The following is a 108,313-nucleotide window of genomic DNA, read 5'->3' as shown; positions in this document are numbered from 1 at the left end:
CCTCTCAAAATTACTGGCATTTTAGCCGACATCTTTTTACCTTTTGGCATCTTTTAAAATTAGGTAAGTATGCTATAGCACAAACCAAAATTTCTAAATTCAATTTGGCTTACAGTGTAACTCCTTCCTGGTCATTTTCTTTGTTAATTTTTTCAATTTCTGTTCACATATACGCACACACAAATGCATGTAATCTGTTGACATGCAAACAATGTATGTACTTATCTGTTAGCTAATTATTATGTTTAATGCCTAGGTGAGTATTCCTATATGCTTATATGCTTATATCTTTGTACAGTATTATTGCTAGTTTTAAAACATTATCTAAAATCTAATTTTAATCGGTGTAAGCAGAATTTTTTTTACGATATTGCAAGCTAAATAAAAACAATATAGCAAAACTAAATTATTTTACACCCACCCCCCTTTTGTTCAATTTAAAACTAAATTTTAATACACATACACACCTTCCTAATATGTGTTTAAACCCCCCTTCTCATTTTAATCTATATTAAATCTATAATTAATGTTCAGATATTATTGAACAAAATCACCCTTTTTTTACTTTTTGCAATTTTCCTCACCTCATCTTTATTTTCTCTTTATATTATGTTGACATTTAACTCCATGTATGGTCGGCCACCAAAAAATGATTGTAGCAACAGGGTGGTTATTTATTTATTATTTATTCTTAGAAAATAATTAGTAGATGTACTACATATGTCTACACGATCATACAGAGGCCTGTTCTCTTATTAGAACAGAGAGATTTTGAGGCTGGAAGCACTAGGTGAAAGAATAAGAATTATCAAAATTCTTAGCACCAATGACTGATAAATGAAAGTTAGATGTATCGAAATATTTATACAAATAAAACTACATACTGTACCTCCAAGTACTGGAGATTAATCCAAAGCAAGTAATTGGGAAGCAAAAAATGCTTCAAAATGCAGAAAAAATGATTATTCACCTTTAACATTATTTTACACATATCATTTGCCCACGGATTTTTAAATCTTTTATTTAAAATGTTTATTATGATAAAATATTGACCTTCATGTTTCTATGCTTAATTTGTAAGTGGTTGCATTTTTTTGTTTTAAGCCTTTAAAAACTGAGCAAAATTTACCATATTTTGATATTTTGCAGTACATAACATGACCACTAACGAGTGTGAAATTAAAATTGAACCGTAAACATTGTTGTTTGAATCTCTAGTACTGGATTAAAAACAATAAACACAAATTTAATTATCTCTTTTCATTTCTGTACATCTTCATGAAAAGTACAGATTTTCATGATATACAGAAATGAGAACGTTTGTATCCCGTTTCCATGGCATCCAAGGTTATAATTCAAAAATACTTGTAGATTTCACAATCAATCACACATTTGTTTAAAATTATGATAGAAAAAATCCAAATCTGTAACTATGCGTTGCCAACCAATTTCGATAATTACGGAGAATTGGTTTTACAATGCTTATGTAGTGAGACTTTAGAGAATTAACTAAGCTCCTTGTAATGTATAATTTTATTAATGTTATAAGCCCAGTAATATTGCTATGCATTAATTAAGAACAAAAATTATTATTGTTAAAGTTCACCACTATTTTTTATATTTACTAAGTCATCATTTCTAGACAAAAATAATCAAAACTGTTAATGAGTGCATGTCAAAAGTGGATTTATTTCCTTTGTTGCTATGGGAAATTTTCTGTTGCTATGGCGACTTGTTTTTGTAAAATATTCCTGGATTCATAAAGAAGTCTCAGAATATGTTTTACTTTAAAATTTGATTTAGGTATCCACCGATAAGATTTAATTCCATAAATAACTCGCATATTTGACAATTTGTCTCCTTCTCTTAATCAAAACATCCATTTCTTGTTGCATACCATTGTTATTATTAAAAAACACACGTTTTTGAATTTAAATTCCAAAAAGGATAATCCTCTGCCTTTATGTAAAATATACCATATTCCTGTATTATGCCAGATGTTTGAGATATTTGGCCTTGAAAATTACCCAGATTAACAAAAATACTGATTCAGCAAAAAATGCAAAATATGCATATCTTCCATAGCCCGTAAAAGAAATATCTTAAAATAAAAATTCTATTTATGACATGGTTTTAATACTTGAAATGTTTATCGTTATGATAACATTATTCAATAACCCCTCTGGTAATATTCACATTTAATTTCAAGCCTCTAAGTTTAGTGATATATTTGTCCATCCACATGGAAAATTGACTGGTTGCTAGGGAAAAATTTTTGGCCATGTTTCCATAGTAACCAGGACCCAAAATGTTTTTCATTTTACATACGTGGTTAATAGTGCTAGAGAAACCTATGTGTGAAAAATCATCGAATAGGTCTGAGAACCCTCATAATTCACCTTTAGCCTGATTCTTACAGAGACCTGTACTTAAACATTGGGCGGTTAGGCGCTTTTTAGATGATTTTTAATGTGTTTGTCTTTTTCATTCTAAGAAAAATACACAGTAAAACGTGAAGCTTAACTGTGACGCGGCGACCCCCGTATGTCCTAGGTTTTCAACATCTTTAAAATAAATTCAATTAAACATTATCAAATAAAAAGAATTAATGTTAAATAGATTTATATTTGTGTATCTATTGGTATATTATATATGAAAATATGACACCAAGTAAGATATGGACACTGTGATATTACTTTTTTATCAACCCTCGTACATGCAACATATGAAGATAAACTTATGGCATATAGTGTTATTTAACCTGCAACAAAAGAAGGCAGGAGTATTTTCTTAAATCGTGGCCATAATGCATCAGATATTAAAATAGAATGTGGCACTAAATAAAGCATGATTATCCACAGAAATATAGGAAAATTACAAAACTTTATGCATACAAAAAATAAAGACATAACGATACATTATATCAATGATGAAGCTTATAATTACTTGTTTTGTATTAAAAGTTACGATAATTCGAAGCATTAATAAAACTCCACAGGAATTGCTTGCTCCTCTATGGCAGCTGATCCCACCTCTGATGTTTCAGAGGGCCATATTTGTTCTGCTAAAAAGTGCTTCGCCAGAAAAGAATTTTATTAACATAGAGTATTTTAAACTTAATATGTATTCATATTCTTACTTCAAATGTTAATCTTTTCATTTGGTACAATCAACAACGTAAGAAGAAAATAAATCTTCTTAAGTCATTATATAAGATTTTGCCTTGTTTGTAGATGAAATTATATCCAGTCGATAATACATATGTAATTTATTCAGCTGCCATAAGGTACTTGGACACAGATTTGAAGTTCATATTTTCTGTATAATATCACGAATTATATATTTTAATAGCATTTCACACAAGTTTGCCACTTTTCCTAAGGATTAAGAATAAAGTTAAAATTTGTGAATGTGCAAGGATGTGTCAATCAAACCCGCCAAAAAATTAAGTTTTAATAACTTTTAAATGAAATAAGATTTTTGATTAATTTTTGTGTGAAATGCTATTAAAATATATAAGTCGTAATATTTATAGAGAAAAAATGAACTTCAAATCTGTGTCTAAGTTCCTTTAAAATAAAAGAAATCCAAAACATATGTTTTTAAACAAAAAAAAATGAACAATATTTTTAACAAATATTTTTCTTAATTAATGAATGCATTTAACGTCTTATTTTCGGGCCCTACATTTTCTTTTTTGTGGTTGAGGTCCATATCTAATATGCCTACATAACAAAGGGAGATCACTGCAGATTATTATTGACAAAACAGAAGTAATCAATCCCACTCCTAATACCATCCCGACTCCCTGCGCCGATCTCCTTTCATCCGCGGCTGATGTTTTCTTCCGAATTGTTGATGAAAGTTCATTTTTTTTAACTTCCAGCATTTTCTTTCTTTTTTCAATTACTTTGCCAAGAACTTCATGGTCTTTGATGTAGTTTTGAGATTTAATCATCTTGCAGGGGCACTGGCATTCTGTAAGAAATGTCACATTCTTCATAAATTTTATTAAATAAAGCCTTCCCTATTGCTTATAACAGGAATAGGAAAACATCAATTCTTGCAACAATGATATTGTTTCAAACAAGCTTGAAATAAGATAAATGTTTTTCTTAAAAGAAAATACTTCAATTTGATTAAAACAAAAAAAAGACGTTATATAAAAAAAATCACACTGATAATGCTTACTCCTACAAATGGGCTGAGAACCTGTCCATGCACTGTCATTCAAACATTGTCGTGTCAGATCGCCAGTCACCAGTCGATGGTTGGCCTTACACTTGTAAGTAATGTTCTGGTCCACAAGAACATAAAGATTTTGTTGAATAACCAATGTTGTGCTGTCATTGAATGTTGCATTCGGGCAAAATCCTCCAACAAAATAAGGATATTAAAGAAAAAGTCTTGTACAAAATTTACCTACTGTTACTTACATGTTATATATGCAAATAATACATAACAAATTCTGTATTTATATTAAGACATCTTTGGTCAGTTATTTCATTTGAGCAGTGTCAGTTTAGTCATTTTAGTCGGCATTTATTATTTGAATTGAGTGTGGACAAGATTTCTGAAATTTTTCATTGAGAATGTTTATAAACGTACGCTAATGGGTGTAAAGAATGTTTGATTCATAACAAAATTTTCTGAAATATTCAAACAAGTGCTATGAAAATAAGATTTATTTTGTTAGTCTAGACCACACGTGAAAAAGAAGCCTTTGACACGTTGTCATAACGGATGAAATTTATCAGATGTATGTTAAAATCTCAAATTAAAACGACTGAGAGGCAAAATGAAAACCAACTGTCTCTCTTTGTTCAATCATTAAGGCGTGAAAAAAGAATAGATGGATTTCACATTCAGTACGCACTGGTAACAACATTGTTTTTGTACGGTTCATTGTTTAAAATGTATTTTAGAGGAACAGGAATTTAATACTACATCTGATAATCTAACTTATACTCAGATTTCCTTTTCTAAGGAGGAATTCTTCCAATTTATGTGAGTTTTTATAACTTTTTTATATTTCATCACCCAATATGAATTTAAATGACCATATTTTGTATAACCATGTACATGTACTTTGATGTTGATAGGAAAAAGATGCTTGAGTTTCTGATTGACAATATCAAATTAATTACTAAATCACATAATTATACATATACGTCCCGTACATTCCGCCCCTTAAATTCTTATTCTATGCATGAACAAGTACATGTTATATTAAATGCTGTCTTATTGTAATTGTTTTCGAAAATAATTCGTTATTTCTTGTCTACGAAGATAATTTGCTTTTCTTTATCTTCACCTTTTTAATTTGAGAATGAAACATCTATGAGTGAAATCTGTTCGAAGGGATTGATATATATGTACAGTATATGTAATGTATGTTCATGAATTAAATATTACTCTAATGCTTTATAACTGATCAAGTATTTCCACATATGAAAGTAAAAACTTAGAATCAAACATAAAGAAACAGTGATTGTTACTACAGAAGGATATCGAGATAACGAACAGTATTCAATCTCAAAGTCCATAAAACAATACAAAATTAGAGCAGAGCAAACAAGGCCCCTGAAACATCAGAGGCGGGATCAGGTACCATGTGGGAGTGAGCATCCCCTGCCGACCGCACACCCGCCGTGTCCTCCTTGTCATGATCAGAAAATAACGGGAAAAATCCGTGGTCAATTCAGTGTGTAAATAATTGATTAACAATTGGTATGAAAAATGTCAGTCAGCATTTGACTCAATGATAAACTGTATTTGCTGAAAAGGTCATTGTATCGACCATGAGAACCATTGAGAACTTACGAAATGATGACTTTAAACGAGACTGCTGATATTCCTGTTTCGTCAACTTGCTGAAATTTATGACCAGTTAACTATCATTGATAACAGTAAACCACCTGGTCCTGATGGCATATCTCCAAGAGTACTAAAAGAAATATCCACATCTATTAAAAAGCCCCTAACAACTCTCTTTAATATGTCATTAAGGGAAAAAAAACTACCAGATATCTGGAAGTTATCGCAAATAACACCAGTCTTTAAAAATAAAGGGAGTGCTCAAGAGGTATCTAATTATAGACCAATATCTCTAACAAGTGTCTTGTGTAAATTGATGGAAAAAATACTGTTTAAACATTTATATAACTTTATGAAGGACAATAACATACTATACAAATATCAGTCTGGCTTTCAACCTGGAGATTCAACTGTTAATCAACTGGTAGAAATATATAATACTATCATTTCGAATCTTGATAAAGGTAAAGATGTAAGATTTATTTTTTGTGATATCTCTAAGGCATTTGATAGAGTATGGCATAAAGGCCTTTTAACAAAGCTATCAAATTATGGTATGAATGGCAATGTACTAGGTTGGATTGAGAATTATTTGTCTGATAGACAACAAAAAGTTGTAATAGATGGTTTTACATCAAACTCTGAAACAGTAAATGCTGGAGTTCCTCAGGGTTCTGTCCTAGGACCATTCCTATTCCTTTTGTATATTAATGATATTTGTGATGATCTAGTCAACAATATAAGACTTTTTGCTGATGACACTTCTTTATATGCTATTGTAGACAAAGAAAATATTACACAATCACTTACTGATGATCTAGAACATATTGATAAATGGTCAAAGAAATGGCTAGTTGATTTTAATCCTAACAAAACTGTAAATTTAAATTTTAGTAGAAAAAATATTGTATATTCTCCTGTTAAATTTGGTGAATATGGCCCACCTATTATTCAAAATGATTCTCATACCCATTTAGGTTTACGTTTCCAAAGAGATGCTATGTGGACATCACACATACAGATAATACACGAAAAAGCTTCAAAAAGATTAAACATTCTTAGAATGCTCAAATACCAGGTTTCACGTAAAACACTCATTAAAATATATTTTGCTTTTGTTCGACCTGTGTTAGAGTATTCTGATGTAGTGTGGGACAATTGTTCTGAAAAAGATTCTAAACTCTTAGAAGATATACAAGTTGAAGCAGGTAGAATTATAACTGGATTAAGGTGTAACTCTTCTCGTACAAAATTGTATGATGAACTTGGATGGGATCTCTTAAAAACAAGGAGAAAAATTCATAAGTTAATATTATTTTATAAAATTATTAATGGTTATTCTCCACAGTATCTGTATGATCTGATTGAACCTTATCGCCCATCAAGTCATTCGTATAATCTTAGAACTAATAATGCTCAATTCAAAATTCCTAATATTAGAACAACATCTTATATGGAAAGTTTTCTCCCCTCTACAGTCAAACAATGGAATACCTTGCCAGATTATATTAAAAATGCTCCAGGAATATGTTCATTCAAAAGTCTTTTAAAATCTCATTTCTGTAGGAAAAGTATTGAACTTTTTAATTTTGGAATAAGAAAGTATAATATAATACATTGCCAGATAAGGAATAATGCTAGTAATCTGAAAGCAGATTTATATAATCAACATTTAGCTGAAACTCCAATGTGTGAACATTGTACTGATTGTATTGAAAATGCCTATCATTACTTTATTGTCTGTCCAAAATATACAATTCCAAGAGATGTACTCTTTCAATCAACACATAATATTATAAACTGTGATAATATTCCTGAATGTGATTTATTTTTAAATGGTAGTTCTAACCATGGACTTGACATTAATATACAAATATTTGAAGCTGTACATACATTTATAGCAGCAACAAAACGTTTTATATAAACACTGTCATATCTATATATAGATATAATTTAGTACTCCCAAACCGGTACTACTTTGTATTTTGTCTCCCCCTGTAATTTGCCCTTTTTGTTATTTTGTTCATTCTATTTTTCTCTTTTGTTTAATTTTTTATATATGACTTTTTCTGTTTTTTTCTATGTTACTTTGTTCACTTTTGTTTGTATTTTTTCTCTCTTCTTTTGTACATTCTTTTATTATCACTATTTGTTTTGTACCTTGACCTAAATGTAGGGAGAGGGCTAAAATAGGCTGCGCCTGCTGCCCAATCCTATTCACAATAACATCTGTGAATAAAATATTGTTTAAATTAACTTGCTTGTCAATAATTTACCTCGTTTTAGAAATTGTTCATACGTAGAGCATGCTCTTGCGTATCGAATCAACTGAGATATATATACTCCGTATGCAGGTGATGAAGGTATATTGCTGCATAAGTAAGGGAAGTTGACGATAGAAAAGTTAAAGTCATCACGTTTATCATCTACTTAGCTTGGTTGTTAGATTGCCATTTGTGTCTTTTTCAAGTAAAATATCCAATTCTGAAACAGAAGTGTAGGACTCTGTGGTATCTTTTTATCTTAAGCTCACCAGGATATATTGTATCGACGTAGGAATGGAAATTACCATTATTAATTGACAATACGTCGTCGATATATCTAAAAGATCTGTAAAAGATCTTTACAGATCTGTAAAAGATCTTTACAGATCTTTTAAAAGAGTTTAGAAATACTTACTTTTGCAAACAGTCTCCTCACCATTCCACGACTCATTACCTTTACACATTCTCGTCAGATTACCACTAGAGAGCGTATGGTTATCTTTACATCGGAGTGTGACGTTTTCACCCTCTAGGTAGTACCCTTTCGAATTGTCTTCAATTTCAGTTGTCAACTCATCAAATGTAATATTGAGGCAGAACTCTGTTAAGACGTGTTAAAAACTATAAATATTATCATCAATGTACCATGTTTTCAGAATATCATCAGTATCGTGAGACCTATGTATTTTTCAGATAGACGGGTTATTAGTAGTCATATTTAAACAAAACAAATGCCTATGAATTGGGAAAAGATTTGTCAATCAAAATATAAACCAATGATAGGGTACAATTTGAAATTCATGCTGATTTTTAACTTCCTTGTCGAAATTCATGTAATCTCTTCTCATTTAACAGTACTCTGCCTCCGTTGTAAACTTCATCTGACTCGAGTGTTGAGTATCGAATAATTTTTGAGCGATAAACAATACATGTATGTGAATGTGGAATATTATTTTAAAAATCTACATGTTAATAAGAGCAAAGATTGCATGTGATATAAAATTTGAGTATTCTTTGTTCAACCGGTAGATTTCTATACTTAGTTTTCTTATATTTTTGAAAACTTAGTTTGCTTTTTTATAATCGGTTACAGTAGCTCAGTGTGTAGAGCTCTAAGTTTGTTATCATAAAAACCAGGTTCAAACATCGGTCGCGATAGATAGAATGTTCCATCCTTAAAATGATAAATGTCCTACGGACCCGGTTTAACGATAGAATTCGTTCCGTGTATTCGAAGAAACATGGGCGATAACTCGTAATCAGTGCATTTACCACTGTTTACTACGAACAATCTAGAGAGTTCCGATTGTAAACATGGCAGGTAAATTGGAAGCGAGAGAAAAACGTTTACAAAATTTATTGGATTTTCTCTTTAGATGGATCATTTTCTGGAATAAAAGGCATAAGCAATCTCAAAAAGGTTTGTTTTGATTAATTTGGCAGTTATTTCCAGTGCAAATCCTTTTATATTCTTCAAAATCGTTTCGGAGCGGATCCGCTCCGATTTGCTACATTGCAAGTATATGGGATGTATTCTAACTGTGGTGAGGGCTTGTATCGAGACACAGTTAGATCATTCTAACTACGGTCGCGACTGCCCTAAATGAACGAAATAGACAGCAGCTGTAACTTCAATAAAACCCAGCTGTATGAGTGATTGATGTGAGTTTCTTTTTTCGTATAAGAGCTTAAAACCGAGGCCCGCTTCCTCAACGAAACGAGTTACCTCGATAAAGATCCCCTACTTCTCAAAAGCTCTGAGTGTCAAATACCGAGTAAACCCTTTACCAGTATACGATGATAATATAGGAGTAACATTTCTCAAACAGGTCGGAAAACAGCATATAATAAAGCCTCTACCATAAACATGATAAAAGAGGAAATATATGTTCTAGTTTAAAATTCTTTTCCGATTTATTGGCACTTAAAAGCACAAGAATTGAAATATACGGGAATAATAAACAGTTTTCAGAAGTCCATTCAATGAAGATCAGAATCAGAAGCAGAACAAACACAGACCTCTAAAACATTAGAGATACCATGGAGGAATGAGCATCCCCTGCCGACCCGTCATACCCGCAGTGTGTTCTCTGTTATGCTCGGGAAATAACGGAACAATTCGTAGACGTGCATAGGGCTGTATCAATATATCGATATATCGATACGTATCGATATTCATGAAAAATATCGTATCGAAAATAATTCCAATACGTATCGGACAGACATTTTTTCTTCAAATTCTGTTTAAAAGATGGGAATTTCAATCACCAAAGATTTTATTTTACTTTTTTTAATTAAAAAGTTCAATAATTATATAATTTTCAAGGAAATGACACAGTTTTTATAATTATTACAAAATACAAAGAGAAGTTCATTTGAACATGTTGATTTTATTGTCATCAAATGTTTTAATGAAGTGTTATTTTTAAAGAAAATGAGACAAGAACTTTAAAATGGGTAATAAAACACTTAATTATTATGAAATATAAGCATTTAAGTTATTTAGAAGTCTTTTCTAATAGACTTGTTTTAGAATCCAATATATCGCATATTGCTTTAAAAAATATTGTATCGTATCGTATCGAAAATTTTGGCTCAATACACAGCCCTAGACGTGCAATTCATTCAGTTTGTAAATAATGGCTTAACAATGACTATCAAAAATAGACAGTCAGCATTTGACTTGAAAAGCTCATGAATTCATTATTGTAGAACATCACCTCCGATAAAGATGACCACACGTTATTTCTATCAAATAATTTCTTAAATATGAATTTTACCATTCTTAATAGTCCCGACATACTCACCAGAACATTGGAAAAATATAGTATGGCCAATATCTTTAGTATTTGTTGTGCATTTCCTTTTAAAATTACATTCTTCTTGAAGACTTGATACATTTAGAATAATGATATATTTCGAATAGCACTGAATAGCAATGTTGTTTTCTTTGCTGGGAAAAGCAATCTCCGTCTTTAAAGCACCTGGATAAAAAATATATACAATGAAGCGCATTGAAGTAGTAGAAGTAGTAGAATTTTCCGTTTGACTGGAACGTTCTGGGCCATCTTAAGAACGATGATTGTCATAAATTGACACGCCCATTTCTTTAGAAAGGAAAGATCGGTGAAACGGTTCATTCGAATACCTGTAGAATAGCTATTCCATAAATATAATAGTCAATCACATTGACGGTCTATACATAAACACCGAGTAAGCACGTGTTCGGACAGTACATATGTTTGATAACTCCAATAAACATGATAAATTAATAATTATTGACAAATTCGTTGAAATACGTGTTTTACAGAAGCGGGAACTCTAATTATCTTATAACTTTAAAAATTTCCATTACGGTGTAACTCATGTTGCTTGTCACGAAGAGTGGGGTGACCTTAAACAATGATGACGAATATTTCTTTTTTCGTCTCTAAAGAAATGGGTGTGTCATTATGTTATAATTGACATTCAAAACATGACTCAGAACGTTTCGTCCAAAAGGAAAATTTTACCACTTCAATGCGCTTCATTGTATATTATGGTATCAAGCAGTGACTATGTGTGGTAAAAAAACTTTACGTTAAAGAGAATGACTATTAAAACTTGTAACTTCTAAGATTGTGAAGTCTCGTGAATTTCTAGAAAATTATTTTGATTAACATGTTCTAACCAAACATAACTTCTAGAGAATAAAACTCCAGGTTAAAGATTCATCATGAGTGACTCACCAGCTGGGTATTCCTCCTGCTCCGGGCATGCGCATCCTATTTCTTCGTAACCTTTACTATTGTTGTTTACACAACCTATAATCAATTATGTTTTAAATATACAAGTTATTGTATAGAGCCAGAATTAACAGTGCAATAAATACACACATTAATAGTGCATGTAATGTATTCAATGTATAATAATTATGCAAAGAGAAGAATAGACCCCACCATAGAAACATATTCCTATCGCCTATAAAAAGTTTAATATTGCAAAAAATTGAAAAATACTTTCATACTGGTATTTGTTTTCTAATGTATAAAAGTAAGAAATAAGGTGTAATTTTAAAACATCCATTACCCTATAAATACGGGTAAGTCACGAGATCTAATCCCGAAGGGTGAAGGATAAAAACACGAACCCCTGTAAACCTCAGAGCAAGGATCAGATACCTAAGAGGAGAGAGAATCCCATGTCGAAGGGGAACAACTGCCGTAAGCACATTGTACTGGTCAGTTGGAATGACGACTCCGGTGTAATTTTTAAATTCTAACAATAACCCAACAATGTTGTACACATGTCGAAATTCGATCAAATAATAGGATACCTCCTAAATCAATCTCATTAATATTATAGAGGCCGTAATGAATGCGAAAAAATTGACTCAAATTAATGGAGTTGTTAAAAATCCTTTTTGCATAAAATATTTGTCAGTAGTTTGTCTGGTTTTAAACATGAATTGTACATGTATAAAGAGCAAGGACTTCGTATCGAATCAGATAAAAAGCAATAAACACCATGTGCGGAGGATGTTTGAATATTGCTCCATAAATGTAGAAAATTTGACGATAAAAAATCAGAATTTATCCTGTATGTTATATAACTAAGTTAAAGGTTTACCACAATTTTCTTTAATAGATGAAATATTTTAGTATATAGATATGAAACAATTGTGGAAACTATTTTCACTTTATTATTTCGATTTCAAGTTTATTATTTTGGATGCTGGTATATATCGAGAAACAAACAAGTTAATAAAACAAGGATTAAAAAAGTCTCCATTAAAGTCATTATTTCGCCCGTTGTATGGGCGATGCAATGATCTTGTTAGCAAGTACATGCCATCAGTAAGTCGAATGCTGACTGACTGTTTTCATACTTATTGTAAGGCTATTTACATTATGAATTGTCTACGGATATTTCTGTTTTGCTACAAAGAGCGCAAGGAGGGTAAGATTGATCCACATGGGAGCTAACTCCTTCTTGATAGTTCTCGTTCTTTTTAGAGGAATTTTTTTCTCTGCTCCCAGTTTGTATTGTTTCATGGACTCTTTATCTCGAAACCTCTTCATTTTTTCCATATTTCATTATACCCCCATTTGAAATGCGGAAGGGTAATACTATATAGTAATTAATATGTCCGTCTGTCTGTTACCTCTTATCCGCAACTCCTCTTATACCACTGAAAGAAATTTGATGAAACTTTCCATATTGCCATTGTGCACATCCTATTTTACTTTTTGGTCCGACACATATTTTGGCTTCCCCATAGCAAAAGATGGACACTGTCAGTATATATCGTAGGGGAGGGGGGTATCATTTAGTGAGCTCATTGCTCACAGTACCTCTAGTTTTTAATACTGATAATGAGATAAAGAGAGGGATTTAAAGAAAGATTGTTTACCTAGTATTTCTACTTCACAAATGTCAAGGATGTTGTTTTTTTCATCATTTTTTTCAGGTTTAGATTTGTTCAGATAAATGTACATCTGCTTCCCTTGGTGTCCTTCCGGGAAGAGGATGACGTTTTGTGTACTGGGGTGTACCAGGTGACCCCGATACACGGCAGGTAGACTGGCGAGACCACTGATGTCAACAGGCTCCTCATTAAGGTATACGTAGTAACCATAATGTCGAGTATCTAAATTAAAAATAAAAAGTATATCAATTGGAGGACTCTTTCAAATTTTTCTTCTATTCCTTTAAAGGGATTTGGACACGGTTTCAGCTAAAAAAATTAAATTAATCTTTCATTCCATTTTTTCATGTTTACAAATATTTAACTAAGGGTTTTCTATTGATTATCCTAAATTTGAATTTCAGTTCTCGAGCTATAAGACAGGGCATGTGTTATTTTTTCTAACTTAGGTTAAATATACATATATGTTCGATCAAAAAGAAGTTAGTTCAAAATACGAATAGACAGATTCTAGTGATTTGACTGATTGATTGGCTGTATGTTGTTTAATGTCCCTCTCGAGAGTATTTCACTCATATGGAGACGTCGACGCCACCATTTGCCGGTGGAGAGCTGCAAACTTTGTCCTATACTCGTCACTGATGTCCATAGAGCAGTAAGGGATCTTTTTTTACTGTTACCTACTGCGACACAGGACATCAGTTTATTCCGTCTCATCCGGAGGGCTGGTCTTCACGTCCTACAGTGGGATTCGAATGGATTAATCCTTACTTTGCGACTCTAGACAGTGACGTAGCATCGTTTTTGAAAGTGGGGGGGCCAGCCAGAGAAAAATTTTTTTTTACTTACCTGATAAAGTTGACAAGCAAAAAAAAAAAGGAAAAAGTTGTCCAAAATCCTATTTCGTGGGGGGGGGGGGGGGGGGGGGGGGTTAGGTAGGTGTTAACTTTTTCTCAGTGTCAGCTACTTTCAGTACCAATTCTAATACTACATTTTCGGTACATCACTACAAGTGGGAGGGCCAACCACGTTTTCAATTAACATTTCCTATAGTCTAAGTAAGGTTGGGAAAAAAAGTTGCTACGCCCCTGCTAGAGCAGACGTTCTAACCACCGCGCAACGTTGGCGTCTCTAGTGATTAAATGAATCTCTTTTTGTTTTAATTACGACATTTTTTATACAAAAACAAAAGCACAAGCCTTGTTCACATTATGAAAAATATTAAGTTCTGTATCTCCTTTGAAATTATGTTAAAATTGTTTGCTAATCATTAGAATTGTCTAAGCTAGGAATTGTAAAACATTAAAATTGGTTTTTAAAAAATTCAGTTAAAACTGTGTCCATTTTCCATTAATTCATTCTTTTTTTTCTTTTCCTATTTCATGTTGGCGTCTCCATATGTGTGAAAAGTTCGCGAGAGGGGCGTTAAACAACAAACAATAATGCAAACAGGCAAAACCTATTTCAAGTTAGAATGAGCAGAATAAAATATTTAGACATAAATAAATGTAGGAAATGAGTGTAAAGCAAACCATTAATCAAATATTGTCTTCAATTACATTTCTATTTTAACATCAAATATTAATATATATAAAGATTTAGTATCATTTTTTATTCTCTGAATTATGTTGATGGACACTTAAAAGTCAATTTGTTAATATATTTCATATTCTCTTTGCATAATTTTCGAAGCAAACCTAATAGTCTGTTGTCATGTTTTAAAAGAATACAAAATGTCTCAAACAGCATCTTTAGATAAAGGTGTGCATCACATACGTGCATGTTAAACGAGTGGGTTGCGAAATATTTCAAAGGACGTACATATGTAAAACATTTTTACTATATAATATATTTTAAATAGCAGCATACTTAGTATTCCTTTAACATTGCTTTTAACGAAAATACTTACAATTTTTTCTGAAAATGATGTTGATTTTGTAAATTATACTCATAGGTGACAGCGTAATATTCCACCATGCATATGTATATTTTCTATCAACGTTTGTACCAGCACAATCACCCTTCATGTGGTCACGGAACTTCCCATCTAATGCCCTCCAAGCATTCAAAGAGAGATTCGTACTACTATATCGATATACAGACGACATTGATGCAGTCTCATTTTGTAGTTTTCCTAGGTTACAGATGCCTAGAAATATATAAGTTTTCAATTATATGAGTGTAAAAAAAACGATATCATAGCATTCTGAGAAATTCTATGCTGCAAAATTTATTTTAACTTTCATTTAGTGATGATTTTGTTTGTTATACATATTGACATCAAAAGCGTAGCTCCAAATAGCATTATGAAAAAAGGTGAAGATACCAATCTAAAAAAAAAATCTACCAACAATACACATTTGTGAACTTGACAAAAATACTTACATCTGAACATTTTACAGATGGGACCAGGTACCTAGGAGGAATAAGCCTCCCCTGCTGACCGGTCACACTTCTACACTCTATGTTTGATCAGGCATATTATCTTAAATAATGTTTTGAAGGTCCATGTTTGCATTGCCCCGACTTTGTTATGTTTAATGGACTTTTTGCTCGAACAATGTCTGTTATCTCAGTATATTTCACCTAAAGGCATGTTATTCCATCGGCATGGCTTTCGGTATGGCTTTTGAGCAAACAAATATCAGAAACTCATTTGTCGAAGTCATCAATTATATTTTAATTTCATGACGCATTTAAATGACAAGGTGAAAATTACTAGTAAATTAAGCACGGTCTTTGGAGCCAAAAATTATTTTTTTTTACTAGGGATGAAGCTAATAGCCGACACTAGCCTTTGCTTAGAAAATATAACCCGGGAAAAACCTCAAGACCCATGCATTCTTACAGCAGTATTGATAAACGAAAATACAATTCTGTGGGCATTTAGATCACATAAATTCATTTGTAAACCCAAATTCTCAAATTGTAGAAAGAAAATCGTCAAAATCATATGTCACCAAAGAAGAAGGTATGGTTTCCATACAAGTTTTGCCCTGTGATTTTCTAAAAAATGAAACTGATGTAAAAGTTGAAAACTCATGCTTTTTGAATAATTGAAATTCAATGCAGAAAAATCATACAAGTGATTTTTCTCACATGTGTTTTTAAATGCTAATTATGACGTCATAAACATGTGCATTTTCCCGTATTTTCTTAAAAAGTTGCAGAAGACACCAAATTTCAATGGAATATTCTTTCAGTTAACATTGTCCATAGGTATCGCCCACAAAGATCTTGAGATATGTGATTTGTTATTGAATTTTGCACAAAATATCAAAAAAATTAACGTGAGCGACGGCTGTGGACAATCTTTTCTAAAGGAAAATCTCCCTTGAAATGTGCCATTTTGAGGCTTTTTCTGTTGAAAATAGAGAAATGCTTCACATTAATGACGTCATATTTGCAGAATGGTAAACCTTCATGCCATATTCTTTCCTGATTTATCAGAGTCATTTATTAAACTAATATCTAAGCCAGTTTCAAAACGTTTTGATGTCATTACATTTTTAGGTAGCAATAAAGCTAAAACCATACCTTCTTCTTTATACTGGATTCTTTATCTACTTCAAAAATTCTTTGAAAATAATACTAAGTTCAAAAAATGTACTATCAAATTTTTATATACTAGATTTAATTTAACTAGTAGTTCTCTTTTCTTAGGAAGAAATCCTTCAAAACCATGTCAGTTTTGAATGTTTTTAATATCCCAAACAACAAAAATGAATTCGAATTACCATATCTATAGTGGATTACGAAACTTCATAAAAATCCTTACAACGATACATAGCCGGTTCCAGTAAATGTCCAGCCAAATGTTCTTTACTTCTTCACTAAGATATTAACAGTAGTGAAGTAGAAACTTCAAGAGTACAGTGCAACAATATATTCAAGAAGTGGTGTAAATGAGATGTGGATTCTTAAAAATTCCAAGGAACTTTTGGACAATTTCAAATCACAAGATTTTACTAAAATCAACAGCTTAAAAAAGCACGACTTTTCAACTTTACACACAACTGTTTCCACGGTAAATTAAAATCTGGGCTTTTTGAAATCATTCACAGCTTCAGTAAGAATGGAACTCGTAAATTTACTTACCTTGTCATTGATCATTAGCAAAATTATTTTGTTAAAAACATTCTAATTGTACACACAAGTACTCTGAAGTTGACATCAAAAAGATGTTTGGGTTTTTGATTGAAAATATCTCTGGGGGTTTTGGAGACAAGGTCTTCAAAAATCTATTGGAATTCCCATGGGCTTCAATTACAACCTGTTATTAGCAGACCGATTAATTATGGTGGCATATGTCTGCCCCCTGCAAGATAAATTATGTCAACAAGCAACATAATTATGTAGACATGCAGCCTAATTATGTTGACATGCAAGTTACCAATCTTATAAGAAAATATAATTTATATATGGGTAAATTTACTTACTGATGCCTGTATCTGACATCGTACATGCAAGATGCAGCATATTTATGTAGACATGAGTCTTATTTATGTCAACATGCAAGATAATTATGTTAACATGCGACTTATTCATGTCAATATGCAAGACAATTATGTCAACATGCGACTCATTTATGTCAACATGAAGGATAATTATGTGAACATGCAAGATATGTATGTGGATACGCAACTTATCATGTTGCACGTTCACATAGATATCTTGTATGTAAAAATATAACTCGCACGTTGACATAACTAAGCCACATGTTGACATAAATAAGTAGCGTGTGAACATAATTATTTTAAGCTTGCATGTCTACATAATTATCTCACACGTTAATATACGTATAATGTATGTTTACATAATTTACTTGCATATTCACATAATTTGCGTGTCTACATAATTAACTCGCAAGTTGACATAATTAACTCGAATGTTGACATAAATATCTTGCATGTCTTCATAATTTAACTTATGTTAACATAAGTAAACCGCATCTTGTCATAATTATATTCCATCTTGCATCTATGATGTCAGACACGGGCTTATATACAGGATTTTACCCATGTTAAAATCAGATTCTCTTAAAATATTTGTAATTTGCATGTCAACATAATATATGCATGTAGACATAATATTCTTGCATGTTGACATAATTTTCTTGCTTGTTAACATCATTTTTCTTGCATGTAGGGTGCAGAGATATGCCACCATAATTAATGTATTCATATATTAATAATAAGTTAAATTAATTCCGAATCTTAAACATGTGAGGAACAAAAGGGAGCCAGTCAAATAGCCCCCAAACAAATATTTTCTTGTAAAAGCATATCCCCTGATTTTGTTCAAAGGGTCCCTTCTAGAATTTTACAAGAAACTGATGTTACAAAACAGCTACACCCAACCCCCAATATTGATCGAAGCGCCCTATGATTTTGGTCAAAGCGCCCCTAATTTTATTCAAAACTTTGAACGCTTTAACTGGGACGGCATTTTGGCCAGGAGCTTTGTTTGGGTTTCAAAGAAAAACACTTGCTGTTGCCTTCAAGTCGATATTTATCAATGACCTATTATCTGTAAAAACAACAGTTGTTTACATTCATGTATATTTGCATATCCACTGCTCTCTCCCACTATGAACATGTATGCACCAACTGCATTCATAGGACAGTAAACGCAACTGTTCCTGCTATTAATGCAATTGGTTTATCTCACTCGTGTAGATCAAGCTCTAGTACCAATCGACTGCGTGTTGAGAAGTATATATATGAACTGTTTCGTGAGTGGAATAAATGTAAGTTTTTAATAATATTCTTTAAAAAAAAAAGAAATTCAGAATATTTAGAATTGCTGATTAATATCTTTAAAAATTTAATTTTGGTCAATGTATTTAATTGTATAATAAAATTTTTAAAAATTATTGAGAACTGCCATATTTTTATTTTTTCGTATCATGTATGTTTGTACAAAGAACAATAACTCTTCACACTTGGGTAATAACATTCAGAAAGAGAAAATTTCTTTAACTAGTATATCTATTTCAAGAATGATTTCAGCTATTAAAATTAAATAGGAAAACTAAAAAAAATCATGGAAAAGCATTCTTGAGTAATAATCATTATGGAAGCATTCTCATTTTTCATCATAGCGTTAAATTATTGATTTTTGTCAGAGGGATTCAATAACGTTGATCGATGACGTCACAACTGCATCAAAACAAAAATACTAAGAGAATATGATGACGGCGCTGATTGAATCCAGATAACTATGTTTGAGAGGGATATACTTTAAAAATTGCTTGTGATTTATTAGAGAAAAGGAGTATTGATCAGGTGTACTGATTTTAAAACCGTATGTATTTCTTTACTGAAGACAAAAAGCTGCGTCCTTATGTAAGTCAGGATTTCCTCTAATATTCTTGAAAAAAATCAAAGAATGCAAATATAAGTAATAAACAACAATTATTCAGTGAACATGGCATTATGAATAGCAATAGCTCTGCTGGCATATTTTCCATGATGCGCTAGCGCGCATCATGGAATATGCCAGCAGAGCAAATGCTATTCATAACGCCATGTTCACTGAATAACGTTGTTTATTTCTTAAATAGACACGATATAAAGCAGTGGGCTTGAAATAAAAGATACCACATACTGTCACACGTCTGTATATTATATATTTGGATATCTAAATGATGGTAATCTAACAACAAAGAATTATGATAAACCTGATGACTTTAACTTATCAATCGTCATTTTTCTTGCTTATGCAGCACATTTACCTCTATCACCTGCAAACGGGTTTTTATTTGTGAATCGATTCAATACGCAAGAGGATGCTTAACGGGTGAAAGAAGTAAGTTCTACGGTCGATTCAATGACATTGGCATATAAGGTAGACTATCATTTAGGCAATTGCTGACAGACTTTTTTCCATACTAATTGTTATGCCATTATTTACACACTGAATTGTCAACGGAATGTTCCGTTATTTCACAATCATGACCAGGAGCAGACGACGGGTGTGACTGGTCGGCAGGGATGCCCATCCCTCCGTGATCTATATTGAACAAGATGTGTTTGTGAAACACTGATGCCCCCGTATTGCAACATAGCAATGATTAAACTTTTCTTGAATGCAAATTTAATATATTTGTACCAGATATTAAAAATTGGGTATTTTAACTATAAATACAATTTTGAAATATGAAAGTAGGCCAAGGTTAAAGTTCTTTCATAAGTACAAAATCTCCAAGGTCAAAGTCATTGGTATCCAGTGAAAGGTCTTGTCACAAAAATTACATGTGTGAAGTATGGAAGCCCTAGCCCTAACCGTTCAGAAGTTATGAACAAGGAAAAAAAAATGTTAAAGTAGGTCAAACTGCGAGGTCAAAGTCAAAGGTCTTCCTATCAACTGAAAGGTCTTGTCACAAGGATTAAATATGTAAAGTATGAACGCACTAACCCTAACCCTTTAAAAGTAATGGTCAAGGCTTCCTTTTTAAAAGTACGTCAAACTCCAAGGTCAAAGAGTCAAAGTTCTTGGTATACAATGCAGGGTCTTCTCACAAGGATTACATAAATCCTTAGCGTTCAAAAGTTACCAAAACCAAGGTTAAAGTTTTTTCATAAGTACAAAAATATCCAAGGTCTTGCTACATAGAATACATATGTTAAGTATGGAATCCCTAGCCCTAACCGTTCAGATATTTTGGCCAAGGTTAATTTTTTATTAAACTAGGTAAAACTCCAAGGTCAAAGGGTCAAAGGTCTAGCTATCAAATGAAAGGTCTTGTCACAGGAATTAAATATGTATAGTATGAACGCACTAGCCCTAACCTTTTAAAAATCATAGTCAAGGTTTGCTTTTTAAAAGTAGGTCAAACTCCAAGGTCAAGATCAAAGGATCAAAATTCTTGGTATTCAATGAATGGTCTTCACAAGGATTACATATGTGAAGAATGAAAGTCTTATTCCTTACCTTCCAAAGGTTATGGCCAAGGTTAAAGTTTTCTACAAGTTTAGAAATCTCCAGGTCAAGGTCAAAAGTTCACGGTTGTTGGTATCCAATGAAAGGTCTTTCAACAATGCATATGTGAGTTATAAATGTCCTGGTATCCACTATTCAAAAGATATGGTGAAAGTAAAAGTTTAAACGTTGTGTGTAAAAGTGGGTCAAACTCCAAGGTCAAGGTCAAAAGGTCAAATTTGTTGGTACCCAAAGAAAGGAATAAACATGTGAATATGAAAGTCATAGCTCCACTAAATCAAACGTTATGGGCAAGGTTAAAGTTTTTGCGGACAAACAGACAGACAGAGAGACAGCTAGACAGACGGTCGGACAAGACAAAAACTAAATACCCCCGAAACTTCGTTTACGGGGGCATAAAAAGCAGCTGTCAATGATATAAAAAAAGCCTGGACTTCAATTTCAATTATCGTGGGGAGGGTTGTGTATAAAGTTGAAAAGTCGTAAGTTTTTAAGCTGTTGATTTTGGTAAAATCTTGTGATTTCAAATTGTCCAAAGGTTGTTTGGAATTTTTGAGTATCCACGTCTGATTCACACCACTTTTTGAATATACAAGTACAGTACTCTTGAAGTTTTTCCTCCAACTGTCAGTATCTTAGTGAGGAGTAAAGAAAGAGGCTTGGTCGAACATTTACTGGAACCCGCAGTATGAGTATAAGTAGGATTACCACTTGTAAAATTAAGTTCTTCTAAAATACAATTTATATAATGAGCCTTCCAAACGATGACAATGCTGTTACCTGCTTTGTCGGCAGGGACCAGTACGTAATTCTTTTTTTCACTTCTGGATTATAGAACACAGAAGGATTAGATAGCTTTCACATTGCCCCTCAATCTGTTGATATGCTTTTTTAACATGGATCTGTAGATTTAATCCATTCTCGCAAGGTGTCAACGTCTTCTGTTTCATATCTGGCCCATCGTCTGGCGTAATTTTTAACAGAATCCATAATATTTATGAAATTCCGACGCCAGTTGCAGAATCGGCGTTCCCTATATTTAGGACCTTGTATAATAAGTGATCTAAGGTCCCCATTATTAATTATATGTACGTCACCTGTAATGAAGTGTCCAGCAGGACTATATTTATAGGACGAAGAAGAATATGGAGGATTATGTTTCAGATATTCGGTATCCAAGCCATGTAAAGTTTTTTTGTAATTGAAAAGTTTGGAAATAATGGTCGATGAATATTTGAATAATACAAGGCGTTGTTTTGAAATTTGGTGGAATAGAAGACTGGACCCATTTGTGATTAAGAAATACAGAATATTACTTATATTAACCGCGTCAGTTCAGTTATTGGCATATTGAAGTTTAAGGACAAGAAGGACTGTTTAACTGCATTTTCTTACGTAAAAAGCACGGGTTTAAAAAGCCTATGATTTACATTATCCATAATCACATATCCGCGCCTATATTCTGGTGTCGAGGAATCAAAAATTAGAATTCCCTTGGTCTTTTCCAGAAGAGTATTTTAAAGTTTCAAAGAGACAGAGTTAAGTTTGGTGCGAGTATGATGTATATATACATATTTTGGTTCTTCGGAATATTAAAAATATTCAAAACTGACATATGATTTTGAAGAATTTCTTCCTTAGAAAGGCAGCTATGAGTATACGTCGGATTACCGTTAGAATTAAATCCAATTTCTTCAAAAATACAATTTATATAGTGAGCCTTACAAACAAAGACAATGTTGTTACCTGCTTTGTCAGCAGGGACCAGTACGCACTGATCATGTAATCTATCTGATTCTTTTTTCATGTTAGGGTTAGGGTTAATATTGATATATTGATTTTGAACAATTACTGGAACCCGCAATGTATCTTTGTTTGTAAGGATTCTTATGAAGTTTCGGAATCCAATATTATATGGTTGTTCAAAATCATTTTGATTCTCCAGTAAATGTTCAACTAATGTTTATTAATGTAACACATTAATAATCATCCTTTGACAAAAATAAAATATTGACAAAACAAGCTAAACTTTAAATTAAAGTTTACGACAAAAAAATAATTAAAAGGTTTTTAAATATTCATCGATGGGCCAAATATTTTTTTTCATTTCTAACGTGGAATTATAATGTTAACCCATATCCGCTTAAGTCATTAAAAAAACTAGATGGATCAACATATATTATTGTTGTTTGTTTAAAATTATAATAATCAAAAAAAGATGTCCAATAATAAATATTATTTGAAATATTTAAATTTAAAACAATTATTTTTATTGCCAAGGTTACAGCAAGTAAAATATGACAAAGTTAAAGAGGTCTACATTTAAGTTATAATTACAAAACTCAATACACGAGAGAGAGAGAGAGAGAGAGAGAGAGAGAGAGAGAGAGAGAGAGAGAGAGAGAGAGATTAAACTACTTACACCATGCAATGTCGAATAATGCAATAAATACAATTTTCCTGCAACAAAGGAGCCAAGCCATAGTGCGATATGTTTCAAATTGTTACAATCACCATCATAAAAGTCTGTGCATTGATAACACAGTATAAATCATTCATTACATTTCAATGGGTATGCATTGAGTTTATTTATTATGCATTAACCAGTTTGGTCTGTAAGGAACAGTTGCTGTTTTTTTTTAAATATCATCATCAAAAAACATAAAATTATTATGTGAGAGGTTTGTTTTTTTTTTTTTTAAATATCAATATTTTGTACCTTTTCAATCACCGGTAACTTGATAGAAAGTATAATCGAAAGGCATCTTCAATTACCTTATCCATGTTTTCAGTTGTTAAATAATTGATTTCAGGTAACTATTTCTGTGAAGATACCGCAGATTTAAAAAATAATCACGGCAGCTGTGACTGGTCTCTACATAGCACAATGGGACTCGGTCCCGCGATAAAAGGAAGTGCTCCTTAATCAGCGACTCTAGACCAAACGCTCTGTACCACGCGGGAGACAATCTCTGTGTTTGTATCTTCATCTTTATCATATAACAATGCTTTTCCTCTCAGGCATTTAATCTTTATTAGGTCCCCGAGTCGAAAGATCCCGGGGGGAGGGGGGGGGGTATATGTTTTGTCTTGTCTGTTTGTATGTCGGTTTAACTGTTTTTCTCTCTGTCTGTTGTCAACTTTAACCTAGCCCATAGCTATTGAGTGGGTGCATGGCTTTCATATTTCACAGGCTTTCCTTGTGACCAGACTTTTTGGGGGTACCACCAAAATTGACCTCTTGACCCTGACCTTGACTTTTGTACTACTTTTACAAAAAATACCGCACTTTAATCTTGGTCATAACTTTTGAACAGTTGGAGCTAGGGCTCTCATACTTTACATGTGTATTTATTGTGACATGACCTTTCGGCTGGTATAATTTTTTCTTACCTTGACCTGAGAGTTTGGTTCACTTTTTAAAAACATTAAACTCGGTCATAACTTTTGAACAATTAGAACTAAGGCTTCATTTAAGAGGTGTATTCCTTGTAATAACAAGATCTTCCTTTGGGTACTAACTCTTTTGACCTTGACTTCAGGAGTTTGACATGCTTTTGAGAGTTGACAAGTGGTTTATCTTTTGATGGGCATTATTTAAACATCAAACAAACAAATAAAAGTTTAATGGGTGGACAATTACAGGGAACATTGTAATAAAAAAAGAAATGATCCATTATGAAAATAATTATATACACTGAAAATTGATTTCTTAGTATAGGAAAAATAGAAAATATGAAACAATATTTTAAAAATAGTTCTGCTAAAATGTCATTCATTAAAAATATATAATTCATATCCGCAAAAAATCAATTCTTAATCGGTTTAAGATCGCTTTCCTGGGAGCGAGCATGAAATATCACTTTTTATAGTGTTATCCAATGCATTCAAATTAAAATTTATAAATTGAATCACATTTTTCTAACCTGACATTTATGCTACAAAGTTATAATATTTACTTCCTTTCATGCAAAGGTTAATACCGGATTTTCATGAAAACATCCGATTGATTTACGTTTTTTCTTTATTTATTGAGTCGTAAAAAGAAAGTCTAGACACAATTCATCTTGAAAATGTCAAGATTTTCAGATATATATAATTCCTCTTCACATACCTTTGACGAAAATCGCTATTTTTGAGTTGATCTTGTGTACTAGTATACACATTAGGTAAAGTTAATTATAAACCAGCCAATGAAAATATACGTGTACCATTTATTTCCTTTGATTTCAACGGACTCAAAATCACACCACGATTGTATGGAGGAGGATCTCCAGTATTTTATATGAGGTATCTAGTCAAAGTTCTTTTTTAAAAAAACTTACCTACTTTTCCAGTACTAGTAAAATATCTAAATATGAAACAGTTGTGTCAGACTCTGTGGTATCTTTTTATCTCAAGCTCATCATGAGATATCGTATCGACATAAGATTGTAAATTACCATTGTTAATTTACAATACGTTGTCGAAATATCTAAATGTCGAGTTGAAGGCCACAGCAAGTGTTTTCTTCTTTCCATGCATAAGATTTTGCACAAATTCTGCTTTCTATGAAGTCAAAAATAGGTCTGCTAATAACAGCCCCTGGGCAATTGGTACCCATGGGAATTCCAATAGATTGTTAGTATACCTTGTCTCCAAAAACCACATACTTAGATATTGTCAATCAGAACCTCAAGCATCTTTTTGATGTCAGTTTCAGAGTACTTGTGTGTACAATCAGAATATCGGTATTTTTTATCACAATAATTGTGCAAATGACAAATGACAATGTAAGAAAGTTTATGTGTTGCATTTTCATTAAAAAAGCAACTGTCAATGATATCAAAAAGCCTGGACTTTAATTTATCGTTGGGAATGGTTGAGTATAAAGTTGAAAAGTCGTAAGTTGTTGATTTTGGTAATATCTGCAATTAAGATTTCAAATTTTTCCAACAGTTCCTTGGACTTTTTAAGTATCTACATCATGTACATGTACATCTGATTTATGCCACTTCTCGAATATTTTGTTTCACAGTACTCTTAAAGTTTCTGCTTCATTACTGGTTATATCTTAGTGAGGAGTACAGAAAGAGCCTTGGTTGAACATTTACTGGAATCCGCTATCTTATAGTTTTTGTTTGTATGGAATTTTATGGAGTTTTGGAATCCAATATAGATATGGCGAAGTACTAACCTTACTCAATAAACTAGATATAAGTAAATCTTCAGGTGTTGATACCATCGGGCCACGTCTACTGAAACTTACTTCACAAATAATATATAAACCTGTGACCCATATTATAAATACTAGTATCGTAACTGGTATTTTCCCCGAGAGTTTTAAACTTGCAAAAGTTACCCCAGTCTTTAAAAAAGGAAACAGATTAGATCCAAATAATTATAGGCCTATTTCTATTTTACCAACATTATCAAAAATTATTGAAAAACATGTGGCAAAATATATACGATCTCTTTTTTTGGATTTTGATCTTATAGTAGATTCTCAATCAGGCTTCAGAGAACTACATTCTTCCCAAACAGCCCTTACAAAAATTAGCGATGAATGGTTAAATGAAATGGACCAAGGTAAACTTGTTGGTACTGTTTTTCTTGATTTCAGTAAAGCTTTTGACCTTGTCAATCATGATATTCTACTTAAAAAACTACAATGTTACAACTTTGATGCAATAACTTTACAATGGTTCAGATCATACTTAAGTGAGAGACTTCAAAGTGTCCATCTGTCCAACAAACATTCATCTTATCAGCAAGTCACAGCGGGAGTTCCACAGGGATCGTTTTTATTTTACATTAATGATCTTCCTTTATGTATTACAAAATCCAAATTAGACTTATTTGCAGATGATGCCACTTTACATGCATCAAGTAAAGATTGTCAAACTATTGTAGATACATTATCAACGGATATAGCTTTTATAGAAAAATGGTGTTCTCAAAATCAAATGGTTCTAAATGCTACAAAAACCAAATGCATGTTAGTTGGTACGCATCAAAAGAGATCAATTTTTTCTGAGCATGAAATTAATCTATTTCTGTCAAACAAAAAACTTGATATTGTATCGGAGTTTATTTAGATAATTCTTTACAATACAATGTACATATTGACCATGTTTGTAAAACACTGTCACGTAAAATTTCTGCCCTCCGTAGAATTAAAAAGTTTCTTCCTATTCAAACACGCAAGTTGTTTTAAAATGCATATATTATGTCTTCAATTGATTATTGTCTAACTATTTGGGGTAATACATCTCACTCAAATCTTGACAGAGTATATAAGCTTCAAAAACGCGCTACGAGGTGTATTTTAGATGCTCCTCCTGATGCGCCCTCACAAACTCTCTTTGAGAAACTAGATTGGCTCACAGTGTATGAGCAACTTATTGTCAATAAATATGTTTTGTTATATAAATCATTGTTTAACTCTCACCCTAATTACTTAAATAGTATGTTTAACTTCCAGTGTAATAATCAATACAATCTTCGATCAGAATCTAATTTAGACTTGTGTGTACCAGCTCGTAACTGTAAACTCTTTGAGAACTCCTTTCAATACTCTGGTGCTATCTTTTGGAATAATTTACCTGTACATATAAAAATGTCTCAAACACTCAATGCTTTCAAACATCAAGTCAGAATATTTGTAAAACAATGTCGAAATAACTTATGATTATTTATTTGATTGTGTATATTTATATATGTATGTATATTGATTTTTGTCTACAGAAGGCCCCGAGGAAGAATAGTGCGTGCACTAATCGGGCTACCTTCTTTAAATAAAGTATTATTATTATTATATTATTATTATTATTATGGTATTTAACATAAAATTTATTTTGGTTCTTCGGGATATTAAAAATATTTAAAACTGACATATTATTTTGAAGAATTTCTTCCTTAGAAATGGAACTCATTATAAGTATGTTTGAATTAAATCAAGTTTCTTCTAAAATGCAATTTATGTAATGAGCCTTACAAACGACTACAATGTTGTCAGCAAGGACCAGTACGTAACTTTGATCATGTAATCTATCTAATTCTTTTTTCACTCTTGGATTATTGAATGCAGAAAGATAGACTATTTTCATATTGCCAATCAATCTTATACTGAAACGCAAAAGAAACGCAACAAGCAGTAATATACAAATGTTTGAATTTTTTATCTTATGATTTTCAAAAAAGAATACAGTAAGGCTTTACTCATTTTTCAGAACATCAGAGATTTGATAAAAATGTTAAATGTTTCTCTTTTAACTTTACTAAGTAACAAGTGACTGTTAACCCCCCCCCCCTCCCAGCCACTCAATTACAACGTGCAAGACTGCCCTAAACACCATTTTAGCTTAATTTCTACGACACAGTATGTTAATCAATATCAAGATCTGAGCGAAGGAATGATTCTTTGCCATTTTTATATGCCTGTTTTTCAGATGGTTAGGTCGAATTTTCTCTAACTTAGCGCATTGTAGTAACTCTTGGACTTCCGGTCAAAGAACTATCATTTATGCATATGATACGTAAGACCCCGTTGAGGTGTAATGTAGTGTATTTTTGCATCATCAACTCTCCATCACCTTTACTTTGAGATTTTCCAGCAAGAGCAATGGAAATGCGCCATTTTCAAGAAGCCTTAGCATCGATACGGGAAACGGAGATTTTATTTTTTGAAATATTGCTGCATCACTTAAGATGAACAGTACAGACCCTTAAAACTTCATAACATTGTCAATTGTTTTGTTAAACATGCAATTTTTGATTTCTGATAAGCAGACTCAAACTTGACTTCCGGTTATGGTATGAAAATCGTTCAACCGTTAAATTACCAATATTTACAAAATTGAAGATATCCATAATTTTAAGATACAAAATGCTTTACTTTACATGATTATTTCCCCCTAAAGTAGAGTGCTGCGTTTCTTTTGCGTTCCTGTATATATTGTAACATGGATCTGATACATTTGATCCACTCTGACAAAGTGTCAACGTCCTTTTTTCATACCTGGCCCATCGCCTGGCGTAATCGTCTACAGAATCCATAATATTTATGAAATTTCGACGCCAGTTAAAGGATCTGAGTTCTCTATATTAAGGACATTCTAAAATAAGTGATCTAAGGTCCTCATTATAAACTGTATTTACGTCACCCGTAATAACCTGTCCAGCAGGACTATAGTTATAGGTTGAAGAAAAATATGAACACGATTAAGGATTATGTTTCATAATCAGATATTGAATATCCAGACCATGTAAAAAGGAAGTTGTAGTTAAAAGTTTGGAAGCAATAGTCGATGTACTTAATATATTTGTAGATAATACAAGGTATAGTCTTAAACTTGAAATATGGTGGAATACAAGACTGGATCCTTTTGTGATTAAGAATTTTACTTATATTATCCGCGTCAATTCCTTTATTGGCATCTTGAAATTTAAGGAAAAGAAGGATTGTTTAAGCTGCATTTTCTTCTGTTAATCGTTTGGGGTTGAAAAGCCTATGATTTGCAAAATCCATAATCACAGATCCAAGCCTATATTCTGCTGTCGAGGAATCAAAAATTGGGCTTTTCTAGACCTTTGCAAGAATAATTAAGACTATTCAAAAGTTTCAAAGGGATAGAGTAAAGTTTGGTGCGAATATGATGTAGATCTAACTGTAGATCTAACGAATCAAAAGAAACACCGTGCATTAAGGTTTATAGTAAGACCGATGCCCATGACTATGCTTACGCCTCTGTGTATGGTTAAAAAGTCCCATCACATTTACATTGTTACACTATGGAATAGAAAGATTTCCAACATACTAGTATAGAACATTATTACATCCAAAGGGAAAAGTGTTCCTAGTTTTCTAATCCAAATCCATATTTCGTCTCGTTGTCTACGGGAAAGTGTATTGATGGACTGTTTGTGTGGTGATAAATCTTTTCGAGGATTCTAACTTTCATTGACAAAATAGAATGATCAGTAAATTAAAATGTTTGTATAAAAGCTGCTGGACCCCATGATGTATTTGAATTCGGGAATTTTTCACTCATATATGGACGTCACCATATACTGCTGATCAAAGGGTTCCAGATTTTAACCTTTTCTCGGCATTCGGGGCCATTAAGCATTGAGGGATCTTTATCGTACCATCGTCTAGGATGCTTCTATATAAATATGACCAATCATAGCTTTGTCGTTCTGTAGAAGATCTTTATAGATTTTTCGTATATATATTTCTACACAGTATATAAAACTTTGATTGTGGCCCCATCATTCTCCCTGGGGTCATGATTTGAACAAACTTGAATTTACACTACATGAGGATGTTTCCCCATAAGTTTTATCTTTCCTGGCAGAGTGGTTCTTGAGAAGATTTGTAAAATATGCCACCAAATGTTCAATATTTCTGAATTATCTCCCCTTGAAGAAGGGATGGAACTTCATTTGAACAAACTTAAATCCCCTCCACCCATGGATGCTTTGTGGCAAGTTTGGTTAGAAGTGACAAAGTGGTTCTGGAGAAGTAACCAAAAGTCTCTGTCGAAACTGTAGCTCTACTGGTTTGTACTTATGATGAAGGAAGAGAAAAGAAGCAGTTGGGACATAAAACTTTACAAAAGCAATAAATAGAATAATGATCCTTGATTAAGTCTCTTTTTGTGGCAAGTATGCAATAAGATTACAAATGTAGGAGTAGCTTTAATAAAATTTTACAGAACTAGGAGGAGATAGCTAACAGAATTTTCTATTTTTATAACCATGGCAACACCGTTCATCGAAATCCAAAACCGATATACAGAATGATGTATCTTAGTGAAGACTACTTGTGTGCTACTTCATATTGAAATCAGACCAAAACTGTAGGAGGAGTAGCATTTTAAAAGAATCTAACAGAATTTTTTATTTTTAGTAGCCACGGCAACACCGTTCATCGAAATCCAAAACCGATTCACAGAATTATGTATCATAGTGTTGTCTACTTGTGTGCCAATTTATATTGAAATCAGACCAAAACTGTAGGAGGAGTAGCATTTTGAAAAATTGTTTACAGACAGACAGTGAGACAGACGCCAGAAACATTACTATCACATCAGCTCTTCTGGTCTCTGACCAGTAGAGCTAAAAAATGTAAAAAGCTTACAAATGGATGGACAGCTACACAGACGGACGAGGGACAAAATGTGATAAAAAAAACTCACTTGAGCTAATAAAAACCAGAAGTCTCTGTTGAGACTGAAGCTCTACTGGTCTGTACTTATAGCAAAGGAAGAGAAAAGTATTTAACTGGTAAGCAGTTGGGAATTAAAATTTTACAACAGCAATAAATAGAATAATGATCCTTGATTCAGTCTCTTTATGTTCTTAGTGTAGTCTACTTGCATGCCACATTATATTATAATTAGACTAAAACTGTAGGGTTACTTTAGAGTAGCTGCAGAACTGTAGCTCTCCGAAAAATATATTGATAGACCGGAGAGCTACAGTGCCATCCACTGGAAAAACTGTATATTTATTGCGCACAAAAAAGTGCGCTGTTTCTCGATTTTATTCTCCGTGTTTTTTAAACCGTCACATCAAAATATTACTAACCGTGTGATCCTGACATATTCTTTCGCTGTTTCCATAACAAGACGTTTCTTGTAATTGTTGTTAATAGCCTCCTGGCCCTGAAATTGAGATCATCGAAAATTTCTTCTATTTATACTCCCATATTTGTTTGCAAGATAATTCGGTCTTACATGCTTTGTGCAGATGTCAATTACGAGTCTACTTGATATAAAAGTAAGATTTTTTTTTAATTTAGCCTTTTTTCAATTTAGATAAGAATTTGGTGGAATTAATACAGAACTAAGCGCAAATTTTTGTGGGTAATAAATATATACAGTTTTTTCAGTGGGTGGCACTGTAGCTCTCCGATCTGTCAATATATTTTTTCGGAGAGCTACAGTTCTCCAGCTAACTTTCGAGTTAGCATTTTGAGAGTATTTTACAGAAATTTCTATTTTTTGTAACCACGGCAATAATGTTCATCGAAGTGAAAAACCGATATACAGAATCATGTATCTTAGTGTAGTCTACATGTGTGCCAAGTTATATTGAAATCAGACTAAAACTGTAGGAGTAGTAGCATTTTGAAAGAATTTCACAGAAATTTCTATTTTTAGTAACCACGGCAACACCCATCAAAATCAATATACAAAATTATGTATCATAGTGTTGTCTACTTGTGTGCCAAGTTATATTGAAATCAGACCAAAACTGTAGGAGGAATATAGCATTTTGAAAAATTGTTTACAGACAGACAGCTAGACAGACGCCGGACATATTACTATCGCATAAGCTCTTCTGGTCTCTGACCAGAAGAGCTAAAAATTACGAAGGCTAAGCTTATGAAATTATTATTTAATAAGAAAAATTACTATGTCAAGTGCCTGAGGGTCAGTGGTTCTTAGGAAAATGAATTTTTTTAAAGATTCCATGGAATTTTATTATTTTCTAAAAGATAAAAATCTCTCCATGGAAAAGGGATTGGTTCTGAAGACGAAATTGTAGAAAGCTCGCAATGCCAGGAACCGCAGACTATGGAAATAAATTCAGCTCTGTTGGACGAGAAACACTGAAATTATACCAGCATGGATTTTTTTTTTTATAAATCTAGATTTTCCTTATTCGTTCTGTGTCATGAACTTCAATTGGCAGTTTCCATTGTACATTGCATTTATCATTTATATATGTTTGTTTTCATCTCTTTTTAGCTCACCTGAGCTGGAAGCTCAAGTGAGCTTTTCTGATGCACCCAGTGTCCATCGTCCGACCGTCTGTCTGTAAACTTTTCACATTTTCAACTTCTCAAGAAGCACTGGACAAATTTTAACTGAATTTTGTACAAAGCATCCTTGGGTGAAGGGGAGTTTAAATTGATAAAATGAAGGGCTATGCCTCCTTAAGAGGGGAGATAATCAAGAAAAGACAAAAATAGGGTGGGGTCCTTAAAATGTCTTCTCAAGAGCCATGAGGCCACAAAAACTTTTACTTAACTGGTAGCATCTTGGGGTAGTGTACTTCTAAATTGTTCAAATAAAAAAAAGCTTTAGGGCGGTGCCAATAGAGAATCCAAGTTTCACATGGACATATAAAGAAAAAATCTTTAAAATCTTCTCAAGAACCCCTGCATCTTCGCTAGCCAAGAGTTTCTGATACGCTACTCTCCTCTTAATCCCTTGGCACACGGTGCTGTGAAAAGACGGGATTGTTTTCGTCGCGTGATCTCGAATTCGGACAGGTACGCACAAATTGCGTCATCAACAGCAATAAATATGGCATTTAAATCATTAAAGTTCTTAAAGAATAAACAACAAGAGTGTTTAGATTTTATTTACCATTTTTTATTTAATGTGCAAAACTACTTCTTCAACATAGATTCTAATTCATATTTTGAACAGATTTTAAGATTTTGGATGACACCGTATCTATTCGGGAAATAGGATGTGATCGTTGTTTACATGCTTTTTTCATTCCCAACAGTAAAGAGTGGATATGTCACGAACGCAGATATCGTCATTTACAAAAAATTGCTGATTGGTCGATCTAGTCCATCCACTCCAATCACAACTTGAGAAAAAAAATCCCGACTTTTTTTAACACCGTATGCTGAGGAGAGTAGCGTATCAGAAACCCTTGGCTAGAGAAACCCTTGGCTAGTGAAGTTAATTGGAACCACTGGGTCACAAATGCTTTGTCATATGGAAGATTCTTGGAGTAGTGTAGATTCTAATTTGTGCAAATCATGGCCCCCGGGGTTAGGGCGGGGCCACAATAGGGAATCCAAGTTTTGCATTGAAATATAAAGGACATCTTCTTCTCAATAAAAGCTTAGCCTGGCTATTACTTACATGTATGTGGAAGCATCCTAGGGTTATGTAGATTTTAAATTATTTCTTGACCCCCGGGGTTAGGGCGGGGCCACAATACGGAATCCAAGTTTTACATTGAAATACTAGTATATAAGAAAATTGTTTAACACTCATCTTCTCAAGAACCACTGGGCCAGAAAAGCTGAAACTTAAGTGAAAGCATCCTAAGGTACTTTTGATTTTGAATTGTTCAAATCCAGACCACTGGAGATAGGGTGGGACACAAAGATGTTATAAAGGGGGAAATCTGGTAAGGAACAGTTACTCATGTGAGCGATATTGCCCATGGGCCTCTTGTTTATATCTAACACTGGTCTGTTTTAGAAAAAATATCTTAATAAAACTAATGACTTGGACTCTTGGACATTTCAGAGAAAAAATTATTTAATTTAATTAGTTTGTCAGTCAAATCAATTAAAATGCAACATGTGCAAAGCAGATACATGTAGATACGTGTAATACAATAAAGTAAGTAAATAATAATTATGACGTTTTACATGTATCTATAAGAATCACACAAAGAATGTTTCATGCAGTTTCACTTTGGTGTTATTTTTTTTTTATTTTACAATTATTATGCAGCTAAATAACAAAATTTAACAAAACTCAAAGGAATGAAATAATATTATTAAATCCTAATTTATCTGAATATTAAATAAAACGATAAGAAAAAAATGGCCTGAAATGTTTAAATGTGTACAGTAATATTCTATTGAAGATTTGTTTGGCATTATGTTCTCGAATAATTAAACAGTTGCTTTAACCCCCTTCCCCGCAGTCACGCATTTTAATGTATATACCGTTTCCTATTTCTAAAGCAAAATTAAATTTAATGCCAATTTCCTTCTATTTTATACTTGCTAAAGTCTCATGACATAAGAAAATTTATTTTCTTATTAATATATTATGTCGTAATATTATTTATGCTAAACTTTAGAGAAATTTTTGTTGCATTATAAAGTACTTGCAGGGAAAAGGTAACGTCATATTTCTATGACGTGAGCATCAAGTGAATGTTGCGTCACAGTTCAGTATTAAAGTTGTAAAGAGTTAAACAACAGGATGGAGAAGACATCTTTCGTCATGCTTTCTGTTCACTTTTTACATAAGTTGGACATAAATATACTCTTAAAATATTTTGAAAAGTTTTCAGAACTACAAACAGTAGGTAGTTAATTCCTAGGTCAAAACGTTAAGTTATCACTTACAATATCGATCCCGTTAGTAAATATAAGATGTAGAAACCAATATGGTTCTAAAAGTAAAATTTAATATTGGTTACCAATATTTAATAAAAGGGAAAAAAGTACAAGGCATGGTTTGGGGGGAGAAAAAAAATTGTCAATACTGTAAAAATACATGCATTCTGAGCAATACAAACATACACAAGTGTAAATAATATATCTATGAAAAAAAAATTACTTTGATCTGACCAAAACAAAATGCATAAAAGCCCTGAATGTCTATCTGACTAGCTTTTTCTGCTTGACTATTGCTAGGATCAAAAATAGGCACACATATTAATCAGCACTTATTCACTTAAAAAAACTGCTCGGATTTTAAACAGACACATTTTGAAGTAACAATGAGCTTTTCAAATACATGTTTCCTTTTATTTGTTTATAGTCATAAGGGGCCTCTTGAAAGAGGACATTTTACAGATTATTAGAAACTTGAAGTTCTTTGTTTCTGCCCATTTTCATATAAGAACTAAATGTTATTTGAAAAATTAAATGAATATGGTTTGAATTTAAAAAAAAAAATTTTATTCATTACTGAAATCCAATCTGAGGAAACCTTCGATAAAATATTATTCACAAAATAATGGAATGGTTTGTTCATTTACATGATGGTGTACAGTCATGTATTTATTGCTTTCCATAAGATTTATATTCTAGCCATTCTCCAAGTGATCTAAAGAGATCATTATAAAGGTAAACAATAAAATCCTATCTGATCAAATTCACCTGCTGACCATATTAGAGGCATACTATAAACCAACTTTTATTCACGTCATCTTTTTTTTGTGATTCGTCATTTTGAAATCAATATGCGATAATTAATTTTTGCGATAGAGGAAACATTCTCTACAAATACATGTACTTATCAAAATTATTGGTTTTGCGGTGATTATAATATTTGCGAATAAAAGTAGGTCGCAGAACTCATATTTCTGCATGCAAATAAAAGTTGGTTTACAGTAAACACATTTTACTGACAGAAACTGACAGATCACTTTGTCATTCAACTGTGATCTACCCATCTTTGTATGAGTAATGAAAAGCTGTGGTTGTCTTTGGAAAGTCCACAAAAATTATGTAAAAATAATCTGTATCCTCACCTTCTGATCCATTCAACATATTATTAAAATAAAAAAAAATAGATAAACATTGGAATTTCACAACATGCAAACATCACAAACCAAAGTTATCTAATATCACAAAAAAGTGTAAGAAACAGTCAAACTACTAATCAAAAAATATTAAAAATAAAACTTGAGTTAATAACACGTGAGTGACTTGTCACAATTTGAACACAACTCGCGATATCTCTAGCTACTGCGACTTTTTTACGTCCACTGTCTCCTTTGCTACGGTTTCCACTTTTTCTGTCTTTTTCTTTGGATGAAGGTATGAGAAGTAAATGATAACTGCTATTGCACATAAGTGAATCCAGAAAAATAAAGACCTGGAAAAGAAATCATGAATTCACACATCACTTACATTTGTAAAACATCAAATTGAATACATCGAGGAGAAAAATCCGAAACTCACCACAGACCTTGTAGATATTAAAAGTTACAGGCTTCTTTTTTAAATAATTGATAATTAGTTATCCTTTTCAAAATATATTCTGGTAGCATTGATACAAAATATTCATTTGTAAAACTTTTAATCGATACATTTGTCAATGATGAAACATAATGACTAAAACAGTGATTTTCGAAGATGATAAATGCATATAAGCCATGCATTTAAACATATTTAGATAACAATGAAGTATGATATTTTATCCTAAATTTTTTCTACTCAGACATTCAACAATGATAAGACAATGATTTAAACAAGGATTTTGGATGGAGGTAAATAATTATAAGCCAAGCACTGTAAGCCAAGGGGAGCAAGAGTGATATGTTGTTCATTACTGTTATGTACTATATTTGTGTGAACTTTATATTTTGAAACAATGTGTATACCTATTAAAACTGAAAATTATGTTCACTTGTTTATAATTCATCAATTTTCAAAATAAACTTTAAACTTAAGAAAACAATTTCAAAGACCTTAAATAATAGCAAAATTTTACCGGTAAGCAAAATTGAAGAGATTGAAAATTGTTTGAAACTTTTTAACTTTTAACAATTTTACAAAGCAAAAGTTTCATAGGTTCTAGATGGGTGGGTGAAAATTCTAGAGTTTTTATTACATGTATTTATTTTCTTGTGTTTAACTTGTTGATGTTTCCCTTACCCTAATAATGTAAAGCATGGTACAAGTCCAAGTAGACAGAAATTGGAGGCCAGATAAACATTTGCAAAGCGCGTAAAGAAGAATGTCCCAGCGTCGTACAATTTCTTTTTATCCGGAGAATCAAGAAATAATGGTCGTACATTTCTTCTCATCTGAAAGAGGAAAATCGTGTTGAGTACAAGCCCGGTGCACATCTACATAAATGTGTATCTGCTGAACAGCCTGGTAATTTCATACAGTACATTATAAGCCAATATTTCTGTTGGTGCAAATTCTGCACAGCAGTCAAACCTCAATTTTTAACAGAACTTGCACATTAATTTTGATGTAAAATTTGTTTTCATATGTTACACTCTAAGTCAGATTATTTTTCATGTAGTTAGCTTTTTTTATTAAAAAGTAGGTTTGAAAAAAAAAAAATTTACTCCAACAGAAATACAGGTTTGCCTGTTATAAAGCCAAAACATTTAAGCCAGGACAGAAAGTGCTGGGAAAGTCCTGGAGGAAGGTGCAACTCACCGTAGAAGTTTGACAGAGTCCAAAAGATTGAGCAGAAAATGTGGAGCAGTAAGATAACTTATGGAGAACTTAGTGAATACAAAAGTGACGCAATCGTAAATAGACTTGTCACGTTTAGAAAGCATAAAATAAGGGCGAACATTTCCTCTAACCTGCAAGGAATATTCAAAAACATATCCTTTATACACATGATACTGAGAGCTTGCAATTGGTGTTCAAACATTTAATAAGATATACAGTCTTTTCAATGTACATGCTCCTTTACAAGTGCACATTACCAAGTGTACATAAAAGTAAAATAGGGGAGGTATCACAAATTTTTAGTTCTGATTCCAGAAAAAATAAATTCTTGTTCTCAATTTGTAATGTCTTATATTAAGTGATTCAGAGCACTACAGATGTTAATCTTGTGAAACAAAAGCGATAATTTCCTATTCAACTAAAAAGTGTGGGTCATCCCTGATTACCTTTAACAAACTTAAACAATTATTCAAAGGATATAAGAATGTTGCTAATTTGATAATTTACTATACTTAGTCTAATAAAAATCCTAGTAAACAAACGTTATTTTGACGGTCGTAGAATCCGATTTTATACTTACCAGTCTGGCGGCTACAGTACACAGAGCAGCTCCGGTAAAACAGATATAATACCCGGGATAGAAGCCGTGCCAGAGGGCGCTGACCATAAACGTGGCAAGGGTACGATGCCTCGGGGGCACACGATCATACACCACACGACGCAGCCAGATCAAGGTCGTGATGTTCCAACAGTCTATGTTTACTTTAAGACTGTTCGATACCTGAAAAGTAAACACAATATTATAAATGTAACAAAATCATTTATTGTAGAACAAAAAATTCCATTTAAAATTCAGTTTTTATGTTTATTCACCAATCAAGGGCCCTCAGCGGGTAATAGTATGATTACAATTAGATTATATTGCAATATATTGTAATATGAATTAATAATAATTAAATCTATCATGGAAGTACAAATGGGAGATGAGGAATATACATACTAGTAGGATACTTGTGAAAATGTTAGAACTGTCACATACGGGTATTCATGATAGTTGGACACCGGATCAAAAGTATTGGGTAGATAGAAAACTACAGAAAGTTTTAACACAAGAGGCCCAGAGGCCACATCGCTCACCTGAGCAATTGGCTAGGAAAAAGCACATATCAGATCAGAACTGAAAGTTTACTGATGGGGGGGGCTTGAATTTTAACCCCCAGGGGGTCATGATTTGAACAAACTAGATTCTACACTACCTGAGGATGATTCCCTATTAATATCACTATAAGCATGGCTTTGAAGTATTTTAAAAGGATTCCCTATATATTCCTATGTAAAACTTTTATCAGCCATGGCCCCACCCTACCCCCGGGGGTCATATTTGTAATAACTACCTGAGGATGATTCCACATGAGTTTCATCTTTCCTGGCCCAGTGGTTCTCAAGAAGAAGATTTTTAATAATAGTCCTATGTAAAACTTTTATCAGCCATGGCCCCACCCTGATGATTTGAACAAACTTGAATCTACACTACCTGAGGATGATTCCACATGAGCTTCATCTTTCCTGGCCCAGTGGTTCTTGAGCAGAAGATTTTTAAAGATTTTTCCTGTATATTCCTATGTAAAACTTTGATCGGCCAGTGGGTCATGATTTGAACAAACTTAAATCTACACTCTCTGAGGATGATTCCACATGAGTTTCATCTTTCCTGGCCCAATGGTTCTCAAGAAGAAAATTTTTAAAGATTTTTCCTATATATTCCTATGTAAAACTTTGATAACCCCACCCTACCCCCGGGGGTCATGATTTGAACAAACTTGAATCTACACTACCTGAGGATGATTCCACATGAGTTTCATCTTTCCTCGCCTAGTGGTTCTTGAGAAGAAAATTTTTTTAAAACGCCATTAATTTTTCTCTAATTCATAATTATCTCCCCTTGGAAAAGGGCATGGCCCTTCATTTGAACAAACTTGAGTCCCCTTCACCTGAGGATACTTTGTGGCAAGTTTGGTTGAAATTGGCCTAGTGGTTCTTGAGAAGAAGATGAAAATGTAAAAAGTTTACGACGACGACGACAACGCCAACGACAACGACAGACGACGGACAAATTTTTGATCAGAAAAGCTCACTTGAGCCTTCGGCTCAGGTGAGCTAAAAATGAACATATTTGTAATAATAGCAGTATAATAAGATATAGTGTGACTTGAATAACCCTAACCCTGACCTTGAATACAGAGGGCACCAGTGGACGTGCAATGCCTCTGCACAGTCGGTCTTACTGACTGAACTTTAAGTATTCAAGACACTCATTCAGAATACAATTAAGTGATAGAAAAATAATATTCATTAAGGTAGTACAATAAGTATATTTTAGAAAAGATACTAGAATACAGAGGGTACCAAGGGACGATGCCTCTGCTGTCAATCTTACTTGCAAAGCCGTGCTCTAAGTATTCAAGACACTCATTCATTATACTTTTAAAGGATATGGGGAAAAACACATGTGATTTACAAAAACTGTGTACTTTACAAAAATCAGACCTTAATAGATTTACGAATATTTTATATTCAAGCTTTCAGAATCATTTTACAATTAAACTTGAATTAGTATTTTCACATCCTCACTGGTCAATAAATAAATAAAGGTTACCATATCTCACACCATATTCAATGAATCATACACCATGTAGCTCAATGAAAATTAATTAATATTAATGGTAAGTTTGCATGTTTAAACTGATATGGGTTACTGATATGAAATGGATTATCCCAGAGTGGATTGGTCTGTGAAGTAAATCACCCGTTTTACATGAGTTTCAATTCGTAGATTTTGAAAAAATTATTTATATATTCCCACTTTGCCTGACCTTTGTCATCATAACCACTGAAACCCAGGCCTGCAGCATTTTTAAAGATTTTTCCTATATATTCCTATTAAAACTTTGATCAGCCATAACCGCCTCTCCTACAAAAGATTTTTAAAGATTTTTCCTATATATTCAAGGGTCAATAATTACAAAGAATATTTCTTTTCATGTAAAACCAATAGTAGTTTTAAATACCAAACATAAAATTTTATGAAAATGGTTCTTGATTTTTAAAGATTTTTCCTATATATTCCTATCATTGCAAAATGACTTGAACAAACTTAAATCTACACTACCTCATTTCATTTTTCCTGAAAATAGTTTTAAATCAATTTTGAATGGCTGAAACTTTAAACATTATGTACTTGATTCGTGATTTTTAATATGTTTTTTTGTTTGTTTTTCAACCTGACACTGCATGTTATGAGAAGGAGAACATTTTCAATGCAAAATGATTTAATATAATCATACACCATTTAGAAAAAATAATTAATATTAAAATTTGCATGTTAAAACTAATATGAATAATTGATATGAAATGGATTATCCAAGAGTGGATTGGTCTGTGAAGTAAATCACACGTACCTCTAATTCGTAGATTTTGACATTATTTAGAAGGTCCCACTTTGCCTGACCTTTGTCATCATAACCACTGAAACCCAGGCCTGCAGCATTGTTAACCGCCTCTCCTACAAAGACAAGGGTCAATAATTACAAAGAATATTTCTTTTCATGTAAAATCAATAGTAGTTTTAAATACCAAACATAAAGTTTTATGAAAATGGGATGATGTTATCACTGCAAAATGAGTCTTCAAAAATGGTTTTAACATATTTTGAATGTAAACAAACATTATGTACCTGATTCGTGATTTTTAATACGTTTTTTTGTTTGTTTTTTAATCTGACACTGCATCTTATGAAAGTGGGAGAACATTTTCAATGCAAAATGATTTAATATACTGAAAAAATTGATAAAAATGTAGTTGTAGCTTACATGCAATACCAGGTGACTGAATGGATAAAATAATGAAGGATTTTAGGTACATGAACCCGAAAATGTTTGTACAGAACTACTGAAGCTCTCACCTACTGCAACTTAACATAAATGTAAACAAACTTACCTAATTTCCAGGCACAGTAATATTTGGCTCGAACCAGTGACACACAAAAAAGAACGAAGAAATTTCTGTAAAACCAGTTTGTCTGGTAAAGGAATTCATCATCTAGAGTATAAAGAAAACATAGTAAATTTTCTCACTATAAATATGAAATCTGTTTGTTTTTAAAATAATTTTCTACAGGCCTAAAATTAACAAAACCTCTGAGGTCAATCTGTTTTTGATTTTAAAAAAATCAAACATATTTTTCTTTACAATATACAAAAATATTGCCCACAATAATAGCATTGAAACTTTTTAATTATGACAATCACTAGGAGTACAGACATTTTCTGAGGGAAAATTCTGCTTGTTGGACAGACGGTACCAATATATGGTTTAATTACAAAATAATTTTTTGTAATCTCAAGCCTTACAATGGTCCATTCCTTAAATAGGGTGAAAAGAATTACGGTACATGTATCAACTGACACATTACACACTAGAAGATACATATTTATATTACCTGCCATGTATTCAACAGGGAAGACTAAGGGAGACAACACCATGACAACACCACAGATACCAGCCACGATTAACTTCTCCTTAACCGCGTCCTAAAGGGAAATATACAGGGGTATCTCAGATGTCTTCTAATCTCACAAAAGGAGGAAATTAATTATACTTTGTTATCTATATGACTTTTACCTTTAACTTTATATTGAGCTTTCAAAGCAACCCATACACACTCCAATAAGTTACACATAAAGTAATAAAGGAGGACAATCAGTTCTGAGTATCTTCTGTGTAACTTTGTTGAAAGATGATGACTTTATATATTTAAGTATTTATAAATGTAATAAATGCATGTCAATTCTGAGAACCTATGAAACTTCGTAATTTATCATAACACTTTTTTTCTAAATTAATTTGAAGAATTCATTAAGCAAACCTCTGGTTTTGGAATTGTTGGAGTTTTGTCCTGCAATAAAATAAGAATTCTGTAAGTCTTGTCATATCCAAAACAAACATTAAGTAAACATAAACATTTACATTTAGAAAAAAAATCATTAAATCTATTTTTTTTTAGTAAATTAATACTTAGAATGTTAATCTATGATAATATATATCAAACGTAACCAGAGCTGAACCTACAGGAGTTTCGTAAGAGCCATCTTTGCCCTCGATGAACTTGATATAGTCAGTAAAATTACAAAATGGCTAAAAAATTATATTGTGGAAGCTAAAGAGGTAACTAAAGTATTCCAAGACTGACGGTGGCTTCCTGAAAAATAAAATGCAGTGTAGATCAGATAAACACAATCCTGAAAAGGTAACTGAAATACCGTAAATCTGGAAATTTTTACGTCGATTTTATTTTGCGAATTTGGGTCAAAATGGTGTTGATTAATTTTTATATTTCAAAATTTTGCGAATTACACTGCTTTGTTTACATTTTCTTATTGGTAATTTATTTTTAAGAAAAATATTTTTGCGAATGCAATGAACTCGCAAATTTGCTAAAAATTTATCTACAGCAAAAATTTCCAGATTTACGGTATTCCGACACAGATGTTGGCAGCTTCCTGTAAAATAAAATAGAAAACAGATTACTTAAAGCCAAGGACACAGACAGATGGAAGCAAGACAAGGGATCAGAAAAGCTCACTCCAGTCTTAAGCTAAGGTGAGCTAAAAACAGGTAAAGCTAAAACTCTTGTTACGAATTCATCCTTACAGTAAAGAGCTTTTCATTCCAAGATAATGTCGTTTTACAACATGTTATGATCTAAGATTAACATTTATATAAATCAAAATTGCTCATCCTTAGCTACAACAGTATTTTAATTTCTTGTACTGTTTTCTGTCTTTAATAAATACAACCAATTTTGAACAATATTAACAAATGTTTCTATAATATTAACATACTGTTGAATCATTAAAATTCAGGAGGGGGGGGGAGCAATTTTCCTGGATTGCCTTAATTTTACAGGTTTTGTGTAATTTTGTGTATTCACTCATATCTACAAAGGGAAAGGTGACTCTTAAAATATCAATAACTTTGTTTTGAGGACCTGTGAATTCATGCATGCAGTGTACCAAAAAATTCAAATTCAAGGAATACTGAGCCACCATGAAATCTTTTCTTATGCATTGAATCATTTCAAATATACCGGTATATGTGCCTCATTACATCAGGCAAGAGATTTTTTTTTGAAATTTAAGATTTTTATAATTCTCCATTATTTAATTACTCTATTTTCATTATCCTTTGATCTGGGTTTAAATCTTCATCTTTTTTCTGTGTCCCGTCATGTAGAGGGAAAGCTATGCTGGTCACTTTCTGGGTAAGTATCATTAAAGGTCTGAAAAATAAAACAAGAAAATTACTTTATGTGGAATTATCATTGTTTGTGGGGGGCCAGCATTTGTGGATCGATTTTGTGGGTCACCCAGGAATTAACTTCCCATGAAAATTTATTTTGTAAACATATTGAATCTTCTGTATAGGCATGTAACCCACAACTTACATCCCCATGAACAAGTTAAATTTTGCTTGCCCACAAACATTGGACCCCCGTGAATGAATATCATTCCACAGTGACAGTAATTTTAAAATATTTCACAAACAATGAGCTGGATCTAATAATATCTAGAACTCAAAAATCCCATGATGTAAAAACTTTAAACTCACCCTGTAATGTCCAGAGAGTATCCCCCATAGTCGTAGTACTGGCGGTACATGTGCATGATACAGAGGTACCCCATACTGGCAATAAACACCAGGGTGTGGAACTTATCACGAGGCGCATAGAGGATCAGGGCATAACACAGCAATCCCATCAAAACGACATGGATCACCTGACTGTAATAAATATATACATGTATTACATTAAATTAGCTGAAATAAATATGTACATGTATTCCACAGTAATAACTACATGCTCTATGAACATGCTTCTATTCTATCACATGGTAATCTTCACACATCATATACATCAACTTGAAAAGCTTGCTAGATATACTTATATATCTACATGAAGTAATATCTAACTTTATTAAACTCAATAAAAGTTGCACAGAATACAAAATATATATCTTTTAGATTATGCCAGTGTGAACTGAAAATGAAATTCTAATAATTTTTGTGTTATTTTATAGTTAGATGTAAGATGTATTAGTTCAAAACAGACAGACAGACAGACATATTTCTGGTACATAAAGAGAAATTTTGCAGACAACACACAGATAAATCTCCCTTACTATCCAAAACAGAAGGCCGTTAGTAGAAATCCCACTACTAGTTCTATAGCGTGACGATTAACCACGCTGATCTGCTTAGGGGACCAGTTTTTTCGGAAGTAATATCCTAGGAAGAGCGCTGAGATCTGACATACCAGGAAGTTAATCTGTAAAAAAAGATCAAATAAATCATCAATCAAAAAGTCTTCACATTACCTGGATATATTTTAATTTCCTAAAATGGACAAGGCCATTAATTGATCATAGTTTTCCATAATAAATTAATTCAGCAACTTGATTGATCTGTTGTATCATTCTACATACATGTACTATAAAGAAGTAGAAATGAAAGCTAATTAATTAATAAATAATAACAATGTAAATAAATGTCATTAACATGAAATGCAGATGTGAACTTTTAATCCTTAGAGCTGCAAAAAAGTAAGATTTTAAAAAATGGACATCTTATGTTACATAATCCTGATGATAATGTTAATATTAAAATAAGATCTGAGCTCAAGGTGCTTTTTCTTCAGGACCTGTCACACATGGTTCTACAGAGCCATTGACAGTCTGTCCCTGAAACAGGAGGCCACAGACAGCGCGACATCAGGCCTCATCAGAACCAAGGCTGTCATGTAGCCGTGATATTTCATGAACTAACCATGCTAACAGGCAAGATATGTCATAAAACAACCGCTGAAGGTCCCATAGCCCTGGAATTGTCCTTCATTTACATGACATCCATTTATCTTACCTGCAGATATGTGCAGTGACATACAAACATCAAAGACATAAACAGAATATGATAACTAAAGTACTGCTTACATTTGTCATCAAAAAATGTGTGCCAAGTTGTAGTTGGTGATTAAAGACAGAAATTTAATGTTTAACATTGAAATATCTGTGCAGTCAAGGGCACTTCTTATTAATCTGTTAATTAAACAGCTTTATGCCAGTATAATGAGTTTCACATATTCCGTTACAGTAAAACAGTGTTTCAGTTATTTGTTGATTTACTCTAATATTGCACCAGAACTAGATTATAAAATAACCATTTTTTTCAAAAAAGTTACTTTTTTAAATCTTGTAAAATTCTTTGAAAAAGAAAACTACACAAAAAGACTTTCTTTCTGTCTGTCTGTTTGTTTTTCTGTCTGTCTGTCAACTTTAACCTAGCCCATAACTTTTGAGTGGGTGGGTATATGGCTTTCATATTTCACAGGTGTATTCCTTATGAAAAGACCTTTCTTTGGGTACCACCAAAATGACCTCTTGACCTTGGAGTTTGACCCACCTTTACCAAAAAATACCAAACTTTTACCTAGGCCATATCTTTTGAACAGTTTGTGCAAGGGCTTTCATACTTCACATGTGTATGCATTGTGCCAAGACCTTTCAATGAGTTGACATTTTGACCATGATCTAGGAGTTTGATCCACCTTTCAAAAAACTTTATCCTTGGCTTTAACTTAGGACTAGGGCTTTCATATTTCACAGGTTTATTCATAATGACAAGACCTTCCTTTGGATACCAACAATTTTGACTTTTTGACCATGACCTTTGACTTGCATTTGAGACACTTCAACCCTTGCCATAAGCTGCTATACATGGGCATCACTGTGTCACAAACACATGTTTTTTTTTTTCAAATTTTAACTGTGCATGGTCATAACTTTTGTACAGTCAACGCTACTAACAGCTTTCATACTACTAATGTGTATCAAGTATTACAAGCCCTTTCCTTTGGGTTTTCTCCTTTTGACCTTGACCTTTAGAATTTCACTAACTTTTTTAATACTTTAACCTTTGCCTTCACTTTTGAACAATTAGTACTAGGGCTTTCAATACTCTTAAACTTGGCATTGAACTTTGACCTTTTAAAAAACTTAAACCTTAATGCCTTAACTTCTGGACATTTGATGCTGGGGCTTTTACATTTCACTGATGTCTTTTCCCTGGTATCGTTGATTTTGACCCTTTGATTTTGACATTGGAGTTTGACCCACTTTTTAAAATCTTTAATCTTTGCTAGAACATTTGAACAGTTGTTTCTGCAGCTTTTACAGGTACGAGGGTTGATCCAAAAGTAATGTCACAACTTTGATAAAATTGCTATAAATCGACGTAAAGCAACAAAATTATACATGATAGAAGCTTTGTGTATTTCAAATCAGACCTGAAAATTCCAAAGGAATATGATGTATACTTTTCAAAATATCGGATTTTAAACAATGCGCGTTTATGGTAGTCGCCGCACCTAAATATAACGTCATATGACGGATACACACCGTCATAATACTTTTAAGCGTTTCCCCTTAGTTTCATTAAAAAATATTTGTGTTTCGCAAACACTTTCACCAATTCCAGTTTCTTTTAGAGTTCTTGGTACCATTATACACTTACTCTTTTCATAATTAAGCCCTCTGTCGAATTTTTTTGAACAGTATAGCATAAGAGAAACTTAAAAATTCACATGTCACTCTATACGTCTGTCTTTCTTGACAACGTCAGACACCATTGAAGTTTCCGTCCGATCCCCCTATCTTTCGGTCTTCTTGTCCTCTGCTAATCATTCAGTGACCAATCACCCGCCCAAAATTGCTGAAACCATCTATTAAGATGTTTCTTATTTACATTCTTTATTCTGTAAGTCTGATTGATTAACGAAAAAGTCGCTAGTGATGACTTCCATATTTTGAAGCAAAAATGCATTACAACTCGTCGAGCCTTTTTTTCCCATTTCGACAATCCCTTTGTTCAATTCAACAGAGTAAAACAACAATGTTTATGATCACAAATACCAATGCCGTCATTCAATTTTCAATTAAAAACTAGAAAATGACGAGAATATTGTGTCTTTAAAAAAATTGGAGATTAGGTGCTTTTTTAGAATCTTTTTAATGTGTTTGTCTTTTTCATTCTACGAAAAAATACACTTTAAAACGTGACGTTCCGTTGTGATGCGGCGACACCCCCTATGCTTTATGTTTTAAACATCTATAAAATAAATTCAAATAACCATTATTAAATTAAAATTTCAATGTTAATTAGATTCATATTTGTGCATCTTTTGATATATTGTATTTGATAATATGACGCCAAATATAAAAGATATGGACACTGTGACATTACTTTTGGATCAACCCTCGTATATCTACTGATACAAGCCCTTCCTTTGGAAAACAATATTTTAACTTCTTGGCCTTAACCTTGGAGTTTAACTTTATTTGAAAAACTTAAACATTTGCCACAGGCCACCACATGGGTTCATCAGGGGTCCGTTCATCAGTGTTTCAATAACACATCTCATTTCTTTCAATTATAATGAGCACTTTTTGCAATTTTAATGTGTTGTTAAATGTAGTATCATCATGTTTTATATTTAAAAAATTATGTGACATCATGGGTAGCCGGGCCTGTTTTATTAAGCTAGAATATACTTGTACCAATTAAAGTTATAATTAATAAAGTAAATAAACAATAACATGTTAATATGAAGTAAATTGATGAACATCATCCATTACTGCAATGAAGTTACCTTTACTGGTTTTAGACTAGGAAGAACAAGTTATCACACAGAAGCATAAACTAATTTTGGCAGAGCCTTTTTCTTAACAACTTATGGTCAGACGCAAGTCAATGCACCAATGCACTCCCTTGAATACCGGTAATACTTGCTAAATCTTTTTAAGAATAAATAATATTTGTTAAAGGTAAAAAAAGCCTACAAAACTGATTTCTTGAGTGCACTGAGAGATAGGCCTAATGCTGAAGGTTATACAGGTTCCATATATTGTCCATGGATATGACAAAGAAAATTTATTCATCATAATGATGAAATGTCTTGCCAATATTGAATTCCATTGTTCAACAATTAATTTTTAAAGTACATCCTACAGGCTTATTTGTCTTCATAATTCAGCAAAATTTCCTTATGCTAATTAGGATGAATTTTAATGAGAGAAAGGACAACAAAATGTCTGTGTATTCAGACACTGGAGCCATTCACTGTGGTGTAGGGTGTGTTGCTTTAATCATCAGAGACGATCAAAAGTTCTCGGAATTTATCACTGCTGGACTCTTTACAGGTATGTAATGCAATAAGTATTAATTAAAATTATGTGGAAAAAAAATAAAAGGAATTTATTATATACCCATCAATTTCCTTGTTTTTGTTACTGTAAATTTTACAGAGTTTGATCCCATTTTCCGGATCACCACACTGTGGTTTTCTGAATCCATACCACCACTCTCTGAAACTGATGACATAGTACGCAAAAACATGACGTTATTGTTCTTGTGCGTTAAAAAGTCCCTTGTTATTATGCTTTGTTTTATGGATAAATATTATACAATTGATCTCTAAAGTTTTATTCTGTTGTATTTAGCTAGTTATAAGGGGGTATATAATAAATTTATCATTATAACAGTAACTTGATCCGAAGAGCCGTATCACGTCTCGTTGACAGGCGCGGGTCATCAGATCAAACTGGACGCTTCGCGTCTCGTTAGATCTGATGATCAGCGCCTGTCAACTCGACGTGATACGACCCTTCGGATCAAGTTACTGTTATAATAATATATATTTACTATTTTGCACAAATCAAATATTTCCTTTATTTGGAAAATTGAAGAATTAATCTGGAATTAAAACTTAAAAGACTCAAAGGATTTGATTGCTGCTTTATGAACCCAAACCTCATATTTTTCACTGTTTGTTAACTTACATGTACAATACATATATTTAAAACAAAATCCCTAAGACTTCTACATGAGCTTTTTATCATATTTTCTTTCCTGGTTACTGATAATATGTTATGTTTTCTTATGTTCCTTACAGTGATTGCACTAGAGCTAGATCTAGTCAAATATGATTTCCTTGATCATTGTTGATCAAGTTGTGATTTAATGTGAACCACGACTAAAAAATCTTGGTTGAGGTGTGATAAAGAATTATGTGAAAGGTCGATGTACTCTGCATCGTACAGAAATCTACTTGACATCTTTATGATCTGGTGTTTCTTAATCTAAAAATAAAATTGAGTAATACTGTAACACATCCAAATGATTAAATTATAATCTATTTATGAAACTAATTGTAAAACCAAATTAATTGAAAAACAGTTGAAAATTATTAAGTATTTAAAGGTTTTTGCTGCTTGTCTTTTTAGTTGTGACTGTTATCATCATTACAAAGAAAAAAATGGGGTGCAAATCGTGGACCCATCTGTTGAAATAAGAACCCCTTATTTCAAATACCCCCCCCCCCAGTGCACTCTTGTTTAACTCCCCCAGCTGTCCCCATCTTTGTGCAATCACAGGAGTCGGCAATTTTATCAATAAATAGTAAATAAATGGTTAACAGGCATAAATACTACCAGTGAGCTTCGCGAGCGTAGCGCGCGCCCGCTACGCTCGCGAAGCTCACTGGTAGTATTTATGCCTGTTAACCATTTATTTACTATTTATTGATAAAATTGCCGACTCCTGTGGTGCAATGTGTCATGAGACCCCCTCATTTCCACGAAAAATAACTATATTTATCTCCAATTTAGACTGCCTTTGAAATAATACAGCGTATTACACCATTATTCTGTTATCACTGACACCATGATCATCTATAGATGCAGGGCAAAGTCAACAATGTCAACTTACTTGATCTAGCGGTAAGCCAATAATGGTAAGGGGCTGCAGGAGACCAGAGCCCATGTAAAATTCACCCCGCTGAACCATTCTATTTCTCACGGAGAGACTCTGATTAAAAATAATTAAACAATGAGCTGGTCAAAGTACATCAAGTGAAGAAGTTGAGATTGCACGCGTCTAATTATCACATTTCCCGGCATTCAAGTTAAATATGGCGATGTAAACAAATGATTCAGAATAAGATGTACTTCGATCCCGAAGAAAACTTGAATCAAAGTACTAGAAGTACTTCTAGGAGTGGAACTCAATATGAATCGTCCCGAAATTTGACTGAATCATTTATTTTCCATTTAGGCCACACCAATAAAAATTTTTGTTCGTCGGACCCGCACGTTCGTAATTAATTGAAACTAGAAAAATAATATTAATTCAAAATTTCCCGCGCCATGGAAATTCTGAGTAATTTCCTGTCCCATTTCCGCTCTATTTATTGTATTTTTCATCTGCTTACCATGCAAATCAGAAAAAATATAATTGTCCGCTCAAATTTCTTCACGTTCCGCCTAAATTATTTCTCTACAAAAAGTAATTTAATATTATTAGTTAACCGCTTGACCGCTCTTACTTTTTTCATCAAATGTGCGACGAACAAGAAATTAAATTGCTGTGGCCTTAGACATAAAGCAAGGGCTTATATACTAAATATACTTAGTATATAGGTCTCTGATAAAACGAAATCAATTTTTCTAAATTTTGTTATCGGAAATTAGATTTCTGAAATAATAATAATAATAATTTTTTTAACGATGTAAAGTTTTTCTTTTTTTCCAGTTTCTATAAACTACAACAATTTTTTACAATGAAAACAAGAAAAACTTTAACCTTTATCATAACTTTTGAGTGGGTGGGCCTATCTATATAGCTAAATATCAGCAGTCTCGTTTAAAGTTATCATTTCGTAATTTCTTTGGTCGATACAGTGACATTCATTCATGAAACAAGAATCTCAGCAGTATCGATAATTAAAGACATCACTTCGGAAGATCTATGGTCGATACAATGACCTTGTCAGCAAATATAATTTATCGTTGAGTGATCAACTTGAGTCAAATGCTGACTGGCGTTTTTCATACTAATTGTTAGTCCATTATTTACACACTGAATTGACGAAGGATTTCCCCTTATTTCCCAATCATGACGAGGAGCACACAGCGAGTGTTCCCGGTCGGCAGGGGGTTCTCACTTTTCCATGGCACCTGATCCCACCTGCTATTTTGTATTGTTTATTGGACTTTTGAGCTTGAATACTGTTTGTTATCTCCATATATTCCATTTCATGTTTCACAGGTGTATCAATTTAACAAGACCTTTCTTTGTGTACCACCGATTTTGACCTTTTGACCTTGACATAGGAGATTTACCCACTTTTACAAAAAATTATTACACTTTAACCTTGCCCATAACTTTTGAACAGATGATGCAAGGGCTTTCATACATCACATGTGTATATTCATTGTGACAACACCTTTCAGTGGGTATGAATATTTCTGACCTTTTGACCTTGACATTAGAGTTTGATTCATTTTTTTAAACATATAACCTTGGTCATAACTTTTATTCAGTTAGAAACAGGGCTTTCGTGTTTCACAATTTTATTTCTTGCGGCAATACCTTCCATTGGGTACCAGCAATTTTGACCTTGACCTTTAGAATTTGACATACATTTTTTTTTTAAAAATCAACCCTCGCCCTAAGCAGCCATACGGGGGCATCAGTGTTTCACAAACATATCTTGTTTGTTATGTGTAGCTTAAGGTAGTTCTATACTCGGCACTAAATGGGCTCAATCTTTAAAAATCTGCTTTTATAAGATAGACATAAATCCCAGCAATAGATAGACACAAGAAAAATTATATGTCAACATGTTCACTTTTCTGCTATAGCGTATCGGAGTATATACCCCGAAATGTAAAATACTGAAATTTTACCTATCCTAGATTTTGTTGTATATAAATTAATTGAAGTCTAAATATTCAACTTTAATACCCAAAATAGAGTAGAAACATGTTAGTAAACAATATAATATCATTGTTTTGCATGAATTATTATAAATAGATGCACTTTGTTAGGCTATTGTATCAAAATTTAATGTGAGAAAATATGCTTCACAGGACAATCTCGGTCATTAAAAAAAATTATGGACTCAAACTTCGTAAATTTGCATTATTTTTACTAAATTATATTTAAGAAAAATAATAAGCTTTAAAAAATTATATGCTGACGCATTACTTTTCGTGGTATCAGCTCTACACTAAAGGGACCCCCCTATTTTCTTTCTTCCAGAAGTAATATATTGCCACATATTTCTGTAATAGTGTTTATGTTTGAGTGTATACTTGTATTAAGAAGGTTGTACATAATTTAAAACAATAATTATACACACCCAAAACCAAATGTCCCTAAAATTTATCTTATTTTACTCAAAAAAAAATAAATAAATAAAACACACTTGTCTTTAAATTGGAGACGATGAAAATGAAAGTAATTCACTGATTCTCAGAAACTGGATGATTTTGCTACAGAAAGTAACGAAGTGTGCTGCAAGTGAATCAACTTTTGTCAAATATTCAAATATATCAAAAATTCAAAAGATAATTTTGCATTGGGATTCGTGGGTAAGCAGGTTGGGGGAGGGGGGTATGCGTTTTATGCAATAATTATTATTCAAAGTAAATTTTGTAATGTTTGATTAGTAAAATCCATAAATTGTCTAAGTCAAATCGTAGTAATTACTTTTCTTCCGAATTTTCACTATTAGCTTCAACTTGGCCGCCGACAATAATCGCCTCGATAGTTTGATACATGTTCTGATGTAGCATGTATATGGTCCGTGTTTTCGGCGCGGCATATAAAACATGCATCATTCCCAGAAATACCGTTTTATTACCTAATTATTTCTGTCAACCGAAAGTTGTTCCCAGCCTTCTCTTTTTAATTCATTTATCCTTAAACTGTAGAATATGTGTTTGTTGACGCGACCGACTTCGAGCAAAATCGTTACCGGATATTTAAAACGCTAAGTAAAAGTCAAACCAATATAGTTAAAAAAAATCTTATCTCGGAAAAAGGAAGCGCGGTTCCGGTTTTACTATTCGTAAATGACATAGTGCGAGTATAGACCTACTTTAAAATCAAACTTAACGAAGGCAGCGGAGCATCCCCTCACAAAGAGCACATCTATTAATCAAGTCAGCAAATATCGATCTGCAATTCAAGTCAGCATTCGACATTGATCCCATTTTGAACAAGGACAATCTAACACATACATAGACTAATAGACACAAACGCGTTACAATATTCCCTCCAACTCCGAAACGCTATTGCCCCAGTATGGCAGCTTATGGCCAGCTTTATGTGTATTCCTTGTGACAAGACCTTTCTTTGGATACAATCAAATTAGACCTCTTGGTCTTGCCCTTGTAGTTTGACACACTTTTGCATAAAAATTCCAAACTTTTACTTTGGTCATAACTTTTGAACTCTCTCATACTTCACATATGTAATCCTTGTGACAAGTGCGTTAATTTATTGGATACCAAAAACTTTGACCCTTTGACCTAGACCTTTGAGTTTGACCTGCTTTAAAAAAAACTTTAACCTTGGCAATAACTTTTGAACGGTTGGTGCTAGGATTTTCATACTTTACATATGTATTCTTTATGACAAGACATTCCATAGGATACCAACAACTTTGACCTTTTGACGTTGACCTTATTGATTGACCCACTTATAAAAATAACCTTGGCCATAACTTTTGAACGGTAAGGGCTACTATAGTAGAGCTTTCATGCTTAACATATATGTTATCCTTGTGACAAGACCTTTCATTAGATACCAAAAACGTTGACCCTTTGACCCTAACCTTGGAGTTTTACCTACTTTTTAAAAACTTAAACCTTGGCAATTACTTTTGAACGTTTAGGGCTAGGGCTTTCATATTTCCCATGTGTAATCTTTGTGTCAATGCCTTTCTTTAGATACCAACAACCTTGACCCTTAAGTTTGACCCACATTTTAAAAACGTTAATCTTTGCCATAATTTATGAACAGGTGGTGCTAGGGTATTATATTTCACATTTCTATTTCTTAATTGTGAGAAGGTCTTACTTTGGGTATCAAGATGTTAGATTTACATTTGAGAAAATTTAACCTTCGCAATGTTGCTATAAGGAGGCATCAGTGTTTCAAAAACACATCTTGTTTACGCTTGTTATGCCCCCTTAATCGAAGATCAGGGTGTACATAGTTTTTGTCCTATCCGTTCGACAATCTGTTTGTCTGTTTACATGTCTACAAAAACTTTACTGAATCTTGCCCTTAACTTTAGAGTGGGTGGGGCTACGACATTTATATTTCACAAGTGTATTTCTTATGAAAAGACCTTTCTTTGGATACCACAAAATTTGACATCTTGACCTAAGCGTTTGACCCACTTTTTAAATTTTTTTTACCGATGCCAACACTTTTGAGCAGTTAGTACTGGGCTTTCTTATTTTATAAATTTAACCCTTATTACAATTCCTTCTTTAAGATACCAACAATTTTGACCTTTTGACCTTGACCTGGGATTTTGACTTGCATTTGAAAAATTTCGACCCTCGCGAATAGCTGCTATCCCGAGGCATCGGTGTTATCACAAAGACATCTTGATTTTTAAATATTACTTTTGATTTTGATTTTTTTTTTTTTTTTTACTGAATGTTCCATTTTTGAGAGAGAGAGAGAGAGAGAGAGCTTCAGTGTTGGGTAATTTGTAGTAAATTTCAGTATAAAATCTAGGTACTGGGGGCACTGAGCTCACAAAAGGATGCTCTACTTCCATTTGAATATTATCACAAAATGCATTTATTGTGAGTACTTATGTAAATGAACCTGACATTATGTAAAAGTCCCACTGATTTTCAGTATGGACTATATAGTAGGAGTTCACAATATGGATATACCCATTCATTGAGAATAATGGCAAAATTCATGAAACCCTACATACAATTAATATGCCCATTAAAAACGTGAAAAGGAGGTATGACACTTGAAAATAAATATTTAATTTAACATGTTTAATATAGATTTAAATGTGAACACATCAATATTTTATTCCCTGGTAGTATAAGACGTAAAGAGGTATGGATTACAGATGAGACATTATATAGATAGAAAGTGGAAGTCATCATCTCTGTTATGTTATGGAAAATTCAAAATATTGTCAATAAATAGTTAATAAATTAGATTTATTAAAAGTTTCAGTAAATTGCATTCAGTGGGCAAAGAGGGGTTATGAAAGGAGATGGCATCTAGCTTCTCCATGCAGGTAATGAACATACACGGACCGGTATGCCGAAACATATCATACAAAGTACGACGCAACGATTAAAAGGTTGTATGTGCAAATTATAATAACTGCATGTATAATCTGCAAACTGATGGCGTTTAACAAGGACTACATTCCCTGAAATGTCAACCTATTTGTCAGTAGTGTTCCTGCGTATCAAACCAGTCGGATATAAAAAAAATTCCAACTGAGTTTCGTTTTCTTTTTTTTTTTTTTGTTGAAGGGGCCTATAACTAAAGCATTATATTCCTATCGATTTTAATGATTTTCATCCTTTGAAAAGTTCTTCTAAAATACATCTGCACGTAATATTTATACAGCCGTAAGCATGGTAAGTTACACAAAGACCATATTGGTATATGTAAAATTGAAATGTTTCAATACGATATGCATTCTAAAATAAATGTTTTTGTCTGGTGGTTCGATCTCAACCAGTTCAGAAATTATTTAGAAATATGAACTTTTGTTTAAATCGTTTTGTCAATTTGTGCAATATTCAACTTTACAGCTATTTTCATGAAATGTACGTATTCAGCCCGTTAATGTTTTGCATCGGGATCGCGATGCGAGAACAATTTTCGAAAATCTTCAGTGGAGGGAGGTGATAAGTGGAGTACAACCAAAGGGTTATCGAATAAAATCAATATCACGGAGTTTAGGAAGTGAAAAAATGGCAGGATAAGGTAAGGAGTAACCATAAGCCATTCATTTGTGATAGAAATTTTGTACATAGGTCTGCTTTGTAATGGAGACAAAGGCTTAGTCCACAAGGTAATGTTGCTGAAGATATTTTTGATTACGCAAGTTCCGCACCATATGTGCCACTTGGTTAATTGAAGACGTAATCGACATTGGGAATCTGTCAGATGTAATCTTCTTTTCTTTAGTGTAACAAAGGCCATATTGTTCTCTGATACTAAGTCGGATAACTCACTAGTGTAACTAATCCGCGATTCCTCTGACTCGAACCCCTACTTTTATATTGTGACTTGTGCAGGGGAACTTTTAAATTGTGACTTGTGCCCTGCACAAGTCACAAAATAAAAGCAGGGGTTAGAGTCAGAGGAATCTTGGATTAAAGTGTAACTGGATAAGAGTATCTTTAGAAAGACGCTGGATATTTCCCTAACTCATGCTTGATCATGTAAAACATGTGTAAAATGGTACTGACATTACAATATTCCTTCTTGGTACCTTAACCTTAATATGTTTATTCATATGCTGTTGAAAAATGACAACAACAACAAAACTGTTTACAGTTAACAGGTTATGATGGTTAAACAGTCAGAACTGACAGAAGAATAACATTTGTGTATTTATAAATTTAATCTTATTTTTTAGAAATAACCAAAAACACTAGCTGTTTATAGTTGAAAGAAATAAGGTATACAGACCAGTTATCTAACTGTGTCACAGAACAATCCCTCGGGTCAATAAGACAATATTAATTTTAATGATATAAAACATTTTCTCCAGTTGGGGAAAAGCCTTAAAGTTGCTGAAATCTTTTGAATTTAAAAGAATTGAACGAGCATGACTCTGGGAGTTTATTGGAGATCTAATTATTTAGATTCAATCCGTTCACTTTTTTTCTCAACCATGAGGTCCTTTATATCCCTTGTTGGTTTATCCTAATAAGATATGCAGACAAGAATGGATCTTCAAGGTTAGGTCATAGATCTTTGAAATAAGGAAGGCATATTTTACGTGACTCTCTCGGCTTAGTCCTTGTCACATACTAAAACAGTCGATCAGTCTCAATTAAATCTTGTCTTTCAACATGTTTAAGTATGATAATAAATAGGAAGATATTGTTCTTAAGGAGGAATGACCCCTATGACAAAGGGGGATAACACAGACAGATAAGTTGATTTGTTTCCTTCATTATATTATCTCTACAGCAATGATTTGTACATTACTAGATTTTACCCTGTATTTTTTTAGAATTTCATCATGCCTATTTTTAATAATTTCCAATCTTTTGCAAGAAAATTGTTATAACCTAAGTTAACTAACTAGAAATATATCAACAATTTACTAATTTCACAGGCATTCCTCACTTGAGTAGGAAAATTGCTGGGTAATTCGTATAAAGTTCACCATGATACATGTAGATCTACTGTTTAAAAGTTACATGTACCTCAGCTACTAGTATGTAATATTGATTCAAAAAGTATGATTCTTGACAAAAAATAGTATATGGTTACCTATGCCCCAGCGTGCAAAAATATGGCAAGTATAAATTCTAATTCTTCAACTTTTAGTTCCAAGTGTGACCTTGAGTATGGTTGACAAGTGACAGCAGCACAGGCCTGAGAAATTTCCCAACTGTGTTAATTTTTTACATTGCTAATCTTAATTTATACATTGTTTAAAACACTCGATGTGAAGTTCTTAATATGCAGTGGAGCTAGAGAATATCAACATTTATTTAATTATATTGGCCTTTAAAAAAAAAAAAAGAACACTTGAAACCGGCACGTCGATTTACCCAAATGGACCCAAATGGACCCAAATGGAACCCAAATGGAAACAAATGGACCCAAATGGAAACACAAATGGACCCAAATGGAAATCAAATTGACCCAAATGGAAATCAAATGGAATATTAAATATGTATTATCGTATTTTATTACTTATTTAAAATGATTAAAATAAATGATCTTACAGTTAAAATTGAGTTTTAAATTAATAAATCATTTCTAACATTGTATTTTGAGACATGAAATTGAATTATTTTTATATCATTTTATATGTACCGGCAAAATCAGGGGGGTGGGGGTTGGCCTCTCATTCCCCCCCCCCCCCCTCCACTTTGTTCTGACTGACATGGACACTCTTTACTCCAGTTTTGTATCCAATTATGTGCAAAAGTAATTACAAATGGGAAAAAATCGAATTTTGTTTTTTTAAATACAATATAAGAAAATAATTATTAAAATGTTTTTCTTTTATTAAGTTCATTATTTGCAATATTTTAAATAAGTAAACATTTGAGAATACGATAATACACTGTATAGATATATTTTATACTCCATTTGGATCCATTCGATTTCCATTTGGGTCCATTTGAGTTTCCATTTGGGTCCATTTGGGTTCCATTTGGGTCCATTTGTTTCCATTTGGGTCCATTTGGGTTCCATTTGGGTCCATTTGGGTAAATCGACGCACCCCTTGAAACAAACCTTTGTCATGTTTGTTGAATGAAATTTCCAATTTTTGTTTTTTAACAGTATTAAAAGAAAAACTGTGACCGATATGCCTTGGAAGCTAATTAATGCATCAACATGATGCACACTTGAATATCGATACTTTGTTTTCATATACATGTATTGGTTCAGCTCTAGCCCAAAGTAAAATTGCTTGACACATATACTATGACTGTTGGCATCACATTCTAATTTTCTAAACAAGGAAAAAAATATCCCTGTCAATTAAACATGTTAAATATAGAGCTATCCCATTGATTCACATGTTACTGGAACAACAGAGAACTGTAATAGGTTATATACTTGTATACAGGATGTACAAAAAAATGTGGGGAGCATTGATGTCAGCTAGGAAGTTAATTTTTTTTTTCAAAATTTCTTATCACCTTGAACATGATTGACTGATTCAATCAGTTGGATTCTACCAATAAGTGCATTTTCTTATAAAGAGTAAGTAAAGTGATTCAATAATTAAAGTAAATTTTCCATGAATATAATAAAACTAAATCATACATTTCCATTATATCATGAGGTTGCATTTTCCGTTTGGGTATTTATAGCATAAAAATAGTATGAGGTAATACATTACTAAACATTACGCGGCGCCAAGTCGAAAGTAACATTTTTTTTATATACTGTAAAAAAAAAACTTAGTCAAAATCGTTCATTTACTTCCAGTTGTCCCTTTTCTAGAAAATTTTTATATTAATATTGTTTCCATCTAAATAAAACCTCGGTTTTTTTTTTTTTTGTTTTCCTAAATGAAATCAGAATGTATACTTTAAATAGGAAAAGATTATAAAAGCAAAGCTTCATCAGAGCTTAATTTTCAGATGTGTATATATGACAAAGCACAAAAACTGTATTACGTTTAATCAGTGTGTATCAGCTGATTTCTGATCAGATACAAAGATGTGCCCGCAGTTCAAAACATTCTGTTAAGCATGTTAATCGGACATTTAAAATGTTGACCTTTATCAGAACTTGGCATTAAAAAGAGTTCAACTGAATCAGCTGTTTTATGATATATATCAGTTTAAGGAGATCAATTAACTTTTAAAAAATGTTGTATTGAATTTGCATGTACATAAAAACACATCTAAGAATTTTGTCACATGCTGAAATATGAAAATATTCTTAGGTGTTATATGAAGCATTTATTTTAATATCTAGAAAAAAAATGGCTATTGAAAAAGAAAAGGTACTTGAACTCAGCTGTCTGGTTTAAATGGCTGTGTTATTATATTTCGTTGATATGAAAGCAACATTTAGGCAGCTTGTTTTTCACACTGAAACATCAAGACTGGTATAGAAATAATATGCAGTCACCTGAAAATTTAGCACTGACACCTCATAGATTACATGTTGTAGGTAAAATTGAACCATGCAATGTGTGGAATACTGGTTTATTATGTAGACATGACATGTAATGGTTTGGGCTGTGGATATTGACCCGGGTAGCTCAGTTGGCAGAGCACCTGAGTGACCTGACTAGTGATGCAGGGGTCACGGGTTCAATTCCCCATCCAGCCATACATTTACTCCTTTCTTGTTACATTCATAACAATTTCTATTTTTTAAATCTGCTTTTTAAAGACACTTTATTTTTCTCTTTATATGGAGATCTGTTACAAGGCGACAGACAATTCTAGTCATGTGGCCGCTGTGTCATAACCTTGGATACTCCATATAAACTAAACATTGACTCGGTGGATTGGTGAATAGATATTTTAGGACTTCCTAAATCAGGCAAATATCAAATTTGTATTTATTAAGATTATAAAACTTGTGTATAAACAAAACATTGACTGGATGGATAGGTGTATAGTTATTAAATAGGACTTCATAAATCAAGCAAATTTTATATCAAATTAATTTGTATTTAATATTAAGATTAATAATTATATCATAATTCTTGATTTTCATTGATCATGTTGATGTTCAAAATGTGGCCTGAAGTTAGAGAGGTTGATGCTTTTTTTCTATCAGTTGCATGCATTTTGATTAAATGTTTATATGAGGGGTTTAAATGTACATGACTTACACATGTTTAGAGGATAGTGTTACATTTTACTGATATTTGAGACCACATATTTTCATAACTATACTCATATTCTTCATAAAAAATCATTGAAATTACTTAGAATTATTTTAATTGTATGCTGCCGAAATTCATGGTCATGGGGTTATCTCAGAAAAGCAGGATGGGTAAAAAATTCACAGACACTGATGAAATGTCTGTTTTTAGCTCTGAAAGTCACGGGTGAATGGTCTTATTAGTGTAATACGCAAAAACAATTTCTGTGAAAACTTGTTTACTTAATTTTCCTGGAAATAATGAAAAAAGGGACAACTTTCATGTAAATTGTTATAATTTTTACACCCTGAGTCGGCATAATCTATGCATTCCTGACATTTGGTCCAAGTTGTGCGATTAAGGTTACAAGAAGGAGGCATAGTTTAATTTATGTCATATATGGGAATATAATTACATACATGACATCATTCAAAGCTAACAAATCTTTAAAAATACCACAAAACGAAATGATTTTATTTATTATGCCTCATGTAAATGAAGTTTTTGGGGTATGTCTGTCAATGAAAGCCATGATTTTTGCTGGATATTTTCTTGGAGAATTACAGTTTTGTAAATATATATAACTAAATGGCTTTGTCTAGATAAATCTTCACTATCTTGCTGCTTTTTGTTGTCCATTTAAAAAATAATTATAGAGGCCATAGCCAGAATACTTCTACTTAATTTCTCACGTATCAATCTTAGTACATACAAGAATGACAATGGAAATGGTAAACTGGTGTAAAATTACAGTCACATGATTTTCTTAGAAAGTAGACTTTGTGAATTTCCAGACAAATCATAAATATATAATTCTTGGTGGGATATGAACAGAAAGGCTTTTAACAACATACAATACACACACTGAATATATGGGGTGATTTATACATTAATTGTGTGAAAACGGAAAGCAGAATAAAATTCTGTGGAATATCGTTCATCATTTATTTTGGATTTTCACATGTAAGTTATGATTGTTGTGTTACAATTTATTTGTTAGGTTAAAAAACCCATGCTCAGGTATAATTAAAAGACTTTGAAGTCATTATGCAAGGAATAAAATTTTAATCCTAATCAAACCAAGTGAAGTTCAAAGATAATTAAAAGTCTTTTGTGTTTGATAACTAATGGTTTATCCTCAAAATCTTTTTATCAGCTTTTTTGCAAGTTTTGACTTAAATTCCTGGTCCAGTGAGATTGCTAAGATTTATTGAACAGATATCCTTATACATATCAGACATCCAGTACTTACATCATGTACATATGGGAAAAAAATAATGAAAAAATAGTTTGAAACAGGGTCATGTTGTTACATTAATTTTCAAATCAAGGACACACTGATTGTATCATGGTACCGTGTGTCACAATCTTAAAATGATTTCCTAGTTCCTGCAGCCCTATAGGAAATGAATTCTGTAACAACAATTTAATTACTTCACTGATTAATTTAATTCTTTGGTTTCACTTAACATGCTTAATGATTAAATTTCAGCAAACGTACTGTTAACTGTTAAAAATCACTCATATCGTTTGTAAATTAGGCAATGTGTTTTCAGAGTACATTCTGATTAAGTACTTTAAATTGTTTGTGTTAAAATTTGTCTGGAATCTAAGAGGTGAGGTTTGTCAAAACATTAAATAAATTTTATGAGAAAGTGATTCTTTAATAGTACATATTTCATTTGTACTCTCTGCATGCATTAATGACAAGACAGAAAATTGCTGCACTCAGCAAATACTTTGATTACAAGATGTTTAATTAAGAATGATAAATGTTGCTCATTAAAAGATCAAGGAATGTTTTAGTGCTTGACCTGCCTAGTAAAGGTAGCAACTTAAAATAGGTCGCCAGAAATAGTGACAACTTTACACGATTTATGTCATACCACTGTCTGTTTTTTGAAAGTCTTTCTTTAAATTGCAAAGAATGGTTTTATACATATCATGTATAAAGAATCAATGCATAATTTACTGTTGTTTCCCTCTCCAATGGAAACTTCACATTAAAACATCTCTAACTTGGGAGCTTTTTTAATCATTTAAAAAAGGGAAATTTAATGTGAGTTGTGCACTTTATGTGTCTGAGTGTACACTGAGTGACTCCTCATGGGGATTTTAAATTCAGTGTTTATTATGACAGTTTGTTGTCAGTCATTGTTTCTCTGTTTTAGATAAATCCCAAAGTTTTCCGCTGCCAGTGTGATTTTAATTTCTCTGGAGAGCGCCATTGTGTTCCAGGTTCAGCAGCTGACATCAGAGTATCGCTAGCTGAGTGGAAGATACAGTGAGGCAAAGTCTAGGAGTGTCAAACGGAATACTGCCAATTTAAAAGAAGAAGACCCTGGTCTGTAAAGGAGAGCTTCCTTATAACTGGATAAATTAATTCATCTTCAAGGAGTGTGTCCTGACTAAAACATCAACATCAGCTGGAGGTCAACAAGGAATGGATAAAGTCCATGATACTGTAGCCTGGTATCAGAAACAGGTCAGAGGGCATTACGAATATTGTAAAGGTCAATACAGGTCGGAGGGCATTAGGAATATTGGGGGCATATAAAACAAATTGTTTAAATAAAAATGATAAGATAGATATTTATCATAATTTTTGTTTTTTATTGAGTTATTTTTTTTTAGATCGGATCATACGACAAACAACTTTGGGAGCAGTCGGTGGAGTCACGGGTCTTACAGGTAATCTATTCATGATCTGTTTGAACGTACTACTTTTCAGTTTGCAAATTTTTTTGAATGGCATATTGTTGTATGTTATCATGGTTATGATGGTAAAACCAAATATTGTAATGATGGTAACATGCAGTGTATTTCGTTATAGGGGATACAGTCGGCCCCTAGAAGGAATGTGAAGATAAAAACAGAGCTGATTGATGTAGATTTAGTCAGAGGTAATTCTAACTCAGTAACAATTTGTCTTTAAGTTTGAGATAATTAAATTTTCATTTCAGTTATTTACTTATCATGTTCTCCTGTGCACATGTACAGAAGCATGCTTTTTATGCTGCATTTGATATATATTTTATGCTTCTGTTTAGATCTAAAACACAATTTGCACACTCCTTGTATATGATGTTTGTCACTTGATTTACAAACAAAACCATAAAGACCTAATCTTTTCAAATTTTTTTTTTGATACTGCATCCAACCTACTTTCTACGATCAGCCGTACATGAGAAAAAATAAGTTGTATCAATTTGCATCTAATTGACTAAAACATAGTATTCGGTCAATTTATGTACTTTGAAATCACTAATTTTCGTGGGGGTTTAATTTTCGTTGTTTTCGAGGTATTGAGAGACCCAAAATTTATGACCACTACGAAATGTAAAATTTCATATGCATTTCCTACTAATCATTCTCCAACCACGAAATCAATCCCCACAAACAAACATTTTTTCCTCAAACCTCGAAAGTTTGACCCCACAAAAATATATGATTTTAAAGTACTGTAAACGTGGAAATTTTGACGATGTGCTAATTTTGACTATATTGACGATTTATCTTTTCTCAAATTTACACTAAACTTCTTACCATATACATAGCGTCACAAGAGACATTGACCATTGTACAACTTTACCGCTAGATTTTCACGACTTTTTCCTTTTATAACTTAGATCAAAGTCACTGTTAATTTCTTTTGTAATTAGTTATGAAAACATAGTGAGATATAATCACATTTTTAAAAATCATTCAATCTAAATTAGTGTATCAAATACTGCATGCGCAAATTAGCGTAATTATCACGCCGTGCTTGACCTTGACCACTTATAATGAAAACAAATTACAAGAGGGCAATATATTTAATCAAATCTTACACACGTAGATATAGTTTGTACAAAAATTAAAAATTTAGTGATTCCGACGCTGCCTTTTTATCCCCATGAATCCAAAGATTTGAAACTCTTGATTAAATATTTCGTCAAAATTAACACTCGTCAATTTTCATAAATAAAAAATCGTCAATTTTTCAACTCGTCAATATAACCACGTTTACAGTATGTGTTTAAGTTTTATATGGAAGCATCTAGAATATCCTTTGATCAGAGGATGCACTTGTGGGGAAATAAATCCTGTAAAGACTGCTATTATTTATTCTTAATTAAAATTTTTGTTATAATTGATATAGATGTTATCTGTAATATTAACAGGCTCAACTTTTTCCAAAGCCAAGCCACAAGTATCATGGACTTACATAGCTCACAAGGCGGTCTGCAGGGTTGTGTTTTATCCCCTTTGTTATCGATGGTAAGTTGTTTATTTGTGAGTTCATTTAAAGTGATTATAGGATGTAATCTTTATGGATATCATGAAAAAAAATATAAAAATTTTCGTACTGCCAACAATTGTTACTTAATATTTTTTAAAACAGACATTTAACATTTGTGAGGAAAAGCAAAAAGAAGCCAGACATTTCAGTACTGTACTGTTATTTGTTCACTAGGTGGTGCCAGCAGGTGACCTTCAAGTTCTGGCTCTTCCTTCTGATGTTATACATCCTCCAGGTCTTCACCATCGTCATCTTCATCCGTAATGTCGGCGATCGTGTCACTAAAGACGTAAGTACCAGGGTACTCAGATCTTCATCCGTAACACCGGCAACCGCATCACTAAAGATGTGAGTAGTCAGCGCAGATCATTAGAAAAAATATGGAGAAAAGAAACAGGATTTTTAGTGTAAAAAAAAATCATTGGGAGCAGAAGTAAAATTCATGGAGTAAAAATTGGTAGAAAAATAGAATTTCTAGTAGATAAACATTTACCCAAGTTGATCTGTTTTCACCATGTTTTCTTTGTACACAGGAGCTGAGCCTGACCCTGGTTGTGATCCCCACCATCTTGATGCTGCTCCTGGGGGTGGTTCATTCTCATACTGTTGCCTCCCACATGTCACATAGGCCACCGCACAGGGACGGCAAAAACAGGTAAATGTTATACAACCCCCCCCCCCCCACACACACACATAGACCACCGCACAGATAGAGCAAAAACAGGTAAATACCCACCTTTGCCACCCCCCACAAACATGGTTACCACACAGAGACAGGAAAAAAACAGGTAAATATTACACACACACCCCATTCCCCTCCTCCCCACACAAACACGTGTCTCATAGGCCACCTCGCAGAAAGGGCACAAACAGGGAAATATTTTAACACCCTCCTAACCCCACCTTCCATCTTTCATACACACAAACACATCTCACATAGGTCACCTCATAGAGAGGGCAAAAACGAAGATTAAAGAAGGCAAATATTGCCCCCAAATGTCACTTAGGTTTGGTATACATTTGTATATGAATCATGATGACACAATTTGATTCTGACAACTGACTTTTGTAGAGATGGAAAAAGAAGCAGAAGAAACACATTTAGAAGTAACTCCACTCCAGCAAGTGGGGTCAGTGGGTCAGACCAGACAGGTCAAAGGTCAACTGAACCTAGCAAGGAGAGCGTTCTGATTGCTAACGGTCGGGTGAAGGTTGAGGATTCCTCCTCCTCCATGAGTGACAAGAAATCCTCCCTGGAGTCCAAGTCCGTCAGCTGGAGCCATTGTGATAGGAAGTCCCAATCTAGTCAGAAACGAGTGTCCACTAAATCTAGTCAGGAGAGCGACTCGGAGACTGAGAGAACAGGAAGGAGAGTCGAAGAGCTCCAATCCAAGGGAGATAACTCCTCCACGAGTCAGCAATCCCAGGAACAAGAAGACAGTGCCATGCAAGGAATCCATGCTAGTTCTAGTGCACTAGACATAATCTCTGCAGATAGAGTAGCAATGGAGAGTCTGGAAAACGACATTAACTTTCATCTGGAAGCACCTGCAGTCACAGATGGACAAATATTTGTTCTGAACCAGGATGGAGTCATAGACTACAGAGTGACAGAACATAATCCAGACATCAACAAAGATATGGAAGCCCCAATAGAAAAAAGTCAGATAGAGGAGAAGAAAGATGTTCCGTTAATGGAGATCTCCAGTCCCGGCGACATCAGGCCAGACTTGACGGAATCAGACGAGACTCAAACAAAGATGTCCAGTCTAGAGCTACCATCACCTAACTATCCCAAGGATCTGAAGAAAGAATCTGAGTCTGACTCTGAGAGAGCTGAGTCTGACTCCGAGATCCGGACCTTCCAGGGACTGAGGCGACGGAAGACCCGTGTGGAGGATAATAGCTCAGAATCGGGGGCGTCCTACTGCAGGCCTCGACGACTGACAAAAGACAACAAAGCAGGGCGCAAGGAAAGGGAGCTCACTCCAAGTCTGGAACGAGACGATGGAAACAAGGTAGGGAGATCTGTATGGCAGGCAAAGAAAACATTCAGGTGTTTGAAACACTGTTAAACAAATCACATTGGACAATCCTCTCATCAAAATTATTTAGTCCGCAGTTTTGATTCATATGTAAAGCAGATTTTTTTTTTTGGCAAGATCAAGACGTTCCTCTTGTTAGATGTTCATAAAATGTATTTCATGACTCTGAATCTTTCTAGCTTGCATTATTTAACACAGAATTTTGTTTTTTCTTAGGGCACAGTGAGTTCTGAGGAATGGGAAGATCGCGTCCAATCAGACGTCACAACTTCTACATACTCCACCAGTTCCTCTGACAGTGAGCTCAGTGAGAACGAGATGCAGGCAGAGTTATCCGAGGGTTACATAAACACGAACTCCGGAGCGATTCCTCCTGACAGCCTGGAGAGAAAGAACAGCAGTCAACATGTAATCAATCTACTGCAGCCTGTATGTATCGCTCTCCTGTCACATCTCTGTCTACATAACAATAGCTTCCTGTCTGTCAAGGGGGTGTACGTCCTTAATCTTTTTAAAAGATTAAATTCACGATATATTTTTCTGTTTCATTGATTATATGCCTCTGTTGATTAATTGTAGAAATTTTCAAAAGGGTAGAATTTTTCCTTATGCTGTGAGAAATTCGTACCAAATACTTTTAGCTTGAGAATTTTTATATGAACCCTTATTGAATTTGAAAATGTATGTAAAAATAGGATTATATAAGTCCTGAACTAAACTGATGGCTATACAACTATTTGAGTTAGTTAATAATGTCTTTCCTTAAGAGATAATATTCAGAATAGAGATCTATAATGATTTATTTATAGACGGGGAACAATTGTTATGTGCTGTTGTTTTGCTGTCTGTATAATGAGGAACTGAACACACTAGGCATATAACTCGTGTTATGCTATGCATGTGTCTAGTGACATCTGCTGTTGTTATCTAGCTATTTATGAAGGGGAAATAATTCATGTCACAGACTATTAATTACAGAATTTATCTAAAGATTGGGAAGTATTGTAGAAAGTAGAAAAGATATTAGACAAAGAGCAGTATTTATCTGTTAAAAATATTTCTGTTGACAATAACTCCATAGACATCCATGTATCTGTTACTCCACAAATATCTTTATTCTTTAGTCAGAAAAATGTGCATACATATATGTGTAATACAAAAATACAATGTTAGCATACATGTTAACCTATTGTGATGAAAAAGAGGGAGATTCAGACCTCAAAAGCGGTAGCATTGCGCGCGTGTTGTTTAACGCTTGGATTATCGATATCTTTCATGTAATATACATGTATATTATAAGCCTTAAATGAAATCAGGTACCGAAACTTATTAATCTTAAATATCAACAGCAATAAGAAGACAGAAACACCTTAAGTTTGACATATATAAATTGTACAAATTCAAATATTTTTCATGCTCATCATTTTGCTTGGATTGGCTGCTTTACTTGGCCTTTTGAAGAGTGATCTTTGCTGAAATAGCCTAGAAGCAATAATTCTGTATGTTCATTCAGTTTTTTAAACAAAACAAATGATGGCATGGTTTAATCTAGATCTAAAACAAGTTGGTATCTTTCATTATATAAATCAGATTTCCCACAATGATCGAAAACGAAAGTAGAGATGTGCCACATGGCTTGGTCAATCAAGTGATTTCTATTGACTTTATTGATAAAGTTGTGAGCTTCTGTGCTTTTAAAGACAATGTCAAATGTTTTCATCTAATTCTTAAAAGCTGCATCTCCTTTTTCATGGCAGGGATGACGATTAATTTATCGTTACCAATGTAATCACTCCTGGTAGTCTTATGTTGTTGTCGTTGTCAAATCCGTGCTTGAAATCTATGTGCAAAAAAAGCGTTTGTATGATTCCGAATCAAATCACGCGATATCTAGCGAGATTTTGTGAGAGTGGCTTCAAAAATGGATACCTAAGCGAACCAAAAATACTTTAGACGCAGCTTTTGTAGAAAAGCGGTAGATTTTTGAATTAAATCGGTAGGCGGGAGATGCAGTGAAAAAGCGGTAGACTCCCGCCTAAATCGGGAGAGTTAACATGTATGATGTTAGTTTCAATTGACAATTACCTGAAATTTAAATGCTAGGTTGATAAATTCAAGCATAGAAAGTTATCTCTCTGAATTAAAAGTTCTAGACTAGTTGTTTATAGATAATGTAGGTTTTTCATTTGTGAAAATAATCTGAGTAGATGAACTCTGAATTATTTACCATGTTTACATTGTGTAGTTTTTGATTTATATGTAAGGGTTTCTTTTGATAAATCTTTGAACTGTTTACTAAAATTTCTATCCATTTACCAAGTTTTCTCGTTATCACATTGTGCATAACGCATGGTGTACAGATATTCTTTTTGTACATTCTGTTAGCAGAAATTCTCCGAATGAAAACTTCATTTGGCTCTTATTTCTCCATCTGAATGACTTTAAGTCTGACAGTTATTTCTCCTCTATGAATTTTAGCTTTATTAACACTAAATGAGGTGTTAGTTCTGTATTGCCTCTCTGTATTGAACAGGTTTGGTGATTTATTCCAGCTTAACTTGGCTGTGTTAAGCTATTTACTATTACATTATCATATCAAATTTGCATGAAAACTCTTGCAAATATAAAAAATGACAAAAAATATGTAATTTGAAATTATAAATTACATTAGTTAATTTATTAAAAATAAATGATTTTTAATGTTTTTTTTTTCCAGTTTATATACTGGTAATGTTTACACAGTGTCTATTAAAAATAGATATTGATATATATGTTTTCCGTTAAAATAGTACCATTAATCTTGATGACTTTAATTGTTAACTACATGAATTTGATTGCTATTGTTTTAATTTTTCAGCCCACCAGCTGTTCTGGGTTAGGACACCCCAACCCTCCTGATAAAGGTTGGTACCCATTATATACAAAAAAAGAATATAATGTTAACTTTCAAGATTCTTTCTTTCACAATTTTACCAATCTATTAGTTTAGAATTATCTAAAAACAGAGTTAGCATGGTTAGCGAGCAGAAGAGATGAGCCTCAACAGGAGTACTTATAAGTGTAAAATTCCTGTGATATTTTTTGGTTTTAGTGAGCTGCCTGATCTGGGAGGGAAGCGAGGCTAAGAAGGTGGAACTGACCGGGATAGACATTGGGTGGACGATCATCGAGAAAGTGGACAACATCCCGGAGAGTTCCGACTACATTCTGATTGGTCTGGTCTTCTCCCTCATCATCGGCTGTGTCCCGATCGTGTTCAAGATCTACCACACCAAGGACTTCTACAACCTCCTCAATCTACAGGCCTGTGTCAATCTACTCTGGAGTCTCAATGCCGAATCGTGGAGGTGGGCCATAACAATATTGTAGTTTCTCTATATATTTAATTCTTCCAAGAAAAATGTACTCTGAATAATGAATGTAGCTTAAAAGTTTAATGAAAGTGTATGATTTTACCCTACTTACAGAATACATGTAGATTTTGGTAAGAAAAGTTTAACTACTTTTTTTTCAGTTGCAATTTAGTTATACATGTATTGGATATACATGAACGCAAGCTGCTTTAAAAAAATATTGAGATTAAAAATGCATTTATGTAAAATTTCTTGCATTGAACACATTCGTATTTATAAATGCACTGCTGTTACATATATATGTGTGTTTGTTTAAATGTAATCCATTTGTTTTCAGATTTAACCTTGCTTATATATTGACTCTGTGTATTGTTTGTATATATATTTTATATATATGATTTCAGATTTAACATGGTTATGGTGAATGGAATCCTACAGAGATTCTGTCTGAGTTGTGTTTTCTTCTTTCTTCTGTCTGTAGCCGACCGGACATTCAAACAAGTGAGTTTGTTTAAGCTTAATTGTAAATACATACAGGTCAGATTGTCTGAATACATAGTTCATGTACGAGGGTTGTCCCGTAAAATCGTGGACAAAGCGTTTTTCTCGAAAAGTAATGGGCGCACTAGGCTGAAAATTTCAGTAAATGTTTATTTATCATATTTAAGTGCATGATAATTTTTTTTGATAAAATATAGGCAAAAATAAAGATTTTAATATGCTTGAATGTGCACGGGGTATTGTCCTACGGCGCACGGACAAAAAACAAAGGTTTTATTAAAGAATACACAAGTTTGAATTCAAAATAAAAGTTTTAAATACATAAGTTTTGGATTAAAATTATCCTAATTCAATTCCACAATCAATTTTATAGTCTTTGTAAAAATATTAAGGCATTTGGTTAATTTTTGGCAGTTTTTCGAGCATTCGAAATGGGAAAGTGGTAAACAAAACAAACGAAAAATGGCGACGTTTTATGACGTTACGGCGCACCAGAGAGCAGTTCCGTTTCAATTCGATGTTGTAATGACACCTTTAGAGACTTGAAATGACCATAGAAGAAAAAAGATTATAAAATTAAAATTATCACCATATCTTAAGTATACAAATGAAATAGTTTTCTTAGCGAATTCTTTTTTGATCGAGTCCCTGGGGAGTTCGAAACATACGGACAAACTCCTAATGTAATAGCAAAAGACGCTATCACACTAGACCGCTGAATATGAGATTTTCTATTATTAGTTGAATGATGGTGAGAATATTGTCCGTAACTTACTGATAAATCTTCAGAATATCGCATGACAGTGCAGATTGGTTCTTCGGCTGTTTATGGAGACTAAAGAATGTGTATCAATGAAATTTCTAAATTGAAGTCGGACTCATCCAACTTCATTTTCAGCAAAGATAAAACGTGACGCTGTTTTAGACACTTTGACGTTATAATCCTTGCGCCGTAAGGTGATACAATACATGACATAAAATCACATAATTTGTTTATTTATGCAAATATTTACCTGAAATTTGATGTGTATATTACTAAAATATGTACTAAATAATAGTGAAAATTTCAGAACGCAGTGATGTTTATTTTTTACACTAGACAACTTGTCCACGATTTTACGGGACAACCCTCGTACATATAGTAATAGTCATATTGTTTGTACACAGGTCAAAGATGAAAATAAATAAATAAATACTGTAAAATCACTAATTTTCTTGGGGGGGGTAATTTTTGTGGTTTTCGAGGCATGGATAGACCCACAAATTCATTACCACCACGAAATGAAAAATTATTTTAAATTTTCATTACTTAAAAAACATTCTCCAACCACAAAATCAAATCCCCACAAACCAATAATTTTATCTCAAACCTCTAAAATTCGACCCGATGGAAATATGTGATTTTACAGTAAATAGATAAATAAAAAATTCTTTTTACATGTATATCTTAGGCTTGATAAAAGCTGTTTCTTTCTTGTGTTCAAAACACTAAAAAAAAATTGCTTGTATGGGGGTAGAGTAGAGGGAGAAAAATAATTTAATCAGTCTTAAACAGTATTAGAAATGTGAAGATTTAAACAAAGGAGTTAAGTAATATCAAAAGGAATATATTTACAAATATGAATGTGTTTTTGTTTACAGAGATTGCTGTATGCCAAACATTTCTGTTACTTGACTTCCTCCAGAAGGGCTCGTAAATTTGACATGCCACATTTTCGTCTGAACAAAGTCAGAAACATTAAAACCTGGCTCTCTCTCAGATCCTACTTAAAGGTGAGCACATTTCACTAGGGGGTGTTTGATGCATACATGTTCTGTACAGTGCTAATGTAAAATAACTATTTACATGTAATTTAAGATAAATGCATCAAAGATTCTCTGTATATCACCTGTATATCTGCACTAAAGGCTGAAAAGTAACACCCTCAAACTATATAGCAAACATACAGATGACATTAGTTAGTCGATGCATTCATGAAAAATGTTCTGTTTTTTTATACAGTCGTGTATCTCTATATTTTTGGCAGTATTTGAAGAATTTCACCAAAAGACTCCAAAATGTGAATTCCTCTAAAATTTAAACAAATACAGTAGCAGACCATAATATATTACTAATATTGTGTTTTCTTTCCTTGGGAATAACTTTACTCTTCATCTTAGTGATATAAGTGATATTGTTAATGTCATATCATTTCATATGTTGTAGAAACGTGGACCCCAGAGGTCAGTGGATGTTATCGTATCCTCCTCCTTCACCACTACCATCATCATCCTCACCCTTATGTGTGTCCAGGTAGGTACCACTCGATTTATACCATAAAATCATCCTTACCCTCATGTGTACATATTAGTATCAGTCATTATATACCATATAATCACAAGTGATACTAGCATTAAGTTTTATATAATAAGTAAATCATGCTTGTAAGCAAGTGCCCGTTATGGGTGATTTTGCTTTCTTTATAAACATTATTTGTTATATTGATTGAGTTTACGATATATTTTAAAGACATGGTAAAAAAATATACTTTGCTTAAAGCGTCAATTCATTATAAACGTCTTTTACTGTATACACTTCAGATAAGGTTAAACAGAGTAAGGTTATCTTCCAACCAAAATATCAAGGAGTTTTCTGTCTGTATGACTGAGTATTTATATTCTATTTATAGCTCCTGAAGGACACGGAGACTTTCCTGGATTTCCTGTGTAACTGGGAGCTCCTGATCTGGTGTATGGCTCTCGGGATCTACCTGATGAGATTCATGACCCTCGGACTGAAGATCAACAAAAAGTACCGCAACCTCTCCGTCCTGATCACGGAGCAGATCAACCTGTATCTACAGATGGAGCAGAAACCGCACAAGAAAGAGGAACTCATGGTGGCCAATAACGTCCTGAAACTGGCCGAGGACTTACTGAAGGTCAGTAGCTTTGTGAAGTAAACTGGTGCCTGATTTGTGATAAATTAGCCATTCCAGAGAAAAAATGAGGAAAGAAAAACAAGCAAATTTTTTCTGTTAAGGAAGACTGCTTATTATTTTAATTTATAAAGACTGTAATGCAGATGACATTTTGGATGAGCAAATTATTATGTAACGAAATGATTGAGAAAATGCGGGTGGAAGGGAGAATTTACAAGTTAAAAAGATAATTTTTTTTTATTTTCACATTGTTGCAGTTGACTGACTTATGTGATTGTAATTTTTTTTCTTCGTTTGTGACAGGAACTAGAAAGCCCATTTAAGATCTCGGGAGTCTCAGCCAATCCCGTCCTTTATAACATTGTCAAGGTCGTCGTCCTGTCTGCCTTCTCCGCGGTCCTCACGGAAATCTGTGGATTCAAACTCAAACTTTACAAGATCAAACTGAAGGGGTAAGCATGTGATTCCCTACCCAGGGGACTCTCAGTAAGGACCACAACACTAACAGCTGATTGGTTGATTGTCATTCACACGTCCAAGGTTAAAGGTCGAAATCCAGTACTAGAGATCACAGTTCAAGGACAAAGGTGTATGATTAGTAAAATGTTTTATTTACAGAGGGAATGAACCAGAATGTTTATTTGTGAAGAAATTAACTTGCCCTTAATTGATTGTTGGAATTTTTATGATGAAATTAGAAACCCTTAATTTTTATCTTACCACATTTTTGGATTTTTAAACAGGCTATAAATATACATGTATGTAGTATGGTATTTATTTTGTTGGTAGTAATCATTGTTAAAAACAAAAAGCAGACAAGAAATTGGATGATGAGTCTGTCTATAATCGACATAATTTTATTCAGTTTTTAATATATGTGCATAAGTATGGACTTACATATATATATATATATATTTATCATCTTTTACTACAGATACTTTGAACTTTTAAGTGTATATTTATTATTTGTTGTTAATTTAGTGACACATGATTACTGTTGTATAGATATTTTCCCAAACTGATTAGAATTCATGTGGCCAGTTTTCATTGCAATAATTTTTTCCTTTGCCATATTATTAATATAGTTGAATGTTTGCATTTCTTGCCCCATTAATTTTGGGATAATCCAACTTTTCTTCATCAAGGATCCGTCACTTGTGACAGAGAATTTACGGTTGTTATTCCATTGGTTATCGTGTTTTTATACATAGTGTTAGATATGTTTTTATGTGGGTAAGCTCATGATGTTCATATCCTTTATGCCATATTTAATGTATATTGAAAAGTGGATATACAAAATAATATAAACTTTTATGTCACAATGCCATGGAGAATTTTGTACTTACTATTTCTTTTTTTATGTCTTCATCCATTATTAAATTTGCCAAAGATTTAGACACTACTGTAAGTAAAAATAAAACGCCTTAATAAAATTATAAAAATGTGTACTATGTCATCCAAAAGTTCCCTGTGTATACAATCTTCATTGTAGTCACCGTTAACAGAAAAAAATCACTTAATTTTTTTTTTTTTTTTTAAATGCATTTGTGAATTTAACATCTTAATTTGTATATTTCTTTGAACTTGCATGATTCTAAGTACTCTGAAGATACTAGTATACACTTACTATTATAAAGTCTTTGTGCATGCTTTATATGATTTTCACTTTTGCTTTATTCTTTTTATCTATGATTTAACTGATTCCTAATATCAAGTTTATGTTATACAGTGTAATTTCACTGTACAAGGGGTGACAATCACACTGTAGGTTATATAACTATATTTCTGTTGATAATAATTTTAATACTGTATACAAGGAAATTTTTGCCTCGTTTTATTTTCACCCTTTTGGCCCTACCCTCATTTGGGCGAATTTAAAATGGGGCAAATTCAAAGAATACAGTATAATTTCTTACACAAAACTATGACTGGGAGAATTTTAGAAAAGGGTGAAAGGGTGAAAATAAGGCGGGGCGAAAATAACCATGTATACAGTACTTCTTACCTTATCACCAAGTGGTATGAATCTCTGTTTCATTGCAAGGATTATCTTTATAACAGCCCCCTGTCCATGCTGAGTACAAGTCTGTTTTTACAAGATTATAATCTATTTTATCATTCATTCACGGTATGATTTTCATAATTAATCTTACTGCATAATTGGATTTTTTTTATTTATTAAGCTTTATGTAAAAGAAATTGTGAGTTACCTCAGATTTGTTGGCTTGTTGAAACTATATTTAACTTATAAATGTTCAGGAAACAGATTGAATTCTTCAAGTATGTTAAAAAAATTAAATGTAAATATTTACATGTTTTCATCTATTTTTTCCTTCTCTCGCTCTCTTCATTGTACATGTATTCAATCCATTCATCTAAATGACATTTAAAATGGTCACACTCACAGATATGTTTATTATGCTTTTGTTTCAGATTATAAATGTTTCATGTATCACTTGACTATATGTTTTGTAACAATAAATACTTAATATATCACACATTATCTGTATGTAATGTTTATTTTTTGTAGAATCTAGTTTTATAGATACAGACTTAATACACATTATCTGTATTTAATGTTTATTTTTGTAGAATCTAGTTTTATAGATACAGACTTCAAGGTTTTGTGTTGCATTTAATAGTATTTGTATTGTCTTTTTTCTAAACATACTGAGTTATCTCCACATAACTTACACCTTTCTCGTTTGATTATAGATGTCAGTCACTCATAATATTTGTCGGTCATGTGATGCCTGTGAATTTTGTAGTTTCTGTTTATTTATAGTGCCATAAGTAACTGTGTATTCAAAGTAAACAGCATGCTATTAAACATGTTATAAAAGATTGCACGGTATATAATAAATGACTTACGGCACACCAAGTACCAAAAATGTTCACTGAGTGCATTTAATATATGACTTACGGCACACCAAGTACCAAAAATGTTCATTGAGTGCATTTAGTTACATTTTTACCGTTTGCTTGCTTAAGAAGGATTTTTCTAATAATTATAGTTGTATTTTCTTAAATCCTTTTAAAATTGTCACATTTAATATTTTTCTGACACAAAATGTATGTAGTTGGTAAAGAGTTGACAGGCAAAAGGCTTTAGAATGCAATAGTATAAAGTGTACAGTTCAATAGGAAATATATGACCTTAAACTTAAATTTTTTTGAATTACAAATCTTCTCTAGCCTGCATTGTTTTTGTAAAATGCTTTTTGATGTGGAATACCTTTTAAATGGTCCTGACATTTCAAGCCAAATAATATAAACATACAAATGTGAATGCTTTAAAGAATTCACTCTGTAACTATGTGTAGTTAGCAGCCATTTATCACAGACTCGAAACTATATAGAGATTTTATAGAAATCATAGTCCATGTCAGTATTTGTTTTATTCCTTTTTGTCACAAGGACTGTATTGTACTTGTTTTGTGTGTTGAAAATAAATGTTATATTTTGACATCTTCCTCTTTTAATTTTTTTTTACTCTCATTGATTGAATTGATGAGGGGGGGGGGGGGGGTTGCTTGTGTCTCACCATTTTACTGAAAAGTTAGAACCTGACTAATGGGATGTTTACATTAGCATCAAGGGTTCTTGAAGGATCACAAGGATCAAAAGGAATTCCGTTTTGTATATTTAGTGATTACTTAAAATCAAATAAAGTATGTTACAGGCCCCTGTGCATAAAGTCAAGGAATATGTTTTCTTCTCTAGAAAAGTTGTTCTTGGTTTTTTTCTGCAACTGCTGCAAACCAGTGGGTGCTAGTGTGTTCTTGTCATATTTGAACACAAGTTTAGACATTAGGCTTAAATTCAAGCCGTGTATTTTTTTCCAGTTATCATGTAAGAGGATTGAAACATTTACAGTGGGGGAATTTGGTTTTAGATGTGATGTGTGCAGTTTTAAAAATGAATTCAGTGCTTATTGATTTTGAGATGTGTAAGCACTGCCCAAGAAACAAGGTTAAAACAAGAAACAAGGTAAAATGCATCTTCTTCACAATTTTAAAATACTTTTCTTTGAATGTGTGATGCTTCCATATGCATATCCCCTAGGAAGAGATAGGATTTAAATGTGCACTTCCCAATATTTTTCTGTTAATTGTTCATGAAGAATTAATTAAATATAAGATCTTTTCTTTGCAAGACACATTTGTACCATGTTGCCTGCATAGTAAGTGGTTAAGGGCATCTGCTATAGAGTCATGAAGTAAGGAGGTGGTCCTTACTTTGCGGGTTCGAATCCACTGTGGGACACGGAGACCAGTCACTCAGATGAGACCATATAAACCAAGGTCTTGTGTTACAGCAGGTGTTGGCATGAAAAAAATCCCTGTCTACCCAATAGCCATATTTGCAGCCCTCCACTAACAAGTGGTGAAGTCTCCATCTGCATGAAAAGTTAAACAACATACAAACAGAAAACATTGTACCATATACATTCCACCACATCTTCATCCAGTATTGAAAAAGTTTCATACCAATTGTAAGGTCAGGAAAAGCATAAAATACAAGAAAAACGGTGGTGTAATTATAAGGTTTTTCAATGTTTAAATCTGTAGCTCTCTGCTTTATCTGTCTGAATTTTCTCAAGCAGAGAGCAACAGTTCTGCAGCTAGCAAAAATGAGAACAGACCTAAGTGTATTTAACTTCTGATTTATTTCTAAAAAGTTGACAAATGCCTTTTTAAGGAAAAAGGAATGTCCATTACTATAATAAATTACAGAGTTATTCTCTCTGTCCACTGTTCATCTCCTCCCACAAACATTGATATCTCTGGTTGCAATCCTCCAAAGTCCATGAGAGACGTCACTACTGACGAATATAAACAACATCCAGAATGGAATCATAACAAAATACAGAGATATTTCCTGGTCATAATACTGCAGCTTCATACACAGAAGAACTTGGAAGGCCATCTTTAACAACACAAAACACATGTAACACACCTTCCGCATCATGGACACTTGTCCTTGGTTGTATCTGTTTTTACACTGCGCTATCATCTTAAACGTTATATAGATTACGATGACGCCGTCAAAAAGCCACATCGGATTAAAAACCAGGAACCAGTTCCATTTGACCTTTTTGTCCAGCTTCAAGGCTAGAAGTATGAGAAACGCCAACAGACTGATGCAGGTGAATAGAGATCTGTGTAAAATGGCCATTGCCGGATCTCTTGGGGAAAAGTCTCTCCGGTATTTGCTCTTGAATTGATCTTACATTGTTACATTTTGACTATCCATCGGAGCTGAGTTTGTTTTCATCTACGTTAAAATACGTCTTTAAAAAATGTGTCTTCATCACCTTTCCTAAAGCGTTTCATTGAGGTAGCACTGGTTCTCTGCCCTTGATTCCAGTCGCTGCCGCTAGGAATTACAAGTTGGTTTTTTATAGACTGGCCTGCCTGTCTGATATCCGATATACTCCTGCGTACGGTAAAGACAGGCAATGCCAGTCTAGGTTTTTTAGGGCGCTTGCGTTAACCAATGTCAGGGTACCAGTCTATTCATTGAGGGAGAAACAACAAACTCCACACAGTGTCGATCCTCCGGGACTACTTTCCCTACGAATAACGCCACTGCCACAGGCTTTCCAAACTTTTTCCAAAATCTGGAAAATTGGCTTGCGCGAGTAATTCGGTTTTCAAAAATTTCAAACTGAGTGTTGTGTATAAGTTTGTTGATTAAAATAAAGAAAAATAACAATCGTTCTATTCAGTTTTGAGAACGAAAAGTAACGGTTTATTTTTTTCAATCCGATTAAATCCGGATTATTTTTTCAAGCGTAGTTTACACCAAGTTGCAATGGCGGCTTCCATGCGTCATTGGAAACGGAGAGAAGTTTTGTGTCTCATGGCTGTAATACATCACATTCTGAATGAATTTGAAAGAAATTCGAGAGTGAGGATGCAAGCGGCATGGTTGATTTCATGGTTGTGCGAATGGCATCAATAATAATAAGAATATTCGAGAAAACAAAGAGCTTTGAGCTCAATGAAAGCTGCAATTTCTGTGATGACAGGGCTGAGGAAACATTGATGTGATTAAAGGTAAAGTTTGAATACTGTATAAGACGAGACAATGTTATATACTGTAGGTAATAAAGTATATAGGGAAATTAAGCTATATAGCTAAATATAGTGATTTTCCTGGACCTGTTTAATCATAGCATAGACCAGAAGAGTTAGAACACATCATTAAAATTATAAATTAATTATCTCATTCTAGCATATAAAGTCAGTTAGTCTTAAAATTATAGAAAATCATTGTATTATTCAACTAAGGTTATACAAGTACATGTAGACCATATGTTACATGTACAACATTGTGTAGATCTCATGTACATGTATCTATACAAGCTACAAATTTTGAAAATCCAAATATTTCCTACTGAGGAATTGAAAATGAAGAATACTATTATAATAGAGAAGTAAACTAAAGTTTGATTTTAACAGGGAAGGGAGAGAACAATAAGGACAACACCAGGATATGACTACAATGTCACCCAAGGCTTAATTCCCAAAATATAGGACTGTGGTACTTTATCGACCCAGCTTTCTGACCACTCATGACTGTGACAGATACCAGCCTGATTATCACATTGAAGGTAAAAAATTCAAATATCATAATCTCCTTCAACACACAAAACAGTATCAAAATTACGACAGATCAGGAAGTGCATGATATTTATAAACAGTGTTCTTCTGTTAAGAGAGGAAAGACAACTTTATGCAGACTATAAATGTACATTGTAACAGTATGGCAAGATGTTAATTGTGTTATGTCATGATACACTTGAACTGTATTGTGATTCATATCAAAACATGGAAGCAAATTAAAAAAGGGGGGGGCTTAACCAACAAAAAAAGGGTAAATCCCAATTTTCAATGCCTATATAATGTCTATTTTTGCAAAAAAGTGCCCCCCCCCCAGTTCCAACGCCTATGCAAAATGTCACAATTCGAATTTTTAAAATAAATTGGTCTTTGTTCTGATATATGAAATTCTGAATCTCATTTTCTAAGATAAAAAAAATCTAAAATGTGGTTTATTCTATCAGTTCACAAATAATGATGTAACAGTTCTGAATACTGTACATTACAATAAATACAGCAAAAGTAAATAAAGAGAAAACTCTTTAACTGGGTTAAAAGACTAAAATGAAAATGTCATACATTGCAATATCCCTACAATAGCCACAGTTTTATTTTTTTTAGTATAAAGTAAGCTTGAGTAAATCAGGAAAATGTTACATCATAATGTATTGTATTTGACTTGTTATGCCCCTGTATTCTTAGATTTGGGAGTATTATATATTTTTTGGCCTGTTTGTCCATCCGTCAGTCTATCTGTCCATCTGCGTGTTTGTCCACAAAATCTTTAATGCAGCTCACATTTGGACGTGTGGGTCTATTGCTTTCATATTTCACATATGTATTGTTTATGTATAGACCTTTCTGCGGGTACAACCAAATTTGACCTTGACCTTTGGATTTTGACTTGCATTTGAAAAATTTCAATCTTTGCCATAAGCTGTCATGCAGGGCATCAATGTTTCGTAAATGTCTTGTTTTCTGAGATCATTCATAATATCATGATGTAGTTTTGTAACCATACAACTACATGTGCATAACATTGTGTTTATTATCTTATTTGTTGGAATGCCTTAATTTATCTGTTATTCATAAATTTAGATGCATAAATGACTAATGTTTTTTTTATATGTGTGTATAAGTAAATAGACAGTGTGAGAAGTATGCATTTGTCACAATTAATTTTTTTTCAGACTGATTTTTGAAGGACCTTTCTACCTAAACAGAAATGTATGAATGTCAACATCACTGTTTCAGTCACTAAACTACCATCAAAGTGGATATGGTCTTGAAATCTTCAAAGACAAAAACAGTGGATATCATGATCTTCAGAGACAAAATGAGCCCCCAGAAGAAGTCACTCTTCTTCAACTGGGATAACTTTTATACATGTAGATCATCATTGTTTTACTCATACATACTTTGAAGAAGAAGTAAATGTTATTCAATATATTTTTTCTTTTAATTTGAATACATGTAGAAGCACAGGGACGTAGCAACCGGGGGGGGGGGGGGGGGCTGGCCCCCCCCACTTTTTTCCCCAACATAACCTTTACTATAGTAAATGTTCACTGATAGGGTGGTTGGTCCCCCCAATTTATAACCATAGCATAGTGATAACAAGGATTGTAGGGAAAAAATTGGAAAAATAATAGGATAGGATTTTCGAGTTTGGGCAACTTTTAATTTTTTTTTTTTTTTTTTTTTTTTTTTTTTTTTTTTTTTTTTTTTTTGGGTTGTCAATTTTTGCAGGTAAGTAAAAAAAAAATTTTCTCTGGTTGGCCCCCCACTTTCAAAAACGATGCTACGTGCCTGAAGCAAATGATAAAATGATCACATCAGTGTTTCATTGTGTGTTGTTATATTTATGTATGATACTATCAATCATAAGTTTGATACTAGACATCCAGAAAAAAACCCTAAATGTGTATTTATTTCGCAATGTTTTTCATAAGTATTATACAAGTCCATCATACCTTTGCTTCCATACAGAGATTATGTATTTTACTTTGAAATGTCATAAAGATTCAACTTGAGATAAATTTCTGCTCTTTACTGAATCAAATTGAATGTGGAAAAAATGCAGAGATACAGAAAAAACCCTCACCTTCTTTTAGTTGTGGACAATGTTGACATGAGCAAATTTGTGCTGCCCCCTTTTATATTGAGTTAAATTCATTGTACTGTATTACTTTTAATTACAATAAGCCCTAACTTTTTTTTTTTAAATGCTTGAAACACGGAGGTTTTTAGAATAATAATCAGGCACTAAGCAATTTTAAAAGTATGTATGTAAAGGGGGAGGGCATAGCAAGTAAAAATAAAAAAAAAAACACCAAAAACTTTGACAAGCATAAGTCAGATTGGAGACAGACATTGTACATGTATTCTCAACAGAAAAAATGAATACAATATCAGGGAGTGATTCTGTAACTGCAACGGAAAGTGTACGTAGGTGGTGACTGTATCTTAAAACTAAGAAGTAAAGAATTCTGAACATCCTCACCCCCTCCAATGTAATAAAGGTGCATGATAACATTGTCATTGAAAGAAACGAAATATCATCTTATCCAATCAGAGAAAGATTTTCTACAAATGATGGAGACACTATCATCACTATCCAGTGCCGGCGTGCCCCCCCCCCCCCCCCCCCCGTTTGAAATTTTTCTACATAAAATTTATATGTCCATTTTCCTAAAATCAAGGAAAAGCATCTTTTATTTGTAAGGACTTGTCAGCCCCTCAAAAGGACCATGCATTAGACCCACTTGGGGCTTCAGTGCAGCCTACAGACACCCCCCCCCACCCCCCTGCTTTCTACCGCACCCTCACGTTACGAAATTCCTGGATCCGCCACTGGTCCCTACGTTGTATATTTTATTTTCTGTCAACACAATGCATGCTACATGGAAACAGCGTTTACTGCTTACTAGGACCGACTTTTTGAGAAGTTTTGATGAATCAATATTTATATAAAATGACGACCGATATAAATGCAGGAACAGAATTTTAATCACGTACGTTGTACATGGAGGAAGGGAGGAGGGGTCCGAACATAACCATTTACTGTTGAAATTGTTCACTGAAAGGACACCCCTTATATCTTGAAGCATACATGTATTCATGCATTCAAATTGGCATGGTTATATTTACGAAATTTGTTTGTATGAAAAGTTTGAACCAACAAAAATGGTATATGTTTGTAGTCATTTTTTAGCTACTCTCTCTCTCTCTCTCTCTCTCTCTCTCTCTCTCTCTCTTATGGGGGGTGTATTGTAAAAAAAAAAATCTGGCTGCCCGCTTATCCTTTATAACGATATTATGTTCCTGTTTATCGATGCTGAAAATGCAAATTGAATTCTGATTTTTAATATTTGTTTACTTCCTCAATTATTTCGTTGATATTTCCCCCAGTTCTAAAATCGGAGGAATGAAAAATAATCGCCTTTATTCATGTTATTAGATTTTAAAAAAAAACGGGGTGGAGAAAAGAAAAGAAAGATAAAACGGTAAAAAAAAAAATCTTAAGCAGTTTAATCATCGTCTATAATATTAATTCTTGACCAATTTCTATGTTCTATAATATAATCGGCGTCAATGTGTAATTTTGAATTTTATTTACCGATTCAATAAATCAGTAAATAAACAGGCGGCATAAAGCTTGCTAATGATGGACCTTTTGTTTTTTTGTCTGAACTAAAATGCTAAATGCATTTGATTGAATTTTGTACTTTAAAGCACATAGATAACTCAATTTTTTTTTTTTAATAGACATTAATCATCTCGCGTGCACATGGTGTATAAACCATGATAAACATGATAAATTAATTAAATATAAAAAAAAGATAGATATTAAAACAAGGGATCGCTAATGCTTGTATGTATTTTCATGTATCAACAGAATTTTGCTCGCATAATCATATACAATTTTTAGATCTAGCATTCTCTAAAATTTACCGCGCCTTATTTAACTGTGACGTCACGCAGTCAACCACGGTTGAACGAGGTCATATCAAAAGGCCTGTGGCAGCGATGATATGGAGTTGTAGCGTAACGTAATACTGAGCTGTTTGGAGCTTGGGAGAAACAAGGTTACAGTAAAGAACAAAACCAAATTTCAAATCGGACTGGATATATCCGATATAATATTCGTTTTATATAATTATGTGTATTTTAAAAAATTAACCAAATGCGTGGAAATTAAAAAAATATATACTAAAAAATAAAACATGACACTCTTCTCTGGATCCTTTGAGGTGATAAATTTCTTTTTAAAGATGAATAATTGATGGTATATATATGGCACGCCCAAAGTATTTTTACTATTTGCATATCATTGCTAGTTTGCTACGGAGGGGAAAAAAATTACGGACAAAAGGTTTAGGAAAGAAATTTACATGAATGTTCCTTTATCATCCAACTTTAAAAATATTGCCGTAATTCGCTATCTTGGAGAAGCATCTTTCTCAAAACCAAAGGCGCACGGAAATAGCACAAAACAGGCAAAAATTTCATTGAGAATTAAACCCTCCGTGATCAAAAAAATTCAAGAAAATGTCAAGACCAATGACAAAAGCGCTCATGAAATTGATAAAGAATCTGTTGTTACGGATGAGAAAGCGAAAATCACAGACAGAAATGTTCGGTAAATTCACTACATAAAAGAAAAAAATGAAATGGGATGAAAGGCCAGCAATTAAAGGATGCCTTAATAAACTTATAAACTATTGCCTATGAAGATAAAGGATTTGTTCATTTCATTGCCACATTTCCAGATTTAATTGCAATTATTGGAATGGAGGAAATGCTTAAAGAACTGATTGACAGTTTCTAAATGAACAGTAAAAACAAACAACTCCTGAACTATGACACTGCCTTCTCTATGGGTGATTTTTATGTTTCAGCTGTTTTGTTTAAACACCAAGCTTTTGAAGAAAAACCTGTTTTGCCTGCCCTCCTCATAGTTCACGAACGTAAATTTCAATCTCATCATCGTACGATGGCCGATATCAGCCTGTACATATTTCGACTGCTATTGAAATTTGTACATCTAAAATGTACATTGACATGTACATTTTGCAATGACAATGCACACTTCGTGTTCTTAACTTTTTTCTGTACATGTACATTTTGCAATGACAGTGCACACTTTATGCTCTTAACTTTTGTCTGTACATGTACAAAATGACAAAAAGGCAAATGTCAAAACGTGAACGGTTGAAACACATTTGCTTCTGATTACAATTCCTGGTCGGCGAAAAACGATTAAATATGATTTAAATTGGACAAGGCACTGAGAAGATTAATTTTGCGATAAAAAGGATGAGAAATATTAAAAGAAAATGTAAACATTCTTGTAAACACTAAAACTAATGTTAAAATTTGTCTTCTTTTACTGAAAAGAATTAAATTCCCATAGATTAAAATCACCTTCCACAAACATTTCTTGTACAATGAATTGCCCCCATCCAACCCAGAAAATGATGACTATATAGTTTACACTCCTTTTTAATCAAAAGTGAAGGGAAGTAGCAAAGGACATTTTATGATCGAGTAAAGATTCTAACCATAATATAACGTAAGATTAAATTGTGACCTCAACTGTTACCTTTGACCATCAATTGAAAAACTGTAACGTTGCAAGTGTTCAGTAATTAACCATAACACAATACTTTTTTGAAAAAACAAAAGGTCTTAAGTGTTTTCGACTTTGCTACCCTTAAAACATCTTACAGGTGTATACCATGTCCCACCCCTGAATTGTGTTATCATTGCTGGCATAGTGTTTTACAAAACAAATCTTATTTTGATATTAATTGTTCAACTTTTCCCCGTTATACACTTTTATTAATATTTAATGGTTTTTCGCCGACCAGGAATTGTAATTAAGAGCATATGCGTTTCAACCGCTCACGTTTTGACATTTGCCTTTTTGCCATTTTGTACATGTACAGACAAAAATTAAGAACACGAAGTGTGCACTGTCATTGCAAAATGTACATGTCAATGTACATTTTAGATGTACAAATTTTAAAAGCAGTCGGAATTTGTACAGGCTGATATCGGCCATCGTATCATCGAGCTTAATTGTCTTCGACATCCTAAGAAAATATTGCAAGACTAACCTGGCTTAAATGTATATCCCGATAGCAATTGATATGGAACGGGACTGAATTCCATTGAAAAAGAGAAAAACCTAAAAATTGTAGGATGTTGGCGTCATTTAGCATGTTTAAGGAGAGATATAAAAAGCTGCACTTTCTCATCTGGTGGAAATAAACCAGATGCAAGTTTTTATGTTGAAGAAATATATAAAATTCTTTATAGAATGCCCAACAAAAAAAAAAAAAAAACATTGACCATGCACGAGATTCAATCAAGAAAAGGCAACTGGAGTCAAAGATTTGTGGAATATTTCCAGCCCCATGTTCACTCAAAAATACCGTATTTTTCTCGAGCCTGTGTAGGGAAATTTGTTAAAATGCATCCCGAAAATAGTGTTACGTCTAACCGAAGTGAAAGTTTACTTCGTAAACTTCCTGAAGAAATGGTAGTTTAAAAACTCAAAAGTTTAAAATACAAAGATTGTTTTTGGAAATTTGAATTTTGAATATGTAAGATAAAAATCTAAAAACTTGAAATTCTAAAACATGTTTGGAAATTTGAAAATTTAGATTTTTGAACTAAAATATTAAAATTCATTAAACCAAATCATGCAGTTTGAGTTTTTTAAAGTTAGAAATTTGAACTTATATATTAACATTCTAAAACTCAAATTCATTATTAGAAATTTGAATTGTTAAGTGTTACACGGACCAATATTCCATCTGTATTTTTAAATTTGGATGGCATCATGCCCTCTCTTGACCGACTAAAAAATGACCCGACCCAAACCTTTTTTTACATGTATATTCCAGGATATTATTTTAAAATATTTATTCCTCTTATCCCATCAACAAATATGGTGAAATTTTATGAAAACCCCCCAGATATTCCCATGTGCACTTACATATCGACCCAAAAATTTTACCTCGAGCCGGGAGAGGGCAAGCCTGCAAACTTCATTTTAAAGATGCATGCATGGCATTTTTTTTCTTTGTCAATCACTCTCAAGCAAGACCCATTGTGACGTCACAGCAGTGGGATTGAAAAAAATATCCACTGAGTGATATCCATAGAATAAAGGAATGAACGTGGGATTAGCGTGCTTTTGATTGGGAATAAACCCGATCTATAAAGACGAAGAAAACGCCAGTATACTAGTATGTGAATATTGAACTATATATTAATATTTTTGCTGCTGTCTATAGATTTATTACTGCATGAAACATGTAGATTTTTTAAATTGATTTGTTTTTAACTTGCATCACTTGAAATATTATAAATATTATATTTTAACGTATTATTCGCATGACATATTGTTATATTTATGGAGAGGAACTAGTAAGTTGTAATCTTGAACTTGTTTCTAATCCATTTGATTCGTTCAATTAAAACAAACATCATAAGATTGATAGTATCGTTGCTATTTTTTGATGGACTTTTCCCAAATTTTTTTTTTACCTTTGGAAAGTATTAGGTATTGACTGACGGGATATCATTTTGTGTAATTTTCTTTAAAGTTGTGAAAAGGGGAGGGTGTGTACTACATCAACTTACACTTCCTACCTTAAAATAATTTCTTAAAAATTATAATGAATTTATAAATACACAAGTGTATATGCATTATAATTTAAAAATAAAAAACAATTTTTTTCTTCAAAAATTGTAAAAAGGACAACTTTAAATATAAAAGATTAAAAGTAAATTAAATTGAACTGAAAAAGTTCGATAAATATTTTTTATTCAAAATGTATCAATAAGGTCCTTATACATATATATATATATATATATATATATATATATATATATATATATATATATATATATATATATATATAAAATAAAATAAAAAGGCAACACTTGTTAAAACGTAAGCGCTTTCATTGTTTTCTTCAGACGTTTTAAACAATTTAAACTTGTGACGTAATAACGTTACCTGGTGGTAACGTCAAAAACAATACAATGACGTCACAATACTGAAAGAAGAAACTTTTACATGAGTTAAAAGAAAATAAGCATATTGTTTGTATGCAAATGTCAGTGTTTTACAAAAATATAAAAATGTCTAAAGTGAACTATTTAGTGATGATTTTAACAGTTTTATAAAGTATTTCTCCTTTTCTCGTCTTTGCACCACATTGTCTGTATAAAGTTGGTAAAATGGAAAAACTGAAAATTGTCCCCGGCCACAAATATCAAGATGTCCGCTTACATTTATTTTACGGTATTCGGGTTGGTTAATGTGCTGTTTGTGTATGCGGATACGTGTACGTAGTGTGGTTCCAGTTTCCCCAATATAGAATTGTCCACATCCTGCACATGTAATACAATAAATAACGTTTTTTGACTCGCATGTCATGTCTGCCTTTACGGTAAAGTCTTTATTCCCGAAATTAAAGGTACTTCCAGTTTTCATGTAATTGCAGGTTCCACAACGGAGATCGGAACACTTCTTCACTGAATATAAATGTTGCTGGTGGAATGAGGATTTGCATAATATCCTTCGTAGATTCCTTGGTTGTCGTTTGCTGTTGATAAACTTATACTTTTCTAATACTTTGGCCATTTCTTCATCGGTTTTCAGAACATTGTTTAGTTGACGAACGGTTGAAGTAATATTCTTGTTTCTCGGATTGTGAGTAGTGACCAAAGGTAATATCTTTAAATCTGAAGTTTGGCTTCTGGTTGGATTTATAAGGTATTCTCTGTCCAGTTTTATTGCCTCTTTGATTCCATCTTCAATGATACCCATAGGATAATACTGTTGAAGGAGAAACGTCTTTAATTCACTAAGACGTTTATCTTTTATTTCTTTGTCACTAACTATAGTGCAGATTCGTCTTGCTAAGTTATAAGGAATCGAGCGTTTTGTATGGCTTGGATGGCAGGAACTAAAGTGAAGGTATTGATGGGTATCTGTTGGTTTGTAGTAAATATCAGTCGATAAATGCTCCTCGTGTTTCGTTATTAGGATATCTAAAAATGGAATGCTCTGAGAACTTTTGTCCATTGTAAATTTTATGTCTGGATCCAGATCGTTCATCATATTTACGAAAGCTTCTAAGTTAGCATCACTGTCGTTCCAAATGATAAAACAGTCATCCAGGTATCTTTTCCAATTACGTTTTATATTTCCTGTTGTCTGTTCATCAAAATGTTGTTTTGTTTTTTCGTACATGATTTCCTCCAGGTATCCTAGGGTGAGGGTGGCATAAGTTGGAGCCATTTTTGTCCCCATGGCAGTTCCTTTACGTTGTTCATAATGTTTATCGTCAAATGCGAATATATTATTTTTCAAAACTATATCACTGGCCTCTAGGATAAACTGTTTGCTAAAACGGCAATGAATTTTATGTGGATATTTATCGATCCAGTATTCAAGTGCCTTGAGACCAAGAGAGGTGGTAATATTCGTGTAAAGATTTGTAACATCCATAGTAATTAGTTTTGAATTATGATCAACCTTGTCTGGTAAATGTCTCAAAAAGTCTAGATCGTCGCGAACATAACTCTTTACTTCTGAGCATAAAGGTTTTAGCAGTATATCAATTAGGTGGCTAAGTCTTTGTGTTGGAGCCTTTGGACCTCCTACAATAGGTCTAAACGTAAGATCATTTGGGTCTAGACAGGTAACGTATGCAGCGTTTTGAGTTCTGATTGCTTCCTTTATTGTTTTTGATTTGTGAATCTTTGGAAGTCCATAAAAAGCACTTTCGCTGAAATCAAAATCAGTTAAAAAATCCTTTTCCTTTTTAGTTAAAGAGGATGTTGTATTATGGTTTTTAAGTAGTCGTTTAATTTTCTTCATAGTCTTCTTATCACTGTTCTCGGAAATCTCGCTGTAAAATTCCGTGTTGTTTAACATTTGCAGTATTTTTGTTTTGTAATATTCTGTGTTCATAATAACTACTGCTCCTCCCTTATCGGCTTCTTTGATAACGATAGAAGTATCATTAGCTAACGACTTCATAGCTTTTTCCTCTTCTTTTAGTAAATTACTCCGTTTTTTCTCGGTATTATTATCTTCCTTCAGAGGCATACTTTCCAGAGTATGGCAAACTGTGTCAAGAAGTGTATTTCTTCCCTTTTTAGGATTAAACTTTGATTTGTTCCAGACGAGATCATCTTCATAGGTGTCTTCTTCGTCCTCATCATTTTGAAAATACTCTGCTAACCTTAATCTTCTTGTATATGCCTTAATATCTTTATTAAGTTCCTGAATATCGGAATTATTGGGTGTGGGTGTGAATTTTAAATTATATATATATCCAAAATGAAAAGAATTGGCACAGTGTCCGGTAAATAATATTAGAAAAAAATGACAAGGCAACAATGTTAGTAAAACGTAAGCGCTTTCTTCATTATTTCTTATGTAAATGTAAAATGAAGAAATAATGAAGAAAGCGCTTACGTTTTACTAACATTGTTGCCTTGTCATTTTTTTCTAATATATATATATATATATATATATATATATATATATATATATATATATATATATATATATATATATATATATATTAAAACAGAAAAAAATCCACAGTGCTCGGTAGTTTACAGGTAAATCTTTTAAAAAAAGAAACACGAAAACCTTAAATTTAGCTTAAGCGCTTTCATTTCAAATCTTCAGAAGCTTTATAATACGTAACATAGCAACATAACGTCATAACGTCATAATAAGCGGAACATTACATACAAACGTCTATTGTGACGTCATAGTCAAACTTTGCGGGAAAACTGTAGAATGAAAATAATAAGTACAATTTTTACAACAAATATGCTTAATTGTTCAGTCTAGGTTTGAACATATGTATAAAATGTTTTTCTTTCTCACGTCTCTGAATATCACTTTCAGTTGAAAGTTTGTTAAAAGGAAATATAGTGAATTGTTTATTTCCACAAGTATCCAAATGTTCACTCAGAGGGATTTGCCGATATTCCGGAGAGTTAATATGTTGTCGGTGGACACGCACCCGGGCACGCAATTGATTGCTCGTTTCCCCGATATAAAATTCTTGGCATCCAGCACACGTAATTACATATATTACATTTTTAGTGGCACAAGACATGTTTGCATTGACTGTGAATTGTCTTCCATTAAAGTCATAAGTTGATCCTTCTATTATATGTGCACACGTCCCGCAACGCGCGTCTTCACACTTGGTCACTTTGTAACTATTCTTAAAATGGGACGAACACAGAATTCTTCTAAGATTCTTGGGCTGTCGTCTGCTGTTAATAAATTTTACATCTCTATATATTTGTTGTGTTGACCGGTCCGTTTTGAGAACGACGTTAAGTTGGTGTACTACGGAGGTCAAATTATGATTCCTTGGATTGTGGGTATGTACAAATGGAATTATATCCGTTTTATTTTCCTTGGTCTTTGTAGAGAGTAATTCTGACCGATCGTATCCTTTGGCTTTCAATATCCCGTTATCTATCAGGTTTTGAGGATATCCTTGTTTTAAAAGGTATAACTTGAGTTCTTTTAGTCGGATATCTCTGGTGCTTTCGTCACTAACGATGGCACATAAACGTCTAGCCAGATTGTATGGAATTGCTCTTTTTGTGTGATGAGGGTGACAGGAACCAAAATGTAAATACTGGTGTGTGTCAGTTGACTTGTAGAAGATATCCGTTGAAAGTTTTGTATCTTCTTTGATGACAAGAACGTCAAGGAAAGGTAATTTTGTATCGCTGCTTTCCATGGTAAATTTAATGTTGGAATCTAAGTTGTTTAATAATTGGTGGAAAATTGATAGTCTCTCATTGTTGTCATTCCACAGAATGAAACAGTCATCTAAAAATCGTTTCCACTTTGATGTTATAGCTTCAGCATCCTCTTCTCCCCACAGAGTGACTAGTCGTTGATGGAGTTTTTGCTCGAGGTATCCCAACGTTAAAGTGGCATACGTGGGAGCCACTTTTGTTCCCATCGCTGTTCCTTTGGTTTGAATAAAATGCTCTGTTCCAAAGGCAAACGTATTGTTTTGCAGTATAATTCTTAGTCCCTCTAAGATGAATTCTTGCTCAAAACGATCCTGTAGTAAGTCTGGGTATCTCTCAATCCAGTATTTAACCGCTTTAATACCCAAGTCTACGGGTATATTTGTGTATAAATTCACGACGTCGAATGACACCAGTTTCGTATCACGTTGAATATTTTCTGGTAGGTGGTTGATAAAATCTATATCATCTCTTATAAAACTGGGAACCTTTTCACAATAAGGCTTTAATAAAATGTCTAACAAGTGACTAAGTCTTTGAGTTGAACAATTAGGCCCCCCTACGATTGGCCGAAAAGAGAGGTCTTCAGGATTTAGACAGCAAATATATTCTCCTTTCTGAGCTTGTATGGCGTTTTTGATTTCTGATGACTTGTGTACTTTTGGTAATCCGTAAAATTGACTCTCTTTTGTTTCAAAGTTTGTGAGATAGTCCTTCTCTTTAGCAGTGATATCTCCCGAGGATGGCCCACTGACAAGTTGTTTTATCTTTGCTAAAGTTTTTGTCTCGTGATTTGCATTAATACTCCCATAGTAGTTAGGGTCCTGTATCATATTCAAAATCTTACGTTCGTAATATGTTTTATTCATGATGACTACCCCGCCTCCTTTGTCGGCTTCTTTGATAACTATACTTTCGTCATTATGTAAGTCATTTAAAGCTTTTTGCTCTTCTTTTGTGAGATTAGATCTAATATTTTTCTTAATATTAGGTAGGTTAATATTATCTAGGGTTTCACATACCGTATCTAGAGTTCGATTTCTACCTCGTTTTGGAATAAAGTGGGATTTATTTCTAACAAGGTCCTCTGGTTCCTCATTTTCACTATCTTCTGTTGATTCGTCGTTATTCTCGTAAAAGTATTCCCTTAGTCGTAGTCGCCTTGTATATTCCTTTACGTCCGTTTTAAGTTCTTGGTTATTCATACGTGGGGTGGGTGTATATTTCAAGCCTCTAGATAATAAATTTATCTCTGCTTTAGTTAATATCCTATCTGAAAGATTAAACACTTTAGGATCAACTTCTACTGATTCCTTGGTTTTATTTGTTTCTTCAACATCAACTAGATTTGCGTTGTCTGTTGATATAATTGTGGTATGTGCCTCTGTCCTTGGTTTGGCTTGCCGCCTCCTAAAAAATAGTGCCGCACACCACGTCCGATGAAAGTTGTTTTTTCATTTCTATAAATGTTGTGCCACTAAAAATGTAATATATGTAATTACGTGTGCTGGATGCCAAGAATTTTATATCGGGGAAACGAGCAATCAATTGCGTGCCCGGGTGCGTGTCCACCGACAACATATTAACTCTCCGGAATATCGGCAAATCCCTCTGAGTGAACATTTGGATACTTGTGGAAATAAACAATTCACTATATTTCCTTTTTACAAACTTTCAACTGAAAGTGATATTCAGAGACGTGAGAAAGAAAAACATTTTATACATATGTTCAAACCTAGACTGAACAATTAAGCATATTTGTTGTAAAAATTGTACTTATTATTTTCATTCTACAGTTTTCCCGCAAAGTTTGACTATGACGTCACAATAGACGTTTGTATGTAATGTTCCGCTTATTATGACGTTATGACGTTATGTTGCTATGTTACGTATTATAAAGCTTCTGAAGATTTGAAATGAAAGCGCTTAAGCTAAATTTAAGGTTTTCGTGTTTCTTTTTTTAAAAGATATACCTATATATATATATATATATATATATATATATATATATATATATATATATATATATATATATATATATATATATATATATATATATATATATATATATATATATATATACAGTGTATATAAAATCCAAATTAAAATGATAAACTCAAACTTTTATCTAAAGCGCTTTCGCCCCATGCGGGCTCATCAGTAGATTTGAAATTGTAAACAAGTTACATTATGACGTCATTCTCGTGACGTTAGGTAGGCAACGTTAAACATAATGATTGTGACGTAATAATAATCACAGTTAAATGAGGCGCACAGATAAAGTTTTACAGTTCATCTGATCAAAGTTAAGCGCCTATTATAAATTTACAATAATGGAGACATTTTATATAAAATGTACATTGTAAAATAATTTGATATAAATTCCTTTTAACAGTTCAATTTTGGTTTAAACAGATTTATAAAATATTGTTCTTTGGCTTTCCGTAATTGTTCATTTTCCTCTTTTATTTTGTAAAAAGGAAATGTATAAAAATGTCCTTTGCCACAAGAATCAAAGTGTTCACTACATGGCGTGTTTCGTATGGTCGGATCCTTAATCTGTTGTTTGTGCACGCGAACACGGTCGGCTAATTTGGTTCCGGTTTGTCCTATATAATTTTCCTCACATGAAGGACACGTCATACAGTATATAAGGTTTTTAGATTTACACGTCATCGAAGATTTAACGTCAAACTTCATTCCGTTTTTAAAAATAATAGTTTGGCCGGTTTTTAAAACTTGACAGGTTCCGCATCGTGGATCCTCGCACTTAGAAACCATCGGTTTTTCTGGGTTCGATGTAAATTTGGCAGTGGTAAGAATCTTTTTCAAATTGGGAGGTTGACGCCTGCTGTGTAGTATATCCTTTGGTTTAATAAGGTCCCTTAACGTTTCTGATTGTTCAATCTGATTGTTCAATCAGAATTTAATTAAATTAAAAACCATTTTAAATTTAACATCACAGGAATTCAACAATTAATTCTTAATATTTTAGAGATTTTATTCATTTATCATGTACAACTAAAATTTGTAAATAAAACAAATATCAATACATGCGTCCATTATTTTGAATTCTAACGGATTTCTTTTAATTTCGAAAGAAAATGAAAATACTTCTTTAGATTATTAAACATCAGATGATCATTCATAAGCATTTCCGGTAGAACTTGATGAACTAGTTTCCATAAACACTAAAATATTCAAAAGTTTTTGCATAGACGGAAACTCGTTGTACAAACAATTTAAAAGCAATGGTTAAAGGGCCCTATAACAGTTACTTTTACTTCCTTTGATAAAAAATGCAATATTGTGTAGAACATGTATATGATAGCAAAATTAAAACAACATAAGATTGAAAAGGTAATGTTCAATCTGATTCCAAATCCACATTAATGTTTGTTGTTGCATTAAACTCGTTGAACAAGGGATTTTCCGTTCCTTCCCGTGTATTGTTTACAGAATCCACAGGTTCATCCACAAACCTATTTTCTGGTGCCGTGACACCAGGATTCTTTTCATCGACTTTTCCCTCCACGTTTGTGACGTCACTGCTGTCTTCCTTCTCCTTCCTCTTTGTACTGACACGATATTTCTTGTTTTTCTGGGGCTTAGATCGCTTCATGCGCACCAACAGAATGACAACAAGAATAATTATCACCACCACAACACATGGCACCACAACAGCTACCACAGGAAAATCAGAGGAAGATGGAGGCAATCCTCCATGAACTCTTACTTTGAATGTGATTTGTAGCTTCGCTGACGCATGCATACTAATTGTAGAGTTCTCAGAACTCAAGGCCTGCGTTTGAAAGTAAAAATTAAGAAAAGCAATGGAACATGGAAGTGAAGATACTTAATTTATAAAATATATATATTTATTGTGTAGTACATTTTATCAATCCAAGAATATCGACACTGAATTATGGCACTATGAACTTGAGTGTTTTCATGAAAAGAGAAGACCGTGTACACTTATTGCACTAGAACACTAAATAAAAATATCCATTGTAAAAAAAAATAATCCTCAATTTTTCTTTTGCTTTTACGCTCCACCATTCTATGATAAAACCTTCACCGCACACAAAATGAGAAAAAGCAACACAGCTAGTGGCCCGCTTTCACATGATAGCAAACTAAATCTCTACTCATACTGATGTCGCTATGTCAAAATCCCCACAAGTCTGTTAGCTTTGAAAACAAAAGTTATCAAATATTATCAACATTCAGCATTTTTGTCACTTTGAAAATGGTATACAGCATTACTCTGATATGTTAATTGTATTGCAATATTAGTATATACTTGGATTTCTAAGATTATGTATGCATGTAATCAAATAGTCTTAAAAAGCACCTTGAACAAAATTATACATAATGTTGTAAAATGAGACTCTTGAGTAACAAAAAATGACAACACATAATGACAATGTAATGTAAGTCTAAATCATTCTGTCATTTAAAGACATCCCTGCCTCAAACGCCCTCCTTTTCGTCTTTGAAGGCATGGTTGTCCATCTCTGTAGGTGTCTCATAATGTTCTGCGTCCCCGTTCACGTTCTTCTCCCCGAGGTTGTATTTCTGTTGCGGCTGTGACTTCCTCATCTTAATAATGACTACGATCACAATAATAAGAATCAGAGCTGCCAGTATAGGCAGGACGATTATCAGCACGTTGTTATCAGTACTCTTGTCTGGGTTGGCGTTTTCTATGGGTGCCAGGGTTGTGGGGGCGGGGGTCGTCGTGGGTCGAGATGTTGAAGACGTTCTAGTGGTTGGTGTTGAAGGTTGGATGGTAGTGGGTGATGACGTCGGTTGCGACGTCACTTCCTCTGTAGTGGTTGGTTGAGTGGTTGGGGGTTCTGTCGTTGGTTCGGGAGTTGTGGGTGGGGGTACCGTCACATTTACGGTTAAAGTGAAATTGTCTGAGTTATGTCCATTACTTCCCATAGCCTGAAAACGCATGCGTTATGAAATGAGTTGCAAATACTGCAAATGGTAATAAGCTTTTATTTTAACTAGGTTCCAGCCCAACTATTCAGTTAACTATTTGTAATCTAAATTAGCCAATACCAAAGGAAACACCACAGAGCTAAAAAAGAACAAACCTGCAGAACTACCACCACACTGAAGTCTGAAGATTCACCGAAGTTGGAGAAGTTTGCAAACGACTGATTGAGAATGAAACTACCATTTTCAAACTCAATATTGTCTATGTATTTAGCAGGATCAACTGCAAGTTTAAAAGTTTAATTGATATTATATATAGAACTGTTATTATTTAAAAGAAGAATTACCAGTCGTATGTTAGATACTTACCCTCTAAATTGTACGTGATATTTGACGAAGGAGTGTCTGGGTCTATAGCCTTTATTCTGCTAGGATCAGTTTTAATAATACCCTACGAAAAAGCAACATAGGATATTTTTGAAGCTGAATTTAAAAAAAAAACACATCTCATACCTCAGAAAACTAATCTTAACTAAAATAGCTATTATAATATTGCTGTGTTAAAAATCTCAAAATGATTCACATTTTTTTTAGCTAATATTGTTCCTTTTTTCTTTTAAAATTAGGATCATTTTTACCTGATCGAAGTAATCAATGGTGACAGAAATACCCGGAACTGGACAAGTGTAGCATGTTGTAGAGCAGTCATAATTGACAAACACAGGGGGTGTGTCATCCAGGTTAGTAAAATTTACATTCAGGATTGTATACACGTTATGTGGACCGTCCTGATAAAAGTAATGACAAGATATTGTAAGTATTTTGTTTCAATTTTTATTTCCCAAATGTTCTTTTCGACCCTCTAGACAAATTCTCAGTCATTTTCACTAGTGCTTACCTCAGCAGTGATATTTAAGATTCCTCCACTTTTTCCCAAATCGCACTGGATCTGGGTGTCTTCGTAATCAAAGTTCTTTATTTGATTCAGAAATCCTGTTGTGGTGTTAACAGTGAAAAAATCACTGACATCTGGCTAGATAAAGGTAAATGTATCTAAATATATACTCATGGCACGCCAAATTCACAAAAATGAGCTAAACCAGTTTCACAATTGATAAACTGTAAACTATAGTTTACAAACCGTAAACTATAGTTAACGATTTGTTAAGTATAGTTTTCATCTGTAAAACTATATTTAACAGTTGTTAACTATAGTTTATGAATGCTAATCTAAGTTTATCTGTCTGTAATAAGCGTCAACAATAGATTTTGTTAATAAACATAGATTCACGTTTGTAAACTATAGTTTACAATCGTAAACTATAGTTAAGAGTTGTTAATCATTATAAGTTTCACAAATCGTGAAACTATATTTATCAGATCGTTAACTATAGTTAACGGTTTGTAAACTATAGTTTACAAATCGTGAAACTGTATTTATCAGATAGTCTGTGTTTTGCAATCGCAATTGATTGTTTTCAGTGTTAAGTACTAGTATGTTTACGGTTGTGAAACATAGATTATCGCGTTAACTATGGTTAACAGATGTAAAATATAGATTAACGTTGTTAACTATAGTTTTCAGTCCGTAAACTATAGTTTACAACCGATAAACCTAGTTTATCGACTGTGAAACTATGTTTAGCTCATTTTTGTGAATTTGGCGTGCCATATATACTGTTGTTATACCTTTAAAAATTGTTCCTATACAAATCTATACAGAAAAAAAGTCTAACATTTGTAATGTTTTGCTGAACGGGCATAAAAAAATCGATGTTGGACCGCTGAGTGAGATGTTGGACCGCTTACGTCACAGAATGGGCGGAGCTTAATCTCATTTTCATTCTTTGGTTTTAAACAGTGACAGATCTAATGTTACATTACGGAGTATAGTACAAAATTCATGTATGTCAAAAAATATATAATAAAATGAAAGGTATAACAAAACATTTATTGACAGAGTTCTCGGGCAAAATGCGTTTTGTCGGACCCTCGAACCAAACTGTCTGCCTTCGGCCTAACGGCCTCAGGCAGACAGTTTGGTTCTTGGGGCCGACAAAACGCATGTTGCCCTCGAACTCAGTCAATAAATGTATATTAGTAATTCTTAAGGCAACCTCTTTTTTGTTTGATGAATCTGAGTTTCTTAAACGCTTTGTGCATGATTTGACTGAAAGTGCCCCAATGTTAACACTTAATTCGAGACAGTAGAAAAAAAGAAACAACGAACAAAAGAACCCAGAAGTAAAGTGTAATTCAACAAAAAAATGCTGCACTGTCTGATTCATTACACCTGTGAATCGACTCTGATAAATTGTGTTCCAATACTAGTAAGTGTTGAGAAGTTAAAACTATTTTATTGATTCTTTCAAGTATCAATAATTGCAGCATGTCGACTAGGATTTTTAGAACCTTAAAATCTGTGAAATCAAAATGTTCATAAAGCATAAGAGGTTGGATAAAGTGATTCAAAAGAGTAAGCTTCCCCTCTTGATTGTTTACTATTGCGGTGTGCTCTTTGTTCTGATCAGGTAAACGAAAAAAATCCGTAATTAATTTAGTGTGTAAAAAAGACCAAACACTAACTTGAATTAAACATTTCTGTCAAGTTTCAAACATTCAATAGTTCTTACTCACACTTGCTTTAAAATTTGAAACTTCTTTCTTTTTAAACATAAAATTAGCAGAAGACAAATTTTCTCTCACCCCTGCAGTAGTCTTTGAGATGCCGACCATAGGAGTGACCTTAGGACAGTCACGGTCTTTAAAGTAATCCAACATACGAGCGATGAACTTTGGAATCAGTTTTTCTTCCTAAACAGCATAATTGTTTTCTTTATATTTTGAAAGTAATCTCATCAAATTATCAAAATATCACTACATGTGTATTACATCTAAGGTAACGAACCTCTTGTATCTTGATAGTGTTATTTTTGATAGCAACGGGTGGATATTCGTTCACTGGATTGACACGAAACACTATATATTCATCGTCCTAATGCAACAAAATTTGAATTTTTGAGAAATAACAATAGATAAAGGTAAAAAGTTTCATAAAGGTATGATGTTATTTCAGAGTTGTAAACACTTACTGGTGTTCCATTTTCATTACACGTTACCCTTTGTGTGAATTGCTCCAGACCAGAATTACATACATCGTTAAGCTACAAATTAAAATATACATTGCTCTGACAAGATAAATATTCATTACTGGTATATGTCTATATCTTGAAATGCTTTCTAATATAGCTTACAATCTTACAAAATACTAGCAATGAGACTGAAGATGAAACCTAAAGATGAAACCTAAGCATGTAACACACCATATGATAATCTTTTGCACCTATCTAATCGCACAATACCAGTATATAGAGAATGTGGTACTGTATATGAAAAAAGCCCATTAATCCCAAAAGTCCATCGGAACAATATAGTTTCGGAGCAGAGAAAAACATTAAGCTCTAAAACAGAACTGGGATCAGATTATAGGAGGAGTAAGGATCCCTGGTCACACCTGCTGTATGCTTCTTTTCATGATCGGGTATATATAAATTAGTATGAAAACATTTTCAATGAAAGCACAATGGTGTGAAATTTTTTTTGAAAGTGTCAGTTGACATTCGATGACGATGACAGATGGTTTTTGCAAGCAAGGTAATGGTATCGACCATGGAATATGTTGAACATCAATTGATTTTAAGAGAAATCCGTGATGTCATTGCATATCTTCCTATCTGTCAATAACAAGTCTCGATATGAAAAAAAAGATTTGTATGCAGAGGTCGCTTTAACAAATCGAATAAACTAGAAGACATAAACTCTATTTGCAGATGATAAGGTACATTTTACTACATAGATAGGAAAAGTTGAAACATCTTAAGAATTGCTGTTAATTTACTATATCATTAACGTATTTTTCTATCAAAACGTCTATATTTATATACAGAACATATTTTTCAGACGGTGGTTCCTTTACTTCAAAACGATATATCAAATTGATGTAGAAATGTAATTGAACATTGATAATTTATTAAATGTCATTTTTTTCATGTTGTTGTTTCTGAATAGATTCTGCATCACATGAATGAAAACAGGTCTGCTTATCACAAGACCCTATTAGAACCTATGGAAATTCGATTAGAATTTCAGACGACCTGGTATATCCGTAAACCACATAGAAATTTCCATTGAGAACTCGAGTAATTTAAGATATCAACCGAAGAGTTTTTGTTTGAAGAAAATTGAAAGACATGGACAAATGTTTATTAATATCCCATCATTATATTATATGTTTTCAAAAACAAAACAAAACGAAACATAAAAACATAAAATTATATATTTCTTACGTTTGATACATCCAGATCCACAGGTCTAATTAATGCTATTTGATAAGTGTTGTTAATGAATTGTAACGAAACACTGGGGTCACTCTCGGTGATAGACCATTTCTGTGTCGTATGATTTGTTTCATCCCCAGTGAATATGATAGCGCCTTGAATTAAAAGAAACACAAATAACGTTTTATGACCAGCTTATAACTCGACAACAATATGTAATAGAACAGGCTTGTGAAAAATATACTTACCTTGTAAGGAGGTTTCATCAAAGGAAATTTGCATTGGAAACGGAATTGGACGACATGGGTTTCCTAGATAAGAAATAATACTACGAATTATATCATGTATATCTTGTGCTTAGTTTAAAGAGATCTTTGGGAAATGAATACCGGGGTATGGCTGGGCTGGAGGACGCAATATGCAAATTCATAAAAAAGATCTTGGATATAGAAAGCAAAATCTCTTGATCATTCAGGTATATTTTCCCCACAAAACATTTGCGTAACAACTATTGAAAGATGCCCTGATAACACCTCAGATAAGTGAATACAAGACCACTCAAGAAGTTGAACATTCAGTACAAAATACTGTGTGAATGTGGTATTTTGTTAACCCCCTCCCCCATTTGAAAAGCAATGGCATATATAGTGATCGGGATATGCTGTGCATCCATCATGCTTTGGAGTAGCCATTTATTTTTTGCAAAACCCCTTGTACCATGAACGAAATTTAATTTATTGAGACTTTCACTGAATCTATGTTATAAAATGCCATTATGCACCTTCCATTTTACTTTTTGTTCGCACACATAGTTTAGTTCTCCGATAACATGTTATGCCAATTTATTCTACAAAACAGAGGGGTTCCCACCTCTTATCCACAACTCCTCCAAACTACTGAATAAAATTTAATGAAACGTTCACAAAATCATCAGACACATATCTTGGGTTTCCGATAGCAAACATTGGACATGTCATTATAAACATAAGGGAGGCGGGGTTATAATTTTGTGACCTCAGTGCTCACAGTTCGATTTTCGATCATCATATAATATATGCTAACAGCATTTCACTTCAAACTTAAATGAAAAAAATATTATACATATTTTAATGCAAAGTTTGGGAATTTATTGTTCAAAAATGAGTAAATAGTTAAGAAATTCACTTTTCTACAGGACAGGTACATACCTTGTGACGCAACTCCATTAAATCCTATAAAAAGCACTACTGCAAATAATCTCTCCATCATATGATAAAAAAAAATCGTACTTATTTTTCCAATTTTACACAAAACAACCACAGAAAAAAACAACGCTTTAAGTATTCCTATATTTGTAAGAAATTTTTGAGAAATGTTCTTTAAATCCTCTGTTGTTCTAGCTGTGTTTTATCACAGTTTCTTTGGACATGAAGGGCCTGTCACCGTAAGAATCGATATCTTTTAGCGGGATAAGATTAATTCACCGAATTCGGCTAATTTTATCAAAACTGTTTTCTCTTGAGCTGAGTCTGAATACAAACGGGCATGATTGTTTAAGTTTCCTTGTTGTAAAACTCCCGTTAAATCGATCACAGCGGTAAAACCTCACATACCTGCATTTTTATCACCTGGTAAGGTGAACACACCAATAAAATCTATCGTCAATTCTCAAACTCGCGAGGAAAGCATGAACACTTACTTTAATAGGAACATTTATAATTTCTTCTTTATCATATTTCAATATTTACATTCAATACGATTAAAGATGTCAAGCAATATTTTACTGAAGTTAAGAGTTTGGTGAACAGATTATCAAAAAGGATTTATTACATTGAAGTATTTGGTTTGAGTTGACTTTTGACTCCTAACTAAATATTTTTATGTTCATAAACTACAAGAGGTGTAAAGGGTCATCGCTGTAATTCTCTGAAAAGACAGATTTATTAAAAGAAATTGATATAGGTTATTTAGAAAGAATGCACTATGTTATTTCCTGATCTTCTTTGTCGTTGAACCACCTTTGCTCTCTTTATCTCTCTAGACATGATAAATAAGGACCATACACAGAATGGCTATTTAATACTGCTTAACAGAATAATAGAAAGGATCTGTCAAACTTTGTTGACGATATTCATAATATACATGTATACGTAACAAGTTTTTGAAATATTTCGTTTTTATGGGTTTAAAATGTTCGCATTTTAAAGTAAAATATCAGTTATTCGGGATTTTATTTGATGGATAAAGATGAGTTAAATTACATTTTCTTGTTGGGCATGAGTTTGCTGGGCTTCTTACTCTATTGGCTTTCGGGAACGTATATTTCACTAAAATGAGTTATTACACAGAATATAAAATAATGGGCTTATGATCTCTTGTGACATGAAAATGATTCATGTATATTCATTTTCTTATCAGCCCGTTTTTTTTTTTGTTTTTTTTTTTTTGCGTAATGTACAAATTCCATAATTTTCTAAAACATCAAACTTTCTTGAGTCATTTCCAGAATTTTGAAAAAAAAATGACCTCCCAGATATATGCATCAGATTGTTGATAGTAAACATTCTTTCACTTTTCAATCGTCAAATTCAGTTTCTTAAAATGCATTATTGTACATTTTCACCTGTTCATATGGGGTTTATATCTTTCAGTAATTCGATTTGCAAGAGCATGTTCTAGGTATTAATGATTTCTAAAACAAGATATAAAAAAAGTATCAGCAGTCTCGTTTAATGTCACCATCCATTTCCTAAATTTTGTGGTCGATACAATGGCAAAAACAATCTATAATTAGTTATCTATACTAATTGTTAGGCCATTATAATAACACTTAACTGTCGATGGATTTTTTCGTTATTATTGATCATGACAAGGAGCACATGGTGGGTGTGACCGGTCGGCAGGGGATACTTACTCCTGCATGGCACCTGATCCCACCTCTTATGTTTTAGAGGTCCTTGTTTGCTCTGCTCCTGATATGTATTGTCAAATGGACTCTTGAGCGGAATCTTGTTGGTTATCTCCAATTTATTTCGCTGCAAACGTTAGGAATCTCTTATCGGTTAATTTTATCTGTTCCTATTGATTTAATAATCTGTAGTTTTCCTTAACAAGTGCACAGATGCACATTTTGTATGGATACAAAACTATTTGCAAAACCATTAAATGTTTCTATAAATCTGCTTCAATTAAAACGTAAATCTGTAAAGTGTTTGTTTTTCCTTTATAAAAGACGAATGAGAATTTTCAAATTTGAGGTAAGGTTTAACGAGCAGCTTTAAAGCAATAAATGATTAGAATGAATATTACTCATGCATTGAAAAATTTATAATTGAATTTTATTGATCAAGAATTGTCACATATAGCTTATATCAACATGAACAAAACAGGTATTAATTTTTACAGGACCTTTTAACACTTAAATGCATAATTAAAGACTGCTTTTCATAAATACAATATTCTGATACTGCAAATTTCTCCAAAATTGCGTAGTTTTAAAAGGCTGACGTATATTTGTAAATTTAACTCTTTGACAATATGGAACGTTTTAGACTTTGAGAAATATTAAAAATCTAGAAATGAAATGTACTAGCTATCCAAAAATATAAATCAAAGTACTAATTCAATGTATAACCCAATTTAATTTTAAGATTAAGAAACACCAGATCATAAAGATGTCATGTAGTTGTGAAGTAGATGTCCTATAAGGTGCAGAGTACACCGACCATTCAGTTGATTCTTTATCATACCTCTAACCTATAGAAGATTAATATATTGACCGTGCGACCGTAAACATAGAATGATATCCAATTATATAGATATTTATATACTAATTAAATAAATATATTTTTATACATTTAGAAGATCATGCAAACCTTAAAAACTAATGTTTTTAAAGTTAGTGCTTACAAAAAAAAATTTAAATTTGATAAGATAATAGTAATTAGTTGAAAAAATGACATTAAATACGCATATTCAATATGTTTACATTCGATACCGTTATCACACCAACAAATTTCTTTAAAGTAATTAATTTCATGTAAAATAATTTCATGTTTCGTATTGCATATTTTCTTATTATAGAAATATTGAAATTTTAACATAAACAGAAGTTAGTGATATTTTACCTTTTAAAATGGACTTAAATGTTAACCTCAAAGATAATAATGTTGGTTTGTAGAGATAAAGAAATTTTCAGTATCAAAAATAAATGTACATAAAAAAGTTTCTTTTGCTTTCTTTTATCTTTTCTTCATAGCGATATTTAAATTGACTATTCTTAAAGTAAACCTTAGGTTTCAAAATCAAATATGCTATACGTCTTCTTTATTTTGAACTTCCTTAGTACAAGGAAGAGATAAAATAATGGTCGGGCGTGGTTTGTAGTTGGTAATTTGCCTTAAGACCATATTATTCATCACCTGCGTACAAATGTATCTTAAATGCATCTTTGTAAAATTGTCACATTATAGTTTGCTCATAAAAGTTATCTATACTTTTAAAGTTTAAATTGCATAAAATGTTTAAGCAAAACGATAAATGTTTCTGTACAATGTAAATGTTTAAGCAACTTTTCAATTGTTTCTTGATTATGACAAGGAGCACACAGCGAATGTGACTGGTCGGCAGGGGATGCTCACTCCTCCATGGAACCTGATCCCACCTCTGATGTTTTTGAGGTCGGTGTTTGCTCTACTCCTCATTTGTATTGTTTTATGGTTTTTGATGTTGAATACTGTTCATTATCTCCATATATTTCATGTTTCTATATTACTTTCTGCAGAGCATGAGGTCATCAAGTCGAAAGTATATACACTTGTATATATACATATACCGGTATATCAGAACTATTTGTTGAATATCGACCGCATTATCAAGTAATCCTATTGAAAACTGATATTTTATCACATTGAACACCATTAGACAAGATAAAACCCATGTCCGACCTCAGGGTTAATCTCCCGGCCGAGTATTATGGTTAGTTTTACATCATATATCACTGGTTTCAGGAATGGTAAAAAAGCATGGGAATCGAAGCAAGACATAAAAGAGTCTTCTATCAGCTTAAAAAGATTATTTCCATTCTCTTTTCACATATGCTGTTTTCAGACATGTACAATGTGGTAAAGGAAAAACAATTTGGGAACTTTAAAGTTTAAACATAAAGATACGGATTCGCAAAAACCAAATTTATAAACGTTCCAGAACTGAGGCCCTAAAACAGTTCGAAAACGGTCAATACATATCTATCTTTTTAAAGGTCAAACAAAATAATGTTTAGTTTTATTTTTTTTAATTTATTCAATTTGACAAAAACCACATGTGGCGCAAGTCATACATACAGTAAACAAATATAAAATATATAGTCACATAGATTTTCTTATATTACAAGCATCACGTATGAAATTACAAATATTTCTTGTAGATGTAACATCTGCAGGATTAAGAATTTCATAAGATATACATATATTATTAAAAAGTGTACAAAATTCACTTCTTAGTTGTTTATAAAGAGGACATACGAATAAAAAATGATGTTCATCTTCAACGACATTTTGACAATTAATACAAAATCTTTCACCTCTTGGTATAATTGGGTTACAATATCTGCTTTTACAGATAAATGCTACAAAC

The 108,313-nt window shown here is 32.9% G+C and overlaps 4 protein-coding genes across 6 annotated transcripts; 1 reads left to right on the top strand and 3 right to left on the bottom strand.

The window, feature by feature from the left end:
• Window positions 1-3,666: 3,666 nt before the first annotated feature.
• On the bottom strand, window positions 3,667-15,883 carry LOC134282461 (uncharacterized). Its single transcript, XM_062764870.1, has 7 exons — window positions 15,874-15,883; window positions 15,398-15,637; window positions 13,474-13,710; window positions 10,889-11,065; window positions 8,497-8,682; window positions 4,192-4,374; window positions 3,667-3,978 (listed from the first exon to the last, which is right to left on the bottom strand). The coding sequence occupies exons 1-7, from the start codon at window positions 15,881-15,883 to the stop codon at window positions 3,671-3,673; spliced, it is 1,341 nt and encodes a 446-aa protein (XP_062620854.1). The 3' UTR covers window positions 3,667-3,670.
• Window positions 15,884-36,089: 20,206 nt separating this feature from the next.
• Window positions 36,090-51,411, bottom strand: LOC134282460 (lysophospholipid acyltransferase 2-like). The gene is given in 12 exon segments (XM_062764869.1): window positions 36,090-37,016; window positions 37,799-37,950; window positions 38,919-39,119; window positions 41,797-41,900; window positions 42,335-42,436; window positions 42,837-42,927; window positions 43,263-43,292; window positions 43,466-43,595; window positions 44,565-44,675; window positions 45,005-45,175; window positions 45,574-45,719; window positions 51,212-51,411. Coding segments are annotated over 12 exon segments (1,449 nt in total). The 5' UTR covers window positions 51,290-51,411; the 3' UTR covers window positions 36,090-36,883.
• A 5,771-nt stretch (window positions 51,412-57,182) lies between these two features.
• LOC134282459 (protein PHTF2-like) lies at window positions 57,183-78,445 on the top strand. 3 transcript variants are annotated; one of them, XM_062764867.1, is made up of 16 exons: window positions 57,183-57,274; window positions 64,049-64,362; window positions 64,512-64,568; window positions 64,711-64,780; window positions 66,041-66,137; window positions 66,334-66,448; window positions 66,693-66,814; window positions 67,232-68,177; window positions 68,421-68,612; window positions 71,062-71,107; window positions 71,296-71,551; window positions 71,962-72,058; window positions 73,700-73,831; window positions 74,265-74,351; window positions 74,728-74,979; window positions 75,283-78,445. In XM_062764867.1, the coding sequence occupies exons 2-16, from the start codon at window positions 64,321-64,323 to the stop codon at window positions 75,433-75,435; spliced, it is 2,664 nt and encodes an 887-aa protein (XP_062620851.1). In that variant the 5' UTR covers window positions 57,183-57,274; window positions 64,049-64,320; the 3' UTR covers window positions 75,436-78,445. The 3 variants fall into 3 exon arrangements, with proteins under 3 accessions (XP_062620851.1, XP_062620849.1, XP_062620850.1); XM_062764865.1 differs by having other exon boundaries at window positions 68,421-68,633; XM_062764866.1 differs by lacking the exon at window positions 57,183-57,274 and adding an exon at window positions 60,231-60,250 and having other exon boundaries at window positions 68,421-68,633.
• An 18,827-nt stretch (window positions 78,446-97,272) lies between these two features.
• Window positions 97,273-104,333, bottom strand: LOC134282458 (mucin-2-like). The gene is made up of 11 exons (XM_062764864.1): window positions 103,888-104,333; window positions 102,949-103,011; window positions 102,710-102,855; window positions 101,456-101,527; window positions 101,272-101,358; window positions 101,070-101,177; window positions 99,262-99,396; window positions 99,002-99,151; window positions 98,733-98,814; window positions 98,522-98,646; window positions 97,273-98,366 (listed from the first exon to the last, which is right to left on the bottom strand). The coding sequence occupies exons 1-11, from the start codon at window positions 103,946-103,948 to the stop codon at window positions 97,890-97,892; spliced, it is 1,506 nt and encodes a 501-aa protein (XP_062620848.1). The 5' UTR covers window positions 103,949-104,333; the 3' UTR covers window positions 97,273-97,889.
• Between the last annotated feature and the right edge of the window lie 3,980 nt (window positions 104,334-108,313).

The sequence above is a fragment of the Saccostrea cucullata genome, unplaced genomic scaffold (assembly GCF_032062105.1).
Source record: "Saccostrea cucullata isolate Sc308-1 unplaced genomic scaffold, CSIRO_AGI_Scuc_v1 ctg3769, whole genome shotgun sequence".
Lineage (NCBI taxonomy): Eukaryota > Metazoa > Mollusca > Bivalvia > Ostreida > Ostreidae > Saccostrea > Saccostrea cuccullata.
Note: the sequence above shows the minus strand (reverse complement) of the source record. Positions and strands in the feature narration are given on the sequence as shown.

Bases quoted from the DNA above. Each gene is read 5' to 3' on its own strand.
- LOC134282461 (XM_062764870.1), bottom strand. The intron at 11,066-13,473 runs GTAAACAATCTT...TTTTTTATCCAG, and splicing joins TTGTGAAGTAGAAATACTAG to GTGCTTTAAAGACGGAGATT. The intron at 4,375-8,496 runs GTAAGTATTTCT...ATTTTGTTGGAG, and splicing joins TGAGGAGACTGTTTGCAAAA to GATTTTGCCCGAATGCAACA.
- LOC134282459 (XM_062764865.1), top strand. From the start codon at position 64,321: ATGGATAAAGTCCATGATACTGTAGCCTGGTATCAGAAACAG. The intron at 64,781-66,040 runs GTAATTCTAACT...TAATATTAACAG, and splicing joins TGATGTAGATTTAGTCAGAG to GCTCAACTTTTTCCAAAGCC. The intron at 68,178-68,420 runs GTAGGGAGATCT...GTTTTTTCTTAG, and splicing joins AACGAGACGATGGAAACAAG to GGCACAGTGAGTTCTGAGGA.
- LOC134282458 (XM_062764864.1), bottom strand. From the start codon at position 103,948: ATGATGGAGAGATTATTTGCAGTAGTGCTTTTTATAGGATTTAATGGA. The intron at 98,647-98,732 runs GTAAGTATCTAA...TTAAACTTGCAG, and splicing joins TATCACGTACAATTTAGAGG to TTGATCCTGCTAAATACATA. The intron at 98,367-98,521 runs GTTTGTTCTTTT...ATGCGTTTTCAG, and splicing joins GTGTGGTGGTAGTTCTGCAG to GCTATGGGAAGTAATGGACA.